The sequence below is a fragment of the Rhopalosiphum maidis genome, chromosome 1, assembly GCF_003676215.2.
Source record: "Rhopalosiphum maidis isolate BTI-1 chromosome 1, ASM367621v3, whole genome shotgun sequence".
Lineage (NCBI taxonomy): Eukaryota > Metazoa > Arthropoda > Insecta > Hemiptera > Aphididae > Rhopalosiphum > Rhopalosiphum maidis.
In genome coordinates this window covers 71596870-71741048 of record NC_040877.1, presented here as the reverse complement: position 1 = coordinate 71741048, position 144179 = coordinate 71596870, and the positions used below count along the sequence as shown (strand labels likewise).

General features: G+C 29.6%; 1 protein-coding gene across 4 annotated transcripts; it reads left to right on the top strand.

Annotated features, from left to right (window-relative positions):
- The first annotated feature begins 41486 nt into the window (after positions 1-41486).
- Positions 41487-119418, top strand: LOC113549705 (solute carrier family 26 member 10-like). Of its 4 annotated transcripts, XM_026951136.1 has the most exons (6): positions 41487-41594; positions 50467-50568; positions 51472-51522; positions 91066-91181; positions 116464-117374; positions 118028-119418. In XM_026951136.1, exons 4-6 carry the CDS (start codon positions 91169-91171, stop codon positions 119111-119113), a joined length of 2010 nt encoding a protein of 669 aa, XP_026806937.1. In that variant the 5' UTR covers positions 41487-41594; positions 50467-50568; positions 51472-51522; positions 91066-91168; the 3' UTR covers positions 119114-119418. The 4 variants fall into 4 exon arrangements, with proteins under 4 accessions (XP_026806937.1, XP_026806938.1, XP_026806939.1 ...); XM_026951137.1 differs by lacking the exons at positions 41487-41594; positions 50467-50568; positions 51472-51522 and adding an exon at positions 53186-53405; XM_026951138.1 differs by lacking the exons at positions 41487-41594; positions 50467-50568; positions 51472-51522 and adding an exon at positions 114980-115165 and having other exon boundaries at positions 118028-119416.
- The last annotated feature ends 24761 nt before the right edge of the window (positions 119419-144179 follow it).

The window sequence follows — 144179 nt, the reverse complement described above, 5'->3', positions numbered from 1 at the left end:
ACTATACGGACGTCTTTGAAAAACTCAAAAACAAAAATGGTCGTTTGTATAATGTATATAATGTATACAACCAAAATATTTTACCGATCATAATTTCATTGAATCTCTCTAGCAAAAACGTAAATAATAATTATGTTTCAAATTTACATTTTTATATTATTATTTAATATTTCACGTAAGCATTATAATATTTTTATACTAATTATTGTGATGTCATTGCAATTATGTCGAAAGCAGTAATTCAAGATTTAAATATTGTTCTTATTTTATGTCGTATAGTATGAATGTAAATCTTCAATCAAATGACAAATCAAAATCGAATATACTACAACGAGTATAACGTCTATAACACATAGGTACTATATATATTATTTATCGACGTAAAGCCAAATAAAATGATGTATTTCTATTAATACTGTGTGTACAACAACAACAACAACAACAACAACAACAACAATAATAATAATAAATAATCGTTTGAAGACCCGCCGCGAGGTATAAAATAACGTGTGCTCTGCAAAGTTTCGGAAAACAATTTCACAAGAGTACTGAAGACGCTGCGTTAGCTGAGATTTCTACGACGAAGTTTGTTAACATGTAATATTTTCCAAAGTACCTGCGATAAGTATGTATTATATATATGTATACAATATACATCTTCCTCGTACTCTCGTTGAAGGTTATAATTGATTTAACAATTCAACACACACGCGTGCTAAACCCTTTATATTTCTCATTAAAATTTTAAACACCAACAGATACGATGGTTTATTGTATATTATCATATTAGACGTTTATTATAAAATCTATATTATGTACAGACTATAAGATTCTTTTTCATCGATAAATACATGTTCACTAATAGGTAAACCAACTGATTATTATGATCTGTAACTTTTATAATGTGTCGAATATTATCTTCGTCGTTGTCAATGGTTTCGTTACAAAAAACGCCGTCGTATCGTATATGCGCGTCGCGTGTGGCAAGACATGATTTCGTGCTGCTGCGAAAAGCGTCGCAGACTTGTGAAAATAATCACTTATATGTATAAATAATAATAAACTGTAGTGCAGATAACGCACACGACTGCCGTGAATCATTTGCGTAAATCAACGAAAACAGAGCAACACCACCGCTAAAAAGTGTAGAACGAATCGCACGATTCCTATTAAAAAATCGGCCGAACGGTATTCTAGTAATATTATCAGAGTGCTGTCGCAAACAATAGCTGACAGCGAGACAGTCTTGACCGCGCTCGGAATAAATTAAGAGGAAAAAATCTTACCGTTTTGTGCGACATGCGCTCGGCTTACAAAATTTTTTTTTTTTTTTTTAATTTCCGATCAAAAATTACCATAATCAATAACCGTTTAATGTTTCAGTGGGTTTTCAACCAGTTCGAGATCGTTATCTGCGGTCATAATTTCTCGGTCGCGCGCTTCACCGTTTGATACAACGTGATCGTGTGTGTGTACACTGCGTGCGTACCGTGATGATGTACTAGTTCTCGATGTATAAAACTGTGAAATATTATTAATAAAGTGAAATAAAAAATATATATAAAACAAAAAACAAAACAGGTTCCTCGTACTCACCCATAAACACTGTAGTAGTAGAGTATGTGTGTGTGTGTGTGTGTGTGTGTGCGCGCGCGCGCGCACTAGTGTGATCGATGATTTACGGTTGGTAAAAATTTACGACACGACGAGAGTCATCGTGTGTACAAGAGGCGCTACGACGACGGCGAAGACTGTCCGAGTGATGTACCTTTATATATTTATGTATATAATATATGTAGAGGATTAATTTTCAGAGGGTTTGTAATGATTCGGACACAAGCGCTCGCGGGAAATGCGTGATGTTTGATTTATGACTCGGTTATTGTATAGTCTTACGACCTTTTATATAATATCCTACATTATTATACATAAATATATTATTTTTTTTTTACGAGAATTATTAATTTCTCAACAGTCGCAAGCGACCAACTGCACGCGGAGTAATATTTACCTTTATTTATCGTAACCCAATGTCAGCAGTATATTAGATTGCTCGAAATATACAATAAATGAACACACGAAATATTTAATAATACTTTATTTAACACGCGGTGTTCAGTGGTGACCGAGTTACACGATCACCGCCACTGACCCCTGTCTTGGAGTTTCCATCCTCCTTATACATTAATTACATTATTTTTTTACATGTCTTAACCTAGTTATCTTATTGACCAAGCATAGTTTATATTATTGTCTTCTTGCCATAGCTACAGTATGTTTTATTAAATTGTTATAATTGCTATTTTAACCTACTTGTATGTTTTGTTTAACTTATTTGAAATAATTGCGCGATTTTATTTATTACATATGGTCGTGTACTAATAGGCCAATAACCTGTGATTGTTTACTTAACTTAATTTTTAAATACTAACATTTCTTATCTGAATATAAATTTCATTTAAAGCTTAATACGAAAATATGTAATATCGAGATGGCAAGTCCGGACAATCACCAACCAAAACAAGATTTTTCGCGTTTACAAGACGCTAATAATAAACAACGCAAACTCGGGTTTTCATAAGTATATGGTCTTCCGCGAGTACCGTTTTTATACGTGTATATATTTATTAAACTTCCAAACGAATAAATAAAACATTGGTTGTATATATATGCACGTACAATAGTTGAACTGCAATTTCGCGAATTGTATACAAGTTGGCTCGTAACATTCAAAAAACCACAGTTGAATTGTACTCGGAGAATAATGTTTACTCTGATGATTTATACATGATGTGTTTTATTATGCACCCTGGTTCGAGATGGGGAAAATTTAAATTAAGTTTATTTAAGAAAAAAAATCATTTGTATCATTAAGTTTTCAAATATAATAACAAAGGATGTAAGTTTTAAATTTTGGTTGCAGGCGAGTAGGGAATATTTAATATTTATAAACAGTGGCGGGTGATGATTAACCGAACCTAGCGGATATAATTATATTATTATATACTCGTGTAAAAAGTAACCGTTTTCGCTATACGTAAAAGACACAACAGCAGTCAATTTAAAAATTACCATAAACGCCGATACCAAGATGTATGACGAACTTGAACACGTCATAAACGTTATAATAATCAGTCAATTGTACCTACTCCGGTTGCTGTAGTTTTTAGCTCTTCGTCTACAAAACACAAAATCGTTTGGTGCAGACATCTAATACCTTTATATATGTGTTGTTCAAATATCGTTAATCAAAATGCATGTCGACTACGCGTTGCCCTTAAATATTTAATATTTTTATCTAAAATAGTAAATACTGATATATAGGAATGACAACGCTTCCACTGAACAGCTGCTGTTACTATATTGTTTGTGTCGAGTTATGAGATATTTACGTCATATCACTTAGTAAATTACAGGACATATTATAAATCATCTGTGCAGGTGTATAGTGTTATATGATCGTATAATATACAAACGTGATTAATATTAATACACTATGCGTGTGTACCGTTTGGGTAAGCAAGAAGATTAATATTATAAAATGATTTATGTTACGTATAATAGTGGTATGGTACATTTTGGTAAAACGCTTATTTACAAAAATATTTGAATGTAGATCGTGTATTTTAAAAATGGTAAAAAATAAAATTATATCATAGACATCTCGACAGTGTACCCCTTCCCTTTTTGCAGCTATTATAGACGTTTGTTATCTCAATTATATAATTCATAATAATTGTAAGTGTATGTTGCTGTTGCTATCAGTGTGAATTGTACGTTAAAAATCACTGAGTTTGGGACATTTTTTTTTTCATTTAATTAGATTTACATGTTTTCAGTAATTACAGATATAAAAAATTTCAAATATGTCGATGCGTACGCTGTACTGATTATACATACGGCCAAGAACTTTGCAACATTTCTGTAAAAATGCAAAAATCAATGAAATGTGATGACGAATCGATATTATATTTGGTTTACAAGAGTATCTTAACGACTAAGTGTGTTATAAAATTATAGATGGCCTAGTACATTTTTCCAAAAGAATTATAATTCACCCCATATATACAAACAAGCTTATCACGACCTATGTATAAGATATTCCTATAATTTCCTACAAAATCATTATATGATCATAATATTTTATCATACACTACATATACCCCTTAACGTATCATATTTTATTGAAATACATGATTCAGTGGGACGTCTTAAAATTTTCAAACTGACTAACTTAGTTTATTTGAATTAAAAACGTTGACGTTGAAACGATGGCTGAAAATGATCTACTGAAAACCAACGCCGCTATATTGGCTTACATAAATTATTAACGAAAATATGAAAATATAATATTGCTGCTTGAAAGATCAAAGTGAATCGGAACAATCTATTATAAGGTCATTTATGTATGGATTATATATACGCATAATACTTTATGAAATAATGTGTGCGGATAAGAATCGAAACATAAATTATGCACGTGCGTACGCGGGCTACTTTAAGTATACGGACCTCCCCGAGCCCATCGAGAGTTATCGATAACGTCGAAAGGGGTGCGTGACGTCGAAACTATATTCTATTATATTATTATTTATTATCTATATCTATGTACACGCGGCCGTTACATGACGGCCGCCAGTCTATAAACGTTTAGAAAATGTTAATGTCCCATCACAAGCCGGTGCACGCGGTGCAACTATACCGCCGTACTACCTAATAATAACACGATAAAAACGATCTGCCATCTACACCTGCGCGCGTAATATGTATAATAATTTATAATAGTATTATATAAACGGCAAAATAATGCTGTACTATATCGCAGTGACTTTGGCTTTTCACATACATATGTATAGAGGTAGGTACAGTATAGAACCAAAAATGACTTCGGAAAAATATCTAATCTAAACAATTGTGATGGACCATGGTTTTTGTATCTTATACACATTTCAATGATGGGCCGATAAAAATATCTGCCACTTTAAGATGAGCCCATCATACTGTCTACAGCGATATCGTTGTTCGTTTAATAATGACAATTACACAAATCAATAAAATTCGAATTTACAAAAAACAAAACAAATACATTTTTACCAGTGTCGAGATATTATTTGTATTCGTTTAAAGAATATAATAATAATTTAATATAAAAACCAAACACAAAACATCTTTAACTTAACTGTAATAATTATGCTGCAAACAGTTAAAACGAACAGTATTCAAGTTAAATAATCGTGTGTCCTATAATTATTATTAGTATAGGTGCGATTAGAAATACACTTTTTGGGGAGTGGAGCGTGAACCTTACATTTTTTCCTTATTAATCTGTGTGAAAATTTCTCTTGCGTTCTTGTAATAAGTCGGTATATTTGCAAATGATCTGTAATAAATACGGTTGTACATTAATATCTATATGCATAATATTTATCGTTATTCGCTAACATGCGAAATACGCTTTTTCCCTTTAATAAAATATTCATTCAAATTTTGATTACTTATTTGAATTTTTAAATTTGTTAAACTAGCTTGCGTTCATGTCCCGAGCAAAGGTTACCGGATTTTGTAAAACGAATACTACGAACGATAACAAATGGTATGTATGGTATAGCGTTCGCGGTCTACAGTTTACACTTTTGTGATTACGCCGTGCCGTATGGTATATTTAGATGTACCAACCAAATATTCGTTCGTTAGAGTATGATAACTTATTATGCGAATCATATTTTATGGCTTTTAAAAAAATACCTATATAATACAATATCAAATACGCCAAATATCGACTTCGATGGTCCTAAAATGTGATAAAAACCACATTAATAAATATTTCGTCTAAAATGTAATTTTTAAATTCAACCACTTGTTTATTGCATGTTGTACCCGGCATCATACCAAAAATATACAGTTAAATCCATCAATCGTATCAAGCTAGTTTCTAAATTCGGCCGAACAAAATCATTCAAGGATCAACGAATAAACACCGATCTGATGTGTAAAATATGTTACTATCTGTAAGTCGACTCGTCTCAATTTCGGAATGTTTGTCTATATAGTCTAATGCGACTGCTATCGGTCAAGCTTCGCTTTAAATTTAAACCGTAAACCTAAAAATATTAGATACTATAAAGATAAGACACAGTTCAGTATATTGGACGGAAATTAAATTCATATATTAATTATGTCATATTTCCGAACGGTAAGTATAATCTCTTATAAGTTAAAAGTTTTATTCCTACTTGAACTACTTATTGTGTTTTGGTATGAAATTTCGGGCAACGTTTCTCTTGTTTATGAACTTGTGAACGGTTTAATTTCAGTAGTTGATCGCTCCTCGAGTCTTAATATATGGTACATATGTATATATTTCAAGCATAAATGTTATATCTATGTATTTCTCAACTTTTCCCGCATTTATCAATGCACCATAGCAATGCATCATGATCAACTCTGATATTGTGATAGGTATGTAAAACAATTTCAATAAAATATTATTAAATATTACATGTCGATATTATGTTTTTGATATTGTAATGATTTGAACTTCGTAGTTTCTCTAAAGTGTCATTATTTGCACGTTTTGTGTATAATATATATTACTTTACACTCAATAACTCACTTACTTTTTTATTGATAAAATGTGAATATACCGACTTCATAACAAGTGATAATATTGTATTATAATTGTCAACTGAGGTTTTAATCATTAATTTTAAGTTTGTCAACATTTGAAAATTACCTTTTAAAATGTAATGAAATATTATGTAGGCAATATATTAAAAAAATAAAAATAAACCTTAATTTAGACAGAAAATGTTTTAACATCTAGTTTTCTAGGTTTTTATTGTATGAAACAAAAATAAACATAAAATGTAAGATATTTCTTTTTATATCACTTATTTAATAATATAAAAATTTAATCAGCATACGTATAAAAAAAAATATTTTTTTTTTTCATAAATCCATTGAAATATTCCAAGAAGAGTGAAATTTAAAAATTCAAAACCCTAATCGTAATTATTAGGTGTAAATAGTCACGAATATATTACATCGTGTGTATATTAAGATATAAGATCATAATGGTAAAGCAAATATAATACATGTATACTTACTATGTGTATAGCATTAGAACTGGCTTTCAGACTTTGGCTATGCATCTAAAATTGTTATTGGTATTATTATTATTATGCGTCCCGCCAATGGTAGCTTCAAATTTTAATCAAATACCTGTCTGGCGCGTGTGAAATATCACCGTATCGCGACGTTTGCAGACGTCTCTCTTGTACATAGTTCATCCAGCATGACGATTGTAAGCTATGGGATGGATGGTAATGAATTTTTTATTACGAAAAAAAATACAAATAAAAAGTAAAACTAAAAAAAGGCAAGCGAAATTTTGTTTAGGTTCCAATAAACTTCAAACAAATCACTTTTTTTTAGCAGCAGTCATGCCAGTGAAACGTACGTATATCAAATGTAGACTATTCAATATATTTACAGTACATCCGATGAGTTAAAAATAAAAAGGTTGCAATCTATACCCAGAATCTTGTATACAAATGCAACATCGCGTGCATTGTGTAAAGATGAAACCGCGATATATCGAATAAGAGTATTATATTATTGTTCGTTATTTAAATTTTAGTTAAAAACAATTATGTTTAATAATCGTATACCTATTATTATTATTATCATTAATATTGTTTCAATACGCCTGCAGTTAATTTATATGCACAACTATTTTTGTGCGTAAGTAGGCTAATTTAAAATAATAATATGATTGATTGTTATTATGCAGCAGGGTTGTAATATTTATTATATTTTGCCTAAAGAGCGTCCAATTGAACAAGAGATTAATGCATACTGTATTTATTACGACGTGAAATCATAATAATTGTCATTTATCATCCAACAATCATGACTAATTGTATCTTGCCAATGTCTGTAGGTACGTTTTATTCAACGTGGCGTATGTTTGCAAACTGAAGTCGAGAATGACTATATTACAGAATTGCAGTCGGTGTCTTTTATTTTTCAATTAAAATTGTAGTCATATTAACTGTACACGACTATTATTCACATTGAGTAGGCAAGTTGTATAATTATAAAATTGTACATTATAAATATAAATGACGACGCGTGATGCGACAAGTTAGTAGTTACGCTTATCGTGACGCTGAATTGCAGCACTCGAGTATAGAGAAGTTTTTTTTTTTTAGTCATAATTTATAAAATATTCTCTTTTAGTCTACTTTTATACAATTAACAACCCCTTTGTGTTTTTTTAATTGCTATTAAAAATTAGTAGACGCTTTGTTTATATATTTTAAAACAATCGCTCCTCGGAAAAAATAACTGTATAGTCTGCTTATGGTTAATACGATTTGCTTAAAAAACTGATAAATTTATTGATTCATGAAAATTTAATGAACCAAAGATGAGCTCAATAACTCATATTTAAGAAACCATTAATTCATTATTGATCAATTAAATGTTTAGTGATTGTTTTTGCGGTTCGCTATTAAAATCTAAATTTTATATTATTAAGCGTGCACGTTTTTACGTGACATATATTATTGCGACAATTGTAATTTCAGTAAAACCGTTAAGGCATACTTTTCTAGATTATAATTGAATTTCAAAACCTCCTGGAATTGTCTGCGTTAATTAAACGCCCTACGTAAAACGATTAGCTATTTTGTTTTTATGTAATTATATACAAATGTAAAATATATTGTATTCGCGTAAATATTCCGCGATGATATAATGGTCAACGACGTAAAACAAAACTATATTACCAACAAAAAAGAGGATTATTACGTGAGAATTCAAAACCAGACTATTTTTTTTTCAACGCGTAGGAAGGATTATCATAATACGTTGTCTAGATTTTTTTTTTAAGAGAATGTTTTCGTAGAATTTATAACATAAAAACATTGCGTTCAGCACCTAACCGACCATGTGTTGTTAGCTTTAATATAATTAAAATGAATTGAGCTATTATCAAACCATTAAAGTTAAAACATTATTTATATTTTTACGTTGAATTTTTTAGGATATTTCAATTTCAATCCTATATAGTGAATAGTGATGGGTATTTTTAAATTTAACATTTTATACACTCTTAACAATTAGAAATTCGATATCGTAAAAAGTCAATGCAAGGACATAACTAAGATTCTTAGATTTATAGAGCTATACATTATAATAGGTCAATTAACTCTAATACTCAAGCTAAAAACACAAAGTTTGTTCTGTTGAACGCAAATTTACAGATTTGGGCGTAAATCAGAGAGAGAGAGAGAGATAAAAAACATATTGCGCTGTATCCTATCAATATCCTGACACATACCTATACACTTATTAAATATTTATTACAGACAGTATATATTATTCTATTATATTTTATAATGTATTTTGAATGTAGAACTTAAATATAGTTTATAATTCCATTTTTACAAACTATTATAATTTAATTATTAATCTATTCTAGCGCTTGAACACAGGTGTCTTGAGATATTTATTAATTCGTTTAAAATGTAAACACATTATAAATTATTTATACATTATTCGTTTATAATTAAATGTATCAGTATAATTGTATTAATGTTTTTTAAGTAACACAAGCCGAGGATAAGTCATGATGCGTAGAAGTATATTTTTGCATTGCGTTTTTATCACCGTGGAAACCTTCAAATAATATTTTAAGTCAACAATAGAAGCGAATATCATATGCGATTTCAAAATTAAAGTAATTGGATTATTCGGTACACATCTGATATTCTAATAAAAGGTCAATCGTAACATTAAACTAACATATAGATTCGGTTTCGGTTTCGGTTTTTTTTTTCTAATTCTATAAAGTCGTGGTCGAATTGCATTAACGAAACTCGTTGCATTATACAATTATTACGCCACACTGTCGAGTAACAATAACGTTATTACCATTCGTTCCGTACAAACAATATTTAAGACCACTACAACTGCAGCGAAAGCACGTGCGTCCGTCTCCCCCGTTGTTGCCCGACATTTTCTCGCCCTTTTTCGTGTCGGCGATGACGTTTTTCTACATCGCAAACTCCGTCGTCAAACATACGATAATCGTATTTCACTTTGGTGTGTGTACTGCGTATATGCCACGCCGTTGGCGTCCGGGCGGTGAAGTTTGGCGAAGAATATGAAATATAAACGACGCGAGATATAGGTACCTACGTAATATAATATAATATTATTTGCATAACTTGACGTCGACGGTGCCTCCGCAGTGATGAGTGTACGTGACAGACGACCAGATTAATGTTGATTTTATTCGTTTTATTATTATTATTTTCGTTAGTTTTGTGCGGTTGTATTATTATATCGTGTAGCGCGAATAGGACGACGAGTCTTTATTCGGAAATACTTTTTTGACAATCGAAATATTATTGTGTTTATTTACACAAAATATCACCTACAGGGTGGGCTACCGCGATTCATGCGTTCGCGTCCTTCTGTATTCGCCTCGCTGAAAAACTTCAACAAACCGTGTGTCATCCACTCTATATGCGACAATGTGCATAATAACGTTATACGCTCTTTCGTACGATAATAATAATAATAATAATAATACGTTTGACGGCAGCACATTAGAGACGCGTGTACATCAACACGCTATTCCGTTCCGACGCATACAGCTACAGACGGGCGGGCGGATGACACACAAACGCGGCGGTCCTCGTATACAACGCACGTCACGCGCACATACGGATACCGGAAACGCGACAAGACGCGTCGGCAAATGGATTTGTCGAAATTTAATTTAAAAGTTTATTGTTTTTATTTTTTTTCGTCGTTTTTTTCATTTTTATTCTCCCACACCGGCGGAATGCGTCTTTTATTTTACCCGCGAAAGTTTTATAATATTACGTCGACAAATATTAGCGTTGGATTAATTAACGTTTTTTTTTAGCTGTTCTACTTTACCGTGAATTGACGTTTTGAATATATATTTTTCATTAAAACACGTTTATTGAGAACTTTTAACGTGTTTTAATGAAAACAAAAAAATGAAAAAAATAAAAGACCTTTCATCAAAAAACACTTATAAATGTTTTAACAGATTAAATTCGTTATTTCGAGGGCTATTCGACCGATTAAACTCTGCCCCGGTACAATGAGTATTATGTGTTAGTGATATGTATATCATATACATATAAAGGGAGTCATTGCAATTATGTACAAGGTGATCCATTTAAGTGTTAACGCTCATTATTTCAAAAAGTTTAAACATTTTTGTGATTATTTTTATTACATAATATGTTATAATATATTATATTATATAATTTGTAATTGAAAAAGTTGTTACTTTTCAAAATGTGAACACTCAAATGATTCACCGTACTTTGAAATGATTTGTTTAAATTTATATTCTATATTAATAGGTATTAGATATGCGTGCATCATAATAAAATCACGCGTTTGAAACCGAACTGTAAAGAACCGGTGTTGGAACCGGAAAACTTTTTGATATTTTAATCGATATTTTTAGAGGTTTTTCAACTCTTAACAGGTTCTTTTATAGGTTTCAATAAATCCTATAATAAAAATTAATTATTATTTGTTTTGCATCGGTTACTTCTCATTCCGAAATTATTATATGTTAAACGACAATGTACACGATTTCAATCTAAACATCCCGCAATCAAATACAAGCATATCGTATTATATTTTACTCAAATTATAAACATATGCATTTATAAATTAAGTTTTTATTTTATTAAAGCGCAAAGTACACACCTATTTAAATTTTAAATTGCAGTTGTTTAAATTTACAATTGGTAAGTATTGGAAAAACTTTTATTTTATATTTTTTCCAACAAAATAAACGATGTCTCAGTTTTTTTTTGCGGTTTCACTTTGCCATGTCGATTTTTGTCGTTGGAATTTCGTTTCCGTTTCTCGTCTATCGACTGAAGTATACCTTGAATCATTAGTGCTGCAGTCTCCTTATGGTACCTACCTCTTTCATGTACTCATGTAAACATAATGTGAAATCTTAACGCCTGCATTTCATTATACAAGGAATAAAATACGATATTTGAATAAACGTTTTAACGTAGACTTTCAATAGAGATGAATGTATTATACACAGTAAACGCGCGATATACAATACAATAACCAATGAAAATACTGTAAAACAGAAAAATCGCACAATGTCCGGATGAAGATTTACTGGCGATAACGTATATACTTGATGTCAACGTAAGATCAGATATACCTAAATGACTTAGAACAATGATGTGAATGCTGTGAATACAATTTGCGTGTTCTTCTGTCACTGCAGGTCGATGCATAAAAATAATAACGTCTTAGAACTGTAAAGGTACACACAGAATTTCTAACGAACTCGAGCCAAATGTTATATTTACTGCAGTATTACCTATTATACACACACGCGTAAACGCACCAAGCAATCTCCTAAAAATATAATCTTTTCATAATTCAAATTCATCATCAAAAAAAAAAAAGCAAACACTCAATGCATAAAGTGCGAATCTGTAATAGGTAAGTGCAGTAGTTATTCGCGCATACCTATAATTTTAAAGTTTAGTGTTTACATATTAATAAACAATTAGGTGCGTATATAATAATATTACAACATTAACTGTTAAACACATTTTAATACACATAACATCGATTGAAAATTATTATTATATTAATATGATAATATATAGATATTGTTGTTAAGCATTATTATAGGAGACAAAATATCGTCATTATCTTACGGGTTAGATTTATTTTACGATAAACGTATAATATAGGTATGGTATGGGCATGGAACGCACATCGTATCTATATGACGTGTTAGAGGAAAATTCGTAACTGAATAAAATTAATATGTAGCGAAATATAACATAAACCAGGTCCATTTCATGTGTCCAATTTGTTAGTAATAGTTATTATCCGTGTACTTAATGAACATGAAATTCAATTAAATTAAAACCTCGGTACACACGCATACACACTGTCGTAGTTAAATATTTCGTGCCAGGAAATTACCTGCCTATATGGAAACGCGTTGGTGTACAATGGCCCAACAGTATTCATAAATCCTCATTATGTGCATAATACGCCTATATTATATGAGACATTTGTGTTTAACTAAATGTTGTCCTAATAATATCATTACCGCGTGTACTATGTCCTAAAATAAAACAATAATTACAATACTTACAAAAATAATAATATATATTAATAGTGTATTATTGTGTCTTGCGTGGCGTGTATCATGTTCCACGTAGGCGCACGTGTCAGTTACGAGTGTGAACTTTTCTCTCAACAAATTTGAGAATTTTCATATTTTCATCATATTAATTATAATGTGAAATTCGTCTTTGGTTTGATGTTTCAAACGCAAAACCTTGCAGTCCTGAGTATAAAAAAATAATGATAAAAAATTACAAGATAAATAAAATATAGGTGAACTAAAAAAAGTAAACCCTATATTACCCCATTTTACACTGAACAAAATCATATTTTACGCGTAAAATAATTTGTATTAACTAAGCGATTTCGTGTTTACCTTATGGTTGCCATAATATTTTTAAAAGATCTATTTTTCTCTGTGAACATGAAATTATTTTTTTTTTTATAAGGATTCCCGGATGTCCATTAGACGTATTGCAAACTATAGTACTAAATTTAAATCGTTTGTATAAAATTATCACAAAAGTCCAGTAAAACAATTGCGTATAACTTCCAGATAAGCTGACTAGTTTAAGTATAATTATATATCTATGAAAATCATTTTAATAGTTATTCGTTTAATTTTGTTTGAAAAATAGTAGATGAATTTTAAAAACATATATTTAATAATATGTGAATTTGTAAAATTAAAATTTGCAAATTTTGACATTAGGTAGGTTTATATAATAATATAAATTGTATATTATATTATATTTTACGAATTACCCAAGACTAGTGATTGTGCCAGCATATCGTAGGCACAATTCACAATTTACAATAACTTTATATTGTGTTATTGTTATTGTAGAAAAATCAGTGCTCGATTTGTGTTATTTTTTATTATTATTTGTATTTGTATTGGTCCGTCACGCCACGCGCCGTCGTGTCACTATTGAGCAGAAAATGGGCCATCGGCATATTATATTTGTCGCCGATCGGTATACACAAACACATCACACTCTCCATGGTAATCGATTTTAATATTTCGTAAATTATCAAAATGTATCACGTCGATATTCATTATTCCTACCGATCATGAATCCAAGTCAAACAGTCGCCTTATAATATTAATGTGATAAATTAATACTTATGCACGGCACGGTGACTCTAGTTTATTAATCAACATTATTAACCTTTTTTTCCATTTGTGTTTATATTCTTAATGGTAACTCCAATGGTTAATTTACTTACACAGTCCTATGGCTTTAATCAGTAAAAATGTATTGTCATTTATTGTACCATCTGCAGTTCGACTTGAATATTCGAACAATTCATTATTATATTTATATAATATATACATATATTCATAAGCGTGTTAATTTTTTATTATGTTAATCTATTTACATGTGCCAATAATTGTTGTATGTTATTTGTTGTGTCTTCAGTGTTTTGTAAGGAACGTACTTAGATTGTAGGCAACACCTCTTTTTGATTAGATGAATCTGTCGTCTGAGCGCCGGACTTTTATTGTTATTATTTTTGTTGAGCAATAACCAATGACGACTGTAGCGCTCTCGCGGCTTAATTATTTTAATACATATTAATAAATTATGTTAAATTATTGTAACTCAACAAAAAAACATCATTGGTTTGGTTTAAAAAACAAACATTGAATAAGCATAGATTAACACGCCAAACATACGCAATTCACAAGCGGTTAATAACAAAACAAAAATACTTTCGCTATATTATGTTAATGATTATCAATTATAATTTTTTAGAAAATAAGTATAAGTATACTCAATTTTATCAATTAATAACAATTTGTAATGACAAATTCGAAATTTGCGACTAAAGTCTTACACCCGTGATTAAAGATTCTATTTTCTGAGTTACAGGTCCCATTCAAAGATAAAATCAATAATTTCAGCGATGGACTCGCGTTACCAATCCCGAATGACCCGTTGCAAATGGTTACTATAATTGAACACTAATTTTATAAAAAAAAAAATTGAGTTTAAAATTTTCAATTCAGAGTACCTGTCAGGCTGACAAGTTTATAACTCCCCGTCGAGTTCGCAATGCACTTGTACCTGCATATTTTTAACGCAGTGCCTACATGGAATAGGTTTTCAACACGCACGTGAGTTCCGATATTATTGTTTTGTCAACGAACGTCGCACGTATGCATTTTTTTAATACTTTAACGTTAAATATTTATAGTAAAGTATAATATTATAATATTTTTTCTACATGTGACGTGCCTATATTACTCTACTCAATCTGTCACTCGTGGACCGCGGCCTTCGTGCTACCGACATACCGTCATAGTTGTCGTCGTCGTCGTCGTCTCAATTGCGCGTCTCTCGTCGTCTTCTTTATTATTTATATAATACCATCGTGTGTCGTTGTCGCCGACCTCAATGTGTACCTTTACTGTGATGAGTAATGTGAGCATTTAGTGTCATCCGGTATCGTTTCGTCGCGGTTATATATTAATATGTGTGCGGTATAATATTATGGGTAATGCAATAATATAGACAAACTTTTTAAAATATAGGTAATGTGTATTTAATCGATCATCAAATTAATTGAAAATAAAGATGTAATCTATCTATACATTTTATAATTATAGTTACATAGATCAAGAATTATAATATTAACTACTTATTGAAGAATTAAATGTATATATGTATATATTTTTTTAAACTTCAATAATACGTATATAATATTATATAGAACTTTAAGAAGACCGATTTTATGAGCACACTGTGACAAATAACAATACAAATTACCAAATTGATAATAATCAGGTTATTAAAACATTTAATAACTGTATTTCTCACTAACGTGACTCCCACTAAACTAAAGTAGACAATAATAATATATTACTATTTAATACTGTATTGAAACAGTTCAATAATTAACAGCAAACTAATCACTTTAAATATGTATTGAAATTAAATTATTATAAATATTGCTAGGTACTAAATAGAAAATTTAACAATTTGGGATGAATTATGGAGAAATTTACCTAAGGAAATGATTTTATCTGCGTCCCAAATTGCAACCCTAGCATTTCTATTATTTTTTTTCAACATGTGATTCACATAATATTTACATCAACACCCACCAATCAGAGTATTCTACGTACCAGTTTACAGTTTATCTAGAACTCAGAAGTATAACAGTGAAATACCTAAATTATAAATAAGTAAGCATAATATAAATACAAATTAATTTTTCTCTTAGAACATTAATAAATTATGAAGTAAACATTATATAGGTTCCAATATTACATTAGTAATATTTTACATTAATGAAAATGTTATGTTCAAGTGTTTGTACAATACTAGTAAGTAAAATATTTAAGAACAACACCATAATAATATGTACATTTTTTATTTACTCTTGTCCATATTTGAATCTTTCATTAACACAGCTGACAGTCATATCCTTTACTTTTTTCAGTATTTTCTGCTCAGGCAGTTGGTCACCCAGTGCATATACTAATGTTAGATTGTTACACACTCCTAGCCCAAGCCTTATGTTGACCTTAACATGATTGCGTGACATATTATATTATATTATATTTACGTCATATTTTCATGTATTTTGTTAATCGGGAATATAATCAGTTTTTGTTATTTCTAATAAATTTTAATTTTATTAATTGTATTACTTAATTTTTGTATCAATTTAACAAAATATTTTATTAATAACCGTAAATTCATGAATTTCTCTGAGTGAAATTTTGTTCCTAAAGAATTTCTATGCAAATATTCATTGATTATTATGACTCATTTTGAATTGTATAAACATATAAATATATGTAAAAATAAAACCTTAGGTTAGTTTAGGTTAGCAATATTAATGTATGTGGCCAACTACGTGACTGTACACGTAAGTAATGCAAGAACTGAACTAAAAACATTATTTATACTAATATTACAATGCATTTTGTTAAATGGACGTGAGCAGCTTTATCAGTAGTAGTGTTTGAGATTACCGGGCCCACTCCGATAAGTAAGAACTTGGATATGGACATTCAAAAGGCAATATAAATAAACTAATTTACATATTTTTTAGTGATCCATATATCTCATACTTACGCCGTACAGTCAATTAATGAAGTATTGATTTACAATTATTTTATAAACTTATTTTACATTATAATTTTCATTTTATTTTATGCATAAAATGATGTTTCGATACATGATAAACAAATAAGTATTATAACATAGCGATAAGAACCTTAGCTATTGTAGACTGAGACTTAGCAATAATAATAATAATAATAATAATATTAATATGAATAATGCACTTTTACTAATTAGAACCGTAGGAGTAGCTATTCGAGTTACTTCCATTAAAAATATAAAAACAAATGGAGAACAGATATTATTGGTTAATTACTAGATTCACTGCGCAATGTTCAAGTATTTATATATTGCATAAATTATAAAGCGACTGTTTGATTTGAATTCGAGACCAAACTATGAGAATAATTAATATCAGCGCGATACATATGAACAATTTACAAATATTAAAATGAATTACCATAGAGAGTGTGTGTGCATACCGATGGGTGACAAATAAAATATGCCGATATTTTGCTCAACCGAGTGACATGACTACGCGTCGCTTGACGGGTAGAATATTAATATTATAAAATTATTATTATTATACAAACTTCGCACTAATTATAACATTAAAAAAAATGAATTACTATTAAAATGTTATTTATTGGTATATTTAAAATAATTGACTTACTTATGAGTTACTCATGTAGTCGTTTTACTAGAGTTTTGTGGTAATCTGATATAATAATATATATGAACGGTTTAAATTTAGTATAAGTTTGAAAAAACATCTGATGGATATCTAAAAATAATACTAAAAAGTATCATGTTCACAGAAAATACGTATAGGTACATCTTTTAAAGTTCTTCTGGCAAACCAAAAGGTGAACCCAAGTTACTTAGTTTTGTACAAATTATTTACGCGTAACGTATAATTCGCGTCTACGTAAAAAAAAAAAAAGGATAAAGTATAAATAATACATAACGTTCGACTTTTTTTGAGCTTATGTTTTATTTATATTATATGGTTTTTATTATTATTTATTTCCTCTAGTTACTACGAATTACAAGATAATAATATAGCATATGATCTATAATATACTGTCATAATCACTCTAGTTTATTGGAGTCCACTACCTAGAAGTTACTATGAATTACCTAACATAAAATTCTAAATTAAAATTTTTTTCAAAAGCTATTTCATTTAAATTTCCTTTGTCAACCCAATTAAAACAAAATCAGAACCGTATGTGTAGCATCATATTAAAGACCTTTGGTCAAATAAAGGGTAAATCCTTAGTATTTTTAAATGATTGCTTTTATTTTTTTATTTTTAACATAGCCGATAACCAGTATAAATAACTATTTTCTTTGATTTTTTTATATCTATTTTTAAGGGATAAGAGGTTACGATACAAATGAACTGTAGTGTGCCAAAGAATTTTTAATGGGAAAGGATAGGTATTAGTATCTTAGAACGTAAAAGTAATTATTTATTTCAGTAAATTTCAGGAACAAAACCAAAGATGAAAATTGCGGGTCTTTAGAAGTTAAATTTATTATATATTATTTTTTATTGATTGAAAAGCAATGAATATATATAAATTTATACGAAGATAACATTTTCGATTATCTATCTCCTTTAAGAAAAGCTTGTGTTGGAGATAGAGAGTTATTCAATTAAATTATATAATATAATTATTGAGAAACAAAAAACAAAAACTTAATTAAATTAAATTTTTAAAGATTTAAAGTAAGTTCTAAATACACATAAAACTAAATAAATAAATATTAATGTAATATATTTTTTTTAATTGTACATGATAAAAAGATAACCATAAGAATAACATTATATTCAAACATACACGAATAATGCAAACACAGATTAAAATTATTTACATAACTTAAAATATAAAAATAAATTGATTTAAGGTTAATTGCACAATAACCGTTCATTCACTATTTTTTTTTTTTTTTGATTTTTGATTTTATAGTATAGTAATTTCTGTTTTATATCATAATAAAAATAATTGAAAGTATAGTAGGCTCAAGGTAATCTATGAATTTTTGACTACACGTTGTTTTTACATACTTTACTAATGCATCTAATGCCCTGTGTTGTCTTTTGTTTTTATACAACTCTGTATTGAACCATGTATTCCTGTTTGAATCTAACCAATGTGTCATAATTTTTTTGTAAACCAACCTAAAAGGCAGAACCATAAACTCTTTATCATTTTGATTCGTTGGGCCCGCCATAGTTTTTGAATCCAAAAACAGATTGTTAGTATTTAATTTTGTTGAAGTTGTAATTATATAGTAAGCATATAGTTTACAAAAATGGACTGAAATTTAAGTCATACCTAAGTATATCATATTACATGATGCTTATAACTGTAGATTGGGCATATGGATGCATTTTATATCTTAGTTTGTGAACTTTTTATATTATATGAGTTAAAGTACGTTTTCTCAGCAGTGCCAAACAGTCACAGTCTAGACAGTTAACATGTCCGACATTTCGGACTAATGTTAACACTATATTTGTCGCTTCTTGACACTTCGGAGAAAACGAATTAATACGGTTTATAGTAGCATGCTGATAAGTGATTAGGCAAAAGTTTACTAATAAAGTACTATACATCTAATGTATATAAATTTTATAAAGTTTTTTGTGCGTGATCTGTATAATAAATACTAAACGTGAATAAAAGCATAGAACATAATATTTTATAATAGAATGTGGTGATAATTATTTTAATGAAAATTGTTTTCGAGAATATCAATTATTTCTAGGGTATACCTATAGTGTTAAAAATATGTATTGCTGGACACTCTTCGAGAGGGCAGGAAAATTGCACAAATTTCAAAATTAAAGTTGTATATTTACGCGAATCGCATCATGCAACTTTGCATGGTGTATATACTATATACGTAACAAAAATATTTTTGATGACCTCAATTCTTACTAGAGAAGTACTTTCCTAGCCCAGAAATACGCATTTCTTGCTGCTACATAGGTAAAACATAATTTTTTTATTATTCTGGTGAAAGATATATTAACTATGGAATGCATAATAACAACTTTAATAAAGTCAAAAAAATAACATAGGTTAATTTTAAATAAAATATAATAATTTCAATGTAGAGAGATTTAACCCATATTAGTCCCCTAATCATTAAAATATAAGTTGACCATAACACTGGTTATGATATCGACACTTGTTAAATTGACAATTAAAATAATAAAAATAAAAAATCTAAATTTTCTATAAATACAGCTCAAAACTATTCTGAGAACTGTATTATGTATAGAAAACGATAAACACTTGGTGAAAATTTCAAGGTTCTATCGTTTTTAAATTAAAACTAAATAAAAAAATCAATTTTGTCAACAATTGACTTAGCGTAAAAGTTCCCATTCTTCCTTATTATTCATTTCATATTATTATCGAAATTGAAAAATTTTTACTACCTCAAAAAGCGATGACAAATACACAAATTATTTAAAATACTATAGATATGAGCTATTAAATACATTTGATTATATTAATAATTAATTGTACGCTTACGTCTCAAATATTCATGATTAATTTAAAATGTATGAGTTAAGGAAGATTTATACATACTATATAAAATATAATACAGTATAGTATAATACATAATTTAATATATATTTCCATTCCAAGTTAATTTCATTTTTTAAATCAAGAAAATGGGTATTTTTGTCAAAAAAATATCGTCTGCTAACTGTCATTACGATGCCGCGCGTCACGACTCCGGATACCCTACTTCCCTCTGGCAATGAGCGTATTTAATATTATATACAAGTGAGCGAAAGAAATATGAAATCATGACGTTTTGTATACATTTATAGAGAATATTCGAAAATAACTCCATATTATGCTACAGTATAATATAATATAATATAATATTATTTACGTTTATACTCGTAGTATATTGAACAACAGCTTTTTAAACGGAACCGACATTTTATATCCGTAGGACCAATTGTGGCAAGAAACATGTAATAGGTATTAAGACGTCCACGTTTCTTAATAGACCTAGCTTATTGTGCGCATATTTTATAATTAACACAACAACGAGCTCACTGCGCAGAAAACATTTTTAATGGAATTTTAACGAACTTCATTTCCGATCATATCAAATATAAAATAAATTGGAAACGCTAAAAACTTGTCAGCTATACTTTATGCGTGGAGCTTATTTGCGTTTCGATATGACTCATAAATACTACATTTGCAAATAGCTTTTTTGCCGTTTCAGAGAATATAAATTCGCGTTTCTTTGAGTTTTCATTGAGAATCTACTTCTTTTGACTTTATTCAAATCGATAACTAATTTCCGTACACGAGGAAATTTATTAAACGCAATCGATAACAAAAAAAAAAAAACCCATCTTAATGACGAGTGAGAAATTGGAACAACTCGAGCTAAACTGAATTTTCGTCAAGACTTTCGAACTCAAAGAAAATGCATACCGCCGCCAACTCGTAAGCTTATGACGGCGATGTAATGTCGTTAACGAATAGCAACAATATCAATACTGATGCGTTCTCAAATACTGTTACCACCAAATGACGGGGAAGAGAGAGAGAGAGAGAGAGAGAAGAGAAAAACGCGAGAAATGTCATTATAGACTATAACTTAATTATTATGTACAATGATTAATGAATGTCACGCGCGACAAAGACAAAAATTGTTTCCTAGAAAAACCGTTAGATGTCGTCAATTTTAACGCAATAACACTCGGCAGCGAGTGCCTTTTACGACGTCTCTTCCGTTATTAAACGCGATACGAAATAAATTATTATAACGCGTATACCTATATATATATTTATATATACTAATAAATTACTAAACGTATTTTTGACTCGCTCTGCAGTCGTTCGACAAAAAATAAAAAAAAAAAGCAGCGGTAAATCGGTAAAAATGTCATCGTGAAAGCTGTTACGACGACGGCGTTCCCCCGGTCTCGGGATCGCAAAAAGCCATCTCTACAGCCGCGCGGGGGCGTCACGCGCACGTGAACCTTATAAATAGCTCGACGGTAGTTCACGGCGTGTATACGCCGCACACCCACTATCATACTCGTAAATATATATATGTGTACACTCATCATTTATAATACGCGTTAATAATATAATACATTGACGGACCGCAGCGGCAAAACACTGCGCACACACGCACGTCTCGTCCGGAATTAGACGCGCGGGGAGGACGTGCGTGCGTGCGTGTACGCGTGTGACAGTCTACTGCTGCAGCAGCCGCGGTCGGTCGCGGCGCGTAATTTGTCTACCCCCGGAGGTCCAGGCGCAGCATCGGTACGCGGATACGCCGCCGCCTGTTCACCGCTTTCAGTGTCTGCAGTCTGCTCTCGTCGTCTCTCCCGCTGCACGCACGCACGCACGCACACGTACACACATATATACATATATAATATGTATATTATTATCGTATACGCGCGCGCCGCCGAGACGTTATTCTTCTGCAGTCGTCGCGGCGCATCGACAGCTGCTTGCTGCTGCTCTATGCTCTGTAGTTGTACTGTACACCACTACAATATTATTGTAGTGCGCGTAAACGCGGCGCAGTGATCACTGTAGTCGTTCGTTTCTATAAACGTCGCGAGTCGCTGGCTGTCGTCGTCGCCGTCGTACGACGCCACACGAGCCCACACACGAACAAATAATAATACACAACGTTCAGTTCTTCTGACCCGTCAATAAACCGTCCGGGCGGCACGACGTTGGCCGTTTATTAGCTTATTACCGACGGACCGGGAGGGGAGGGTGACAAAAAAACGATAAGCGAAACGGCGGTGAAAAACGCGCACGCCATAACGACGACGACGGCGCGTGCACTCCGCATACCATAATATCATTAGTGTTTTAGAAACAAACCAAACATCAATTACGAGCAACGATTATTTCTTTTTCGTGTCGGTCTTAAAAGTTTTAATATTAAAAATGTGGGCGGATGGATACCGTTCTGCTGCGCATTACCACTATATTAAATTATAATCTGCAGTAACCGTCACAGACTTCCGTACTATACACTTCTATAGAGATCTGTGGTAGTAATCCAATGGCACGTCCGCGTGTCGCGAAAAAAGATATAGCCGAGATAGGTACCTACCAATTCCGCCTGTACATTTTAATAGTATATTGTAATGTCGTGCCGAGGGGATGAAACGAAATTGATATTATGTGATGCTAAGAACGGTGGACGTATACGCGGACGCCAGACGAGTGAATACTATAATGACGTACAGTGCATTATGTTATTATAATGATAATATAATATTAATAATCACTCGCGCAATTTTGCGTTTTGCAGATGCTTTCCGTAGAAACTACCCGTCGCTATTTGTAATAATTATTTTCACAAAAATCATATTTCGTTTTAGTGTTTTACCTACTTCATCGGTATTATTACCTACCATTTACCACGCGTTTCGTCTAAGCTACTCATCACTCGGATTCTACTTGGCCAAATTTATTTCTGAAATAATTTTATGAATATCTTACCGTGTAATAAGCAGGTATGCAGTAGATACTTGATAGTATAGCAAACGAAGTGGTTCGAACAGCATATACTTATATGATTTCATGCGTATGCATATATGTAAATATGTATGTTGTATATAATATGTATGCATGTAAGTACGTATGTATGTACAATATGAATTATCCAAGTTTGGAGTTTCCGATGATATAATTGACCTGTGAAACAAATATGACGGGTATACCTACAAAACACTCATTATCTTCTGGAAGTCGCCTCTACCCTCTCACATTTACTGATATTTTACATACTCTTACAAATTGTTTTCAATTATTTTGGAATTAAAACTGATTACTTCATAATTAAATTAATTTGCTCCATGTCTGGACATATATAATATCATACTCGTAACATCCAATTATGTATTTATTTTTGGTTCTTTTTTCAGTAACCCGAATAGCACTTAGTTTGAATTCATCTGGACTATCGACAACCGACGTTAGGATTATCATTGTGATTTGGTATCGATAATTAATATTATAGTTGTATAAAGAGAGACATTTGAGAGTAAGCAACACGCTTTGCAAACGATTCGTCGTTATGTACGTCGCGTACTGCGTACACACAGTATTAACATAATATATTATTTCTTTTTTAAGTACACACTCGCGCTTTGTTGCAGTGTAATGTTTTTCTTAACAACTCGGTTCACTCGGCTGTTGAATTAAACAGATTTCAAGTCATCGCGGGGGCGTTCGACAAAGGAGTGGTATATGGTCGTATGGGTACACAACATCGCTATAAGTAGTATAATATAAATGCATAATGATCGTGTGCATACTCTATATTATAATGTTGCATATAAATATATAATATGCATTATGATATTATATACGGGTGATTTCAATAGTTTGTTTTCGTATGCGCGTGGGGCATATTATTATTATTATTATAACACGCGCACACAGAGGAATACAACAATAGTAATAATAATACAACATAAGTTATATAAATAATATCACACTGCCATCGGTGCTTTTCCAATCTCTATATACGAACTGCGCGCCTGTGTACATTATACGATAGTATTATATCGTGTGTGTATAATATAATATAATATAATACAATACGTGTGTCGCGTGTATGTATTGTATAGTTTTGACAGGTAAATTTAGCAAACGGAGTAAACATGAAAAATGTGCTACGATATAATATATATATATATATATATACAATACATACTTTGGCGGTGTCCACGGGTATATTATATACTAGTGAGTGCGTCAACTCTACGTCCGATATTTCGGTAAATAAAAGGTTTATGTGTCTGATAATAGTATGCACATAGGTTTAATGATATTGTATAGTATGTGCACAATAATAAACCGGACACGTTTGTCGTTATAATACGAGGCAGCGTGTACTTTTGGGGTGAAACTCCCCCAAAAACAGAGATAAGAGACCGAAATGTACACACTCACATGTACGTACGACAGTTCCATATGACGTTCCCCTCTATCTAAAAAGAGAGTCCGAGCTTAACATCTGCATACGCACACACACACACACGCGCGCGCGCACATACACGTGGTACGTATTATATACGTCTTCGTGTTTATTTTAATATCGTATATACACGCGGTTCGCTGCTGAGCGACATTTCACGTTTATATAATTTAATATTATTATTATATTATTATTATTACTACTACGACACACGCCCGTGATGATAAATAATCCCTTAGCGCGCGTCCGCTCGTTTATCTAATCGAACAAATCATTTACCGTACATCACAATATTATAGTACGTACGTCGACGGCCGTGACGTGTCGTCGATAACCTTTTAAACCGTATAAATGCATATTGTCGTGTACGTCTAACGTACGGTATAACAAGAGCACCACACGCACGACTTCGCGGGACCGATTCGAGTCTCGCCGTTGTCTCGTGTTCGCATTATATAGGCACACGCAAACGGCGTATTATGCATGCGTGTGGGCAATAAATTTTATCAAACATTACAATAAAATATTATGGAATTATATCATTATATTAAAGTGCCGACGAGACGACGTCGTCGGAGATTTAAAAGTCTCTGCAGTAAAACGTCAAACGCGTAATCCCGGGAGTCTTAGCGCACACGGCCGTTTCGTGTCATAACATTCATGCACCGTGTCTTATTCGTGTGTATATAATAATATAATGTATTTATGTTGTTATCCGTTTGTTTTAAATGAGCACGTGTGCGTTTCGCACACACATTTTAATCGTTAGCAACGGTTGAACGGTCGACCGTGTTATAATAATGTCAATGTGTACAAACAGTGCATTCGGTCAAAAATAGTTTATAATGCGATTCAATCATAAGTTTTGATCGCGACGGCGATTTTTGTAGCTAACACGCGTCGCGTGGCATACATGAAAACATAATATATAAATACGTTTCCGTGATAACAACAGTCATTTGAGTTGAAAGTTTGCGCAGAATAGTTATCAATTTGCCATCACGAATCATGATGGCGATGTCATGCAAATTATTATCGACATGATATAAACGAACAGTGTAATGATTTTATGATCTGTTAAAGCCGCGCGGCATGGGCATGCATCATAAACACAATTTTACTAATATATAATAATCTTATAATTAATTATTATTTTTCAACCAATAACTATACAATCTAATATTAGTTACATTTATTTCTAAAGAAAATATATTTTATTAGAAAGAAAATTAATTATTTTATAGATAAAAAGTGTTAATAGTAAAAATGAGTATGAAATATTCGTTTATGCGTAAAATAAATAGTGAAATTATATGGAAAATTAAATTAAAAATACCACTCTTTTTGCGGTGAAAAATATTTGTATATTACTTAGCTATGTTTTAAATTATTATAATTTATAAAGTAAAAATATCTTATTTCTTAACGCTATAATTATTAATTCTTAGAATTTTGACTTTTCGTAGAAAATCGTACACTCCAAACTTAGTATTTAGCTATTTAGCGTACGATTCGTAAGAACTTAAAAGTTATAATAATATATATATATATTTGAGGGAACATAAATTTTGGTGGTGTAACGTGCTCGATGACGGTTGACGATTATTCGGGGTAACGATATTCTAAATAGAGCAGATTTTGCGAGGAATACAAAGCAGCAGCAAATTCGTAACGTATATATTATATTAGATTATGTGATACGCAATAAAATTATCTGCACTTGCATTCCTGCAATATAATATTCGCTGACCCATTTAAATACTGTAAAAATGTCAACTTTCTATATCTCTTATTCTTTAATAGGGGTATAATATGTTATGTTATGTATAATAATATGTTCCAGGGACTAGAACTCAATAGGTTCCCGGTTCGCAAAAGAAATTAAATACGCGTGCCTATATTTTATTACGTAAACATTAGATTGATATCACGTGGATTGTCGTTTAATCTTAACAAAACGCAATAAAATTAAAAAAAAAAAAGCTTTTAGAATATATTAATGTATTTAAATTAAATGTCAAAACCAAAAAAAAATTATTTCAAGGAACCAAAAAACATTCATCTCAAAGCATGTAAAAGAACTATGTACAAGAGATGGCATCATACCATAATAGGGCTGACACAAAAAAAAAAAACGGGAATACATGACCTGATCAATAATAATAATAATATATTTATTACTTATACAATACACTATAATATTATACGTATGACATTATGTGTAACACAATAATACTTCCATAATATATTATTGTATCATAATGTATTTTTCTTACACAGGTTAACAGATTGCAAAGTCCAATTTAAAGTCCGTATTATCTAAACGATTGTGGTATTGTATTATATATTATAGAAGTATAATATTATTAAACTTTTTTAAAAATATTTTCTAAAGTATTGTTTATAGTTGTTCGCGATAAGAGAAAACAATGTTTTTTTTTTTTTTTTTAAGTTTTGACAGTTTATAGTTTTCACTGTAGTTTGCGCGTTTGTAAAATATATACGGCCGAGAAAAACTTTCCATGCGACGCGCGTTCACCGAAAAAATAGGAAAAAATATTGTTTTTCAGTTTGCACGTGTTTGATACAGAATCGCACAGTGAAGGAAAACGATTTTCACCGTGCGCTGAAAAAATTGAATTCAAAGAAGTATAATAACATATTTACATTTTTATAAAGTATATGTGAACACACGACAGGCCATATAATATCACATTATCTGGCTATATTCGCACACTTATACGCATTTCACGTATACATACATCACGGTGTAGTGAAAAGGGGGACGTATGATGATACACGCATATATTATAACTATTATTGCACATAAACGCGCGAGATATGTCACAAATTTTATCGTGCAAAATGTACACGGCGAAGTTAATCGACGACGGTAATAACGTCAAACGGAACTACATTTATACATTATTATATTGTGTGATATATCGTGTTATATTAACGCACAACATACTTATTTACAGTGTATCGGATATAATATTTAGTATGGTAATAGTATGATCTGCTACAAAAGGCGAGCCAGCTGATTTTTTTCAAAATTATACCATAACGTTACTCGATAAATGTGATAATAACGAATACATTCAATAAAATGTTACGTACAATGTTTGATTACAATGTATTATTTACTATTTATCTCAATAGATACATACGCACACACGCATCAGTTTGCTAAAGGTTTAGGCACATTTCCTAATATACCTATGTCCTCGTCAACGTTGAAAGTCGATAGTGCGGTGATTACAACGGCAAGGGCGGAAAACAAATTACATTCATGTACACAGTGTAATAGTGCTATTAATGTATCTTAAGTTGTCTAAAAAAAAGTCAATTACTCATCGAAATCACGAATATACATAACATACACATATAGCGGTACGCGTCTGTTGGTCGACGAGCTAAAAGAGACGCGGACGCTGCTGTAACTCCACCCGTGTAAAGTGTGTCGGACCATATTATATCTCCTTAATGATATAGCGCGGCTGAGACGTTACAAATTTAAACAAAATCCTACATGTATAACGTGTATATATGCCCAACGACGGTAAAACACGACGGTATAATATGTATTGGTCATATTCAAAAAACGTGCAAACTGCAAACCCGACAAGACGACGGTGCAGCAGACATTCCCGAGGTGAATTCTTTGGTGTTCGTTTTTTTTCTACAAGGACAACGGAAATCGTAAAATCCATATAGACTCCTCGCGCTAACGAATTAACACGTCCTCCCAGACGTTCGTCTCCCAAGACACGCATAAACAACATTTGAATATATAGTTTCGTTATTTATGTGTATGCGTCGTCTCGTACATAATATATATATATATATTGTTATAGCGCTATTATTTTATCTTATTTTTTTTTTTTATTAATCTTCCCTTTTTGTTTTTAAAATCAAATGTTTTCGTGTGACCGGAATCGTACGGGACGTGTTAATAGCTACAAAACCCGTCAAAAATGAAATAAAAGCATGTTACAACACGTAACAACGTTCGCGGCGTACATGTAAGTACGGTACATTTTATTATACACGCAATATTTAACATTGTTTTATTATTATTTATAGAAACTACGACTGTCAGATGAGAATAATTCCGGTTGAACTAAACTTTTGTGGTTTATTTTTTTTATAAGTTCCATAAAATATGTTACCAAATTTTCAAATTGTTATTATTACACAGATTTTTCAATTTTAAACTTTCTATCTATCTATTGTTTATTATTTTTTAATTTTTTATAGCATCAACTTCAATGGTTATTAGCTTAACATAAATATACATATATTTTGTTTACATTATATTTGAATTCCATTTTTTTGGGATAAGAAATTATGTTTTTGGTGTCTGACAATGAAACAATCGCAGCTTCGTATGGATATCGTCCGGGGCATTGTATAATTTTTTGCTTTGGTGTAATTTGGACCGTAGACGATGATGTGCTTAGCTGAGTTATTTGTATTGCATATTAGACAAGATGGTTCCGTCTTATCCATAAATTTACCATGTGTAGATATTTAGTGTGACCAAATGTTATTCAATTGGGAAGTACTTCTTATTTTTAATACAAATTTGGGGCCAGGGTTCAACGGAGCGTTTTAATTATCTTAATCTTCCATTCTGCGTCCCATAGTAGTATATATTTATATATCTCTGCATATCAATGGTTTGAATATATTTTACTTATTAGTATTATATGCATGAACTTAGTAAGATATAAAGCATAATATGGTAGTTTTAGATAACGAATATGGCTATCGGTCTTAGTAATCATGGTATAACTTTTGTCATGATTCGTAATCTAATAAGGTTTTCTAATGGCGATTATTAAATAATTACGTTTTTCACAGAAATCGCAATGATTTTTGTAGAAACGTTTGGATTTTAATTGAAATAAATCACTTTGGTAAAAACGCCACAATTTTAACTGGAGACCAAACAATGTAGATATTTTTCAATTGTTTGAGTTACAAAATTGTCAAAATTATAAGACTATTGTGACTTGTGAGATGTTAAAAAAGATGTTTTGATCTTTATAGTCAACTTTTGTTGTTAGAAACGTCTTTTGTAGTTTACAATGTCGAGTGTTGTTTTCAAAAGTATATATATATATATTAATATCAGTTACAAGCGAGTGTGGTTATGTGGAAGAGGAAAATGTCACAACTTTTTCAATAAAAACGTATCTGTATATAGTTTACAATTTAACCAATAAAAAGTCTTCTTGGTGAATAAAAACTAACGAAAAATGAAATTATATTTTCAAAAAAAAAAACAGCCACTATTACTATAATTTCTAAATATTTATAAAATGTGTAAGTTATACATTGTGTAACTAGTGTATACACCGGAAAGAATAATATTAAACATTATGCGCATAAGTAAAACTACGATCGTTATTATTGATATGATAACGTAAACTCTTTTGATTTGTGTTTAATTATTACATAAATATCAAAGGAAAATTGTTCAAGAATATAAAGTAGGTTATACAGCAGTGTAAAGAATAATATTCCGTTGCTGTTTTTTTTATAATAAAAATATATTTACAAAGTACAAAGCAATATAATAAGTAATATATCTATATATTATATTATATACATATACAAAGCCACAAAGAGATACATGACTTAACAACTTGAATGAAGGGATGTCCAGTGATGCTACTTCAATAGTATTGATTAGGTAAAATAAAAATACATAAATATATTTCGACCATAAGAAATAAATACTTAAGTACTATAAATAGTATAGTATGTTTGGCGCAGTATTAATAATATAATACATTTATAAAGCATTAAGCGTTTCGTATATCTTTCTTAAATCGTATTATGTATTGCTATAATGATTGTTCGACGTCAAATCCTATTTTAAGCAATTACTTTGTATTGTATACTATTCATAAATACAGAAGTTCACCACTCTGAACAGTCCGAACGCGTTAAACTTTTGCAGATAGTCTCCATAACGCTCGGAAACTGTATCTATCGCAAAATAATATAGTACCTAATATACATTATATTGCTACATGAATAAATTTTTTGTTAAGTTTGTTAGATTACATAACCTACTCGTATATAGTCACCAAGCCTAAAAAATTGTATATCTTTCATATCTTTGTATCCCATATTCTTATCAAATTTACTGACAAAATTTCAAGTAAAGCATTATAAAATAAAGAATTTCTTATTGATCAGTCGACACCTATAGATGATCGGGTAGATCATGGTATTTTATATACCACGATTTTGGACGAATCCCAAATGTGAATGTCATATGAAAGAACATGCAAGTCTTATTATACGACGAACCGTTGTAAAATAAGACAATAAGACCGTAAGTATAATTTTTATTTGACAAGTGGAAAAGAATAATCTTTTAGTACAAATATATAAGTTTATTATACTGTTATTTGTGGTGGCCGGGTGTTTAAAAAATGTTATTTAAATCGTGGCCTATCTGAATTTTATTTAAAAAAATTGTGTTATTTTAATCGCGATAAAATGTTTACAGTATATTTCCAGAGGTAAGTCTAAAGTGAATTATTTAAATTAATTATTCTATACAAATTGTCTTTTGAATTTCTAACGAATATTTACAAATAAATAGATATTCGTATTTATTTTAAATTTATTAATATTCTTAGACTTTAAATATTTTACATACTATTTAATATTGATAAAGATAATGAAATGCGCACTGTTAAGATTAACTATGCGTACTGCAGAGTTACAAATAAAAACAAAGAGGGTTGTAATATATCCATGAATCCCAGTTCATATAGGTACATTAAATATTTATACACTGAAGAAGTAAATGTTACAAGTAATGACAATACCTACTAATTGTTTATTATTATAAACCAAAACTAAAATCCATTTAAAAAAAATATTAAATAAGCTTATTAATTTCGGTATATTGACGTAAAAATTAATAACTGTTGAGAATAAAGAAAAAATGTTCAAACGAAACATTTTTATTGTGTTACAATATTGAAAATTATTAAATTATAAAATATACGCAATATATTTAAATGGGTAATAATAATAATATTTTAAGGGCAGCAGAATTATTGTAGTACTTACTTACTATCGTGTAAGAAATTAAGAAATACGAAATAAGTGTGTATAGATTATTATAAAAATTATTAACTACCAATTCTACAACAAATTCTTCTTCTTCTGTAAGAATTTTGGCATCCACCATCACTGCTTTCTGATCTTCTTGGTTCTAGTTTTTATCTATTTAATTCGTCACTTCCAGCGTTTTTAAGATCTTTTCTCACCTCATCAATGCACCGCTTTTTCTTAGTCTTCCTCTAAGACTTTTTTCCATCGTTTGTTATCGATTTCTGATTATACAGTTATAGTTTATATTTTATGCATCATGTAACCAAACCATACTAAAGTCTTTAGCTTTCATGTAATTTGTTAGCAATGGTACATTAGTAATTTTTCTTAATTCTAAATTTTCTTTTGTACCATTTATTTAGTTTGCTGTCAAATACGAGGTCACTTATCTATCTTTGTATTTTTAAAAGTTAATAATTTATTTTCTATTTGTACAGTTATGGACAATTGTTCGTACCCATAATTTAAGGAAGTTCTCATTAAAATCAAATGTATCGTAACCTTAGTCCTTTAGAAAACAACTTGGATTTAAAGTATTTATGTAGTACGATATGAGCTCTCTCTGCATTGTACACGACTCAAAGACTCTAGTTATTGTTGTTCGTGATAATCACTCCTAGATGTTTAAACTGTTTGACCTTTTCGAAGATATACCCTCAAACTTCGTATTTTTCTACTCGTTTGGTAAGAGATCCCTAACTTTTATTTTTCTTAGTTTATTTTTAAACCAACCGATTCAGTTTTTTTCTATTAGTGTTCTTGTATTTCTACAACAAGTCAACAACTAAGTAAACCAATGTCTGCAGAGATTCATTCCGATCAACGTATAGTTTTTAACTTTAATGTATTTGTGTACCGAAACTCGCTTCAAAACAATTTCCTAGAAAACGATAATTATATAATTATCATTATATCGTTTATATAAACTTATAGCACGCAAACTTAACGTTGGATAGAATACGGTGTGGTGGCGTTCGATCGTAAACCAAAATATACATCCGAATATAAAACCGTAAAAGCGCCCTTCAACGTCGTTATAATATCGTAAAGTTGTATACATAAATGTATAATACATCATATATATATACATCGCGATTCATGTACACATATAATTCCATATAGGTATAGGGCTTAATATTATTTTTATCGAGCAAATAAATTATAACACACCGTAATATATGTTGTACATTATTATAATATATACGACGCGGAGTAGCGGGTCACAGTTTTCAAACTAATGATGACGACGTATATGCCACGACGTCTGACAATAAAAACAAAACTAAAATAAACATAGCCCCGTTTTCTTCAACGTAAACGAACTCGCGTGTGCACGTAAAGACGGATGTATCGATGTGCGGCGGGTCGTTAGCGTGGCAATTGCGCGAGACGCTGGCGTCGTCGTGTTATATAGACCGAAGGATATTATGGCAAACGACGAATGATTATGCACGTCGAACGTAGATCTAAAATGAAAAGTCGGATATTATAAAACGTATCGCCTTTTATTATTTCAAAAAATGATTTTTCTCACTATTTTGGTGGACCGGGATCAGCCGACCCGATTGGACGGGGAAAGTGAATATTTGCACTCAACGATCGTCGTACCAGCAGCTGTTAAGTGTTGATGTTTTTGCAAAAATATTTCGTTCTGTTTTACGGTACTATACGTATGTAGATATACACGATGTACTTAGGATAATAATATATCGGGGGGGGGGGACTCCGGAGGCGGTCTATTTTAAAATATATTATACAAAGTGTATAAAATGGATTTGTTTCCCAGCTCCCAGAGGGACGGTTACCGATGACAACGCAAATGACACACGTGTGGAACATAAAACGTCGTTTTAACGAGTGTTCCAAATGGACCGTGTTAAAATAGTAACCGCGTGGCAAATACGCGTTTATACAATATAAAAACGACGATTGTTGAATTGGATTTGTAGGTATTTGAGATTATGTTTGCCCCCGTGATTTTTAAAAAATTGTATTTATTAATTTATACACCATGATAATTATATTTATGAAAAGTACCTACATTGTATAACACAAAGTACCTAAAATAATTCGATAGTTTATAAATTCGATCCCAGAATTGCACGTCATATTATATATAATAATATAATATGATAAGTACATACAAATATTTTAATAATATTTTATAAGTTACGGCCATTAATCTAATCAACCTAACCTTTTCTATTATAACTATACCTTAATCGAAGTATAAAGAACTTAAGAATTAACTGTCGCAAAGATTTTGGTTATCGAATTTGGTTACGACTATGCGAAGTAATTGTATTTCAGTTTATTATGATGGCAACAGCAACTTACACGTCGGACGATTTTTGAATTTCACTGTGAGATATGATCAAAAATAATGGATGACTGATCTATATTATGGATAGGTATCATATTTTTATTATTTTATTCGCCATATAGACTTCACACATCTATTGGTTATCTCCGTTTTACAATTATGTGACATCACTTAGCAAATTATTGTGTTCAGTAGTTCCAAACTTGGACAACAAGTGATTTTTAAATTATAAAAATTATTGACCTACTATACAATTAAACGTATAACTACTAATTATCTGAGATTTTGCATAATGCATAAATAATGTTTTTACTTTCAATTTTGATAATAAGTTTTGATAGTTCACTCTATTATTAAGCTTATTACACAGATTTATTATTTGATATTGCGTAGAGACTGTACACTGGTGGGAGTTACGGCCTGTTTAATAATATTCAAAACAGGTTAATTCCAAATAAAGACTAAAAAAATAATCTAAATATAAGCAAAAAGTAATTTATTTTTTAATTAACTAGTAATGTACATAAATATTATGAAATATCATGTATCCGTCCAATTAATTAGGGGATTCGTTTAACGCGTTTTTATTAATTACGCGGTCCCAGCAGAAATTAGTACTCTTCACAATCACGCCAATTTCATAGATATTATAAAAGTTTTAATTTCAAACAATTTTCAGATAACTTGTAAATATATTTTATAAATGCTATACAGGCTATAGAACTATAGTTAAAATATATTCCTGGCATTGAATAATGAGTAGTAATGTATCACTATTTTCTGTCATCTGTGAATATTACGCTCATTTGCATTTTACGTATAATCCATGAAAATTACAAAAAATGCAACTTGTTAGTATTCTTGTCGATCACCAAAAACCAATCATGATTTAAGCTGGCCGTACATGGGTCAATAAAGATTAAATAAATAATCAAATTCGGGCTATTTGCATTCTGGCCGTTGTGATAAATTTAATATTTGTATAGTCAAATTTAAAACACCGAATGCAGTCTGAATATATAAAAATATATTAGGTTAATCTATATGTGGTTAATATGGTTTATAAGTCATCTATAGCCGGTAGGTAAGTGACGGTAACTTTCTGAAAAAATATAATTATTATCACTTAATTATTATATATTGTTTACAATTATTAAAATAATTAATTTAAGTTAAGTGAACACAAGATCGTTAAGTTAGAAGTTAGTTGTTAACAAATAATACTGTATATTTAACTTTCAAAGTTTGAAGTTTATATGGAAAAAATATTAACCAAGTTAGGTTTAAAACAAAATTATTTACTTTTTTATTTATTATGTGGATTAAATAAAGATTATTCTGTACCTATCTGTACTTATGTAATATTATTTATTAAAAAATATAACGAAAATTCTGTAGGTAGTACTTATATTATTATACAGTTATTACTACTATTAGTATAGTATAATAAATTATATTTATTTTAAAACCATGTGTACATACTACATAGTAAATAATACGTAAAAAAACATTAAAATCAAAAATCTTCTTGACATTTTTGATTTCAACATTTTAAACTAATTTTAAACCAAAAAAGAAAATAAAGTTATTCAACTTGGTTGTAAAGTTTCGAAGTTAATAAGAACAATAATTTTTAAATAGTTAATGCAATAATTCCCATCTTTGATATTATAACAGATTGTAGCATTCAAACATTTAGTGTTGCCCGAAACTAGGAAAAAGAAAACGACAAATGATTTTTCAATATATTAAAATATGTATCTAAATTATTTTTGAAACAGTAGCGCGTGTAAGTAGTTAAACGATTAAATGCACACGGTGTAAATACGATTTATAATTTGAGGCGATAAGTTCGCGTCTTGCTATTCTAGTATACATATATAAATCGTTTCGATTCCGAATAACATGTAACTTCATCGGTCCGTGGAGGGAAATAATACATTTTACCGGACGGTGTACCAGCCCGGTGTGTGTATAATTACAAGTAATAATAATACGTACAACATTATCCCGAGTGGAACGCGTATATAACATATATTTTGTGTGTAAACTCGATATTGTTAAAAAGAAAAATGCATTAAAAACATGTCGAGAAGGAATTTAATATCGCGAATTAATCGTAATTAATTTTTAGTACTTCTACTATTATAATAATATTCCTCGCACCGGCGTAATTCTAGTTTATAACAGAATTTTAATAGCCGCATTATGTATTATATTATTATTACTCTAAGTAGCGACGTTCGACGTTTCTATATAATTGACGTTAATTAGATTAAATTAAATCCGGAGGGAATTCATGAAAAACCCGAATTTTAGCGCGTTCTCATCGATCCACAGTGCACTAAAGTCCTGTCGCATTTTTATACACCGGAATTAGGAAAACAATTAGGTATAAACAATTTAAACGGTAAAAATACTATGATTTATTACTACCATATAACATGATTGTTATATTATTATGAAATACTAATAACGGAGTACAAGTACGTGAAGGAAGTCTTTGGTGTAGGTCTATAAGATACATCGAAAGTACTTAGATGATCAAGAGTTAGATATTATTATAACGTTATACATTCAAATTAACTAATCTTTTTGTCAACATAAAATCAAATAATTATAAAAATAAATAAATATATTAGATAATATCATATAGGCGAAAATACGTTGATAACTTTTTGAATAATTATAAGATTATGTTGATAAAAAAAATACAAATTAGTGTCATTAACATTTTTACATATTTTTTTTTTTATTTTACAGTAATCTCAAACTTCTGTTTCTATTATTATGGACAATTTCATAAATAAAGTTATAAAATGCCAATCTTGAATATAATTTTTTTAAATGTATTGTTCATACGGATAATGAAACTGCAGAAAAAAAAATACACTTCGAAAAATGTTTACCAATTTTTCGATTTCCGTATCACAATTATTGAGATAATAGTATCGGTTCAAATGAACCTGTTCTATTCTTCGATTTCAGTACGATTATAGTATTTTCAATATTGCAACTTGCAAGACGTATACTCATGGACCATCCAAAACAATAAAAAAATCTTACGAGACCACATATTATAGTGTTTGATTACAATTTAAATTATATATAATATATTACATAATAAAATTTTATACGCATTATATATTTATTGGTAAATTTCTTTATATACTCCAATATATTATGTATAGTCCAAAATGCCTCAAATGATTAAAATGCATCACGTATAATGTTATTAAAATATTCTACGTACGCGATATTATTATGTACATGACAGTGCTAAATTGTATGAAATGTTACCGATAACCCAACAATTATTTAGACAAGATAATAGATGACACTTAAAATATTTATCTGTGTAACAGATAAAATATAACTAAGTTAAGTTAGGTAAAAAATATTTAAAAAAAAAAATTTAATTTATTGCAACTTGCAATTGTTATTTTAATTTTTTATGCTATATAACAAAAGGAACATATTATGCATTTACTATAACATAATTCTTTGTCATTTTAAGCTTTTAATAACATCTAATAGTTTCTATATTAATTAAGTTGGGTGACATCAAAACCTCCAAATTAATCCAAAATAGGTTCAACTCAATAATAAATTCAAATATTGAGGCATATTGTTTTCAATAAGTTTGTAAGCTTTACTATTAAATATTTATACACTATAAATACGTATAAAATAACTTTTCAAATTAAACTAATATTATATTTATTTTATTTTACATAGTGGGTATTATAAGTATCTGGTTTGTGTATATAATATTTAGATAAATATTTACTGAAACAACATTATATATTATGAATTCAACTGTATTTCACAATTAGTTTCTTTGAATTAATTTTACGATTATTTGTTTGAATAAATATAAAAGGGTAAATTACCAAAAAAGGTTTTAGTCATTTAGATATTTTTGAATTTCAAGCATAATAAATTTGAGCGATATAAATATGGGTTCAATTTCACCAGACATAAAAGATACAAAATTTTATTCACATTTCGTATACTTACAAATATATTTTTTACATATTTATATTATATACATAATGAAATTCATACTTAATATAAATTAAATATTGCTAAACCTCTTGAAATTGAACGAGGTTTTAGAAAATCAAAACTTGTAACAAACGATTCTTTTTTATTTATAAGAATTTTCAAATCATCCTTGATCAAACTTTTAAAGTTCCAAAGTTCATTAACCAGTTAAACAAGAATCAATGGGTTGACTAGTAATCTGAAAAACAACTTTTTTGAGTTTCTGACTTATGTTCAATATAGATGGACAGGAAAGGATTTGGAATAACATTAGAAGCACAAATTACCATTATATTGAGTTATTTAGAATACATTATATTTTTTTTTATCACTACGCTACTATTACACACAACTTACTGCTGTATTGTACAAACTGAGAACAATTGAGAATGAACAATAAAACACATAAAAGAACTCAAATAACATACAAATAAATCCAAATAAATATGTTACAAGTAATAAATTAGAAAAATACTCCCCCCTTAACAAAATAAAATAAATAATATTGAAGATCTTGTCACAAATAGATTATCTAAATAATTTATCCATGATATAAATTTTGTTTAAATATACACATAAATAGACGCTTAGGATTATTTTTATCTAGATAAGATAAGAATATAAATATTATTATTTAAATAAATTATGTTTAGATACAATTATCTAGATAATGCGCACAGCACTGCAGATTGCAGTACGCGTGATACGCCACACGTCCTCCGCACTCGGTGGGTTCTAGTGTTGAGCCATGCGAATAATATGTATGGATGGTGTGTAAGCATTATTCCAGCGTTAATCCGAGCGCGTGTGAAATTAGCGAATACTGAAATCTAAACATTTGAACGATCGTCGATTTATATATATTTATTATAATGCCATTTTAATCTGCGGCGGGAAACAGAGTATCGTGACTAAGGTTTGGAGACTGGGACATGGACCTGCGCACGAGCAAACATTAGTGAGGCTTAATGAGTTTATTTTTAAAAGGGGTGAAGTTATTTTTTTACGAGCTTTATCATTTACACAGATAAAATAATAATTTCTGTGAAGCTGGCCACCTATAATCAATAATTTTAATTCGAGTTTTCATAACAAACATAACAATTATAGTGACCAGCATTCATAACATATATTATTTTTTTTTTTAATTAGAATTTGCTGGAAGTGGCTAATTTTATTTTTCAGGATATTTTGATACAAACTAGTCGATTATATTTACAACTGAATTATTTTAAAACTTAAGTCCTTTTTGATTTTGTTTTTAAAAAAATAGATGTTTAGATTTTTTCACATTTAGTAAATTTGATTTCCGATGTATATATTATTTGGAATTCCTATTGCAAGAATCTGAACTTCGGAATTCGTGAAAATAATATAAGAATTATCACGGTTTTTGGCATAAAATATAGACTGTGTAAAATCGGCACGTACATTTAGTGTGTACCTAAACTAGTTATATAGTTATAATATTTATTTTAAAATGTATGAGCCAATGTAATTCGATTTTGTGATACCAAAAATACGTTGTATAAATATGATAACAGATGCATTTATGTGGAAAATTAAGTATTAATATTTCACGACCGAATACACAAAGTTGTTTAATTAAATCCAACAACATGATAAGGCGGTTTTTCGTTTGGCAAGAACGTTATAACATTCCGGTTTACTGATATACCAAAGCTTACCATCTAAACAATCAAAGCAAAAGGCTTTTATACGTATATACGCAGACGTATGTATAATAGAAAGTGAAAACCATTGATATTAAGCTTATCATGGGTGTAACGCTGTATACAAATTAGTTAGCTTACACAATTCATATCATATTGTTAACCCTAATGTGATTTCGTCTTTTTCCACTTTTTTTTTTCTCACTGCTGTGTTTGTCAAAGGTTGAAATGTGTTGAGCAGTGATAGGAATACGCATACTTTACGTTTCATATCAATGAGAGGAAACTTCAAACTAACATTCACGATACTTTCCGAAGATCTGCAGTCACAAATAAAAACGATGTCCGCCGTCCGTGTTTTCATTATCGTTCGCGCCATTCAATTCTTGAAGATTAGCTTCTTCGACTAACCAACCACACCGAGTACAACAGCCACAAATCCAGAGGAGACTAAAGCGGGGTTCGGGTGATTTAAAAAAAAATATTATATCTCCGGCAAACATATCAATCATACAATTGCAACCATACTTACTGACAAAAAATAACGTGAAAAACACGTCTCGGAGGACCTTAACGCCCTGAAATATTATTTAAGTCTATACTTATCAATATCGTTTCGTGTACCCATAATACGTGGCGACGAATTGAATTGCACCGTGATCATGTTTTTTAAAAAATAAACTAAAATCGTCTTTGTTCAATTTGTGCTTCCCGTTTAATTATATAACAACGTGTATCTGACATTATTGTAAGCAAATTGGCGTTTATATTTTATGACTGGGGGTGAGTGGTCGGGTGGTGGAAAACTAGCACCGAAGCACGAAAAACCTGACTACGTCTCTGCACATCATACATATATATATATATATATATAGTATATACGCACATGAATTTTGGTCGTAGTCTACCTACCATGGACCCTCCGTGGTAACAATAATACGCCCCGCATAAAACATTGATCCCTTTTCCGACTCCCCGCAACGAGCGGCAGTGTGATTACGACGACCGAACAGTCAACTGCACGTGGTCCACATTGCTGCGGGAGAGGAACATCAAACATTTCAGCACACGTAATATCATAGCGCGGTCGGCGGGTTCGGAGACGTTTCAGTTCTTTTTCTTATTTACCGGGTAATATATATATATATATACAAACTACACGCATACATGCCTAATATCATAATCAGTGCCGCAACTAGGTGTTTATGGGCGAGAGTGCGAGCGTATGTGCTTTAATGCGTCCCTGTCATAAAACATAATATTTTTAAGCAACCCGTTTGGTAGGCATATTATCAAAAAACACAGTTGGAAAGGCACAAATATATCGGCAGATTTAATCGTTTATTTAAAATCGAACCAATCGGCCCGGTACGGTTTAATGGCACCGCCGACGCCATCGGTAGTTGCGCCACTGATTATTATTATCATTGTACCTATATAGTAGCCCACAAGCAGAGAACACGAACGCAACGCGTTTTGTTTCGACAACTGCGGCTGCAACTGTTATTTTTTGTTACGTGTTTTTTTTTTGTTATTATTATTATTATTATTATAATTATACCTACTCACCATATTACACGTATCAGCGGATTCACTTTAGAAGAGTCTGTGCACACAGATCTGTATACGAAACCGTACAGCGTATAATATTATAACATTATGATGTACTCAACAATATATGAGCAATACCATAACGGAGCTCGCAATAATGATATACGTATACGGTGTATACCTGAGTACACGTTATAAATACACACGGTGACACTGTAATTTATTTTAGTATTTGTATAACATCGACACGAGACAATCGTTATCTCGCTGTCTGTATAGTGAGAAAAAAAACAGATTATTATTCTTTTACGGCGCATGAGATAGTAGGTATGTTATATTTTAAATTCTAACGATTCGGCATCGAATTATCACGGTGCTATATTATTATAATATGTGGTACGAAAACTATCACATCGTTAATATCTGTACTGCGGGTACAAAATGCGTTTATATATATCATTTTGTAAAAAACATTAGGTACTTTTAATATTACTTTCGCGTGAATAACATACATTTCTGTACGATATAAAATATGCAAGATTATATATTTTGTTTAAGCTATTATGACATTATAATGATTCAAACTCGAGAAAATAGTTTGGACTAAAATAAATAAAAAACTGTGTATTACAACACTACAACAGTTTTTGAATTATTTAATTTTGAAATTTTGGCAACTAAATACTATAAAAAACGATGTGGGATATCTAAAGAGATTTAATCATACTAACGTCCGAGTTTCATAGACATTTATTTATTTGATTCATAATAATTGATCAGTTTTTTATGTACTATTTTAATTTGTATTACTTCACTGTATTAAATGTAACAAACAATAATTAAATAAACAATAGAATATTGCAAAACACTATTGTGTTATATACTATGTATGATCCATCTATGTAATATGATTTTTTTTCATCCGTAATAACCATAATAATATAAAATCATGGCAAGATGAGATCTTTTGATTCCTAACGTGGTGAAATACGATTACAATAATACGACCTTTTTTATGTGTAAACAGCATCCAGGTAAAATGCGGGTCGAGTATTGTAAGTGAATACTAAGCCGTGGATGTGCCTATAAAATATGTATAGGACGTGGGTCAGGTGTTGTAAGTGCGAAACCGCCGTGCCGAGGATAAAACACAGGTAGATGGATTTTCGTCCAGTCAACGATACCGAATGTCGTTATAATGTAATAAATCTTAATATAACCATATGTAATATGTATTATTATATATACAGGGTTATTCAAAATTGATGTTACAACCATTATAATATTATGCCTGTTGAAAAATAATAGGTTTCCATTTAAAGTTAACCCCTCAAAACCCCTATAAAATATTAAAAAAAATTATAAAATGTACAAATCATTTTAGATTTTTCTAAATCCAAAAAACTTTCGTATCATAAAATTTTCTCTATTTTGAATATCGATGTGTTAAAATGACTGTAACATAAATTTTGAATCACCCTGTACACATGTACCTATATTAGGTGAATACAAAAAAAAAATATTTTATTTTTAGGACTTAATATAAATGTGAAAAGCACGTTTGGACAAATACATACAGATAAAACATATCAACAGATTAAAAAATTAATGATAGGATCATATTATTAGAACGCGTTTGGACCTTTTTGTGTTCTTTGTGTACAGTTTTCCATTTTTCACACATTTTCCATTCATGTAATGCGAGATCTATATTCGGTATGTATAGATTAGGCCCGACAACGCACTTATTAGTATTATGTATAGGTAATATTATTTTAACGTTACAATCACAATTATTGAATTACTTAACACTGCCAACATTATTTGAAAGTCCTAAGCTTGTGAAAAATGGTTATAAATTATGTTTATATTATTATTACATATAATATAAATTGGTTCTAACGGGTTCAAATGCTATTAAAAAAATGTAAAAATTTAATTCAAGCCATTCGTGTTTCGCAAAATCTTCTCATATAACGGCAACAGTGAAACTTGCTATTTTAAGCTTAATGTTGAAACGCTTGAAACCTTAATTTCTGTGTCAATTTCAAAACTTTTGCGATAGCTATATACACTATATAAATAAGCTGCTAAATAAATTGGTCAGTTGATATTGTCCAATGTCAAATTCTAGAACAAAAGTTCAAAAAAAAAAAACCAGTAAAACAGTCTAATGGAAAAAAGGAATCAAGTCCACAAATACCTGAATTTAATGTTTATATAGTTATATATAATTAAAATAATTATTAAATGATTGTTATGTGATTTTATTATATAGGTTTCTACTTATAATATATTATGTATAAGTTGTAATCGTTTGTGTGAAGATTACAAATATATTTTATTTTTAAACAACTTATATAATGTATCGGGTCTTGCATAAATACCATTAAAATCCTAGTTACATTTTGAACGTTCTTAAGCTGTTTAATTACTCCCCTCGCTTATTAAATCTGATTTATGTCCAATTTTTTTAATTATTATTATTACGAGTTAAATAAATTCGTGAAGACATTTTATTTAAATTTTTTTTTTTTATATCAACATGATTTCTGTATTGAATTTTGTTTACCCACTATTTTATACTCAACAAAATTCGTTTATTGTCGTGATGGTAATTAATCACTATATTTATGACGTTTTTGAATCGTGTATCGAGCGAACATGCCGAGTATAACGCAGCCGGTTTTCCTTGTGTTTCATGTGCGTTTCTAACGGCTATAATGTTTCCACAGCTGTCCCGCGTTTGGTTATTTATTTAAAAAACATGACGTCTTGCGTTTAAACCTACAGCAATAACTATTATCGCGCACCAGTGTATAGCGTAGTCTTTACGGTTTTTTAAATTCAATAATAGTATCGACGGTGATGCTGGATTGCGTAATGTTTAAAAACAAAACGACGTTCTCGAATTATCAATAATATCGGTCCGTCAATGTCAAAGTGTTTGTCTAACCATTAGCGTATACGTCGCAAACCTATAAAATCTAATATTTTGGCATAGGTATATCTGCACACTAGCTGTGTATTTGTCAACAAAAGTTCTTAATTTATATTTATTTATTTAAAAAAAAATCAAAGTTTAATTAGACGATATATTATATTGGGTATAATAATTTATATAGGTACGTCAAAATGATACGGACTCGAACTGAAATCATGCAATAAGTTAAATAATTTTGTGCTGAAACTCCAAGCTTCTACAGTATTCCGGTCTTCTTCGATAATTATAAAACTAAAGTAGAAAATAATCTATAATTATAGTGATTGAAGTCCATAAACGTGTTATTAATTCGCTGGTTTTACTAAAAAAACGCGTAACAAACTTATAAAACGCCAACTTTAAAATTGACATTGTTCAATTTTATTCATCTCTGTGTATTGTCCGATCTATGTTATATTCCCAAAATAAAATAAACAATCATTGTAATTAAAAAATATTACGATTAATAACGAAGTAATCATATACCCCGTAACCAGGAATTAGGATATTCAAAGTAGCTGCAACTAGGCGTGAGCTTGGTGAAATAGTGGGTAAAACCATCAAAATACTTCCATATCACGTCCTCGCAAATATACTTATACAGTTATACATTGAATATAATAAGTCATGAAAAATATAACAACTCACAAGTGTGTATAATTAACGAGTAATGACTGACTAATTTTTATTAATAGTATTCATTACCTTTTTCATGATATCGTCTGTTAATTTATTTTTATTTAACAGAGTATCAATTTTAAAATGTTTTACATATGTAAATATAATAATTATATATACTATAATTTATATAGAAGCTTAATATATATTTAGTTGTATTTTAAGCTATTATTTATACATTTTTTAGGCTTAGGACTGGCAGAGTATCACGTTTACTGTCGTGTTTTAACAAGTTTTCCCTTGTGAAGCAATCCGCCAACCTTTAATTAAACATTAACTTATAAAGCATAATATAATATATAATACTACTTTAATTTTCATCATCTAATGTAGTAATATGTCCCATTAATGTAAGATACAATATATTTTCTAGCGATGTTTGTCGCTTATGATTTAAAGTTGTTTTTACTGAAGAATAAATTGGAATTCCGGTCGTTAAACTTAAACAAACTATGATTTATTAATAGTGTAAACTCATCTCAAGAAAATGAGTTGGAGAATATGTCGAATTTGAATCGTTAATATTGTTTGTATAAAAATCAGGCATACAACTCGATTGCATCCAATAAAAATTCGTACGTAATTTTACCTAAATTTAAGTTTTGAGGGTCAGTTTGAATGCAGCCATCCAGTAATAATATTTAATAATAATAATAAACTTTTAAACATTAGAGTGGGTTTACCTGTGTAAAACCGGCAACATTTTTCTATAATATATACATATTATTGTTATTACATGATATATTATGTACAACGTTTAAATTTGATACTCGAGAAGATCGAAATAAATTGATCACAAATGGCACTCCAAAACAATGCAGTCGTCATAAAACCCATCATTTCGTTGACGACGCGACGTATATAAAAACCTACAGCGCAAAAACCCAGTAGGTATGTATATATATGGAGTAGTTTGAGACGATATTTCGCGTTTAAAATTTCATTTCGCGCTCACGGTAACGTTCTGAGAATTTATATCTGTCGTTGTACGAATGCGACGTCTGCGTGGTATAGCGCTGCAGGGAGGAACAAGGGAATAGTCATTTTACTCGCTGTGTGTGAGTGTGCCCTTCACGCGATTACCCGAAACAATGAAATAACTTCAGCAGTATACAGTGTACCTAGCAGGAAAATAATATAATATTATTATGTTCCACTCGGATAAATCATTTCGTTTTCCGCCTCGTATTCTCCGTTTTCCCGTCCGAACAAACGTCTATCTAGACGCGCCCGTATAGTTCTAACCGAAAGACCGCACACGGTTATTTTTTATGCGATATCATATTATGGTATACCTATATTCTTACTTCGATCTTCAACGAGATGGCCGCAGTTCCGGCGCGTAAATACGGATTTCGTCGGACGTCATCGAGCACTCGCTATATATCGTACGATTAATCGTTCTCCGAAAAATATTTATTTTACTATCGTTCCAATACTCCGTATCTGAATTGGGAGGGGAGGCGCATGTTCTATTATACTTACACTGCATATCGATCATCGTCGAATGCCGTCGATCACGTTTGTTTTCGTTTATTGTTTACCGACGACCGAGCGCCGTACCATAAATGATTCACGCCGTTTCCCGTGAACAGCGTAGTTATGTGTGTATATATAGGCACAATAATAGTGATCATTATATATTATAAATATCGTCGGGGCGTTCAACTGAAAGCAAAAGTAACAAAATTTTAAAATTTATTTTTCACCGTTAATCCGATATTGTGAAATAGCAAAATTTATCGCATTACATATTATAATACATTGACGCGCTGATCAAACACAATTTATACATAACACCGATTTATAAGACAGAATATGTGGTCCACCGGACTGGTTGCGTCCACTATATCAAACAAGTTTATTTTAATTTTAATAAAAAAGTGAATAAAAGTGTATACAATTATTATTCCATAAAAATGGAAATATTCGTAAGATATTAATAGTTACACACATATTATTATTATTATTATATGGTATGCAAATTTATAATGCACATTTACAACACTATAATATGAATTATATTATATAATTCGTATATCATGTTACGTAAAAATGTAGTATTTAAAGTAATGTAGTGTTTTTCGGTGGGTGGGGGAGTGTAACGGTGACTCCAGGGTGCGTGTTCGGTATATTTTTTTGGACCGGAAACGCAGTTATGTCCTTATATCCTTCGCTTGATCTTTCACAACTCGAGCACTGCCTGCTGTATACGCCTTTCGAGAAACTCCGTCCGACCCTCCTGCCCGGCAGTTGATATATCGCGGCCGTCACGAATTTGCTCTTAAACGGATTGTGCGCCGACTACGTTTCGGGAGCGCGTCCCGTAGTGCGAATATTTCGGTTGTACGCGCGCGACACGTTCGGCGCACACCACTCGACGAAATACATCAGCACCGGAGATATTTATACATATAATAATTATATACGGACAGTGGTCGTATAATTCATCACCTATTGTGCTAACGCACGCACACACACACACACATGCGCGCGCGCGCATATTATATATTATGTAGGTATATCGTATATATAATACAAAATATAAAACGGAGAACGCGCTGTGAAAATGTGCCGCCGGTCGGCGGGCATCACGCGACGAAATTCTTGGCGTATATACATATATATATATATAGGTAACCCGCCGTTATATGCACGTTATACGTTATAAAATAACGTGTGTACGGTTGGCAAAATTTTTCGATTCTCAGACTCAATTCGAAATTTATTTCGTTTTATTCTTTATTTTTATTTTTTTTTTTTTGCGAGCGCGACGACAGACGGTATTATATTTTTCCTTTACGCGTCGCCGACGTTCCGGTTGTACAGCGATAGTAATAATAATATTAAACTAACGCACCGCGACGGAATCCCACGAGCATATTATCATTATATTATTACGACCGTCATCGCTGCCGGTCGTCGTCGTCGTCGTCGTCAGTGGTCGCCGTTTCTGTTGGTCGGCGGTCGTACTACTACCTTCCTTCCCCGCCGCAGCCGATCTACCCGACGGTAGAAACGATTTCCCCCGGTCGTCACACAACGGTGTCGTCGTCATTATTATAATACTCCCGTGACAGGGGACGAGGGTTTTCACGGGAGGGCCGTCGTCACGGGCGGCGAGACCTCGGATGTCGCGCGGACGATATCAAAATCCGAACACGTACGCACACGCGCTCGCTTGTCACGACGCGAATGAGTTTATAATAATAACGTACGGGGAGATGGTAATCCGCCGCGGTAGATGTAAAGGAGAAGAGAAAAAAAAAACCGAAACGGTAAAAAAGGCGTCTTTAATTGAACGAGCCGCGGAGAACTGTCGTCGGTTTTCGGTCGTCTGAACGGAGTATTCAAATTTCTCCGTTGATCGCGCGGTCGGAATAACAAAAACCGCGAACAACAATGCGCACCGAACTCAACACCGTATTAATATAACTATGCCGTATGACGTTATTATATTTGCCTACTTATGTGCACCTATCTACAACTGTGCCTGCGTATAAGACTTCAAAGACTTATATCTAATAATATGACCTCTTTGTCTTCCGGGTTTACTGCGGGCCAACTCGGAAGATCGGCGTCTACGATAGACCAAGTTGGCACACCGCTAGCGTTATTAATATGATGATAATAACAATAATGCATATTGTGAATGTGATGTGAAAAGCGGCAGTTGTGTCTGAAAAATTATGATAAATGAACCGAAATCCCATCGCGCAGTCGACGTCAGCATAACATAATAATATTGTGATAATATCGTACAGCGCAATAATATTTGTGTATTTTTTTTTTTAAGTTGAGAACCACGCTACGCGGGGGTAAAATGTTTTCACCACACTTGCCCCTACGCAGCATCGTCTATTGAAATAATATAAAAAATACAGCAATCATAGCACACGCGTAGACGACTGGAGACTGCCCGCCCCAGTGTATAAGCATGTATACCAAGAGTTGACGTACTAAGCATTACATAATTTGCTAATTTTTTTATTAATATTTTCTTTATGGTATTTTCTCGGGGTGATCGCCGACCACTGTCCGTCAACCTGGACTTCACGTAATTCCTTTTTAGAAGCCGGCTTGAGCTACCACTCTAGGTTTCACGTTCCGGGGAGTCCCCTTCAAAAGCCGGACGAAGTCTGTCACACTAATACAAAGTCCCTTATCGATTTGCCATCTCCCTGATCCTCTCCGCTTCTTCTTTGATTGGAATTCGTTGTTATCTCCTTAACAGACTGTAAAAGATCCCGAACGAGTCGTCGGCGGAATCTTGCAAAAGTCATAACCCTGGTTTTTTTTCATGCGTGAATGTTGGTGTGCCTATTGACGTCAATATTAAACATTTTGGGTATTCGATTCAGGGAAAATATTTCTCGTAAGACATACACGGGAATTTAAAGGCGCTTACTATATAATAATATAAATAATTTTATACGCACTACCTACGATACCTATATCTACATAATTTATTATTTTGGGGCCACCCCACACGGGTATGTTCAGTGGAGCCCGCCATTATCTTCTCGAAGAATAAAGAATATAACCATAATATGCTATGTGCGTTTCAATATTCCCGTCAAGTTTTTCCAAACTAATCTAATTTTCAGATGTAATAATTACATTTTGGCATAAAATATACATGGAAAATCTACGAGAGTTTATTTGGGTAGAAACAAAAGCTCGTCTCAAACTCTGGCTGTTCTATTATGATGATATATTGTATGTTAAAACGATTTATGAAAATGTTCAACAAGAGGGATAATTTGTTCGTGTTTTATTGCGTTGTTTTAGTATTTCCACATCAATACGAACAACAATTGTGCCTTGTACCACACAATGGATATTCACGGAAACCAGTTAATATTCACGGATGGGGCAGATAAAAATAAATAGGTAAGCTTGATCTAAAATTAAAAGTCAAGAAAAGTCACATTTACGAAATAAACTCGAATCATTTTAGACGTCATAAATTAATGTTTAACTATATTTTGACATGATACTAAACAACATATATATTATTATTAATTTGCAGAAAAAAATCTTAATCGTTATATATATATATATTGGTGTACAATATATTTTTATTTATTCGTCGTAATTATAATTATAAATTATTTATGATAAATTATAATATAATAATTCTGCATGACGTATCAATATAATTTTATGAGAAATTTATTTACGAAATATAATCGTATTTCAAAGCAATAATTAATTAATCACAGCACCTACATTTATTTAACTTTCAGCGTATAGTCTTATAAGTTAGTATTGATATGATAAACAAACATAAATTTTCAATAATATAATTATATTATATTATTTTCATGTGAAGAATTTTCTAAAATAAAATATATTTTGATAATACGTATAACATATTGAAAAAATATTTATAATTTGCAAATTTTTCAAAATATGATAGGATTTGTTTTCTAGAATTAATATATTCGTGCCTACATTTTTGAACAATCGACCAGATCGATTTCAACAAGATATCTATAGAAATATTTTTATACGGCCATACTAAGATATTGTTCTTTAAATGCATTATTTGTGGCGATACCACTAGAAAAAAAAATATATTATTTACTTATACGCTCCCTACGTATAATAATAATCAGATTCGTGTCATAATATTATAATATAATGTGAACAAAAACAAACATATCAACCATATCGTATATAATCATAAGAGTTGTCGTCCGTAGTATACTGATACACGTAATGTTTTATATTCATTCATTCACTCTAACAAAGCGAATTTAAGGCCAATGAAATTGTTTTTATTTATTCCAGGCTCGCTCATTATTATCCGGTACCGAGTTGGTTTCTAAGGAAAAAAAAGTAGTAAGTAATGCGTAATATTTTCATGACTTCTTTTTTTTTTTCTTTATCTATTTTCAATAATATTATATAATAATTACAGTGTTGTGGTACGAACAAATGTCATATTACGCATTCATGTGCATTTTATACAATAATCCGACTAATAGGTATTAATTATTTTTTTTTTTTAATTTGAGATTTTTATGACGAAAATCTGATATATTAAAAATCTATCATAGTGATGTGCTTGGTTTTCTAATAGTTTTTAAATTGCCTCTTATAATTTCTATTTAAAATATACCTACCATATATCATTCCTATGTCTAAGAATAGCATTAAATATTTTAAAAAAGCATTGGTTAGTGGGTACCCCACGTTTGTGTTATAATAATTAAAGTTAAGCAAGAAAATTTAAATCATTATATTAATTTAAGTTAATTTAACACAATTTCGTTAAGTTAAAAGTGAATAGTAAAAAAACTAATAAATTTAACTCGTAAAGTTTAAAGTAATAAAGTTAATATGATAAAAAAAAAGTTAATTTAGCTACTTAATTAAACATTGAAAAATGAATCTATTTTTTAATTAATACGTAGATCACATAAAATGTATTGCTATCAATGCTATCTATGTACAGTATTATTATTTATCAAGAAACATAATATTTTAAGTTAAAATTATGATTATTTATACAATAACTACTATAATGTTTAAAACAATTTTAATCAATAATTAAAAAAAGAAATTTTCAATAACATTTCTATTTGACTTAATGGATTATTTTTAAATTAACTGGAAAAACTAAGTAACAGCTATTTTAACAGTTAATAAAATTAATTATAAGTCGTTGAGTTGATTGGAAAATTGACTAGGTAAATTCATTTTCTTTAACTTTTTAACTAGTCAATGCCAACTTTGAAAAAATAATGACTATAGATTACCGTAAAACGAGTGTAGCTGGTCGAATGTATTGGCCTGTATACATATACATATTATACTTAATGTATAGTCTTATCGGAGTTTTCTGTAATAATTCGTAACGTGTGTGCAGTGTGCCAGTGTGTGTCGTAGTAATATCAATTTAAAACCATCAGAAACATTGTCCGACCATATTTACACACATACAACCACACACGCACACACTTACACATAATATATTGTGTTCGGAAATGTGTATACGATTTTAACAAATCGATTATAACTGACGTATCGTACGCAGCAGCGGACATTGCAATTGAAAATTTACGACTGCGCACGTATATTATTATTATCTATATCAATAATAGTCGTACATAATTGTAGAACATCGTCGTCATAATTTATATGAAACGCTCACAATTCCTCTTCTAAAAACAATATTGCGCCATCATCATCGCTGTCGCGCGTCTCCGCCACACCGGCTGCGGACTTCCGCTCTGTTTTTCACGACGACCCACAGCCGACGACCATTCGCGCGGTCAGCGAGTCGTGGACGGCGCGGACCAACGGAACGCAACGCCCAACGCTATAACACATATTATACACACATTATAATATAATATTGTAAATAAAAAAAAAAAAATCACGTTATCTCGCCAGTGTTGTTTACAATATTTTTACATCGATAATACAGTGTTATTATAGGCCGGCGGAGCGTGTCGCCCGCGCGCATTGCAGTCCGTCACTCTCCGTCATCTCGCGATCTGTCGCGTTCGTTATCAGTCCGCGGACGGCTCGGCTTGCGTGGCGTGTACATGATCGGCACTCGGCGTAAAAACAAATAAACGATCTCGGTCCGCACTCGACTGCCGCTGTCGCGCGCGCTGTACCCGTACTCGACTCGGCCGACGGAGAGTGCGTGCACGCGCCAATCCAACCACCTGTGACGACGACTCACGAAATAATATTATGCGCACATCGCACAGGTAACGTAAAACATACGTAGATCAGTGTTGTATGCCGTCCCTTGTGCCCTGCGCCCATCGGTCTGAAGTGGGAGATTTTTAGAGGAGAACGCTCTCGCCGACGACGGAAAACGTCTCTCACACACCTAATATAGAGTAGAGATTAGCGCAGACCTAACATTACTATGTATTATTATTGAATCGTAACGGACACCTGTCTGAAATGTATTCGCCTTCGCTGACAACGATATCGCAACACCAAGTTCCGTACCTTTGTGGCCTCGTCCTATGACTCGTCCATCTCTGCACTTATAATATTTTTATAGTATTGCAGTACTGTACGTCGATAGTTTTTATTTTGCGTTTGTTTTTTCATTCTGATCGAATCGAAAACGCGTCCAAAGAGGACCGACGCGTGTACGACGGTTATGACGTACATGATTCGCCCATAACGTCTATTTTTATATGTACCTATATAATATTATGCGAAACGACCACTATTTATAATATCACAATAATATTTCATGCGGAATATTATTTCGTATTGGCGAATGCGCACAATATCCCTATCGTAATCGATTAACCGCGTTATACACTTAAAAATGGTTTAAATTTTAGTTTATCGTTTATTAACGTGCGTACGTAATACGTGCTTATTGATTAATAACAACACGAACGTAGGTGGGTCATAGGTTTGTACGGAAACTGAGCGTTTGGCTTAAAATATTTAGGTTTAATACGCGATTTGCAGGTCGCTTTTGAATGTACGCGCACTACAGTAACGAACTATATAACAAAATAAACACCAGCCGGTCTTAAATATACACAGTATACACACGCCGTTTTGAAAAGACAAGCACACACGGCGTGTAATATATTCTCGTGTAAAATGTCTTCTTTAATTACACAACAACATGTTTAACTGCGCGTGCGCAGTGGACGGGAAAAGATTACAAAAGGAATTATGTGGATCGTAAAAATTATTTCCATACTAAACTTACTTGGAATATTGTATTAAACAGCAACAATCGCTATAAAATATCAAAATCTCTCGCTCTTTCTGTCTGTTTCTCTCTCTCTCTCTCTCTCTCTCTCTACACATACAAAGACGTTTTATTGTGCTCTGAAATAATTATATAACAATATTATCATTTTATGGATAAAATTAACTAAGAGATTAATATTTTTATTTTTAAGTAGCTGCCTCATCGACTGTATTAGAAATTCCGATTATGCTATATAGTCATATAGGTATATTTTTATAAAAATATATTTATTTATTTTATGTTATAAAACGGCCGTTTTTTAACAGATTTAATAATATGTCGCTTTTGTATGTGAAGATTAAACGGCTTTTTTAAAATCAAAAAATACAAAACTAATCTAATTTTGTTTAGCATTTCGTCAACCCCATCGCGATTTTTGACGACATATTAACATAATATTATATAATAACGTTATGAATAAATAGCGTTAACGGATTTATGGACGAAGCGAGTAGGTAGCATATTTTAAAAATGATCCTGTTGTATAAGCTTGAGCGGTGTTCTTTTATTCTATTTTTTTTTCGGACGACTGAGTATTAAAAATGTCGGAAAGGTTTAGCGGCTACAACCGAATATTGCTGTTGCTGCTGCTGCTGCGTTCTCGACGAATTACGTTAATTAAATTTGACAGTCGCATAGTATTGTACGGAAACCTCATTAGGTCTCTACGGCTTTCCGAGCGTCTATGCACACACACACATATTATATTTACGTAGCCTAAATACGCCCAATCCGAAGCTTGAAAGCGTAGTCCTAATCCATACGTGATTATATATCTATATATTATTTAGGGCACACAGTATTATTATGTTATTTTAACCGGTACTTTGGCCTGGATTGGACGAAGCCAAATAATTCGCAAAGTTATGTTTTTGGTGGAGCGAAGAAACTTTTCTCCGGTGCCACGCGTCCACCAGATTAATGCTATTTATACTATGTAATATATATATATATATAAATACACACTGCTTTAATTGGATTTCGAGTTTTATGATATAATATAGGTATATATTGTATAATATTTTGTTCAACATAAGCCACCAATTTGGGCAAACGCAGTGAAATTTTCGTTGGGTGAAAAAAAAAACCATAACGAGGTTGATCCTGCGTTTATGTAATAACTTATGAGTAGTTATAACTTACATTTTATAAGAAATAACTATATAATGGGTATTATAATAATACACTCAATAACAAGTGAACATACTATGTTTTACATTTATCATTTTTTTGTCGTCATGAAAACGACGTCATTATTTTACAAATAACTCGTGTAGTCGTTTGCGAGTGTGTTATAAATAAATCCTACGTATTGTTGTTATTATATTATATTGTTCATATTCGTTGGACATATAATATAATTTAATTTTCTTTTGTTTAAAAAATATCGTAAAATCGTCCTAATCGTTTTACACGCCGTATAATGATTGTTTGAACGTTAAAATTATCAAATTAAAATTCGTTACAAACAGTCGTCGTTATAAAAACCGATAGTATACCTATTTATTGTTTTATTTTTTAATACAAATAAACCGTGTCAGAAGAACAATACTACTACTACTTATTATATAGGTTTAATTTTCACGCTTTATAAACAGTTTTATACATTTATTACCTAACCATTCCCGTCGAACTTATACCTTTATGATATTTAAATAATATGTTAAACGTGCATTATAAGATTTTTTTATTGTTTTAATTTAGTGATAATCTAATATTAGACACAGTTAAAAACTTATTGGTAAAATTTGATTACACAATTTCTAGATTTACAAAACAAAAAAAAACTCCAATCATCAATAAACTACAAAAAAACATGACATTTCTATGGAATAACCTATGTATAAAAAAACATTAACGTAACCCATACATTTTTTAAACTTGATCATAAATGTCAAACTGTCATAAAAACTCATTAAAACGTATGAACACAAAATCAATCATATCATACTGTAGTTACCCATGTACTATTATAGGTAAAGACTACAGTGTCCACAGTGTGACACGATATGCTGTTTTGCATTTGTAGTTTCGTTTTATTTATTTTTGGTCAGTGTTGAATGTTTGAGTTGCTCCAAAACTTTTGCTCATTTAAAACATTACTATGGAATTGTGCCACATTTTCGAATAGTTTTATCATTGATTAAATGCATATAAAAATATTTAATTAACTGTTTTATTATTATTTTTGTTATGTATAATGTATCATTATGTTTTATTCATATTATTCATATTATTATTGGCCGCAACCCGTGGTAAACGTTTTCGTGGACATTCGTTTATCATCACTACTATCAACCGTGCGCCTATATATTTATGTATAATGCAGTTGAAAAAACAACGGACGTTTCGGACCCTTATTATATATTACATTATAACACATAGATTTATCGTTCGGAAACGTCTCCGCATGCCGATACCGTCGGCCGGGGATCATGCCTTCAATGACGATAGTATATAGTAATAATATGACCCACGCACGTATACTTGAAGAAACCGTCTCGTCGCACGATGTATAGGTATACGTATATGGTATGTCGCGGGGCTTTTTGTGTCGTCTCAGGAAGTCGTTAAGCACCCAGAACGCCAGTGGGCTAAACGATAACGGGTCTTCGGCGAAAATTCGGACGAGTACGGAAATCGTTAGATAGGGGAAAAAATCACCGACCCTACACCACCCGCACCGCCGCCGCCGCCGCCGACGAAACAAAATAAAATAAGAAGTGTACTGTATATAATATGCGGGCACAACGAAGAAGCGGGAAAAGTTTTATAGTCGGTAATGGGAAAAAAAAATATATAGACGCGGAGGAAAATATATATTATATATTATATTATATAAACTGCGCGGATCCGTCGTCCGATTTCGAATATAATTGATAGCTTTTTCCGGACTTTATTTCTTGCTGTGTATTAAATGTGTACAATATTTGAGTCTGTGCTAGAGAGACTGAGAGAAAAGAACAAGTAAAATTTTTACCATCGAACAATGACGGTTTTCCGATTTGAAAAATAATAATAACAATAAGCGACACCCTCCACCACCGACGTTTAATAATGACCCGACAGTGCGCGACTCCGCTGCTGCAGTACCCTTATACATAATATTATATAGTTGATGGCGAACACGAGGGCGATAATATTTTTGTAATCGACTTACGCGCCCCCGCTACCACCGCCGCCGGCCAGTTTAGCATGACAATACCGACGTTAACGACGAATGACTGAATGAGACGCGATATTGAAAACTGACGTGACTCTATTGAAAAGTGAACTGAATTGAATGAACACTATATTATATATTATTATTATACGCGTGCAATTTATAATCGCATTATTCCAGTAGCCGTACAGTTACAATATATACTTATAAACATAATATATGTATATAGTGTTTGGGTAGATACCTAGATACACTCTATAATTATTACAAATAAAGCTCGCGGAGACGTTTTCAATATGACGTAGTTTCATTTTCCCTTCGAAGTAGAAATTTATTTCCAAGTTCACAAGTCTATACCTACAGCTGATTTTCCAAGAGTCATTTGGGTGATACAATATTTGCTTGTCATTTAATCTACACTGAAAAAAAATTGAAGAAAAAAAATTATTACATTTTCTACGAAACTCTCGATGTTTACGAATATAGCTTTTAACTCGTATTATATAATATATTATATAAGTACTTTTACAATAGTTTATATCGGCACGTGTTCAATGGATATACGTATTTAATTTGAGACTTGGATGGCCATTTGAGTGACGAATAAAACCATTAAAATCATGAAATTTGAATCAAAAATATTATAAAGTACATTGAAATCGTCATTTACGATAATTTGAGAGTTTTTCGTGAGGGGGTGTAGATAATTTGTTTAGCACAATTAGGTAGAAGTCGTTCACTCTGCACCTTTTCAAGAATTGTATTATTACGTACTAAAAATTAAAATTTAGGAAACAACAGTTTTTTACAGAAAATGTGGAATAAATTAATTAATTTAAACACAACACATTTCTGAGAAAACATAAAGTTTTAGGAAACTAAAAAAAAAATGCTTAAAATAATTTAAAAGTATATATCGATCCCAAAAAATTCAAAATACATATGAAGAAACAATACGTTTTCATAAATTAAAATTATTTTTAGCTATAAATTAAGTTATAATATGACCTATAATAAGGTACTAATTGACTTGAAATAGTTTTAGTGTCGAAAATAAAGACGAAAATTGAACTTTGATAATGCGCTATTATTTTTACTACAGTACAATACAATACAGTAGCTGGAATCATTTTTTTTTTTTTAACTATCAAACAAAGTAGAAAATTTAGTAAAATATTATACATATATGTACTGTTCTTCTCGTATAGTAAAATGCCAAGTTTAACGATATAATTAGTATAATATATTATATTATATTATAGTAAAAATATAATATTATATAATTGTTTTATTAGATACAATGTTATAGTTAATCAATATTTTGTTCTAAAACTATCGTTATTAAGCCGGTTATTTCACTGATAGGCCGTCCATCGGTCGATCGATAAACTATTTCCTTTCAAGTTTGCCGAATTTTTGTCAATTAGGATTGTTTTTTCGATCGATCAATGTCAAACTGCTGTATACTACCTTTATATATTTGTGTAATTATTTTTTTTTTATTTTGACTTGTTGATAATGTTAAAATAATAATATATTTTTCATTAAATTTCTTAATTTTTCTGAAAATACCAAATTTTCTTTTTTTTTGCCGGATATTTATAGATATGTACTTTTAATAATATTAACTGTGGCAATTATGGTAACCATGCTTAAAGCATACAATATTGTGATATAAAAATATGTATTTGTTGTTGTTGTTTTTTTTATCACGTAAATATATATATATATATTGGCATAATTGTATCCATCAAACCCAATTCGGTGATGAGAGGTGTTTGGGCGGGTTGGCCCATACCTCCTTTCTGTAAATACTTCATTCGGGATACGTCTTAGTGGCGGAGACATTTTAATTTCCCTGTGGTGTCCATCCTATAGAGGTTTAACTAATAACTGCATATTCACATAAAGCTGGGAAGTACTTACCAAAATATAATATTACGGTCGTTACTTTATCATACGATGCTATACAATTTTTGATTGTACGACTTATTGACTGTGATACAATAATACTTGACCTGTCGAGTGGCAACTGTATCCAGAATAAACATAATTGTGGGGGACAATATTATAATGGTCTCGGTGAACGGGTCTTTGAATAGAAATACTGTAGCGGACTACCATGACGAGTAGTTTCGAAAAACATAACAAATATATTGCTTTCAGCAGAGCGAAAGTAATAACGCAATTTCGAGGAGTATCAACAATTTTTTTTGATATTATTATCAGAAGATGAATATTATATAACATCTATGTGCATATTGCATTGGTATGTAGCATCAGCGGATGAACTAAAAAAAGTCATAACAAAGGTTTTCATTTGACATATCGTAGATATATTATATTAGTATATACTTGAAACTATAAAATTATTAGACCATTATTTTTCAATCTGAAAAACGATTTATTATAGTATATTTTTAAAATAGACGCGAACGATATTTCATCGAGTTTAAAGCAATTACTATTATTATTATATTATTGTAAAATTATCAAATACACTAATTCGTCGTGTGCACAATTCATCATTAGTATTAAATATAAGTATTATTTTATATAATATTAATAAATAAATATGTTGCTCAAAATTAAATTTGTGAAAAAAATAATTAATATTATATTTGAAACTGGCTTTGTTATTTAATATTGTTTTTGTGTTTTTGTTTTCTTTCTTTTTATACTGTCATAATTTAATATTACTAAAATAATTGTCACTAATTATTATAAAAGCTAATCGAATAAAAAAATAGATAATATGTTGTAACGTTTAGTCAGAGTTTTTCAATCTCAGTTTAAAATCTCCTGCAGCCTTGTATTATGAAATACAAAATAAGTACTTAATATCTATATTATTTTTCATATTTAATTATCTATATTGATGGTAGTGCAAGAAATTTAGTATTATAAAGTGGGCAAATATAATATTTTATTTTAAGATTAATTATAAAGTTTTCTTTTAAATAAATTATTATTACAATAATTGGCTATTTGTTAAAATAAATCTGTATATTGAGAACGCCATAATTATTTGTGATGTAAGAGACTCAATTTTAAGTGCTTATTTTTGCCTTTTTTTAAATAATAAATTACCATTATTCATTACTATATTAAATAGACGGTGTAATATTTTGGTAAACCGAACATCAATTATTTCAAATTATTATTGAAAACCATTTGAACTGACGACAATCGTTACATAAACGCATTTATTTAATTTATAAATAGTAGTTCTTATGAAATAAAAATAAATATTTTTTAACCTTTGACAGCCAATATGATACATTTGCAACCAATAAATTATACGCCTTTATGGGATGTGTTATAGGTACACAAATTTATTTACTCTATATGTTAATAGTGATAACATCTACACTTTTATAAATACAATTAATAATTCAAAACAAATACAAATATTTTCTATAACTTTTTTAAATTGCTTAAATCGTGGTTAATATTTAATTACTACTTATGAGTTACAAAGTTTTCGAATCTATATCAAGATGATGTAATTTTCTATTTTGTGCAATATTTGATTTGTACTAACACTAACTAACAAATTATTTTTACTAATGATGTTGACACATAATATATATATGTTTAGAGTTTATTAATTTATAGAACATAATTTTATTATCATAAGTAAAAGTTCTACAATACATTGGTTGATTAATCAATGTGTATTTTTTATTATTTGTTTAAGAAATGGACACACAAACTAAATACATGGAGGTTGACACTCAAAACAATATGAAGTAAATAATACATTGGTTTAGTACAATTTAAATGAATAACATGAGATTCGTATAACATTAATAATAAATATAAAGATTTGAAAAGGGCGAGTCTAAATCGGCTATCTCCGTACAACAACTATGGAGTTCATTATCTTCATTACAAGTAGCAGATCTAAAAATATTGAATAGAACCGATTGGAGTGTAGAATGATGAAAATGTGGAATATGAAAGAACTTTTAAAAGGACTTGAGATAAAAGAGACAGGGACTGAGGATCGGTTTTATTGTTCAGAAGGTTATCCAGAAAATGTATACTCGCTGCATATTAGTAATCTAGCATCCACTAAATAGTTTAGATCTAATAATATTTAGATAATTTTATCAATTTGGTGTAATAAGGTTGGGTCATCCTGGTCGTTGATTAGAAACTTAGGTCTCTCTATTGTACTCGATAGTTATTAATAAAATTTGATTTTTGTCTATGTGGATTTCAATAAGGATTTATAATTTTTTATGTTACATCGTAAGACTTTTGATCTCACATTTATTTCAACGTTTGTAAAGTGCCACGTGTTCTTGACTCCATTAGACTCCATTTATAAAATTTAAATATCCGCGCTTTTATTGTTTGGTCACCGTAAACTAAAGGATTGTTAAGACTAATCAATAGAGTACAGAATCATTTCTTCGGTTTTGCCGGGTACTTTTTTTAAAATATATTGCCCAACTTGGCTACAAATACAGGTTTATGAATGAGGTAGTTATTGGTTTCGGGACATTATAGCTGTCAGTTGCAAGGTATTCAGTCAGTCGTTTCATTTCGAGGTTGATAGGTCGCATTGATTCAATTCATTTTTTTTAACTACCTAGCATCCGGAACTTAAGGAATATTAAATTCGTTTCTTATATAACTGCAAATTATTGAAAATTTATTAGATCTAGTGTAAATATATTTAAAAATATACACCGTATCATCGCGCATTTGATTAATAACACACGATCGTAATTAGTTTTATATTTTGAAGGGCTCTTTTCGCTCCATCGCAATAACGGTCTTCATTTGATCTTAATTCTTTCGATTTAATTAGGTCACACAACGCACACGCGCACACGCTGACATAAATACACAGAGATCTGTAGCAATTAATATAGCAGATCCATAAACGACGTGATAATATTACTCGTGGAGCTCATATTATGGTTAGGTCGGGTTAGGCATAACCTCACAGATAAGGTTTAGGCGACTTGCCCCGCGATTCTCGAAAGTCGTATAAAATGACGGTGGTTACCTACAACACGGCGGCGGACGACCATAACGTTCACGAAAATTGTCAATTATCTTACCCGTGTATATTATTGTTATTGCGGACATGACTGCGCAGAGTCGACCTGGGTTAGTGCGGACGCGCGTGATGCCAAACCGTATTATAATCTGCATATAGGTCGAGGAGCACGCGTCGTCGCGGGGCCCGGGAAAACAATTTATTTCGAAAGACGTTTGAGAAAACATATTACACAACACGCCGCTTCCCCCGCAACCCCCCGACCGCCCAACGGCAGCCGACACTCCGCGGCAACCCACCCACTCCGGCAAACAGGCCCCAGGACCGTATATTTTACCGACAACCGATTGGATAGTGCGCCTTTTCCCGTGTATACCCGTACGCGCGTACACATACACACACACACACACACACGACGGGTTTTCTCTTTATTCACTTTTTTCTTTCTTCCTTTCTTTCTATTATTATTATTTTTTATATATATATATATATTATTATTTTCTCCTCTATCGCTTGCATATATATATATATCGGTTACTACTGCTGCATTTATGTATATATATATATATATGTGTGTGTGTATTCGTTCCGCCACTGCCACGCGGCGATATATTTACGGCAGCTTTTCACGACCACGCTTTTTTCTCTCCATAAATCTTTATTCTACATTTTCTGTGCCGAGTACACTCGTGTGTATGTGTGTGTGTGTGTGTGTGTGTGTGCTCCGTTTCTTTTTACCATGTTTATACCGACAACGACGACCGCCGCCAATGCCGATACTATAAAGAATCGCGGGACGTGGCGTAGAAGCATTTGGATTATTGAAATCCGACGACTGAGCACACGGCCGTTAAAATTACACAATTTCCATGCAACTATTATTCACCCCCGATCGAAAGCAGTTCGAATTTTTTTATAATTTTCCGAAATTCTTGTTCTGTAATCATATATATATATATATACATAAATACTTCAATATCTGTATTGTCGATTCACAATAATGGGAGTAATAATACATTGCAATGTAAATGAAACACGCTTTGATCTAAAAAAAATCTTTTTTTATTATTATTGTTATAATCAGTTCACGGTATATTTGGCCATTGAATGCAATATTATATTAAATTATCAATATTTTTATATAGAGTGAAATAACTATATAGTTATATTTAAGCATATAATATAGTCTTATAGATTACATATAGTTAATAATAGTAACATCGATTAAAAGTAATACACTTGAGAATATATAAAGCAAAATCAAATAATACCATATCATTTATAATGATATAGAGTTTTTGTATCGTGTTGATTCACGTGTTAAAATTACATTTGGCTGATTAGATGTGTTTCCAATAAGAACCATTTGTTTGGAACCGGGTTAATGGTTTTGCTAGATTTTCGAAGATTCAATGAAACTATTGGTACCAGAGTATATATTTAAAGTTATTTTTTTTTTGCCTTAACAGTATTGTGTGCAATATTGTACAAAAATGATACTTGTGATATTATGTTCGCTAAACATAAATTAACTTTATCACATTTCCATGATAACATTGTATTACCTATATAACATTACAGAAATTATTAAGTACGTATTATTAATGAGCAAAATTATGACTATATGCGCCAAAATAAATATATCGTTAATAATTATAATTAATAAATAAACATTAATAAATTACATCATTGAAATATTTTAAAACTGTGTGTAAAACGGTTATAAAAAAAGAATTACCACTTGGTTTGGAAAAATGTATGTAACACATTTCTGTTACTACCTATTATAGTATTATCATAAACATATTTTTCTATTTTCAAGTTTATTCAACCATACTTTTATATAACACTCTACGAAGTCTAAGCATAAAACCACAGGCCACGTAGATGATTATTCCAAAATAAAAAAAAACTTGTTCAATACCTATATCTTAATCGATAACTTTTGTCAGTTTCGGTTTTAGGTACACGTACACCGTCAGTCAAAAAAGTTGCACACTATCATGTTCATGGCGTATACTTCTTTGGGTAATAAACAAAAACTAGAAGTAAATATATTTGTTTTTTTTTTTAAATTGTGAGTCGATATTATTATAATAATAAAATGCCAGGTTAGGTTATCGTATAAATAAAATAAGACTGGATTAACATTTTAATATATTTTGAATAAATCATAAAATTTTAAGCTTTATTGATAGGAATAAATAAACATTTTTAAACAGACATTAGGTAAGCTTGAAAACTTTATATTCTTTGCTTGTACGTTCAACCCTGGATTTTAGGTCTATACGTAGGTCTTAAAATTTATCTATTTAATATTTAAAAGATTTGGAATTAATCCAATAATATACATTTTTGAAAAGAATAGCTTATGTCGCAAATTTACCTATATCTAGTAATCCCTTTATAAGCATTCGATTCTCAATAATTGGTTTAGATTTAATAAATCTAAGAAAAAGACATTCTAATATTTAATGTCTATAATATTTTAATAAGAATCAAAGAATCCTATAATTTTTCATGAATCAATGTTTTGTTTGTTATTCCGTAATAGTCTATAGATTTTGATCGTGATAAATTTAAGTTAAATGTTAGGTTAGGTTAGGTTAAAATATTGATGTCAAGAAGAATTATTAGTGTGTAAAATATTTATATGTATTTATTTTTTTTGTTATAATTCTTTTTATCTTTTAAATACCCTAAATCTGAGTTATTTGATTTACCTAATCATTTTTTAATAATTTTTTTTGTATTCATTGTCAATTGACCTTATTTCTTAATCATATTATATTTAAAGCGCTTCCGCCAGTTCAATTTTCTAAATAAATATAATATTATATAACGTCATAGTTCAGATTTTTAAATTACGAATTATTCACTGGTCCTTCATTTCAAGATAATATTATTTGTATTTTGTATGACCAAATACAATTTAGTAACACCTTGAAATGATTTAAACTGCAATTGTTTTCATCATTAATTCGTTCAAAAATAATCTCACAGTTTTATTAATTTTATGTTCATTTACACACCCGAATCAGTAGTCAAACAAAGACAATTGTATAGGTATTTGCTATATCAATAATCGTTTACAAGTTTATTATTATTGTGAACTGTAAGAAAAAATAAATTAAAATCGAATCCGTTTATTTAACGTAAAAAATATGTTCAATTGTTTAAGTTCAACTTTATACAATCAAAAAGAGAATTAGATGAGATTCGTTTATTATTTTGTTGTACTATAATTGCGTCATTTTATTTTACACGTCTAATGGCAATGCAATTTATGAATCGTCAAATTATACGTTACATCTCGATGAATATAAATGTATACTGAACATTGTACAGTTTTTATATACACAAAAATAACAGTCGGAAAAAATGTTATTATTTTTAAATAACGTAAACTGTAAGTAAAATTTAATGAACGCGTTCAGTTTCGAAGAAAAGTTGAAAACAAAAACTTTCGTTGTTCCAGCTGCACTCGACAAACGACATTTTGTTGTTAAATTTGTATTTCATAAGGAGTCAAATAACAAAATGACATGCTTTTGAATAATTTCATTAAAATGAAGAATTATTTCATATGTAGGTACCTATGTTATAAATATAAATAAAGAAATATCATTATTTATTTGATCAATTTACTTTACTGACTATGGCTTACTAACATATAATTAAATGAAATATTCCATATTTTCATTAATATTTTAACATTTAGACATAAATATTTTATAATAAATGATGACTTAGTTATTAATTAGTTTTTTGTCAGTAAAATATCATATCAAAAATACACAAGAATCTATTTAAATCATGTTCAATGTGTACCTATTCGTGGTTACCGTAATACCGTTACTGATGCTACTTAATATTCTAATATTAATATGTTGCAATATTCTAATTTTGTACTATATAATATAGTTATGTTTATTTCACAAAAATAAATTTTTCGCCATGAGATTGAACTCAATTATTTAAGGATAATTGTTTAAACTTATAGAGAAACTGTAATCCTTAAAGAAGTTAATCCAATTTAAGGTTGTTTTATGACCTGTTTCGTTTACTTAAATGAATTTTCATCAAGTCAGTTTCTTCAAATAAACGATCAAAGTTTCCGGTTTTTATGTAGATTAATAAAATCTAGTTATATAAATAACAAAGTTTCTAAAACAAATTATCTTAACTGGATTGAATTATTAATATAAGGGTGGCAACGAGTTTCGATATAATAATATATAATTTATACGAATAAACAAAAATACATGAAAACAAAAAAGCTATCGATAATTTTCGCAAAATCAAAATGATAAATTCAATGTTTTAATAATTAATAGTGTCCAGCTAGTATCATAATTATTATAATGCAACTAATTTAAAAGTGAATAATTAATAAAATAAAATTATATTAAATATTTAACTATTACTGTTTATATTAATTATAAATAATATAATTTATTTTTGCATACCTATGATATTTATTGGTATATATTTTATCCAAAACAACAAAAAAGGGGAAATAAGTAACTGGTCTTCTGTACAGTTGTAAGTGTCGAGCGTATCTAATCATTGAGTAAGTTACAGACTACAGCAATGTATTTTCATCTGAATATAATTCAATAGCTATCCATTGCATAGGTACGAAAAACTGTAATGAGAGAAGACGGTTCATCCGCATGTATTATAGTGATATAAGTATATTTTATAATATATCTATTTTGCTACTAAAGTAATTTAATTACTTTTTTGAAACAATTACTTCTGAAAATGACGTATTGTGTGTACGCAATATAATAATACATAAAAGTAAAAGTTTCAAGTCCTCACGAATAAGATATTTAAATGTCAACAAAATAACCAAAATCGATGTTCTTCGTTTAAACATAATATAATTTAATCTAATCTCGACCTTAATCTGTCTATAAAAAAAATTATCTTTATGTATTTTTAGATTTGTTGATCTCAGTATGAACTATTGATGAGGATATTTGTATTAAATATTTTAGTTTTACCTATACAAATTGAATATCTTACACGTTTTTAACTACAAAATAATTTTGCATATTTATTTAATTGTTATGGATTTGTCAAACTTTTTACTTAAAATTATTATAAAAAAAATATTGTAGTAGTTATGTATTTTCGATATTTTTAAAATGGTTTATGACAAATTTATGAAAAAACTTATATTAAATTATCAAGCATTTTGTCGGAGTGAAAAATGTATTGAAATCAGAATCTAAAATTATACTTAACTACATTTAACAATTATAACTGTATTATGTTTCAACACGGACCATTTTCAGAAGAATTTGTAAAATATGTGTGCAGCATAAAACATAATATCTAACTAATTATGTTCATACATTATTAGACATATATTATAAAAAATATTATTAAACGTGACTCCCGTGAATAAGTATTATGACGAACATAATATTGTAGAGTCATAATAAATAATATCTATTTAACTGAAAATGTTGGTTCAACAGAAATAAGTATAATATATCGTTAACTTGAAATATGATAACATATAATTTTCGTCACAGGTTATTAAATGTTTCATAATAATAATTTTATAATATTAAAACTATGTAAAGAAAAATAAAGTTAATTTGTTTTCTGATAAATAGCCGATGCACCATTGTTACAATATAAAATAAATCAAAGAAAGAATAATGATTGTTTTTATTTTCAGTCCAATCGATTTAAACAATTTAGATACTAATGGTGTTTGTTTGAAAAATATTGTAATTTCGTAGTTCTACCATATTTTGAAGGTTTAAGATGTTCTTTAAGTTAACTTAAAAATTCTAAAAATCAAGAATTCCAAAAAATCGGGGTAAAATGTTCTCGATGAATAACCCTGTATTTTACAATAGTGGTATGAAAAGGAAGTTATCCATTGATTATACTTAATTAAGTATAGTTAATTTAATTAAAAAACTAATGCGTACCTATCCATTATAATAATAATCCATATTTTTTTTCTGAAACTTAGTTTAGCTAATCTACATAATATTTTCATATTATTTATTAATATCTCACTAAGACGATACTCCAATAAATATAATTATAATGTAGTTATTTATTTAAATATTATTTTAAATTAACTTTAATAATCTAGGTTTCGTGTAATTCGTATCAAATATTTTGGCTCAATTTTTTTTTTTAAAAACTCGAAACGCTCTAAATTATTACCTACCTAATTAATTTTTGTATCTATTGACTTAATATAATTATTTGTGAAAATAATTTGAACTTTTTATGATATTTTAATATTAATTAAAAACTTTGAAAAGTAAAGTTAAATCAGATGTTATTTCATATTAGGTACAAACGCTTAAGCCTATAATTTTCGAGAAATATGAAATATTCATGATGCCTTTACTTTATATAGCTTCTTTAATAGTCTTCCCTTCTCTTTTTTTGTCTCTTTTTCGGTCTATTCTCTTTCCATTATTTTTTCCTATCCTAATTCTCTTCTGCACAAGTTGTTTCCGTCATCAACACAACAGTTTCCTCTATTACGATATCTTTATATATATATATATTTTTTTTTACTTTATATAATTAAAAATGCATTAAGTCATTGTTTATAAACATTTTAGTATAAATTTCACATTACAGAGGTACAAATGCACAATAGTAATAAAAATAGAAGTAAATTCTCTAAAGTAATAATTTTTAATTTTTTTTAATAAAATCCAAAGTATTGCATAATATATTTAATTACATATAACTTTTTATTTTCAATTTATTTTTTTAAAAAAATTCAATAAAAAGCGATTTAAGCAAGTGGTTACTCATAAATATAATATATGCGTATATATTTTTTTTAAATTCCTACAAACGCTATAGTAGATTAACTTAACCCAATTATTTTTTATCGCAAATTTTAATTTAATTTAATATAACTACCCAATTGTCCCAATTAATTCTTAATCCATTTTTTTTTTTTGCTATGCATAAAAAGCAATATAAAAAATATTTAAAATTCAAATATAAATCAGTTAAGTTATGATATTAAAAGCAATGTTTCAATTATAATATATACCTATAAAAAAAAAATGATTAGTAATATGCACAATATATTTTTTAACATTATAATCTGAATGCATATATTGTAAAATATTTTCAAAAATCTACTTATCTAGTATATTTGTGTTTGTATTAAGATGATAAAAAATCTAGAAATGTAAATTATAAAAAATAGTATAAGCCTTGAAATTACCAACAATTATTATCCTTACTTTAAATGTCAATTGGTAGAATAAAAACAATAATACAAAAATGTCAATGCTAAAAAAAAAAAAAAAACAATTGAAAAATGTGTTGTTGTTTTTTAAAGTATTGTTGTTCTTTTTCTTTTATTTAAATAACACATATTATTCTATTACTTTGGAATGACTAGTGGCTCGTATTTACGTGAATAAGATAAGGTATTAATTAAATAAGTATCTGTGTTAACCATAAGGCGAATAAAATATGGTGACTGGTGACTAACTGAAGTATTAAGTACCTTGATTTAATATACACGTATGATTTCTCCTTTATTAGTTTAATATTGTTCTCATTTAAAAAATCATTATAAATAAAATATGATAAAATTAATTGATAGTATTTTGTTTTATTTTGAGCAGAAAATCTTCAAACCAATCTTAATAGGTAATCTATGTATTGTTCTTTTCACTAATTATTTACCATACATTAAAGCTTCAGATATGCAGTCATTTTATATAGCGTCCTTACTCCTTATCGCATTGTCTAATTGTCTGTAAACATTATTTATTTTATTTTTAATGTTTTTGTTTTTAGTTTAAATTTGTTTCAAGAAATTAAAGATTTAGTTGACATTTGAGAATTGTTTAGTTTATTTTGTGATATTAAAATAGAAGTTGACTTATACATCCGGATCAAAAATTACTTGACGTTCTTGTCACTTATTATTAAACATTAGAAATATTATATTTGGATGATTTCCGTCCAAAAGGTAATACAATACATTATAATAATAAATGTTCCGGAAAAATTATTCTATGAAACATCAAATATTCGTACTAAAAAATACTCAATACCTTTTATTAATCCGACTGTAAATTATATTCATAGTACTACACGAGTACTTTTATATTTTTAGCAACTGCATAATTCCAAACACGAAACACCAATATCAAAAACTTGATTTTATATAAAATATGTATTATTGATTTAAAAAATGTAAACTGTTACTCAACCTTTACATGCTTTAACATGCATCTCTACTTGTTAATATTTACTTAGAAATCGTAAGCTCAATTTACTCTATATTTATATTACAATCACTAAAGTGATGGATGTAATTTACAAATCTTCTTCCCTTTCATTAGACATAATTTGAATCTGTTGTTTCAAACATAATAATATATTTAATACAAAAATACTAAGACATAATATATTAGAGCTTCGGAAAGATATAGAGATATTTCTATCATAGAGAAGTCCTGTATTATTTTAATTGTTATTCCTCTAATTATGTCCGTAATTAACCGAGTTTTAAATACTGTTAAATTGGTACAGCTATTTGTATATATTTTTATTATGTTCTACTATATTCTTGTCTATTATTTTTTTAAATAATAAATATATACCTACATATTCAGTCAGTTAGAAATTATCTCACTTAATTTGATAACCATAGAAAATATTTCTATCAATATAATGAAAGTTTAGTAAGTTATTGGACATTTAAATATGTAGCCATTTAGGTAATGAAAACACTTTAAATTATTAATCACGAAGTTTTTTTTTCATTTATTTTAAGAAACTTTTGGTGTCAATATAAAAAAATGTTATAATGTATATGGCGGTGTTAAAATAAATAGGTACTTTTACATTAATTAACATATCTAAAATAACATATGCTAGTTTTACTTATTGTATTTACTATTTATAATTATAATTAAACTTATTTAAATTATTTATTACTTCTAAACTAAATTGAAGTAATAAATGTTATACTGTTGATATCAATTAAGTAATAACATTTATTATGTACTTAGTGCGTCTCGATAGAATTTATTGTTTAGCAAGTATTAATTTAATCACATATTCACGTGGTTTTCACATGTAATATTGACCTTAAAAATATATAATTAGATTGGTCATTGAGTTGGTGACCACTTAAAAAATATTTTAGTAATTAATTGTCATTGTATCCTTTTCCTAGTATATTATGTAAAGTGCAATGGCAACAGGTAAAAAGAATAAATGAAGTACTTAGAAATTGAGAAGCGTATCTAAAAAAAAATGATTCATTATTAATACGAGTGTCTTCTAACTAGCCGAACATCTAGAAAATAATTATATACAAATATATTAAAATAAAGATTTATTTTTACTCAGAAAGTTATGTTTTATCACATAAATTACATAAATTACCATTTAATATACAAGAAAATATAATAAAAAAAGAAACAGTTTTTAGATAAATACCTATTTTAAAACTATCTTGACTTGATAGTTCAAATTTAACATCTAGCTTATAATTAATTAATAGCCGAGAAAATAATATATTTTTGTCATGAAAATATCATCGAGCTATTTAAAATTTAAATCACAAACAAAAGTTATGTTTAACGCCAGTAAACTAATTTTAAAAATTATTTCGACGTAAAATGGATTAATTACCGTAATTAAAACACCCATTATAATAATAATAAAAAATTAATACATTTGTATACAACATAATGTAATTATTTTATATTTAATAGATTCCGTGTTTCAGACGAATCGCGAATAGTTGACCTAATTTTAAAGTAATAACTGTGACGTAAATACAAACATTATTATTCTTAAGAAACGCTTGTAGGAAAATATAATGAGTTAACACTGAACAAGATTACAGTAAAACAAGTACACAAAATTAAATTTTGTATTGCATCACAATATTATTTTTTTAGAATTATTATAAAAAAAAACTATGACATAGATATGCATTTTTAATTACTTATTATTTACGCTTTTAGTATCACTCACCGTGTACGTTAAAAGTGTACTTAAATGGCTATCGTATATTATAGGTAGGCATTAAGCGTAAATAAATTATAATATCATGTGTGATATTTGATGCACATAACGCATATTATATAACTATAATTGGAAAAAGTTACCCAATATAAGTATCTAAATCAAAATATTTTGACAGACGCATAAACAAAGACGGTCGTCGTTACAATCGAAATGGTTTGCGCTCGTATGTCGCGTTAGGTTTTACAATTTGCAAAACGATATCTCTGCAGATGCGAAGGAGGCGGCTTCGAGGAGGAGTGACGAGTCGCCGAAAACAATAAACCACCAAACTCATTACACTGTTGATGGCGACATGTCAAAATATCCCGCCTAGAACTTTGACCGCTATTAAAAAAAAAAAAAAATTCTGATCATAAACATGTACAGTATTCGTACTTTATGTAAAATGATATATATCGATCGTTACATTGATAATGGTAACGTTTTATTGTATCGCGAACTGACTGATTTTACTTTATTCAGATAATTAACTACTATGAAATAGATTTTTTTTTTGAACATTTTAAAATAATTAGTAGTAAACACCTGTTATATAAATGGGAGTTTTTGGCCTAAAATAGTATTACTACTATTTAAATAATCAAAAATATTATTCAGTCTAAAATTTTACTAAATACTATTTTTCGCATTGTTATCGTGATTATCATTTTTCGTGAAATATTTTCCTAGGTAAATAATTTAGTCTTAGGATATTATCTTAACGCGGGTATTACGGCTGATATATTTTGATATCATCACTTCAGATACCAGATACATCATTATTATTATGATCGTGATTATGATATACATTATTGTACGATATTCACGATTTATATGCACACACGCGTGCGCGCGCGCCCGCGGTCGATTAGTCTGGAAATATTATTAATCGTCTCCGTCCGGTAAAAAATCTTTACTGCCCGTGAGAAACCGAACTGAGTTCGGCGGAGGCCGTGTGACGTTCGTTTAAATGATGAAAAAAAGCGCATGAAACAAAAAAAAAATAAAATAAAAAACGATTATTATCGGACGAAAGGATACGATAACCGTGTGGCGAGCGTATCTGTTGTGTGCGCGGTGTACACATTCATAATATGCCAACGTCCTCGTCGTGTGATTGTGTATGTGTGGTGTGTGTGTGTGTGTGTGTGTGTGTGTGTCTTGGACGGGAGCGATTTTCGAGCATTTTTTCTCTTACGGGCTGCCTTCAATTTATTTCACATTATCTTAATGATACTGCCGACTCGGGCCCGAGAAGGTTTTGTGAGTTTTTTCTTCTCGTATTTTTCGCCGCTATGTGATTATAACGCCGGTGTCTGCTGCCGCTGACACCTCCTCCCCCGTAGCCTACCCCGTAAACCGGTTCACTGGTAGTTCGTCTCCACCCCGACGACGAGTGTCGAAGACATCGCCGTCATTAGGCGCTACAAATGCGACGAGTGAAGGCGCGGACCCTTAAAATATTTCCTCGTCGGGCGGACGTACGAAAAAAGGCGGTCGACGAGAGCGTATATAATGACGCGAAATCCAAAGAATTTACATAGAAAAAATACATTACTCCACCGCGGCCAACTGGACCCCGTAAAGCGTATAATATTTATAAATCTCACATTATATTATAATAATTATTATAGTGTGACGGGACATGGAAATATATAATATATTTAACGATTAGGACTCCAAAGCGAGTCTAACAACAACACTATTACGATAGAGAAGCTGGTGCATCCGTGTCCGTTTTAATTTTTCAGAAAGAATCGAGTTGATTGATAAACCATAGCTATATTTTATAGCTATAGTATAATAAAATATCAATTAATTAAAATAGTTCGTACTTCGATAAAACTCAAAAAGAAACCAAGTATTTTCGTATAGGCAAATCATAGGAAGGTTTAATATAATATAATACACATGTGTTATTATTTGAACTTTTAAACGAGTTATCCCACAGCAATTATCAATCATCGACTATATTATTATATTATACATAATTTAATTATTTATTATGTTTATGAATGTTACACGATTGTACAAAATATTTTCAATAGTTTTTTTTGGTACAATTCTAATATTTTTTTACTACAAATATATAGGTACATACTATTTCTCTGTCATATAATGGCATAACAATAAAATAAATTATTCGCAAATGTTTATTTTATAGGTGTAGTTATACTCACGAGCACGACATAACTGTAACGGTAAACTCGGTTACGTCCTACGCAGTTTGGCGCAGGTGACAACACAACATGGTCGTTTCGTATACGGATCGTTTTCCTACATCCGAGTAAACGAATATTAAATTTATTCGATTTTAAAGTACACTTTTTTGCCCACGTCCCGTCACGTTTATTTCGACCCCGGGTGGTTTGTACAAACAAAAATAAGTCCTGTGTAGAATTTAAGGCGAAAAAGTGCTAAGTTCCTCTACGAACTTTGTTTGTGCATGGTAATTGTTCTTAAAAAAATAATGTTTATAGTTTATATATATATATACCTATGATATATATGTATCTACGGACGTAAAGATGAATGAACAATTAATTATCCTCATCGTACCTAAGGACTAAACATTTCGAATAACCGTACGTCTAGTTACGACCTTGCGAGATGTGTGGTTGGGTTAGGTTAAGTTAGGTGTGGATATTATAATATAATTGTTTGATTGTTTGTGTACTTACAAATACTATAAAAAACACTTAAAGAAACTTTGTCGGATGCCTGTGGTTATAAATTATAATGTGATAAATAAATTAGTCATCGTTACATTATACATAAACAATTTTTTTCGATATTTGCTATAAATCTACTTAGCTATATATATATAAAAAAAAAAAAAGACACGAAATTGTTTATGCGAATACTTGATGATATATTATCTAAGAATGTAAATACTGTAAATAAAAAGAACAATATTCGTTATATTATTATAAAATTATTATTAATAAAGATGTTGTTTTTTGTTATACTAAATATATTAAAATTACCCTAATATTTTAGATATTTTGTATGTATAAATAATCGAACATAGTTTATAAAACATAAAGTCTAGATTTGGGAAGCCGGAAATTGAACACCATTACACTATAATTTTTTTTATAATCTTATGATATAAATATAATAACTTTTAAGACAAATTGCCCATCTTCATACTATATCTACTGGCCCGGCTGGGTCATAAATGTCATTAGGTCTAAAATTAAATAACATCATATGTTTGAATGTTTGTGATTAATTGTCATTTTTACAACATACCATTTAATAATTCCATAAACCACGTTCGCCATAATTTACGTCGTATAGGCGTATAGCTTAAGTATCAATGCCTGCTTAGGCAGTCGGTATATTATTATTTATTTATTTATTTATTAATAAATATATTTATAATTAATAAACCTATTTCATTATAAATAAAACAAAATTTGTCAATATATGTTTTACAAATTGAGGTATTGCATTATTATAGCATTTACACAAAGCAACATTTGGAAATCTCTATATTCCATAGACTTTGTTTTAAAATTAATTATTCTTAAAGTGGAAATGACGAACGTAAAAAGTCCTAAGTAAAAATTTTAGGAGGGTTTTTCATTATTATGATCCGTCTAATTAGAATTATCATTCAAATACCACGTCCATTATAAAAAAAAAACCCCAACTCACTCACTTACTTAAACAATTTAGACTCTTTTGATTTCATAACAATTTCATTTTGTTCATTTGTTGATGTCATTATTATGAAGAAAGTTTTTCGCTCTCTCGATTCTTAACCGTAAATTAGAAAAAAAAAATGTTTAAAATTAATAAGACGAAAAATACCACATTTTTATAAAAACTTTGTGACTTTTGGTGTACTATTACTTTAAAAAAAAAAATACAAGAGTAAAGAAACTGGCGATATTTAATATTATTTATGTTAACATACTGCCTATATATTATAAATTATAATAATATAAAAAAAGAAAATGTTTCTTATGTTCAATGTTCATATTATAAAACAATGACCTTAAGAGCTGGGAAAAATACTGATGTGTAATGGTCGGCATAGCAGCGCTAAAGTGTGTAAGGCACTATAACCCAACTTTATTGGTTTCTACAAAGTAGACTTTAGAAGACCACTTAAATGTCAGGGACGAAATTCGTAGTTTACTCTAAAATGCTAAATCACGAATAACGACTAGTTTATTTTTAACTCGAGTAAGTGAAAACACATTTAGACTGCTGTTTTTTAATGTTTTATGTCTGTAGCCAACAAATTACCAGTTTTCATACTTTAATTTATTTTAGAATTTATTTCATTCTTATGAATATTATTACTTCATAAATTATGCGTGATTTATATTATTTATATGATATTGTAACAATAATACGTCTTTAGAACATTATAATATTAGATATACATTCATACATTATAGTTATATTATTATAAAGGTAAACTCTTAACGTTTCTATAAATGTATTTTTTGGATAATTTTATTAAGCTTCTCATTATTGAACAACACAATATTTATGCAAAAAGTGGTTTTTTTTTTTTATATATATTTATGTTGTTTTAATATTTGAAGATTTTTACTTTTCGAAAACATGCAACATATGTTTTTAAATTAATATTCAAAACAGAACATTTAAAAAAATGTAAATATACATAAATCAAATTCTTTATTAATATTACACTTAACTGGTTATATATATTTAAACTTTAAATTAGTGGAACTAAGTGCATCAGGAATACCCCACAAAACATTTGTCTTATATTTTATTCTCAAAAAAAAAATGTTGCTTTAATATATGAAATTAAAAAAATAAATCGTAGCATGCTACTTGATATTTTTACTGTTGCACAGAAAAACATTGAATCATATTGAATATTTTTAAAATAATCATAATTAAAGAAAATATATAAATATTATCTATCTATTACTATGGTAACGCAATTATCGGTTGCTAAGGAAAAGCTATTTAGGAAGTATTATGCTAAATTACAACGTTACAACTACTTTAACATTAATTTTATATTTATTATCGTTTGGTTGTCGTGGCAACTGTAACAGTCATAAATAAAAATAATGTTTGTATTTTTAGCCAAAAAACATATAATATGTTAAAACTCTGTCTTCCAATAACATAAACTTACAAATTAAAACAATAAAAAATAGTAAAATAAAATATTTTATCAAAAATGTTGTTTTGTAATGACTTTAGAGAACAAATTATGAAAAAATATAATTTCGACAACGTTAAGACTTCGAGAAAATGAATATTTACTTTTGAACAATAATCCTCCATAACAATACCATTAGTATTCTGAGTTTATTTATTTTTTCTATAAACAGTTAACTTTAAATCCAACGAATTAAAAAGCATCTTACAGATATAGTAGATACGGAGTCATTTCAAAAACTTTTTGAAGATAAAAAACGTTTTTTTGTTTCGTAAGTCGGTACACGTCTTGTATTCTATAGGAGGTAGGTATAATCATTTATATAAAATATAGTTTATAATGATATATTGTCGTAGGTTTATGTAGCATGGACATCTATATAGGAATATTCGGAATTATAAGACAATATGAATGAACGTTCATTATTGTGGATAAGGCTACTTTACAATGGGTTCATTAAAACATATATATTGACCCGCAGTAACAGTATTATATAGTTTACGAACAGTGGGTATGTATATTGTATAATATATAATATTGACTCAGAACAAATAGCGACGGATATTATGCATATACATATTGGAACAACGCGGGGGTGATCCGTCGCTAAAGGAATATTTACAATCAATCGATAATATCGAGCGATTCGTTTGTTTGCATTATATATAGCACATATATTATACCTAATTAATGATTATATTATAAGTTATAACTGCAATAATTATGTTATGTATCATGTATGCGGACGACATAACGTTTAAAGAAGTATTGTTCTAGACCGTTTACGGATTACCGTGGATGTATATAATTATATAAATAATGTATTATACGTACTTCGACAGGGTTTCTTTTATTCACCGATGAATACAAAATGGCTTAATTGAGGAAAACTTCTTAGGGAGACAACAACAACAAATGTATACAGTATACACCTCTTGTTTATTAATATAAGTAATCCTTATTTCCATCCAACTCAATTTTCGTTTTTACTACAGAAAAGCGCTTAAATTTATTTTTAATTTACTTTAATAATTCTTTCCACTTAATAATAACACACACGCAAAGGTTGTTAATCTTAATCCTATTATAGTCATCCATACTTTATACTCTATACAAATCATTATATAAAATCAATACATATTGAAAACAACTTTTTTTGAATAATTATTTTACATTTAAAAAAAATATATATTTTTTTCAAATTTAATTAAATAACATATAAGAGAATAAAATTCGAATGTTCATTGTTTGGTAATACATTGACGAAATAATAATAAAAAGTATAATATTCTAATTTATAATATTTAGGCCTCGTAGACTAATGTAGATACGCAAAACTGTTTCATGTCATATTATTTTTAACTGTTCAAAAATATCTGGAATTTTCATTCCAGACGACAACGTGACTATACACTCTAGTAAAATATATGGGGAAATGTATGTTAAGTTTACCTCCCCCTCCAATTTGGGGAAGAGATTCAAAATCTTCGCCGATATTTTATAATAGTTAATAATTGGGAGATTTCGCGTACGCGGGGGAATTACCTTTTTTACCACAATTACGCGGCACTGAGATATAACATTTTATATGATAATACTGAAAAAAACATTAAGTTTAATATCGCCCGTTGTCCGTTACTCTGCATGCAGGTATAATACCGCGGTCGTGGTCACCACCGAAAATAACATACATGACATCCGACATTATTCTGCGCTCTTCGGGACGACCACCGAATGCATAATTTAACGAAGGATCATCGTGTATATAATATACGACGAAATATAATATAGGTGCATTATTATGTAGACCAGGGGCATACTTATACCGTCTGACCACGTAATCGCTTGACAAAGTTAAACAAACAACATCCATGATATACTGACTATATTCACATAATGTATACCGACCGAATTTTTCGTTTTACATGCGTAAAACGATAACACGAAAACAAAAAGAATAACACCGTAAAACATTGCCGAGATCTGTACGATTAACTATATTATGACAGTCGTTCGATTTTCTACTGCTATTATAAAATATACGTGGTACATATATAATAAATATATTGTTTCATATGTATATATTATCGTAAAAATAAAAAAAACCTTGAAACTTTTATTCATACAGAACCTTATCAGTATAGTTAAAAGCTATTTGAGTTATTGAGAAGATCCATTGGACTTATATACTTATCAAGTCACGAATTTCGAAAAACAATATGAATATGTAATAACAATATATTAATGTATAAAATAACGTACTATACCTACAACTTTCAATACAGGGGAAATGCATTGTTTTTTCTGTCTATACGATAGTCGTAGAAATGTTATGGCTATTTTTTTTATGAACGTATTACAAACTTAAATATACAGATGCAATGCATTTCCTTCAAGTTTTATTCCATCATAAGCCCGAAAACTGTATCGGTTTTCAATTATATTTTTTTTCTAATACATAATTTTATCAGTCATCAATATTATCAAGTAATATACAAAAGTTAGAAGAGAGGTGTAATTATCGAATACAGTTTATATACCACATATTAAACAATATAATAATTAACAATAAATAGTAAACGTGTAGTGGATAGAACGGTTGTGCACAGAACGATAAAATATGGTTCTATTATTTTGATAATAAATGAAAGTTATTTTAGAAACCATGTTTCAAACTTTAAGTTTCATACTCGACGGTCGATCCTCGTATTATAGTTTTGACGGAATAAATAGAAGGTGAAATCGAGCGAATACCCTCTGTGCAGGTAGTGAAATCAATACATATTTTTGTCAATGCAAAGACCCGTAAAACCAATGAAAACCTAAAAATTTCAGGACCGTTTTGTTTCAGTTGAATAAGAACCGAAACATTTAATTAATAATTGATTTGCGAGGTATAAAAAATTAATGTACGTTCTAATGGATTATTACGAATAAAGAATAATATTATAGATCCAGCTGGTGAAAATGAAAAATTTTAATTTAAAATGGTCGTTAAATATTTGTTTGATAAAAATGATTTTCATTGTTGGTTATATAAATACCTATACATATGTACTTTTCTTACTAACAGAATATTACCATATTTTTATCGTTTTAAAAATGTTTCAAAACTGCGTTAATAGCAAAATTTGATTAAAAACGTTTTTTGAATAACATTATATAATGGGATCGTATTAAAATTGGTTTATCAGTCGTTCGCAGCGCGAGTGCTTAGGTAGACAAGGGGGAGAGGGAATAAGGAGCCTTGGGATATCGTAGCGGTGAATCAAAATTACTAGTGTCTACAATGGTTTAATAAAAGGAAATTGGGACCACAAAATAACCACGAACTATAAAATCTGATGACTAATCAATAAGAGAATTTTTATGTGACCTACCGGACTGCATACAAAATAATGAACGGATAGGATAAGAATAATACTATACGAAACAAGATGATGAGGTCAATGCGTCTACTGTACATACATAATGTATACGAACAAAAGATACACCAATAATATAATAAATTTTCAACAATAACGTCGTTCTATCGTATCTAAAGTACAAAATAGTCGCAGAATAAAATATCGAAATCCAATAGAATATTCTTTAGTGGAGTTTGGATTTAGAGTTGCTTTGTGCGCTGTGCATCACTTTCTGTTCCTGTGCAATGCACTTACTTTACATTATTATACTCAAATTAAATATTTGTTAGGTTATTTTCGTCATTGCCTGAGATTAGTATAAAAACTTTAAAAAAGGCAGATGTTAATGAAAATTAATTTAGCGTTTTATAGGAATTATTATACTCGAGTAAATTAATTTTATTTTGATAAGATAATTAATTTTAATTATTGAATAAATATGTAAAAATAAAATCGTGTTTATTAAATGTATGAATGGTCTGAAATGGATGTGTATACGAACTGGTTAAAATTAAATATACCACCCCCTTTAAATAAAAAATAAAATACAATGATCAAACAATAATATTATTTTAAATTAGTTATTACTGTTTAACTAAGCACATAACTATATATTTTTTTTTTTTTAATTGCTTCAGGAACTTGATTTTACGACCGGTTATACTAACATGTTGACGTCGTTTTGTCAATGCTTAACCGCATTTAATTAAAATAATTATTTTACTAACGGCGTTTTAGTGAAAATAAATTGAAGAGTCACCGAAAGCCATTCATATTTATTCTAAAGTGTTTTCGTGATTAATGTCAGAAACTGGTTGCTGAGAATGTTTTGTTAACAAAATGTGGTGAAATATAGTTCCGACTTGGCCGTTTTTCATTATCGTTTCGTTAATGGTATTTTTGTGTGCCTATTTTGTACGTTTAATGCGATATAATCTAGTGCCTACCTATTATTTGTGGACGTCGCGTTTACTCCTACATTTAAACCGCTGCCAACCAGCAAATTATTACATTTACAACAATATTGTATAGGTATACAATCCAATATGTCGCGTACACCCAGTCCGCCAAAGATTCTAAGAGTTTTCCTCGGCGTCGCATTGCCAAGTGATAATAAATCCAATCGTAACGAAACCCATAATATTGACAATATAATAAAACACACCCGGTTGACCGGTATAATTCAACTCGTCCGATAAAAAAAATAAAACCGAATAAAACGGCGTTCGGTATGGCTATTGAAAAACGGCGATTTAGTTTTGCTATTGCGTCGTCGCACTTGACCGGATGCGAAAAATTAATTATTGTGTTATTCTATTTTCACTGAAAAAAAAAAAAAAAACAATGCAAATCAAAATGCATTACAAACAATACAGAAAGATATCCTCGTCACACACACACGCACGTGTGTAGGTGTACCCGCACTATATGCACTATATATGCAAATAACTGGAATGGTGTTGCGAGACTATTCTGGATTCAGTAATTTCCATTATGTATTATTTAAATGGACGTCGAAGTTTTGTGGATACGTTGAACCCATCGCCGCGGCGGCGACTCTCGCGAGAAACAAACATTCGATAAACTCTTTGCAGTTACACATTACTATTACGCTAACGACGTGATACGAGTGCGTATACACCACATAATATACATACGGCTGATGTGTTGCGGAGACTGTACAGGTTCGGCCGTGCGTTGCCGTATATTTCGGTATACATTATATTATTATTATTATTATTATTATGTGTGCGCAGCCTCTAACCTTGGCATGCGAGTAACTCGGCGTGAGGCCACACAGCCACGAAATCCGTCTAACCGACACAATGCCATTCAATTTAAAACACATAACATTATTTATCGTAAACTATACGGTTTTAAATTAATTGATTAGCTCCAACGGACCGGTGCAATTAATATAAAATAACGACGGCGGCGCGGCGTAGCAGTTACACGCACGTGAAACGGCCAATCGAAAATACCTACCTATGTTATTGCGGGTACCCATATAGTATATATGTATATACGTTATAAAATTATAATAATATAGTGATCGAATATTTTCGATGTACGTCCTATTCGTTTTTACGTTTTTTAATGCGTATTATTATTGTCGACAACTAGCAACAGACGATTATAGAGAGGTAATAAAATACCTACTAATAAATATTAGTAATTACATTGTAACGGCTTGTACCTATTCATAGAGTTTACTAACTATGTTTATGTATATATATATACAGAGGAAACCGAATCTATTATAAATAAATTATAGTACGCATTGTATAGTTAGCCTTCATACACATAACTTTATATAGGGGTTTTTAATTGAAAGCGCTATATGGATTTTAAGGTATGGATTTCACCGAATAGTATTACACTTATACATACCAGTTTTCAACACGAATATTAATGTTAGTTAGGTTATAATATCTGTTTTCTAGTTGGACAAAAATAGTTGTTGTTGCTGGTTGTTTTAAATAATATTTAAATAAATACTAAAAAGAATGGTAGGTACTGAAGTGAAGTAATAACTTAACTCTAAATTAAAAAAAAGAAAAAAAAAAGAAAGAAAAGGTATATGCAATAACAATAAATATTATGATGTTTATGGTATTGGTATATCTCAATTATCATTACACGTGTGTTTACAAGTAACAGTATAATATTTAAATGTTGTATAACTATAATTTAAGGATTTAAATAAAAATATTATTGAAAAAAAATATATGGTGTGAAAAATATCGATTTTGCTTCTTGTTGATGAGGATGGGTGTTACGTCTTACGCGTATATAATAATATTAATAAAAGGAATATTATACAAATATAGGTCCTAACAACAATATTTTTCGTCGTCAATTATTATTTCAAATTTAATTCGTGATGATTAGTTTCTATTACAATAAATTGCCTTACGATAAGTCTTAATCTATCTATATATTAATGATATATATATATTCTTTTACACGACGGTCAGCCGTGTAATGTAACTAATTATTGTAAATGAAAAACATCTTATAGATATTTGTCATATAATTTTTAAAAAAATTTTCACTTCAACGGTAAAGATAACTTGAAAAAAGAAGAAAAAAACTATTGACTTTGGAACATAGCCTACAACTGTGTATACGTTTTATACATAATTTTCTCTGTATTAGTTAATTTTCTGTTTAAACACTATACACTAGAAAATATATTGGTAGATCTCGACACGTGACTATAATAACAGTTAACATAATAATATTACTAATGAACGAAGGATAAAAGAAAACGCGATCACATTTAATTTTTTTTCTCGTCTCTCTATTCTTCTTTTTTTTTTTTTTTAATCAAAGTTTAATATATATAATAATTATTTTTTTAATTTTTCGAACGCGCGGACGTGATAAATTACCCAGCAAGTTTCAATTCCCTCTCCGCGCGCAGTTCTCACTCAATCTCCGAATGTGCCAACGGCGTAAATCAACAGTTAATTACCCGCGTTGTTGTTTTTCCACGACTAACGGCAGCCACCCCGTTTTATGACGCCGTCTAATCCATCATGTCACGGGATATCCGTCTGCACCACTCGTCGCCACTGTCGACACCGTCCTTTCCCCACCCCCTCCCCTCACACACACAAACACATCCGAATTATTACAAATGAAATTGTCCATTCGAGTTAAGGGAGACGTACAAGAGTGACGCACGAGACGGTGTCTGCACGCCGATGCCCTTATTATACGGCCATTATTGTTATCGTAGTAATATTTTTTTTTTAACGCTTGTCTATATCATGTTTTACGATAAATCAATGGAATTTGTCCGTCAGGGTGATCGTGTTCGAGAGTTTTTCGTAAAAAGCTCGTGCGATAAAAATCAGATCCCCGCAGGAAATGTCGCGAGTCTTTGAAACGGACGAAAGAATAAAAAAAAGATCAAGTGAACATATATATATATAAGAAATATATATGCTCTCTCGTTTTGAACTAAACGGCTTAATATAGATATTGTGTTTATGACTACGCGGGTTATAGATTTGTGCGCGTGCATACTGTGTAGGTACTTTACATACTGCAGAGGAATTTTATCATGCTCATTCAATTTTTCGTATATAGTGAATGTATCCAAAATCTGATAAATTATTTTCAGCAAAAAATGGGGGGGAGGGCTCTCATTTGGCAAAAAAAATTTCGTATCTCCATCAGACACTTTGTAATAAATAGTACACGAAAATTCTCTGCAATAATTTAATCTCTAATGTCTATAAGTATATTTAAGTATTACGAAAATAAGATGATTAGGAAAACTGCACGATTAAAAAAGGGGGTGGCGGGCATGCTCGGTGAATCGTCCCTTATATTGTATACTGTGAGGAATTATGTTTTTTTCGATATATTATATTATTATGTACGTATGTCGTATAGTACTCGTATACGCACAAGACATACCTAACCGTTTGTTCAAAATGGATCGCGATGCATTCATTATATACTGTACAATGCATCTGTGAAATATATGACTCAAATGGGAGAACGTGAATATTATAATATATACGTTTATTGATACAGTAATCGGCTTTTGTAAACAACGTAATTTATCGTGTATAATATTATGTATATGTGCACATATTTTGTTCGGTTATAAGTCGTAACGTACAGTGGAATTGCGGACAGACGTAGATTAATAATAAGACGGTGACGTTTAAATGCACGCCAATTCATAAATTGCGTGTGTTTCATAAAAATAATAAAAATAATATAAATAAAACTGAGCGGGAAAAAAACAATCCAAATAGATTAGTGTGGCGCCGGTTGTTCGCGTCTCGCGATCGATAGCGGAGACCACGGTCAGTCAATTATTGCTTTCGAATGGTAAACGCGCGAAATTTACACGATGTCAATAAATTTTAGAGCATTCTACGCAATTCGATCAATCGATCAATTTACGGCAAATTGCTGATAGCGTTCAACAGTATGACGTGAATTCATTGATAATTGTGTCGAAATCGGCTACCGTCGGACTTAGGGAGAAATAATGACGTCGGATAAGAATAAAAACAAACATTAAATATTAATAATAATAATAAAATAACGGTTACACATATGGTTATAGCAAACACGTTTAGATATTTTTTAAACATTTATTTCGATTTAAAATCTAAGCAATTTATTGAATTAAAAAGTCGTTGTCATGGAAATAATATGTTTCCTCCGATACAAAGATAACGCTAGACATTGTTTAAATTTTTGATCGCATCAACCACGAGGAATGTATGTGATGATTAAAATACAACATTGGATTACAAAACCAGAATTCTAAAACTAATAATCGCAAAATTAATTCCTCGGTAAAAAAATAATAATAATAATAATAATAAATATACCTATTCAGTTAACCAGTGTCGCTATTATATACACGGGTAACCCCGGCGGCATTGGATTAACCTTTTAATATAAACACAGGTTGATTTATCAAATATAGGAACCTAACTATTACACATATTATTAGTTATTAGTTATTACAATAAACATTATTACATACTGTTGAATAGATCTACGTATCATGTTAAAACTCTTATTAGGTAGATATTAACTATTTACTTTGTATTTTTTAAACAGAATAGATCTGAGAACATACTAATACGTTATAAGATTTCTAGTCTTCTGGCCCCTATGAATTCGTCACTGCATCTGTCAACAATTTATAAAATACTGTATACCAACTCAATATGCGTTTTGAATAAAATAATAATATTATTATATATAATATATTATAATATAATACGATTTGAAGTATCTTTGACAATATTTCCACTTTAAATTGCATATTACATTTTAAAACGAAAACCTGAGCAATTGAGTACACTCGGATTTACGTATACAGATCATTATGTGGGAATCGACCTAACAGTCTTGTGATAAATTACAAAATCCCCTTAATAAATTATTTAAACAAACGGAATAAATAAAAAGAAACTGAACTAAATTTCAACGGAGGAGGAATGAGACAAACGCATAAAATAGAAATGTGTGACCATTTGCATTCATTTACATACACTCGGAGAGACGAATTGTTGTGGAAATGGTAAATTGTACAGCGCAAAATCGTGTGCATGTTTGTGGTCAATTGTACGTTTGTGCTAACCTGCTGAACGAGTGCCAAATTAATTAAACTGACAGAAAATTAGAATAAATCCATATTAAACGCGAGGTAACGACAAAAGAGAGTCTGGTGAGCGAATTCGAAACTTTTGACGATCTCAAAAGTTGTCATTATAAATTTACAACGCGTACAATATAATATTATAAGGCCGTTTTATGTTTTGTTTTAAATTCACAATAAGTCCATCGACTTTGCACGGTTTGTTAATTACTTTATGTCGTTTCTTTCGTACAATATAATAATTAATGTGATGCGAAGAGAAGAAAAACGTTCAATCGACCATTAATATAAATTTCCTTATCGCAGTTTATTCGGTAGCGTGTTATTTAGATTGGTTTGTCGACTCCCCTATTATCTCGGTGTAGGATTATCTAATTGGCTTTTAATATGTCTCCCAGACCGAGCTGTGACTATTAAAGTCTCCGATTTTAATGTATACGGTACGGCGCGTCGGTATGACGATTGTCGTTACCACGGAGTAGGTAACAAACCTGTACTTCTTCGGGGACGAAAAAAAACATAATACTTCCAAACCGTAAATTATAACGTCGTATACTATGACAACAATCACGCACCGAAAAACTGAGGACAACAAAACGTCTCCGGGACACAATGAGACTCTGTGCACACAAGTTACGCGCGTTCGCTTATTAAATATATAATATTTAAATATGGTCCGAGAAGTAAAAGTCATGATGTATGCTGCATGCGAACATGACTAAACGTGGGAGCGGATCCGTGTTTCCTTAATGGACATTATAAGCGTATATATACAGTACCTGTGTGTATATGTATATCGGCTAGTTAAATGAAAACAAAATAATATGTAATGCGTATAAAGATGGTATATATGTCTAAACGACTATAGAGTTACAGATAAGTGTGTATGCGACGTTATGATATTAGGTATATTGGTATATTGGCGTGCGCACGTGCATTGTTCAGTGAAATGCAAACATTTTTTTTTTCTGCGAGATTATTTTATTTATCGATATCTACGTACAAATTACAACGATAAAGTGAAATATCAAAGTGTATTCAGTCGAATGTTCTATTCTATTTGTACGATATGGAAAATAAACTAATTTTAATATTATGCTCGTTTAACGAGGCAGCCATTGCATTGTCAACAGTACTGTTATGACCTGTCATGTCGAATAACAGTTTAAGCGCCTACCTAATCGATCTGCCATAAATCCGGTCGATGAAAAAAATAATAACAATAATTGTAATAGTAAATACACGCAGTATGTGCCTATAATATATGTAATACTTCGGTACTTATGCTGATATGATGATAATAATACAATGTTAGTTTAATAACGCCGGGAACTTCTCTTTAGAAATGTACGCAAAATCCACTCGCGGGTTTCTGGCTCGACGTTTACGACTGTATGTAGTTTTATTGTTACGAGAGGCCCGAGAACCGTATAATTACAATTAATTGTTTTATTAAAACAACAGTCGTAATTCGTAACATCGAAAAGGCGGACGGCCTAGGTACATTTATGATAAAGGTGCGTATTTGCTACCACACTTGACGTTATTGTTCGTGCCGTGTGCGTGTTTTTTTTTTTACGGTCGATTCGAATGCGAATAGTATCGTGATTAAAACAATCGCCGAACGGTGAGTAAAATGATTCGTATTATGCAGACAAAACGCAAACGCGTAACCTTAAAAGCAATTGTAAATGTTTCGAATGCAGACGTCATCCCCACTCGCGTAATAACATAATATTAATAAATTGTACAATATTATATTACAGTATTATGACATAGATTATGTGAAACGCGAGGTTAGATTAGAAAAGCGCAGTTTTTCTGTTTTAACTCGAGTAACAAGCTTAAACGGGGAGAGCAATGCATATTATCGAATGAACTATATTTTATTTGTTCAAAGGCACATCGGTACCTGCTTTAAATAGCATATACAATTATTATACAAGTCGAACAATGGGTATTCGGTATTCACATCTGCAGACGATAAAATATTATAACATATTTCAATATTTGATTGGAAAGAATGCCAACGGGTTCGTTAATATTCATATAATTTCGTGCAACGAACATAAATGAGTAATTTCGATTCAACCAGACGCCTTGAAATACATTGCGAATTCGACACTATACATATATAGATTATAGGCTTAAAGGTATAGACATAAAGCTTAATAGGGTAGGTCTGAACCGCATTTCGTTATATTCTACCCACTCGATCGACTGACGTTCGGTGTACGTACAAAAGCGAATTATAATCAAAGACGAAAACATGAAAACAAAACTTCCACCGTGTAGGACGCATATCTCTCGACCGCAAGATGAAAAGAAAACGCTACCCCTCGACGTTGTTTGAACGCGCGATACCGCGCTGTTGATAAAAAAAAAAAAAAAAAAAATAAAGAAAAAAAAACATCAAACGCCGCATACCTCTCTACCCATTGTACCGGCCGAAAAACCGTTCTATAAGCATAAGCGCATATATATTTATATAATAATAATATGTGTACGCTCTGCATATCATTATTGTTCGACGGCTTTGTTTAATTACCCGGTGGCCGGCAACGCGTTGTTTTAAAGGGACGACCCTGAATACGATTTATTGTTATAATAATTATTATTATTGACGGTTTGAATTAAAACAAAAAAAAAAAAAAAAACGGAAAATATACGATTATATAACAGTTGGGAAAAATTTCGCCAGTAGCATTTTGTCGGGCGCAGTATGTAATTTTTATTTTTTGTGTCTACGATGACGCGTGCACGAGAGAGAAAGACAGTTATGCATTATTATTATTATTATTATTATTATACACGAACATATGATAATCAAGAATTCCATTGTTCCGCCGGTCGTTAATTTTATACTGCATCAATTATACTTGAATCGGATGGGACAGACGAAAAGGAAAGAAAAAAAACCACCAAAGTTTTAAGTATGCGTTTATAGTTTCAACGAGTTTTGCGTGGATCAAAAAACGCCGAGCCAGACCGTGAAAAAACAATACGACGTACACACGCACACGAGCACGTATATTATATAAATGATTTTAGTACGGCAATATTAATTAATGTTTTCTTTTTGTTCCATTTCAATTAATGCTTATCGTTTGTTTTTTTTTTTTTTTTTTTGGTCCAAAAAATAGAAATATACCTATTAAAATCGTGATCATACATAATATATGATACATATTGACCATAAAAAAATCGTTTTATTGTTCCAGAAACATTCTATCACAAATACATTCGATACGTAAAAAAAAAAAAAAAATTCATTTGGCGTTAGAAAACAATAACAGCGCTTTTTAACATCAAAGGTTCACTACCGTTTTTTATAGATATTATTACGCAATGCAGATTTTAGAAAACAGAAATGTTTGTTGAAACTTATATTCACTTTAATGGTCGTTTTATGTTTAAACTAATGTATTGCAGTAATTATTTAATCATTTTACATTAACCTATAACGGATTTTCGGACTAATTAAAACTGAAAGTATGCATCAATTGTTACAAGTATATACGTATAATGTTCTAATTAATAACTATAGTATTTGTTATTATTATTATTATTATTATTATTTTTTTAGTAATTATACAATTTTAATGACAGTTTATTTGTAATAATGACTGGTAGTTGTTTTAAAGTGATAATTAGTCGACATTGTACTTACTCTTTCATTACTTTTGATTTAGGCTATCGGCGTCAGTCTTATTTTCAAACCAAACCTATACATTAGTCAAAACGTTACACAAATTTATGCAGCTACGAAAACCTCAGATATAAAGGACGCACACCATGCATTTTACCCGTGAGTATTAAAAATTAATCATTTATTTATTTAAGTAATGAAACGAATATTTAAACCTAATTTTCATCTTTAAAATAATAGAAATATGTATTTTTCAAATCTTATTTAAAAAACAATAATTCGTATTTTTTAAATACCAAGTCAGATCACATGATTTACAGTTATTATTAAACAAATAAATAATAACTTATATTTATCATTGTCTATCTGTGTATGGTACTTTATATTTAAAAAAATGTTGTTGTTTTTATTTATAGACTATACTGTTTAGTAATAGAATTTATATTATTTTACTAGACATTTCGATTAGATTTAATATACAATTTTATATTTGTATTTCATTATTAATTACTTATTTTTATAAATTTGATCCGTTTGTACTTTGTTGTACTCCCCAGAGTATATGAAAATTATAACACTACATAATATTAGAGATGTCTGTTAGCGTAAAACTGATAATACATGATAATACTGTACACCCTTCTTTCTACTACCTTTTTCTATACACCGATAAATAATCATACTATTATAAGCTTAAGTCATCACTATAAATAGATTATTAATTTTTTATAATTATGTTAAATATTTTGATCTCCGTCAAACCAAGTGCAGATCGAAAATGTTTAGTTGATACTTTATTTTGTAATTGTTGTATTAGTCCGTTTATCATTATTAATTGTTGTCATTGTAATATATTGCTTATCTGAATGATGATCGTTTCTTCTTATAAACTAAATGTTCGCCTTTTTTGTGTTATACTTGAAATAAATAGAAAAAGTAAAACATCAAAAAAATACACAACATATACCATTTTACATTGAATTACTTACGTGTACGATTTTATATAAAAAATTCAACCTCGATTAGTTACTAAAGAATCTAATAAATAGATAGTATAGTTACCTATGTATAATCAAAAATAAAACATAGTCTTTAGTATTTGAAAGCTGAGAGAATATTGCCAATGATTATTTTTTGGTGTTTGGAATAGTAGGCCAAATTAGCAAGGCATCACTCATTATTTCAAAATCTATTTAAGTTTTTTAAAAACGTTATTATTTTTTATTATAATAAACTTTGTTTTACTTTTTTGAATGAAAAAATAAATGTTTAATTTCATATTCCTCAGCAGATTACTTTTGGGAGTATTTTGGACTATTTGGTACATACAAATTGAAATTTGGACGAGTAGTTTATACATTATAAGTATTTCAAATGTTGGTCTGAGGAATAGTAGAACAAAATATTTCGTGGTATCCCCGAATCATTCCGTTTCGCACACTAAAACTTATAATTCTTATAACTTATAACTCTTAAACTACTAGTTCGAATTTTGATTCTTATGTAAAAACACAACGATAAAAAAATATTAAAAACTATATAGTTTTTATAAATTTGTTTTTCCAACTTGAAATTATGTAAAATCAATATTTTCAAAAACATTAATAGATCTTAAAATAATGAGTGTTGTTTGATAAGAATCACGTCGTATTGTTATACGGTAGTTAAATAATACATTTTAGAAAAGATTATTTGTTTCAATATTCCACACTATAATAATCCTGGGTTTCTCATAAAAGTTCTTACAGTAGTTTAAAATTTTTGAAAATACATCATATTACGCTCATTATCTTTTGTATAACTCAGCAGTAAGTACATGAAGTTCAAACTTTAACGACAGATATCAAAGTCAGGAAATTTTCAAATTGTTTTAATCTAATCTTTTTTTTTTTTTTGGTATGGATTTTGATTAAACTTTTGATAATGTTAACAGTAAATTCATTACAATTGATTTTAAAATGATTTTTTAAAGTTTATACACATAAATTATATTGTATACTCAGCGCTACTTCTTTAAGATGTTTTAAATTTCCATGAAAATGTTTCATGTAAAAAACAATTTAGTTTTAATAATGCAATTATTTATTTTCTTGATCCATAATCCGTAATCGTTTAAAAATCACGCTTACAATGATATATGATACATCTTTCACGTATTTATAATATACACATATATATATTATATAATATATTGTGTTACAATATTTTTATTGTAACATTATCTCCGATATTTCTTTGTTTTCAGATTATACTTTTAATTATTATCATTCAGTAGTCATATTTTATAGTGACTCTGAGAAAATAATAAAGTATATAATACAAAGCTATTTGAATAGATGAAATGCAATATGATATATATTTGTATTGTTATTTGTTGTATGTATACTATTTTTCTCACATAAATTTAAAACGTAAAAGTCATTAAGTAATTTCACTGTTCAATGTATATTTTTCACGTGGCTAGTCTAAACTACTCATACAAATTTGACGATCATGTATTGTAACATATGATATATTTTTTCTCTGGATTCAAAATATTATAACATTTTCCGTATAATTCACGTAATACGATTTTAATTTGACAATCACAATAGTAATTTGTTTTCTCACCGTAAACATTTTTTTTTTAAAGCACTATATATGATATTATGGTTGGATTGACTTTAGGGTTGCTGTATACGCACATTCAATTACATAATCGATTTAACATATAAATATATTTTTGTGATAGTCTGGTATACTTACCTATAGTTTCGTGAGATAATTTCGATGGCACTCATCAACGAGTCTTTTTAATCAATTTATATTATACAGGAAATAACGTCGACTTTGGTGGCGGCACGGTAGTACCTTTAACACACCAGTTTGAGGGTGTGAGCGGTCAAAAACTCGAAACGTTACGACCCGTGAGTTCGGAGATCTAATGGGAAATACTAACGACCGTGAACTCTAATGATAATGACATTTTCGGTCCCATCATAGGCCCTTGATCCACGCTAATGGTGCTACAGAAGAGCCACATGTTATGAAATGTCCAAAACCCTTAGAAACGCCGCGCACTCGTAAAGTCATTATTATGATTATTATTATTGTTATTACGGTTGTGTTTATAGTAAATTATTGTTGGTAGCGTTTATGGAGAAAAAAAGACAGATGTATACACACACACACACACATGTATAATATATTATATTGTATGTATAAACGCACATACAAGCACGATAGAGTGTGTATATATGTAATGCGGACGCGCAATTACAATGTCATTAGCATTTGGCCACTGTTCATCATGATTTATACAACGAATTGTACAGTAGAACTGACGTAACCCTAAAAACATCGGGTTTAACGCGCGCCCGGAGGTCTTTAAATACGACAAAACGAGTTTCCGGGATGAGCTCTAAAGACCTTTTTAATTCACAAATTGTTTAAGCCGTTGTTCTAAAATTAAATTATGTAACGTATCAATGTTTCTAACCACACGAGGATTCTTATGATTTTTATACTAATAAATTATGTATTTATGTATTCTTAAGACATACAATCGTTTACCGAAATTCTTGATTAAAAATACCATGTATGATGTATTGTATACTATTTTACAATTTATCTCATTATTTTCGCGTCATTCCGATAGGTTGTACCGGTTAACAGTCTCGACATATTTAAATATATTTTATTTTAACAATTCAATTTCCGTTAGGATTTTAGGAAATCATTTTTCTTACTTTTCACGTAAATAAGTTTTTAATTTTGAAATAAATTTATGATAAAACGTACTAATATATTTGAAGATTTTCAATCATTCGTCATACGGTTATTAAATGGGACTTAGCACTGAGCACAGAAGAGAAACTCCTGCTAAGCAACTGATCCGTCTTTAATAGAACGACTGGAATTCTGAACTTGTACAGTGCACGTGGTTGATTGCTATTAGTGTAGTGAACGGGTGAAGTGGGAAGGATCGGTTTCGGATGAATCAGCATGCACATACACAGAGCGACCGGCGACCGTACGAATTTACCGCGCCGGCGACATCCGTTGCTGCGGCGGCGGAAGTTGCAAAAGTCACGAGCCAGTGTAAACGCAATATAATAACTCCATTAAAACCTAATCATCACGACGACGTGGCGAGTAAGCCACGCACAAAACCTTTATATATCGATGGCCGGGACCAAGGCGAAATTATGCAAATCGAGTTTGTTATGCGAGTTTTGTGACACGAGACGAGGGGTAAAGGCCGAGAGAATAAACACAGACCACTGACGGGGTTTAATAGAAATATGTCGGGCGAAAAGTTTACCCAAACGGGACTGTATATGCGTGTACTAGAATAATTCCTATTGCCGCAAAGTCACCGCGCCCGTCAAAAGATATTTCAAAAGGTGTGGTGCGCGGGTGGGCAATTGACGAGTGCGGTCGTTTCTCGTGTTCGACAAGGCACGCACGACGATTGCACTGTGTCATAATTTGGTATTATGCGTTTTCGTCGTTTTTTACAAGCTCCTCCGACGCATGTGCTCAATATGCAAATCTCGTCGATAGCACAATGTAACAGCACACGGTCGCGTATTACATATAGATACAATGCAAAACAGTACAATATAATATATTATATACAGGATGATTCACCAACAGTGTTCTCACTTACCTTTTTATCCTTTGATAATACACCTATTCGAAATAATTTTTTATTAGAAATGTTTTATTTATCGTCTGCTATTATGATACAAACTTCTTTTTTTTTTTTTGATAAATTATATCACGCTTTTTCGTTTTTTGATAATTTTGATATATTTAAATCGAAATATTTTAACGAGTAGTTTTCAAGTATTAAATGGGTAGGTATTTTGTATGCAGGAGTAAGAATAATAACTCATAAGATCATTAATCATGATATTTTATCGAATAAAAAAGTAGTATGTAATATTTAATTTTTATAAATTATTATAAAATGCTAATATTAATTACCATTATCATAAAACCAACATAAGTAGTTCCCATAATATCTTAAACCCTATTACCTTTAGTACATGAAAATTAATCATTTACTACTGGTTTGAATTTTGTTATGTATATATATATATATATATATAGATAAATATATGTTACGGTAAAAGTACGAATACCGGTTAAACCTAAAATTTACCGGTAAATCCTAGGTTTCGCCAACTACTGTTGATAAATGTCCGAAATTCGAACATTTGATTTCGATAAAACCTAGGATACACAACATCGTTTGGTCAAATCCCGAATGATTTTTGTAGTTCGGACTTTTACAAACGAGATTTGGTAAATCTTAGGATAAACAATCAGTGTTAGTAAAAATCCAAACATTTTTACTAAAGTTATTAATTATTATTATTATTTAAGTATATAAGGTAGGTACTACATTAATGTCTAATATATTAGTAAGTATATTATTTTATTATTATTAAGTACTAATGCAAAAATTGACATATTAAATGTAATAGTTATATTTATTACTAGTATATTATTTAATTATTATTATTTTTAATATATTAGATCATTTATATTATTGTTATATATTATGACAACTAAACTGCGATCGGCTTTTATTTTGATAATCATAATTATTATTATTTAAATATTGACTTTGGGAACAGTATGCCCAAAAAAGGTCTAACTGTTAAAACTATTATACATACCAAATGAGATTTTTATCGCCTGGGTACAAAAGCGGGAACACTCACAACTGTTCACTCGCAATCAGTTCACCTTATGTGAAGAAACATTTTGAAAATCGGTAATTACACCAGATAATGAAATTGGTATTCGACAAGCAGTATCGCAACTGTCTTTGACTGGTGGACAAGGACTAATAAGGTGTGATTGTTTAAAAAAATGTGTAATAAACAGATGTAAATGCCGATCCAAAAATGTATTGTGTAACTCGATATGTCACAGTAGCCAAGCCTGTACAAATAAATAATTTAATAATACAATTAATTTAATTATAATAAAAATAATATACTAGTAATAAATGTACCCAGTACATTTAATATGTCAATTTTTGCATTAGTACTTAATAATAATAATAATAATAATAATATAATATACTAACTAATATTGTATTAGTCATTGATGTAATACCTACCTAATATACTTAAATAATAATAATAATTAATAAATTTGGTAAAAATGTTTGGACTTTTACTAACACTGATTGTTTATCCTAAGATTTACCAAATCCCCTTTGTAAAAGTCCGAACTACAAAGATCATTCAAATGTTCGAAATTCGGACATTTATCAACAGTAGTCGGCGAAACCTTGGATTTACCGGTAAATTCTAGGTTTAACCGGTATTCGAATTTTTACCGTAACATATATATTTACGGGAAAAAAAATGGTTATCATTTGAAATATATATATATTTGTATCGTTACAGGACATTCCTTAACGGCATACAAAATGTAAGTATTTAAAAACACGTTCTTTAATATAAACTAAAAAAATTGAAAATTAGAATATGGATTAGTTTAAAATTAAAGAAAAGTAGATTAAAATAGGACAAGGGAAGTGAATCGCCATATTATATTATATAAGCACACGTTCGATAACGTATTCAATCTATTATTTTAATATGCGTAAGGAAAATGAATTTAATTACATCTTCTGACAGGATTAAATTGATACTTTTGGGACCGATTCGCGGTACCTACAGTTTTTTTTTCATTTTTATAACAATTTATACTCGCCGTGTCCAATGGAATTTAATAATTCGTGTTCCTAAATGCAATTCATATCAATACTAAGTATCTACCTAACTAGTTCTCATTACAACAACTATTCAGTTTTAGACTGACATAATACAAGTTTTTAAAATGTATAGATTTTCAATATTTTATTTTATTGTTGTAAAATAAAAATGTTTTTCTCCAATCGCCATGGCCTATAGTCTGTGTACACAACAGCGCGAACTTTGTGAATTAAACATTTTACATACTTTGCTCAATTGCCAAAAATATACCAAATGGAGAGTAATTCGTTCGTATGTCCAATACTTTGACTAATTACTAATTAACATCAAAATACCCGTATTGTGGGTAATATGATTGTGTCACAGCAGTGAGTTATGCTCATAATTATAGTACTTGTATCGACTGCTAATTAAACACACATACGCCGTGCCAAATGAATATCGCTGAGTTTTAAAAGCGACACTAAATCACACATTAATAATCTCGCTTTGGATGCATGATGTGTATACGAGTTTGATAATCGGATTATGTCAAGTAGGTAAATTCTTGCTGAATAATTATTAATATTTTTATCTATTATGCGTGTTCATTTGAATCAAAAACGCAATACAATTATTGTTATAAATTATTATTGCCTTCTTTTTATGAATTGTGAAAGTATAAATACATTTTTTATTTTTGTAATAATCTTGATGGCCAGTGAACGAATGATTAAATTATATATTATAGATATTAAAAAATATTTAAAAAAAAACGCAAATATCAACGTATTGAAAAAATAACGTTATTCGATATGTATATATCTACATGATTAATTTTTTTCTCAAATCTATCTCCACATTCGATAATGTTGGAAAAATAGTTTGGAAATTTAATTCGTATTACTTAGCTGTAAAATATATTACCAACGTTTTGAAAATCATTTGAAAGTTTATGGTATAGTTAAAAAAAAATGTTATGCTAGAGAAGTAAATGGTTCCAGAACGTTATCACTTATCAGTTATCACTTATCATTCACGAGCATGGCGACGAGTATAAACACTACAACACTGTACAAAAATAATTATTAAATAAGTATTTAATATTCATTATTATCTAATCCATTGCTTCTAAATTTAAAATAAGTTGTTGTCATGTGCTTTGGTGATGGATTTGTGCAAAACGCGTGTCCAACTAAGCTTTTGAATCATATCCGCACTTTTATTAATTGTCACCGTTTTAATGTTATTTTAATCTAGTAAATTGTAGATATAAATTAATATCGAATATATTTAACTTAAATATTATACTTGTCTTATATCTTAGAATACTTTAGTCGTATATACAAATTGTACTATGTATTTATTCAATCCAGACACTTAGATGGAATAATCACGGTTTCATTTAAAATATGATGAAATACCTTAACATTAAATTTACATTATGATAGGTATCACGTATTACTACTTAAAAGTGAAGTATACTCGAGATACGAAATTAAGTAATTATTAAGTAATTGTACTATACATTTTGTGACACATAAATTATTAATATTAAGATCCGTTTTCTTTCTTTAAGTTGCATAAACATCTGTTTAAAATTTAATTGATTCACAAAATGTAACAAAACATAATAAATATATAAATAATAACTAAATGTAAAATCGTCTATCTGTTAGACTCTATCGTAACATTTAGCTTTCATAGTTACGATGATACTATGGATCGGACGATTCATTTAACATAAAAAAACTCAATATTTCAGAAAACACTAAGTTTTTGGAAATACCTATTTCTTCTACATTATGTTCAAAAAACAATATAGTTTTTGCTATTTATTATCGTTATCATTTTTATTTTAAAAGAATATTAATTTATCATTTTAAGTTTCTATTACTCTTTTGAATAACAAAACACATTTTTAATTTAATTATTTCAAAGCAAAATATTACTTGGAGTATTTCGATCTATAAAAGATTTTAAACCACTCTCTGATTTAAACTTTAAACTATACTTGTCTAAATCCGATTTTTATATATCAAGTATTCTAAAACTTTGCTTCGACATAAAAAATTAAAAATACATGATATAATTAAAAAAGGGAAAATAAAAATATTTGTTTAGAAAAGTGTTGTTTTTTAACGATTTAAAATTATGTAAAAATAATATTTATTAAACGTACAAAAATATAAAATAAAAATGTACAATAATAAAAATGTATTAAAAAATATAATAAAAGTAAATGAATATTGTACACATAGAAATAATATATAATAGTGTCTTCATAATGATTATCCGATATTATAATCAATAACTTGTACAGTGACAATATGTGACATAAGTAGTTAGAGATACCTACACGATTAATAACTAAACTCAATATAATATGTTTTCGATTTTTCGAATGTATATATTTTATTATGCCTAATAAATTATAAATCAATTTTGATGAAAATTATTTATGCCTAAAGGTAATCTAACCGTTAAACATAAAAAGTGAGTACACTGATCCTAAAATACAAATTTTGTTTTAAGCACAACTATTCCACGTCCCTAAAAATTTAGTGGGTAAGTTTTTTTTTTATAACCTTTGCAAGATGCCTTAGAATATGTGTGCTGTACGAAATAATTTATCGATGCACAATAAATTTTAAACATAGATATAGACATCACTGCAGTGACACAATTTGCAATGATATTATGAGTAATGTGACAGTAATGTTTGTATTATGTATGAATCAGTTCAAAAACAATACAATGAACAATATGTTAAATACTAATCCATTCGTTTTGGTTTGACCTGAATGGATTGTTATTGAATAGGAGCCTAAGTGTCGATTAATACTCTGCGCCGAAATGGAGTGCTCGTATGAAGAGCGCAATCTGCTGATTACGAATGTGTTAATACAGTAAGCTTTAAGTCGAAGGGGGTACACAATTAGATTGTATTTCCATAGCCGTTTAATGCTTTGATTGATGATTTGGTACTTATACACTACAGTATACACATAATGTGACTTCCTAGTTTCGAAAATATAGGATACAGGCACATATAGTTGTTTCCGCTGAGTTTTAGTAGCGGAAAATTTACAAGTTGCGAGGTTTGAGGCGAGAATAATTAACTCCCGACATTACTATACCTACTACTGATAATATAGTTTTACAATTGAAAGTTCAATTATCTTGGAAGTTAACTTCTGATAGATGATCCATAAATGCGCTATTGAACGTTATTGTAAAAACTAACAAATATATACTTAAATGGTGTCAATAACTAAAATTAGAATGTTTAATTCTGTATTAAAGTGTGTACTTATTTTCCGTTTAAATGACATAAATACTATTATACGACACTACACTTGAATTTTAATTGCTTTTCGGTTACCGATATTAAAAAATAAAAATAATAAAAATAAACCTTTAAATGTGGGTATTTTTTTGACCAACAAACGGTTTTACGGATATCTGTAGTTAAGACTTAAGATGATGGTGGTTGGGCGTACAATAATCCCAGTTATTCCATGGGTACTCTGAACTTCGATAAAGTTACAAGGCACACCATTGTACGACAAAAACGATTACAATTTGCTTTTTGTTCAAGGGTCATGAGTTCATTGCGTGTAGTAACACTAGTAATACTACTCGAAATACTGTTTAATGTTATTTATATACAGGATGATTCACCAAGCATGCTTACCCCTATTTTCTGCAACAATGTAGTTATTTGAAAATTGATGTAAAAAATTTTTAAATATACCTAATTACCATATTTTCAAATTTCTTTTTATACTACTTAAGGTGATGATACACATTTTTTTTCAAATCTTTTTTAATGTTAATTTTATTTAGTAAATAATTTTTTTTTTAATTTTTATACTTTGTCTAAATCGAAATTTAAACGAGTAGTTTTTTAGTTATTAAAATGTTTGTATTAAGGATAGTTTTTAAGTTAGTCAAGAAATAGTTGTATGATACAACATAGATTTCATATTAAATCTAATATTTTTTATTCTTTGACCATTTTTCAAATTATATATTTTGATAAATTGATCACTAACATTTTCATATTACCGTTGCTCACATGTATTACAAATCCTTTAACATCATATGGATCAACTATCTTTCTTACAACACAATTGAATAACTCAGGAACTTCTCGTTTGAATTTTGATTAATATACGTTTATATTATCTGAAAAATTATCTGTTAAATAATTTACAGTAGACAATTGGGGTTCATATTTGAAAAACAGAAGAGTTTGATAAACAGACTTTGTACCACTACAGGACACTCGTTAAGTAATAGAAAAAATATGTCAAACATTTTAAAATGATAAATTCTTTATGTATATTAAAAAAAAAAAAAATCCAAAACAAATTTTAAAATAACTACTCGTACATTATTGAAAGAAAAAAACAGAGGTGAGAACGCTTGGTGAACCGCCCTATACAGACGCACAGACAGTAACTGTGCGGTGGTGGTGGTGGTGGTGGATTACCGCGGCAAAAACACAGTCGTAAAGACAGTGGTAACTATACACTAAAACCGGAAAACGAAGCAAAACTACTACCGTATACATAGATCTTTTGAAACGCTGTCGTTTGTACGCAACCGACCAACGCTAAGTTTGCGCGTGACGACGCCTGCCGCCGCGGTATCATCGCCTCCCGTCCGCGGTTGTCACACGAATAACAGATATTTTGCACGGTCGCGCGTGTCAACGAGAGGAAAACAATTGGCGCGACGACACACAGCAATAAATTCTTCTTGCCTAGCTGTTATTGGCACGTGTTTTAATAACACGCACGACGACGGTAAAGTCGATGGCTTATCGACGAAAATTATTATTCCCATGCAATTTGTTCCGGAACAATCGACCCCGAAGGCCCGAACAATATTACGGTGCGTGTACGTATCAAAACGCAAACAGGTAATACGATAAATAGTGGTAGAGGTATAGACCGCGCGTGTGCTCATAGTCGGCGAATCGGTGTGATCAGACGTGAACTGTTTAGTGCTATTCAACATCAATCGTCGTCATTAACTGTATATACGATTCGAAATGGGATAAGACCGCCGTCGACCGTTGAGTATTATAAACATAATATACTAAACGAGAAACGATCGAAACTCTAAACGTATTAGACACACGCCGCGACGGCTATTGTTTTCGACGATTTCGTAGATAAAACGGATTCTGTAAGAGAGCGCGAGAACTTCGCATGTCACAGCCTATTACAACACGACACGTATAATTATATATATATATATGTATGTACGCACGTATGATATAAAAAGCCAATATCTCAAGACTATATAGTTTGGTATTTATTTGACGAAATAAAGTATAAGTTTTCAAACTATTTTAATGATACAATCTGCTTGCGTATAGAGTTAATTAACATTTATATTTCATGTGCCTTGAATTTCGTTCGACAGTTAATATTCTTTTGATACCTCCACGCGGTGTGTTTTCGTTTCGTATTATAACCACCGGGGAATGGATATACGATGATGATGAGACGTGGTGATGCTAAATAATATTATGCGCGTACACGGCGCTGCGGTGTGTGTACGGAAAACGGATAAAATTCATTACGGTCAACGGACTTGACGGTCGATTTTTAGTGTCTTTGGCCGACAAAACGACATTTCTGGCTAACTATACACGCACTACAATGCGGAGTACAGGCAAAACACACGTCAACGACACACGCTTTGAAGATTTATGCTAATACAATAAACTAGTTTTAATTACATAGTTATCTGGCCGCGGTTCAAGTAGAATTCGCTGCATCTAGACACGCGGCGGCGTGTTATGTTGGGCCGTTTGAATGGGCGCCAAGAACAGGGGTAAATCATCGTTCTTCCTTTCGTTTGATAGACAACGATAACACCGTAATAAATATCGATCGTTGTCGTACGAGATATTATTACTATTATTATTATTATTATTATAATACCCACGCGCAAAACGAGTGGCGTCTCCCCCCCACCGACATAACCTTGTTTTTCGTCTTAAACCATCCCGAATTGTCGTTTTTCGTCACGAAGATTGTAAAGTTTTACTGATAACAGACGTCTATATACACGGTAAACGGTATAATTTAATGTGAAAACTACACGATTACTAGCGATCGGCTACAATCATTATATTATAATACGCCGTCACCACTGACAGGTTTAATAATATTATACGCAATTTACTACGGTTTTAGTGAATACAGAATATTTTCATCTGGTACTGAGGTACATTATAAGTATAAATATAATGTATATAACTGCCAAGTTATAGGTAAATGTGTGTAGAGCAACTGCTTAAGCATATAAATAGGTATTTTATGTATAATTGTTAATTTAGATATCTTTAACTGAAAGTTCCATCCGTCTTTTCAATAAATTATTTATTTTTTGATATTTTTGCTATGAACAATGTAATGTAGTTACTTATACTAATACCAACAGTATTCGATGTCTTAATATTGACCATATCGTCCATTAGAAACTAAAAATAAATAGTATTATACTACAATAAGCAATTACAGTGACACGATGGGTACTCAACAAGAACTTTCTGGTCTCAAAGTAAAATTTAATTTGATTTGGTAATTCGTAGTATTTTGAAAGCGTATATTATTATTATTAAATTGCGTATGTATAATATATTATATCCCAAAAGTAAAATTAAATAAAATTAATTAACCCCAATCGTACTATCAGGTTGATTTTTATAACATAGTCAATAGTAAGTCGTCATATGTCCGCATTTATACATTAACACTATATAAAATGGTGTAAAAATGGGTAAAACAATGACTCGTACCAGTGAAGGAATGTCTTTTATGAGTAAAAATGATCGGAGTGAAAATGTATACCGATTTGAGTGTCTATAGATTATTTTAAAGATTATACAAACGCGGAGATAATATAAAATCGAATATCTCAGAAAATACTATTATCAATTATTACGAACACAGTATTCGAGGAGAAGCTTGCGGCAATATATTATTATAATATGAAACGTTTATTATTTAACAAACATTTCTTTATTTAGCTTAATCCCACATAAATCACGAGATGGATTTAAGGGTAACTGGACGTTTACATTAAACCCGACTAATAAATTATCATGGCTCACGATCGAAACAACTCTGTCAAACGGTTAATAAATTAATACAAAATAAATAATAATTTATCAGTTATGAGTTTATACATTTATGAACTTTTTGACTGATATATTATATATGTATGTGTATCACTTCCGGCAATGGTTTAGTTGAATAAGTTTAACCGAATATAATATAGCTTAAAAGTAGGTATACAATATTATAATTTAGATTTAATTGTACTTTAAATTTTATAAAATTATAAAATATAATACATTTGGAAAGTACTGTATGACATTAATATGTCATACAGTATTTTCTATTACAGTATTGTATTAAAAATAATGTAATTATACAATTAAATTACAAAAATCTAAATTGTATCTCAAATTGAACGTGCTCGTCGAATACGGGGCGTATACATTAAATCTTTACGGTAGTGATTCGTTTGAAGGGATTTTAATGATTTTATCGTCCACTTACTAAAATTGTAACTGACAACTATACTCTATAAATATATCTATTCAATTAAGGTAATGCATCTGAACTGTTAGAAGGTCGATCCTAACTCTTACCACTACAAGTCTTTACATAATATTTGTCAATCTTAATTTTCATTATCAAACCGTTGAAAAAAAAAATAATAAAATAGGTAACTAATAATGAACTTACGTTTGTATTTCCCTCTTTTACAATGCGCTATCGCGGTTTCGTGACAGTATACATTTCCAATTAATACAATTTGGAAATTTATAAACCATAATATAATTATCAAAATAAGTTAAAATACTTAAAACTAATAACTATAAGTTAACAAGCATAAATATTATACACAATGACAAACCAGTAACCGCGATACTAATAAAATATACATAATACAATATAATGTAGCTGCGGAGCGTTCCTAGTTATCGTTTCTATTGTCGTGCATGGCCACTTTAGATAACCCGAAAATTTCTTTGTATGATTTTAAATAATTCCAGATAATAACTGCAGCTGGCATATATTTATGTTTTTTTGTGCAGTATAATGTCGATAAATCGATATAAATATAAAATCAGTAAAAGTTTTGATAAACACCATCGACCATCACCTTGCTAGTCGCATTTCATTATATTATTGTATCGCCGCAACAACGAGTTGAGTCATAGTTAATCATAGCGATTGACACAACATTGTTCTACGGCAAGTTCGAGCTAATCGTTCTATTATATTTAACTGGTTCGTTAAAGTCGAGTTGATGATAATAATTTTAATAATCGCGTTATAAACGCAGTTGAAAAATGCTGTACATCTAAAATATTCGTAGACGATTTCCTCACATAAACGTTGTGCGTGACCGAAAACAGAATGGTTTCTCAACGCGCACGGAAATAAAAACGGACGATTTTAATGTAAAAAAACGGCTGTGAATGTTTTTGAGACGAATAATAAAAAAATAACTAAACTAAAATAACAACGTCTGTGCGCGGTGAAAACCCCATAGTCGTTAGAAAATCCACAGGACGTTCGACAAGATTTCTTTAGTTATATTATCATCGGGTTCCTCGCAGTCCGCACATACGGTTCGTACATAAATCAACCCCTCGACCCCATTGCGTTTCCCACACCCCATCGAGACGCTTTCTTATTCGGCGGCGGCGGTGTGATTACTTTCTTTCCGCGAGACTGCGGCAAATATTCGTTATTTTCCTCAGAGAGGTCTGATGTTGTTGCCCTATATATATATATGTGTGTGTGTGTGTGTGTGTGTGTGTGTGTGTGTGTCTGTATGTATATACATACAATATACATATATCAGTGTGTCCTTTCGTTGATGGTTTCATTTCGTTGAAAGCTTCCCCGCCACCAATCCTACCCGCCACCGGTCTTTCTCTGACACTCTCAAACACACACACACACACACAACTGATCATGCTATGTGTTTGTATGTGTCACACGAGAACACGACGTGCAGACGTCGTTATTGGAAGGGGTAGTTTTATTGCTCGCGTAGTTTTGATGCGTGCCACGAGGACTCGTCATCGGTTCGTTTCACCCCATTTTACGAAATTTGCTCGTCATCCTTATCAAATCAAAACGTACACGCCACTCTCGTCATATACACTATACGCACGTATACGGCGTACTATTGTATTGGCCGAAATTCAACAACAACTATTTATCTTATTATCTAATTTATATCATGTCATTATTTTCTATAACCATCTGGTTTTCTCATTATTCCATCGGAAACCGTTGAAATTCCAAGTTCGCCCTAGTCCGCCTAGTCTAAATCGTCGTGTCACCTGCGAGACGCTGCTTTTGTTCTAACGTTATAATTTGTATAAGTATAATACCGATACATCTAAATTTCAAGACCGTCGTTAGCCTTTTCTGAATTCAGGCTTTAATCGTCATTAGGGTGATTAGCGAGTCTGATTCGAAATATTTGTATGATTGTAATAACGCAAATTTTGCATTAATGACCTTTTTTCTAAATTTATAACACTCTGACGTTCACGCATACGCGCAGTCATCAACTTCCCGAAACGAACACATGTTAGTCTAGAGAGCGGAGATGATGAATAGGTCACTGGAAATGTATGCATTGTATTATTATATTTGTACTGAATGCTGTCGTGAAACATTGTGTGATAATATCAATTAATTATTTCTCATATCTGTTGCACATGTCTCTCAAAATCTTAAAGTCACTTATTATTGTCTTACTGAAATAATAATTACAAAAATAACATCGAAGCTTGAAATTTCGGTCACCAGATGTAACGTATGATAAGCGATGAGAAATTAGAACACAGCTATATTAATGCTATCATAATTTTATGAGCGTTTTTATTATTTAACACCGGGTAGATATAAGGTGACAAGATTATCCATGATTTGTAATAATCAGCTGTTTTCTTAGTATAATAGTGTCTTAAACTAATCTAACATAGGTACCTATTACAAAAAATGTTGTAAATATTATTACATCTGACTATTATTTAATTATTATCTAATCGAATAATACCTACCACGTAAAAAACAAATTAATGATAACGTATGCACATGTTGACAAGCTATTATTATGTATCAAAAATATTTATGATTTTAAATTAAAAAAAAAAAAAAACTGTTTTCTTGATTGGTGGCATTTTCAGATAGAGATAAATGAGATTGCAGTATATTTTACAATATCATTCAAGTGTTTTGCTAAACTATTTTTAAGTGTACTATAAAAAAAAATATCAGCATCGTATTTTTATCACTATGAGTTTGGAATAATCAATATTTAAATATAAAACTAATTAGCAATTATTTATATAAATATATTGGAATCTGTATAATATGTAATAATCTCAACATTTGTTTCTAAGTCAACATAACTTATTTGTACCTAACTTCTTTTATGAAATTAAAAATCAATGACATATCATATTATTATTAATTAACTCTTATCAATATATGACGTAGATACATTATGCGTAATGCAATTGTAATGTATAAATGTAGAATAGGCAATAAAAAACGATTATTTTTTAAATAAAATATTTAAAGTGTACCTACTTAATTCGTAAAATAACTACTATAATGCAGTGAAGTTTAGAATGGTTTAACGTTTAACATTATATTTTTTATTATAATATATTATAAAATTTGATATACTTGTGATTTTAAAAATTTCAAAAAAACATGTTATGCGTGTCACATAAATTATTTTTTGTTTTTCAACTCATTGATAGTAGCAGGCAACAATTCTTCACCAATCACCACGAAACATTGATTTCACACAAAATTATTAAAAAATGAATAATCATAGTTAACACACGTGAATCACGTGACGGTATAATAATTAAATTATTATATTTGTATTATAACTTATAATCTTAAAAATAAATTTATTTGAGTATTTAAAGTTGCATTATGAACAACATTTAATAGGTAATTGACAAAACAAACTACTATATTAAAACTTGCAATAATTATTTGTTCGGCATACAAAAATATAAAAAGTATTTTTATGTATTACAATATTTCATGTTATTTATATAGATATAGAAAAAAAATATATAATAATTTCCATGTGTAGAAATTGAATTGAATTATCAATTCTAATAAGTAATAAATTTACCAAAGAACGTAAAAAATAATTACAAATAATAAAATGAAACTGCTGATCATAACTAACGCAGCACGCAATAATATGTATTTTGTATTTTTTATTAAGACTATATAAATTAAGCATATTATAAATATTTATAAATATTATCAAGTAATAATTCAACGAGTTACGATATAGTTTATTAAAACCACGAAAAATGATGTTATCTGAAACCCATGAAATACTAGTTTTGACTGTTATGATGAATAAAGTAATTTCATTTATACAGTTAAAATAATAATAATAATAATAAGATTGATCACCGTTAACATAAACAATAATAAAATAATTTAAATAAAGTGGTATACAGTGCTCTTCTATATTAAACCTAGTTTTCAGATATTCATATAGTTACATATCATATTTCAGAGGTTAGGTTTTAGGTTTTTTTCTCACAATGAGTAATCCGTATGGATTAAAAATAACAGAGTTATACGTCCTGTTGAAAAATTAAAGTTTCAACATTCGTGTTACGTGATAAGATCATTAATACTAACTGTGTATTATTACAACGAAGCGCTGATAAACTTAACACCGGTTCGGTGTAATATCTAAGTATATGTAAGATGACGGAAAATGTGTAACCAAATCATTCTTTGGATTGTATTCTATTACTAGACAGTACTTTTAAATGAAAAAAAACTCGTTCGCAGTGGCAGTCGTACTCCGAAAAATGAAACATTCCTATTATTTTCCCATGTACTACGAGTATTATTAATATTAGGTGTATGACGCTCGTCCGTGGCACTTGATATTTTGTACGCGCCGCGTAATATTTTCTGTGATTTTTGTGTTTTACTCGCGAGGTTAGGTTGGGTGCATGATACAGAATGTTGAACGACTTTGGCACGATCCGCTTGAACAGGAGTCTACCACTGTTATACAGTATTGTATTACGGCGATCGTATAACACCGCCGTACAGTCGGATCGTTGGTCGGAAAAAAGGTCCGTTTTCGAGTGTCGCGTCTGTTTTTCCTCCGATCGCGCACCAATCAAGTGTATAGGTATTACAATATAATATTCAGTTCAGTCGTGACTCCGTCCGTACGCCTACTTCGCGCGATCCGGCGGTTTGTCCGCCCGCAAACGCCTCTCCGCACACAACAATAAATAATAACATTATATACCTACACGTTTGTCGGCGCTGACCGCGCACATACCTACCCGTAACATATTATTGTATACGCGACACGCCGACCGCTTCGACATACTATTATTATTATTATTATTATTATATTGGTTTCAAACTGTTTACACGAGGGACCGGCTCGACGTGTGTGGGCGACGACGAAAGTCTCCTAGCGCGTTAACGGCGACGGCCGCGTCCGTGTAAATATTTATAATACGAGTCTCGTAAAGCCTCGTACGAGCACTACACCCTCGAGTAGGACACCGTTCGCGGTGTGGTCCCTCTCCGGCCCGAGTTTGTGTATATCAATATATTAATGTGTATTTGGTTAAACGCGACGGCGATGGGCCGACGGATCCCGTGCGGGACAACCGGGCGAACGATGGCGTGCGCATTGTGTATATTATTATTATTATTATTATTATTATTATCATTATGTGTATGTCTGCGCGGAACACGGCGGACGACGACGACGTGACGGCCTAGTCATAACACCACCGGGTGAGAATGAATTATGAGCTGACAAAAGACGTATGATAATATTATATATTATTATTGTTGTATGTACGAGTGGTATATAGTGCTGCTGTAATATACGTTTATATAGTGCACGTCCGCGCATCAAAACCCGAATAGATCATTCAACAAGTCCGGGCGACACTGACTGCGTAAACATCGCATTAATTAAATCACATTATTTTTAGAGTTCTCGCGGGGCTTGACGAACGGGCGGCCGGCGGCAGCAGCGCGGGTGAGGGGGCACCGGATCTTCTCATCTCGGGCGGCCAGACGTGTCGAGTCACGTGTAGCGCGCGGCGTGGACGGGCTGCTTTGGACGTCGGAAAACGGATCTTTTCGATTCGTCTTGCCGCACACGAGCGCGTGCGTCCGAAGCAATGGCCGCGGACGACTGCGCCGAGTGCACTATATGCCCGTTGTAGTGCGTGCGGTGCGTGCGCACGGCATGATATCATTGTATATTATATTATATGATAAAGAAATATACACGATATTATGATAATAATATACGTATTATGTATTGTCGACCGAAGTGAAAGAAAAACGTCCGTCGTCGGCCGGCCGAGAATTCGAAATATATCACTGTGAATAATATTATAATAATAATGTATAGTGCGACACGACGCAATACAAAGATTCTGATACGAAGCTGTTGTAATTTATACGCATACACAATGCACACGTCGGTGTAACAACGGATTAACACGGACGACAAAATGTTCCGGTGACAAAACGACCGCATATAGCGACGACGACGACGACGACGACAACTTTTAATGTTCCGTTTTTCTTTTCCCTTTTTTTTTCCTCCGTCACGTTAAAACTTATCGTCGACCCACGTAACACCCGTGTTAAGTTCATAGAAATATTGTCAACGAAATGTTGAATTGTGTCAAACGCATTAGTCACCTACAACCATCGCACACACTTCCTAGAGGATTTTGTAATTGTTTTTTTCTCGTGTGTTTTTAAAACGTTCAAGTCGTACTTTATATAAATGGATAATTATAAGACCACAAAGCCAAACAATAAACATAACACTATGCATATACGGTTAGAAATAATCATTATTATATTATATAATATATTTATTACTTAGGGTATGTTTTTTCGTTTCGACAAACAATCAATTATAAAATTAATGATTCAGGAAGTACCACGTGCAAATATTTAATTGTTACGAGATTTCGGTTGGATAATCCGAATACTTATATTATAAAGGTTAATAAATTGTAAGATATTCGTCGATTAGATCGAACAACAAGGGTTGTTTATCAATTAAATTGTTTAAATGCTAATATATTAGTGTGTTGAACTGGTAAACATGCAAAATATATTGTCAGTATATTATAATGTATATGCATATCATTTTTTTTTTTTTTTAAATACAATCGTATTGTCTAATATAACCTGATTGGTTCTCAATAATCTTAAATATTAAATTAGTTATTGATTGTTCCTTAACCATAGATAATAGGTAACGTGAGATTTACAGCCAGCCATATCGTTGTATTTTATTATTTGTAAAAACATGTTCCATTTACTAATTTCTTTGGTATAGAATTGTAAACAAAAGTCATTTTGTAACATGTCAAAGTTATTGTTCATGTAGTACGTTCAAACACAGCTAGTAAACATTTCTATTTATGTAGACTCGTCTTGACGGATGGTTAATTAATAATAAGTATTATAATTATTACTAGAAACATTAATTAAATTGAGGATATTACAATTAATAATTTATACAAATATTTAATTATTAAGTATGGTTTGATTTGAATACGGTAAATACACTCAAGTTAAACACATAGAAATTATACTTTTCTTCGTTATTGATAAAATTCTTTATTAACGTACTTGGTCCTTATTTCATTGTGTTATTTTAATCAAAATCTAAATAATAATAAAATACATACTTAATAATATATATCTATGTTAAGTATATAAGACATATTATGTAACTTGATTTACTCAAAAATAGTTGAGGTATGTATATTGTATAACGTGATCATAATTTGTTTTACTCGAAACGGAACACTTGTACATTTTAATAGGAAAACCATAATAATATGTTTTGCGTACAATTATAACACTAGAAATATACTAAAACACAGTGCGTTTTAATTAGAAAAAAACATTAATTTTTTATTTAAAATGAAAAAACAAAAATACCGACAAATGTTATAAATTAAATTATTCTGCTGATTTTTTATATATTTTGAATCCTAAATAACGACTTCAATTAGGTACTTATTTTTTTATCATTCGTATCTATGGACTATAGACTATAAGGGCTTACAGTATAAAATACATAAGTATATAAATATACTAATATTCATAATAATAAAGAGAAAAACTTAATTAAAGTAGGTACTCAATATTCAAATTAATATGTACCTATATAGTAAATTAATAAATATATAATACTAGAAAATGTATAACTAGTAATTTTCACAGACAACAGAAGCTTATAAATGTTAGGTTATTGAAATATACAAATGAATATTATGCAGGTAGACGTTAAGAAATCCGTAATGGATTTTTTTTTTTTTGTAAGGTTTTTCAAATTTGTATGTAGTATGTAGGTTCAACACTAATGTCGAACCTACATATTCTAACCGTTCAATACAGCACAGTGTGATATTCCTTTAGATACCACTTCATTTATAATAACAAAATAGTCCCTATAAACAAAAAGTGGATTACTAATTTACTGCTATCTTATTAAAATTAATATATCATATTTAATCAATGTGCACATTTATTATTATATTACCTATACTTAATTTAATAATATAGTGTTTTTCTAGGAAGATTATAATACTAGTATAATTATATTTTATTATTTATACATGCTATAAATCTAGAATAATATTATATTACTGTAATATTACTAATTACCGATTTTTATTATGTCTTTACGTAAGGTCTGTACGACTGTATATAGATTATGCTAAATAGGATAATATTATGATATAAACGTCTTTAAATCATGTTATGTAAGATGCATTCTTTGCAATCTTACATTAGAGATAAATTTATGAATCTAAAAGCACAGAAAAATCTATGAATTATTTATTAAACACCAAATAGTTTTTCGATGAATAAAAATAGTTATTATTGAATTAAACCAAAATATTGTGGCAGTTGTAATAATATTATTGTAGTTTCATATAATCCAATAACACAACCTAAATAATATTGATATCACGTATTAGTAATCAATAAGTTTTTCACACGATTTAAACAGAATATAGGTACTCATAACTCATTTAATATGATATTCATGATACGATAATCATACTAATTCGTCAATTTATTAATATTTATATAAAATGTTTAATAATTAATAATATCGCATAATACAATTAGCTGTACCAATTAAATGTATATTATGTGAATGTTACAATAGTTTTCGCTTGTAGATAGCGATATTGAATCGTTAACTTGATCACTGTTTACAGTATTCCAAGAGAACACATCATTACAATAGTCTGCTAAAATTTTTATGGCATAATATTATTTTTTTTTTAATATTATAATTTATAATTTATATGATTTATAAAAACTATACAATTTTTTTTTTGTGTCCATCTTGGATTTTTTTAATCATAATAATATTTAAAAACATTACATATTTTTTAGATTTTTGTTAATGATTGTAAAAACATTTACCGTTTGACTATTGTTTATTACCATTTAAATATTTAATAGGTAGTGCCTATTAGTTAATTTAAATTTTTTCTTAAAAATATTAGAATATATATATTTTTATTGTTTTTATTTTTTTTCATATTAGTTATAGGTACTTTACCTATTAAAGTTCGTTAATATCATAATATATTTATTTTATTTTATTTTATTATTTATAATTATTGTAACTCTCAAAATATTATATTAACATATTTTACTATAATAGTTGATGACATTTATCACGGTTGATATGATAATCAATTAGCAGTGCATATAATGATATCTGATAAACCGTCGAATATGATATATTAATGAAAAAAATATTTATATGATTTTAATCAATATCACTGACAACTTGACTAATACGAACTGAATAGGTTTTGATCAGGTTATGTATAATTATTTTGATTAATAATATTTAACAGATCATTATCATCAAAAACAAGATGTATAGGAATGTAGATACTTATTTTAAGATTATCTAAAATTAATTCAAACCACTCGAAAAAATAAAATTAAAATAATGTTTATTTTTACGTCAAAGTATTATTATTTTATTACAGCTGAAGTACACAATTAATGATATATATATATATATATATATATAACTATAATAATACAATTCATAGGTATACATTTAATTTAATCTATTTGACAATTTTAGATAAAATATTTCACTTCTACATATAATATAAAATGGTGAGGCATCGTGTTCTCATTTAATAGTACCTATTCATCAAAAGTTACTCTTTGGATATTTTCAATAAACCGTTGGTGACCAAGTACCTACGTTTGTTGTACGTTATTAAACACGCAAAATTTATAATTTTCCGTCGCAGTTCAATAATGAGTAAGTTTTATAATTCATTAATTTAAATATAATGTAATTTATTATAATTGTTCATTATTCTAGATTTTTATTTATACGCGGTTAATTAGTAAATTACCTAATAATTTTCATATTGTACATACCGTACTAGTTAAATATTATTTATCAAACGTCGCGCGTCGTACTCATAAAAGTTTTACTTGTCATCATTATCATAGTTTAACATAATAAAAGTGGTTCAGGGGAAAATATCTTGTGGTTGCAGATTCATTAGATGCATTTTTTCATTCATAATATTGTTTTAATTTAATTTTCTCGAGAGTATATTTTGAGACGGCAATTCAGCAAGTACAGATAATTTTTTTTTAAGCTAAATTTTAAATTAACACACTTAAGCTATTTCAAAAACATTCTATTACCTGATATTTTGTATTTAAAATAAATAAATAGTTATTTATAGAACAATGAACAGTTCAGATAAAACAGATATAAATATACGTGGCAAATTTTTGTTTCAACCATCAGTTATTCTTATAGTCTTTTGAACAATCAGTTAATTCAAGACAATTTCGAATTCAACTACCTTACACAAATGTGTGATAATGATAAATCATTTAAAATGTATCAATAGGCCAAAAGACTTTAAAGTTAAGATTCGTCGAGAGCAATTTTTTATCTAAAACACCGAAAGCATGAATCTTTAAGAAATAACGATGGAGTTCAAGTTATTAATTATTTATAATTTAATAACTGCGAATTTCAATTAAGTTGAATTAAAATTCGGTTTACTTTTTGAATGTATTAAATACAACATAACAGTATTAAATTTTAATACCTTGATAAGAAATATATGAACAAAGTAAAGTGTGACACGTGATTAATATTATTTTATCAACACTTCACATGCCATTTGGATAGATTTAAACTTGAAAGCGACCACACTGTCATACAGTATATAACGTACACATTTTCAGAAACGTGTTATAGTTCAGACAACGTATTAATAACAAACGCGTGTCACGTTAGCGCGTTTGTTTAATAATATTCTTTTTTGAAGAAAATAATATTCTGATTTTAAAGTATAATTTTGATTTATTAAAAATAAAAAAATGATTGTCAACGGAGTCACAGGTAAAAACCCGTCAACGGAATGATATCGCTGTCCCGTGTAGTCAGAATTAAATCGTTTTACGAACGCGGAAAAAATGCTTTTAAACATAATATTCATAACGATTTCATAACATAACGAATCGGAATTACGCGACCTATCGGTACTAATCGTTTGTCTGTTTTTTTTTTTTTTTTGTTTTACTCTACAGACGCCAAGACCGAGATGATGGACCGTCAACCGGAAATCAACACGCAGCGGCACGTGTACCAAGTGGACGCGATGTCGGCCAACAACAACGTTCCGGCCGAGGCGGCCCGGCGGCCGGCCGCTAAGAAACCGCACAAGAAAAAACGCACCTGCGCCGACTACGTGAAGAAGACCATACCGTCCATCGACTGGCTGTTCCTCAACTACCACTGGTCGAAGGACTTCGCGGAGGACACGATGGCCGGTATCGCGGTGGCCGTGCTGAACATCCCGCAGGGCATGGCCTACTCCATCCTGGGCAACGTCGAGCCGACCGTCGGCCTGTACATGGCCGTGTTTCCCGTGCTGGTGTACAGCCTGTTGGGCACGTCCCGTCACATATCGCTGGGCGTGCTGTCCGTGCTGTGCCTGATGACCGGCAAGGTGGTGACGACGTACGCGACCGACGGCGCCGAGGACGACCCCACGCTCGGCTACTCGGCCATCCAAGTGGCCACCGCGGTCACCATGGTGGCCGGGCTCGTGCAGCTGGTCATGTACGTGTTCCGGCTCGGGTTGCTGTGCACCGTGCTGTCCGAGACGCTGGTCAGCGGCTTCACCGCGTCCGTGGCCTTCATCGTGCTCACGTCGCAGCTGAAGGAGCTGCTCGGCGTGGACGTGGCCCGGCGGCACGGCATGATGCAGGTGCCGAACACGTTCTACGATTTCGTCGACCGTTTCCACACCATCAACTGGGCGACCACCGCGGTGTCCGTCACCACCGTCGCCGTTCTTTTGGTGTACAACAAGTACCTGAAGGAGAGGATCAACAGCAGGCTGTGCATGCCACTGCCGATCGAACTGATCGTCACGGTCTTCGCCACCGTCCTGTTCCAAGTTACCACTATCGCCCAGGACTATGACATGGTCCAGGTAAGCGTCGCTTGACTGCTCCTTTATTCACGTGCGTGGCCGTGTAGAAATCGCGGCCAACGTTTTTGGTTCGTTTTTCTATCCGTTCCCAAACCGGTCAATGACGACCAGCACTTTATACGTTTGTCGACGAGTACGCTTTTTTTTCGCATGTTTTTAGAATTCGAGTATCACTCGGTCAGATATAATTATATAATTAAACAGGCTTTTTTTTTTTAACATTAATAAAAAAATATACACACAAAGAATTCGGAACTGTATGATATAAACTATCGTTAATATTTGAATTAGACAAAATCTCAATCATATGATATTGATTTTTTTACAAATACATCATTTTTATGATTTTTCAACACCTGAACTATATAGGTATACACCCCGTGAGTTGACCTTGGTTAAATCTGATTATATTATCAATTATCGCGATAATATAATAAATAATAATATTATTATCCAACAATACCGGTGTAAATTCATTAGAGAAAAATAGGTATACATCTCTGTTTCGACGTTGCGACCGATAACCATAACATTCAAAACAGTACTCGTGTCGTCCGAAACGTAACGCGGCCGACTCACTTGTATGAAACGTTACACGTGACGTTCAAAGTTTAAACACGTGATAAATTATTTGTCGTTCGATTGCATTGCAGATGGGTGAAATCAAATCGGGCCTGCCGGCATTCGAAGTGCCGCCCGTCAAACTGTTCTCGGCCGTGTTCGTGGACGCCTGCGTCATCGCACTGGTCGCGTACTCCATCACCATGTCGCTGGCGCTGCTCGTGTCCGAGAAACTCAAATACCCGTTGGACACCAACCAAGAGCTGCTGGCCCAGGGCCTGGGCAACGTGGTCGGTTCGTTCTTCTCGTGCCTGCCCAGCGGCGCGTCGCCGTCGCGCAGCGCCTCCCAGCAGACGGTCGGCGGCAAGACCCAGATGGCCAGCATCGTGTCCGCGGCCATCATAGTGGTCGTGCTGCTCTGGATCGGCGTCGTCTTCGAGCCGCTGCCCAGGTGCGTGCTGTCCAGCATCATCGTGGTGGCGCTCAAGGGGCTCCTCATGCAGGTGCTCAACTTCCCGGAAATATGGCGCAAGTCCAAGACCGACGGCACCGTGTGGATAGTTACGTACCTGACCGTCATAATGCTGGACATCGACTCCGGACTGCTGATCGGCGTGGTCGTGTCGCTGCTGTTCGTGTTCGTCAAGGGCGTGCTGAACGAAGTGCACGTGCTCGGCCGGTTGCCGGACACCGATCTGTACGTCCGGCTGGACCTGTACGGCGACGCAGTCGAAATACCCGACGTCAAGATCGTCCGGTACGCGGGTAGTCTGAACGTGATCAACAGGTACATGTTCAAGAGAAAGCTGATCGAGGTGACGAGGGACGACGACGCCGCGACCGTGACCGTGACCGTGGTCGACGGCAAGAATCCAACCGGTGGCCGGCGTCCCGCTCAGTGCGTGGTCATCGACATGGCCGCCCTCCAGTACGCGGACGCGGCCGGCGCGAAAATGCTGTCCGAATCGATCGAATCGCTCGTGTCCGACGGGTTCGACGTGTATCTGGCCGCCGTACCGGACAGCTCGTTGGAGTTTATCCGCGGCAATAGCGGCGTGAAAGCGGTGCGATTCTTCCCGACCGTGCACGATGCGGTCGTCTACCACCAGTGCAATAGCAAAAAAATCCAAGACTCGACGTATGACACACAACCGTCCAAGACTCCGATTGGATTGTAAGCGCACTTGCCGAGTGCACATATTTTTTTCCATTGAAAAATCATAAATAAATGTTTATTTTTTTAAACTGTAACATTTAAATATTCAACGTATAGGTATAAAGTAAAAAATATTTTTTTGTAATTTTATACTGAAATCAACGATGCAAGTTTTTAAACTTTTTTTTTTTTTGGTGCCATGTATTCGTAACTACCTACCTATTATTTTTTTATATAAATATCTGTTAGTTAGGATAAATACATACGTATTATTGTTATAGTGATATTAATAATTTTAGTATACAATTTTTTTTTTACTTAATTATAATATTAGAAAATTGTTTTGTAATTAATATAAAGAGTTAATGTTAATTATTGCTACATAGTTTAAGTTGTAATATATATTATCTTTTTTAAATAAACTGTTTTGTAACTTGTATGTTATAAGTAACGTGTAAAGTTATTATTACCGAACATCTCTATAAATTACAAATAGTCCCATACACGAAGAAGTACCTACAAAAATTAAGTACGGTGTTTATATTATTATAATGCAATTAATGAATTGTATTAAGTTGTAAACATATAGTTTCTATAATATAACTGTACATTAATTATTTTAAATATTATGAGGACCGATTTGCTATAATTACTATTATAGTTTATGAAAATTATATATACATTTATTCTATGTACAAAAACTATGCGTTTTAAGGTATTTATAATGCAACAAAAATAAAAAGAACTTTGTAATAATTATTCAAAAAATTAATAATTTTTAGTAAAACTCGAGTCTCCAAAACTACATCATCCATAGACCATTATGATGACCGTTTCTTAGTGCTTAGGGCAATAGCTCTGTATCAGCGATCGTCGTCTGGTCGATCTATCTAGGAATACAGGTCGATCGTTAAAAAATTAATTTTACCATTATCGGTCGATCGCGTAATAAATAATCGGATAATGTGATTTGCTATTCATATCGGTCAAAAATTACAAACAATATTGTTTGGATTCAAGTATACAAGCAACTATTTATAACTATATACCAGAATTTTCAAAACTTGCAGAAGAAAACCAATGCCAGTTATCACATTAATAAATTAAATTTTTTTTTACTTTTTCTCGTGTATTATTATTATTTTAAGAAACAACATTTTTTTTTTTGTTCATCAAATAAATCTCTTTCTAGGTCGATCACCAGGGTCTTAAAATTTCAAAAGTAACTCACTTGTTTGAAAAGGTTGGCGACTCCTGCTCTATATGATACAATTGTGACAACATATTCATATTATTATCATTTATCCTCATGGTCACAATGTAATTTAATAAATTAATAACTGTTGGTGTTTTACTAAATTTTTATATTAGCATTTTATAAGCAATATATAATTTTTTAAATATATTGGCTTTGTTTGTGCTACTTAAAGTTTTATTTTTGACTTTATTTTTTTTTTCCATTTATGTTAATACAATATTTGTTTGTGAGTAAAAGTCTTAGAAATTTAATAGAAGGTTATTCATAAATTATTTTTAAAGCAGAAATTTAAAAGTATACGCATTACTTACGGAATTTGTAATGGTTTTTTATGAACATTTTAAGTTTTAATGTTGACAACATTATAAATTTAAACGAAAAATAACGATTCTATAATTTTTTTATTGTGATGTGATTTAATTCATATATACCCTTGAAATGGTTCACCATTGTCAATTAAGTATGTTTATTATTATTTAAATATTGTATAAAATTATATAATAACAATCATTATATAATATTTAAGATTTATTTGGGCAAAAATTAATTGATTCAACCCGCCTTGATTTGACTAATAAAAATAAATTTCTAATCGTAATGTGAATAATATGTAATAAAAATCTTTAGAAATATAGGATGACGGGCCGTTTTCACTTGAAATGATTTTTCATGTGTAATAATCGTTGAATTAAAATTTAACACATCTATTACAGTGACCTATTTAATAACAGGATTCAATGAAGACCTACAACTGTACACAGAGAAGCGATTTTTCTTGGTGTTATTATTCAGATATATACATTCAACTATTATTATTATTGTTATCATCATCATATATTATTTACAATACCGAATATTCAAAATACGTATCACCGGTATCGCAATATAAATAACGGTTCAAAAATAATATTATTATTTCTAATTTTTATTTTAATAAAATATGCTGCAGACATACTACACGAAAACACAAAAAGATTGCACAATAATTGTTGTGACTATTAATTCCACGGTCGATTGAATGTTGTGGTAGAGTCAACAACGCTATTTTGCTTATGCAAAATTTAAATGTGCAAAAGAGGTGCTAAATCCAATGACCAAAGCGGACACGATAGTACGCCCAGTACGGGACGCGGGTTCAGGCTGGGGCAGAAGGGCCGTTTGTGAAATTAGAAAACAGTAATTTGTTTTGTTGTGCGCAGTAATAACTGTCGACGAAACAGCGTTATAGGAATGCGGTGGCCTGCGTATATAGCACGACCCCATGTGTATGTGTGTTATGCAGGCGTATATATGCAGAAACCTCCCCATAAATAAACAACCAGCTCCTATACCTATTAAACTTACTCCTGCAAAATGTTAGTTACAAAAAAAAAATATGCATATATGTGTATGCGTGTGTATCTATATAAACTTTGGCACCCATACATACGTATTATAGCTACCCAGAGTATTTTTTTTACATACAATATTTTTACAGAAACAGAGCAATATTTCTAGCAACGTATTCTGTTTCGCTAAACATTATTGCAATACTTGTACATAAATAATAAACCTATTATCTTATTAAAAGAAAAAAAGAATTACATATAAAATCTATTTATTTTTTTTTTTATAAAATTATTAATGTCAATCGTGTAGAATTCATTCAAGATTTATTTTATCTATAATAAAATGTTTTGAAGAAAGTACATATTGTGAAAATCATTATACTCTTCAATAATTAAATGTATATTTTATATTGAAGAAGAAAAGTGTTTACTTATTATATGCAAAATAATTTATCCTTTTTTTTTAATATATTATTTTTAGCTACGTATATAAATTACTAGTTGGTGATAAAAACTGGTGTAACAGATAATTTTTATGAATACAAATAGTTAATAATATTTAACTACTTTAATAACTGTAACTCTTTAACTGATTTGATTAATTATTGAAACTTTCAAGCATGCGAGTGGAAACTTTTCCATATTATAAAAAATGTATTAAGAAATTTATTGAAAGTTTTTAAAATACGATGAAAATACGACAATTTTATACGGCTATGCAGAATTTTTATAACTAATTTATAGTTGTTTCAAATTATATTTTTTTGTTTATGTAAACAATAGTTTAAAAATATATTTCATATAAATAAAAAAAAAATAGTTTATTTTTCTTATTTAAAAGTTTAATTTTTACATCATAATTAACACAGAATAATATTTTTTTTTTTAACTGTTTGAAATGTTTATTGAATGTATTATTTAAAACTGGCAGTATTCCAATTTCATTAAAACCAAGAACTTACATTTTATAAATTAAAGTTTTTTCTAAATTTAGATAATGATAAAACGGACTTTTTATTTAAATTTGTCTACAAAAATCAAAATTGTTGTTTTTGCCACAACAGAAATTTAAAAAAATATAATTATATCACTTACGTATAAAAATGATGTTTAGTATAGAGTAGTATAAAGTATAAAGTTAGTTTAGTATAGATACACTAAAGCCACCAAAAGCTAAAAGTCAGTATAAAATAAGTAAAAACAATTATGATTTAATAAATAAACACAATACAGCATGGATAGGTACTAAACTAGGTATACTATACTGAAAACAATATGAATAACCTATATGAATTGGCTTGCAACTTGTCCTTTACAAATATTAAAACAAACGGAAACGTAAAAGTTGTTAAATGTTTTACTGATTTCATAAAGTAGCGTTATTATAATTCTGTTTTTGTTTATTATACGTTTCTAAATAAACATTTATTATGTTTTAATAAGTTTGGTACTTGAAAGTTTAAATAGTTTAACAATAAATTTATTAATAATTACAAACGGAGAAAACATTTATATTAAATATTGGTTAATTCAAATAAATCATGTAGACCAATACATTTTAATTAAGTGAGTTCAACAACTTTTTTTTTAGTTTTTGTTTATATTACCTTGTAGGGCCACACCCAGGAAAAATTTCGGGGACCGGGAGAGTATACAAATCTTTGTAAGTGATGTATTAAATAATAATGAAATAAAGTTTACGTAATTCGAGAAAATTTCGGGTGAGAGGATTTAAACAACTCAAAATCCCCCCTAGGTTCGGCCTTGTTTCCTTATTTTACTATAATACGTTTATTAAATTAGTTTTAAAACTACTGATTTCATTTCATAGATACTGCAGTTTTTATATGAGTTTAATGTGTTAAAATATACCCGAAACGGCTAAAATAACATAATATAAAAAATAATTATAACCAGTTTAACTTAAGTTAAAAAATAAAAATAAAAAAACTGTAATGTACATTTTTAATAATAATTTGATTAATAATATGAATCCAGATTAGGGAAACTAATTATTCATTTTGCTATTTTATAATTCCTCTAAATTCGTAGTTTCGGTTAAACCACTCAAACCAAAGTTCAAACAGTCAGAACTGACTTAATTTATAGAGCAAACAACAATGGATTTCGTACTGATCGTCATTATTCTACATACATTTCAAATAAATCGGTTTCAATATAGTGTTAACCAATACAGAATTTTATTTATTAGGTACTGCAAATATGTAATACAAATTATAATTTATAAATTTCAATGCATATTCTAATACAATATTATACAATCCATAATACCGGGTTTATTTTTCAAAGCCAATATACTCGTATATTTTTTGATAATAAATTGAGTCCCGTGTCATTAGAATATCTTTAAGAAAGGTATTAAATTTGTTTTGAAAATGTTTTGTGATAAATAAAATATTGAATGAGTAGTGGATGGAAACATATTATCATTAAATGCATTAAGTAATTGCTCTTACTTCACAGTGTGACGATTTTATTATAGATTTTCATATATTTCTATATAATTTTTACCAGAAAATTTCATTAAAACTTTAATCATTTTTACATTAACATTTTCGGTATTGAAGAAGTCAATACAAGTAAATTAAAACAAATACAAGTGAAACATAATTTGTAGCGCTCCCCATTTAATAAAATGTGTATAACATATATTTTATTAAATATATATTTGGATATAGATACTTAAAAGCTCCAGTTGCTATTCAACTGTAAATTTAGGTTCTTGTAACAGTATATAATTTTCTTTAGTCGTAAACATTACAATTTTGTTTGGCTTATAAATCAATTGTATTAATTGTTTATAATTGTTTAAATATACTTTAAAATTGCATATTTACATAGTACTATACTATTATCATTATTGTTATAAATAGATATAATATATTTGTGTTTTTATTTTATTTTCTGCCAACACTTTCATCGTTCAGGTCTATCAACGTGCAATAACTTTTGGTAGTATATGTGTAGTAATTACAACATAGTTATCATAGTATAGGTATAATAATAAATACTTTATTAACTAAAAAAAAAAAACATATTCAAAGTTATTTTATACTAACTATAATTTATTTACAAATAAATTGTTCATAATTGGCAAGATAAAAGCTGTACAATATGGTTTATAATATACCACGAGATAATCGACATTTTAAGTTTTCAAACATACAAACTTTTGTGTTTCTCTGGCATTCTCTTCAAAAGTGAGATACCTATTTAATGTTTATTTTTCGAGACAAGTGACGTTTAATTACAGAAATACTAAAAAGTGGATATTATAAGTGCCTTTTTTGGGGGTACAAGTAATTGTTGTAAAAGTTGTGTGCTTAGACCCCTAACTATTGTTGCTTATCACATATTTTAATTTTGACACATATGACAGATTAAAAAAAAGTTATTTCCCTTTCTACCAGTTTTTGTAGATATTTTTTCTTTTTTATACAGAATAAAGAGGTAGATTTAAAAACCTTTATAACCATTTCTAATTTTAAATATTGCTCTCGATAAAGTTTTCTATTTGATTTTTTGAAAACTAATATAAAAATATTATTATTATCAAAAGCTGTTTCTTGAATCAAAAGAATTCAGTTTCTCAGGGTATTTAGAATTTAAATAACATAATATAAAATAGAAATATGAAATTACTTTATTTCTAAATTGTTTATAAATAGCTTTAATACAAAATTTAAGAACAATTTCATTACAACTTTGATTTCCCGAAAACTAACAAAACTATCACTTATCACCTTTTTCCATTTGATAATCGTAATATGTAGGAATCTAATTAATAAAGTACAGACAAATAAAATTGAATTAATTATAGTTACTAAATGAATTGTTCACTTGGCGAAGAGAGGTTATTATTATTCTAAATTTAAAAGCAAAAAAAAAAAAAAAAATTTATGTACAAGCATAGTATTTAATTTGATTATTTTGCATGAAATATTTTCAAAATTGAAAACGTTTGTGTAATAAGAATTAAAATGATTTTATAAAAGAAGTTTAAAGTTTATAAAATTAAATCTAAAATGTTTAATAATTAAAATATACACTGTATCTTAATATCAATATAAAAGAATATTTGTTTAAGTAATTCTATAGTAAAAAATAATACGTTACATAATTTTATTCTAAGGATGTTTTAAAAATCGTTCTTTACCGCCAACTATTTGTTTATTTATTTTATAATATTTATTAAGTGTTATTAGTTAAACTATAAATCAATGAATTGTCAATTTTATATACTCATACAAGAATACCAGATGTCTTAGTTATTTGATATAGCCTTAGAGGTATAATATTATACATTTATCATTATCCTCTAATAAGGATATTATAATAAATAAAAATAATTTTAAACGTATCTATAGTTAATTTATTAATCAAATGCACACAGTTAATTATTTTTTATAGATGTAAGAAAATTGAACTTGTTCGGTCAACCAATATTATTCAAATATATAATTTATAATCTATGCATTTTTTAATCTATAAGACTTTTTGTTTAATTCAAGCTTATTTATTTCTAACAACTAAATCGTATTCAAACATTATATAGGTACAAATTGTAAGCAATACATTTTTCTAATATATATATAATTCAAATTATTTACCTATGTCATAATGATATAAATTACGTTTGGAATTATGATAAATGGTGTATTTTAAAATTTATCTTTTTAATATCCATAGTTCAATTAAGAAAAAGTAGCATTATTATACAAATAATTTTAATTTAAATAACAATTATATCTAAATTAAAAAATTTTTGATTAATACTAAATTATATTTAACAGTTATCTACAATTTTAAATCATATATTAAAATCAATAATATGAACCAAGTATAATATCCAAGATTATAAATACATTGTATTTATGACTTAATGCGAAGCTTTATATGATTATTAAAACTAATATATATATTAGAACCCAAATGTCTTCACCAACTAACTGTACTTACTCGACTGATTTAAAAACTAAAATAATAGTTTCTTTATCAATATTTATATTTAACTGTTATTAAATAGAATGATTATTTATACATTTTCAAATATTATTTGGAAATTTTAAATATTAGTTAGGTAAGTAGGTTATAATGGAATTGGATTTTAGATTTTCGGGTCATTGATTTGTTGAGTAATGTAACCTTATTAACAATTATACTCAATATAATTCAATAGTTAAAAATATATATTATATATACCCAATTACCTCTTTTATAATTAAATATCAAATTTTATTCGTCACACAAGACTAAATGTCAATAAATCATATAATTATGTTATATGAAATTGTTTGCATTGATTTCTATAATTCTATTTATAGAAAAGAAACAACGGCGTTATGTATGTTATTAATTATTATTTAAAACACACACTTATCAAATATAATATTAAAACCGTTACATAAGTTTTCACTTGATTATATTGGTAGATTTTTTTTTTTTACGTATAAACACCCCTTTTTTAGTAACATAAACAACTAATCGGTGCTGTTTCCTTTGCGGTAGCTTTGTATTGAGACTTGCGTTTAAGAAAATAGTATTACAATAATAATGAAAAATATAGGGTGAAAACCCTTTTCGTAAACAGGCAATTATTAGCAAACAATTTCGGAGGGGGGCAAACAAACATGGATTATATCCATGTCCTTTTCATTCGTGCCGAAATCGGCTCTTGTGATCCTATTACCTATTATGCCTGGACGGTTGACGTTCCTATTATGGTGCAATGTTACCAAAAGAATATGGGGGGTCGTCGCCGCCTAGTTTCGTATTACTCCACAAAAAAACCCGTAACCGGTTCAGTACTTTTTTTTTTTTACTCATTCCCCATACGTGTATGTGTATATAACTATAATATTATGCACATAATATACGCATATCAAGGTAATACTCATTGTCCGTTAAATTGTTTTTGACAAACTACATAATAGAGCGCTCGTTTGATAACTTCGTTGTCGAGACCGCAAAAATCAACATTGATCCCGTGTGGTTTTTTTACTGCGAAACTGTATAATATGAGCATCACAGTTCTATCGTTGCTATTAAGATTTTCTATTTTCAGGACAAATAAAATGTGATAAAATTCTGGTCCACGTGTTATAGGTATATGATTACACGGTTCACACGTCAATGGATTACGTTATAAGACCATTTTATGGTAACTAGTAAATATTTAATATATTATATCAATGATGATATCGTGAAAGCGTGTATCTACCTTTATTAAATAATAGATTTTTAATTGCACTCCATCAGCAATCACTATAACCCACAATATTCCATATACGATACGTATGTGCACGCACGCACGTGTTCGTATAAGTCTTGGTCTTTGGCGCTACCATTACTTTCAATCAGCAAAACACAATATATACGATCTACGTTGATGTTTTTATGGCTTAGTGTTCTCGTTTTGTATTTCAATTAGAATAATAAGCCAACCATTGTTGGTTGGTGGTAATTTTAAAACAATAATATCCTATATATATATATATATATATATATATATATAGGTTTTAAACATTTACTAAAAGTGATTAAATTAGTATGTTTAATTTATTTCTCAAGAAGGAGCAGGAAAAATGGGGAGGAATTAATGGTATATAATATTTGTCTCAAATATATTTGATGTTTTTACCTCTTTTTCTACAATAATACAATATAGTATCTATATATTATACTTTATTGAAACTTTTATAGTTAATTTTAAATTTAACTTACTTAAACTTTCTGTACGTTTCAAAATATATTTTATTGTTATAATTTTAATAATATAATAATTATTATAAACAAATAAATATTTTATTCACATAATTTCATAAGCAAATTTTTAATTAAATCATTAAGCAGTAAGTTTTCCATACCTTTTCTAGAGAAAATATTCATACAATACAACTATTTATTAGTTTTATGAACATACAAAACTTACTATAAACTACTATAGGTTTTCTACTAATTCTGTCATAATACACTTTTTTTTTTATTATCTATTAACTAGACTTATGTCAACAGTTGGACGATGAAACTGTTGGATCTACTCTTTGAAGTTTGAATAGTTAATTGAACTATTATAGATATAGTTAACAGAGATATTGAACTATATCGGATTATTTACTTATAAGTTATGTAATATAATACAAGATAATATGTTTGGTTAGTAATCGAAATTTACTAATTACATAATATACATTATGACTTACGCGAATCTTATTTCTGATGTAAATTTATCGAACTATTCTGAACTAACTTATATGGTTATCATATTTTAATGGTTATTTTTTATCTTGAGTCAGGACAGACATATACTATTATTTACACAATTAAATAAGAAAAAGGGAGAAAATAGTATATTTTATAAAGTACTGTATAGTAACATCACAAGTAGTGTACATTGATTATACATAAATGTTGTCGGAAAGTTATGAAAAGGAAATAATATTTGATTATGACGACATAATATTGTTAAAGAATATTTACATAATTACGTTTATAATGTATAGCTTGAGGCCCGGAAATACGGCCAATAAATACTCATGAGATATGAGTTTTTAAATAATTTATTCTACGTTTAAAATAAATGTATATTTATTATATAAAAAGTACCCGCCATGAGTAGTTTTTGATTAATTAAAAATATTTGTAGTGATTAAACGTTTTCAATAATTGTTTTCTTATAAACTCCACACATACAATTAATCATTTGGAACCGTAAAACTTAGTTAGATATTATTTATCTATTTGAATAATAAAGATGATTTTCTAATAGTAACGTTTTTCTATAAATACGTTATTAAAATCTACTATTAACCCTCGAAATATTTAAAAATCTTTGAATATACACCATTACACCATACAAAATAAAGGTGAGCAATTAGATACCACTCTGGTATAGAGTAGGCATATCGTTGGGTCACTTTAATTGATGTGTTGAATTTAAATTCAACGATATATCATTATTCATTATAACCGAAAAACGATTCTGAACGGAGACGGTTAGCTAGCCTATATCACTAAGTATGTTATTTCATGATATTATGTTTTTTTATATTACTATTAAGGGAAATTGATATAATTTTTTGCAAGAAAAATTGCATTATTATATTATTAATATTTGATTATCATAACATTATTTATAACATATAAAATTATTGTTACAAACTTTTTAGTCAATACCATTTTATTGTAAAACAGTTTTAATAAGTTCATGCTATAAATAAGTAATATCTTAAAATGAGTCTATATATTTAAATACACATTATTGTAAAATGGCAATATATTATCGTTTCATTCAAAATATTTTTCTCATTATTTCAAAAAAATTAATTTTATCCAATCCTTGAAATGATTTATATTTTATAGTTTAAATTATACAGTAATTATTTAATATAATATACTTAATATTTAAGTTACAAAGCTTAATATTTTAAATTTTAATAATTAATTTAAATCATATTTAAATATATATATATATATATATATATACAATATAATGCTCACTAAACGATTTCTAAGATACTGCATGAATTACACCAACCCGTTTAACAACTATATTATCACTTATTTAGATAATTGTTATGTCTCTTATTCAAATGTTGTTTAAATTGAATTTTCGTCAGACAGGTAGCATATTTTTACTCGACTGTTAATGATCAAGGATTATTATTGACGACACAGTACACGTGGTTAATTCAAGTGGAAAATTTCTTAAATAAAATGTCTTCTTTCTTCACGTAAAAATATTTAATTATAATTTAATCTATATTCAGCAGGCTACACCGTTGTTTTATTGGGAAACCAAATATTTTATCCAAACTAATAAAATGCAGTATGATTAATATATATTTATCTTTTCTTCGCAACATCATTGGCAATCAGCAGTAATGAAGAATCGTCTATTTTTCTATTGCGGTATAATAATATATTGGATAAATGAATATACACTATCAAGATATTCATCTGACAAGTTATTAAATAACTGGTATCGCCCGAGGGAAACTGATATGGTATAAAAAGAATAATAAAAACATGAAGTGGCAATTATATAAACTAATAATATTCACTGTTATTTATTAGTATTATTTACACTACAATTAACGAAAATGTAGAATATTTTATTTATTTAAAATTATTGGTATAATGTAATAAATAAAAACAGAACGTGCCACGATGGTGGTCTTTTCTCATAGCTTACATTACGAAGAACTGGAAATCCCGGTAGCTCATGCATTTATATAAATTAAATTTGATTATAAACTTTGAAATAATTGAAATAGCTTGATTATCAAATCTGTGAAAGAAAATATATTATGTAAAGCTAGTTGTCCAATGAAATTATAAGTGTAAAAATGGTAAAATTCCTTGAAACGGTTTCGTTCTAAAAATATAAATAACGTAGGAATAACAATGATATACATATCATTAAAAAATAATAAAAATAAATAAATATTTAAATATCCTGGACATAAAAAAATCATCGATTCAAAATAAAAATTATTGATAAGATTTCTGATCTGTTAATGTGATTTATGAATCTTTTGTGACTTTTTAATATCTTAAAAAAGCCTCCACTGGGAAACCACTGACCACAGAAAATATTATCGCTTCTGACCAAAATTTAAGTGAAATGCATAGCATAATATTGGTGTAAGCGTCGTATTCATTAAAGCAGTAAAGCATACTAATAGGTTGATCGTCGTTCATCATCAACAATTATTATGTTATTTAAGATTTAAAGTATTATTTGTATCAAAGTATCTTACTTTGATAATAATTTGCATATAGAGTACAGAAATATGACAAAAAAGAGGAGAAAGTTTAACAGGCTGACGCTATTAGTAAATGTATGTATTCGGTATTCACCGTAGGTGCCTACATCGCAGACAACTGTTGTACATGTTGTGTTATTTAACTGTCGTTATATCTACCGGCGTCCGACGGTTGCACCCGGGTGGTAGGGGTATACAATAATGACATGGTTAACTGAGTTATAAATCATTGTTTTTATTGTCTCTATCTAAAACATGACGAGTTTATACTCGTGTATTGGAATAATAAAAATAAATTTCATCCAAACCTATAAACTATTTGAACTGAACGTGTTTGTACTTATATTTTTTTCTTAATTTTTACTATCACTTAAAAATAAATTATCCCTATTTTTTTTTTTTATTTTTTGCTTTATAATTAAAAATCATCGAGTTCGAATAGCAACCACTTGGGTTGTTCTAAAACATTTCATTTTTTTTTTCATATTTGTTTTTTTCCTGTCTCTATCCCTCTCTTGTATTTTATACATTCTATCCCATGGCTTTCGGGTATTTGAATTTCAATAAGTCTTGAACATAAATTATCATCAATACAAAACATAAAATATCATATATATACGCGTGTCGGGTGTGCGCGTGATCTGAACGTACAAGACTCCAGGTTATTTGTTTATCATAAAGATGTAAAATATACCTAATGTTATTGTTCACCAAAGCAATTTATAGTACAATTGATTTACTTCTACGCTCATAATGAAATATTGTGGACCATGGACCATGGTAGTCCAACTACCTATTTATCATAATTATTTGTTGTTATATTACTATTATATCGTAATATGAAATAAATATATATATTATTAAACTGTATAAATGACACAATTAGACACCTAATTATTTATTAATAAAATGTATTGAGTCATTGATACTATGTAAAGTTATATGATTACTTCGACAAATTATATGGGTACTTATAGATTATTTTAAATATGTTTTGTTAGATATATTTTTTTATTATTAAACTGAACCTTTTTATAGTGCCTACTTTTTCAACCTCATTAACAGATAGTCCAATTGCTTATTACAGATTAATAATTTATTCTAATGAAATTTTTTAATTAATTAAAGTGGTAAATTTTGATGTTGTTAATAATTATTTTTTTTTTTTATAAATATGATACATATAAGTATATAGCATATAATAATGTACGTTATTTATTTTGAATAGCCAATCTATTATTTTTAATCATTTTCAGTGAAGTATATTATAATATTCTAAAAATGTATACAACACATTGTTTTTATGAATATTATTTTATAATGTATTTGTTTAATTTGATATCTTTATCATTTAATTATGCAACAGCTTATAACATTACGAATGTTTCCTGAAATACAGTTTTGTGTGGCAAATTTGATATAATTTGTACAGTGGTATAATGTTTTAACTAAAAAAATCTAAAATGTACCTAACTAAAATATTTAAAAATTATATAATATTCATCTTAACATTAAAATTCGATTACACTAACGATGGAATTTATTCAATATAGTATTTTATTTCATATGGTTTTTCTGGGAAATTGGTATAGTATTAATATGATGAGCTGAATCTATTTATTCTATTATTCTATATACAATTTAACTACCTAATAAATAACTGGTTGGTTTAAATAAATTGTTATTACAAGAACCAGTTTTGTTCCAAATACGATAAAAACGTTTAAATAAATATTTACACGGGCAAATTAATTAACTGATTGTGAATAATTATTCTGTAGAGAATCTGAAACACAATATTCCACTCTAGACATTATTAAATTACAAAAATTCTTAAAAAATAAAATAAAATAAATGTATTTTCAAAATAATATAAATTTTCTTAACCAGTCTTTAATTTAATTAAACAAAACAATTATGGTTGTAATGGTTGGTTAATCATTATTGTTTTATGGCTATATATAATAAAGACAAAATAATAAAATATATTATAACTTTCGGAAATAAATAATTTATTTTATGTGTGTCATGTTATGTATGCCTCTCAATATGTTGATAATTTAATTATGAAATATTTAATATTTTTATATTATGGTTATAAATTACTATTTCTTAGTTATTGATTGCAATTGTTTATATATTAAGATATAAACGCCTTCATGAAAAATCATAATTTAAAATTGAAAATAATTATGATTTCATATTAAAACATAATGCAATTCACTTATTCTACCTCACATAGTAAATTGAAAATACTTATCCCGACTAATTTAATGCTAATATTTATTTAAGTTATTGCTACTTGTAATTTTATTAGGTTATTAGGTAACACTTTTTTCTATTTTATCTATATTATTATGTATTTACAACTTAAAATTGTATTACTGAGATTTATAGGTTAATATTACTAAATTTAATTCACTTGGTATTATATAATATTATATAAACATAATAAAGCTTGAAAACTATAAAAATGAATTCGACTTTATTCAAAGTTACTAAATCAATAAGCATTTTACTATGTCAATACGATGTGGCTACATTAGAGCTATAGATTAGCTCTGTGTACTAGTCTACAGCTGCAGAGGATTTGTGGAGAGTCTGAGATACAACCATTTGAGTATCAACAATCTAACTTAAATAAATGAAAGTAGATACATCCAAATTTATTAGTAGGGTGCGGATTTATATGTATTATAAATTCAAAAATATGTACATATATATGTATAAAAAAAAATGTTTTTGTTCTAGAAAAAAAATTATAAAATAAGTGTAGGTACGTAATTATAAATTATACAACACTGCATTAGATTATTATTTTATTAACATTAATTATGAATATATTCAAATTTATTCATTGGAGTTATGACATTCTTTATCGTCAACAAAACAATTGACAATCATATAATTTTTTAGATGGTCAAAAGTAAATCGACATCAATTAGGATACAATATATTTTTTACGTCATCAGAAGTTATAGGAGCAAATTTAAAAGACCCTAAATCAGTAAAACTAAATTCAAAAGAAGCTTGCGTATTGCCAGGTTAGTTTAGTTTTATTATCGCATGGTGTGGACTATGGAGAGTTGAAACTCATGATTATTATTAGCACACATATACGGACTGGAGAAGATAAAAACACATAATATAAATTGGTGATACAGTTCTAATTTTGTAAATAGCTGAATATTTAATAAAAATATGTAATATAAGTAAATTATGTAAAAATATGTAATATCAACCATAGCTTAAAATAATCAGATAGTCCTATAACATATTTCTATAAAGGAATCACTCGAATATTATAATTCGCGACAAATATGTAAATACATACAAATCCGCACCCTATTTATTAGTAATATCATATAATTTCAAGTAAAATTCGATGTCTGAAGAAGATTTTGTTAACTAAAACAAATTGACAACTGTAAAGTGTTACTTCTATACATGAAATATTGGAACGGATTGGTCATACAAAAAATTAGCCGTCTTGAAAAATATCAGTTTTTAAATTAAAAATTCTATAGATTGCGTTAAAAAAGAAGAAACATAAATGATAATAAATCTTAGAATGATAAATTATGTTATAAATTTATATACTCACAAAGCTAGTCTTTCAACTTGTATTTTGGTTTTTTATCGACTGCATGAATGTGTAAGATGTAATTTTTATTACCTACAAATTAAATCCAAAGCGATTAAAATAAGAATTGTACATTAGATAGTAAAACCAGCTGAATTTTACTATCCAATATCTTAAATGTATACCTACATTCAAATCCAAATTCAATTTAATAATTAATGTCTCTTTAAAATACATTTTGTAATTGTTATATATTATGTAAAATGTAAATGTATATTATATAAATCCGTGGTTACATATATTTCAAATGATTTGTAGTATCATTAATATTTGACATTGACCTAACATCTAACATTATTACAAATAATAAAAATATTCATACATTTATAACTAAGTATATAAAAGTGTTGATAGGAGTTTTATTTTCTTTGGGTTTAAATACGAATATTAAATTTGAGCCGAGAATTTTTAAGAGATGTTAGAATATTTAAATGTTAATGTTCAATAAATTAATGCATATCTTGCATGAAATATACTATTTTAACACTTTATTCATTGTTGTACATGATTAATGAATATTTATTCATATTTAAAGCTCAAAGTTTCATAATTATATATACTATATTAAAATTAAAAAAATATTCTTATTAAATATGCAATTATAAGCTTATGAATATATTATAATAATATAATATTTAAGTTTAAAATATACCTACCTTAATATTCCGAATTAAATTTATTATACAATATTTCATTGAAATAAATAACATGGTATGCTTTGAAATTTCATACATATATATCTATACTAAAAGTTTTTATTTTGACTATAACTATATTATTGGTTTTACTTATTCTAGTAAATATATGTAAGGATAATATTTATAATTCATATTGTTTGACTAGCAGTATTATACACTCAAAGTTGTATACCTACTATAAATAATAAAAATATATAGCTGGAAAGTGAGTCTCGTGAGATACTCGTGGACAGTAGAAAACCACGCTCATTAATCAAGACACGTTTTTCGATCGTGATCTCAAATTAATATTACATTTTACAACGTAAGCTATGTGTGAATAAAAACAATAAAAAAAATTATCCTTTAAGAAATAATAATTCCGTAAGAAATAATAAATAGGATGCTTTGGTTTTTTTTATTATAATATCATAACACAAATTTTATTAAAATCGTTAAATTTTCCATGTATACATTAACATAAAAATACATAAAAATCTCATTAACACACCAAATATACTGATTAACTTCGTGCACACTGATATCTTATAGATATTATTTTGAGAATAGAAAAAAATATTTTAGAAATATTTTATAATATACAGTATTCGAATTTCACAGTTTGTGGTATAAAATTCGTCGTTTAATGAATAATGATAATTAATTATCATCATTAATGTGATGAATGCAGCAAAATATAGCAGAACTTAATATAATTTACCTATGTCAAGGCGCTACCAACAAGGTAACACGGGGTATATAGGTTTTATCATCATCACAGGACTTTTTAAATTTTTTTATAAACTAAAATACAAGCATCTATCATGTTTATAAATTATTAATTGTAATAACTATACATAAACTATAATTTTATAAAAATTATATTAATTCTTAAAATTAAATTAACAAAAACGTATTAATATTTAATATTGTTTTATTTTATATAAACTGAAGAGGGTCCAGAACCCATGAATCCCCTGCCCCATAAATAAGTTATTACTCCAAGAATAATATTTGGATTTTTGGAAAATATTACTGACACGATCATAATATTTTAAATGCAACAAACGTTTATTAAAATAATTTTATAATTAAAAAATAGTGATTTGGCGAAAAAAGACTTAAATCCCAGTTTATGCTTAAAAAGTACATTTAATATTTATTTTATTTTTCGTGATTCTCTTTAAGTCTGAAACGTTTTTGAACAACCAAACACGAATATACAAAATTTGAATTGTAAATGCATGACCACTAGGAACACATATTTAACCCATCCGTTACCCAATCTAATAAAGTATTTTTACATTTTTCTACATCCCTGACTATATTTGCACCCAAATAATGCACTATACAATAGGCAAAAATAGTGAACGGAAATTAACATTAACTGTATTATTATTTTTAATTTTTTAAGTATCATTTCTATAATATTATGTTTATGACGGAGCGATAAAAGTTTCGTGAATAAGTGTTAGCGTATGTACGTTTTAGTGTTTACAAGTATTTACTATTTAGCGATTGTTTAAATGTGTAAAGCACAAAACTGTTAATTTTGTTAACACATGACCAATTCGTTATTATATTTACTATACAGTTTCTAACAACACAATAATACATGCACCAAATGCTTTTCTCTTTTATAATTCTGTTTCAGCACGAAAGCGTGTTAAAAACACCACAGAAATGTCATTACTATATTATTTTCTTCTCAACATAACACCTCGTCGGTTCACGTTTATCGTCGTGATGTTTTCTCAACATCCATCAATAAGCTACAACTCTTGAAAGATATTTAAACGAATACGCAATAAAAATGCATAGGTATTTATTTCTGGCCTACGCGACAGTAATAAAGTACTACTGCAAAATCATCATGAACTTCAAATGTAATCTATTTTAATCCGTAATATATATATATATATATATATACAATAAAACCATAATATTACTTATACATCACGCGATACTATATTATTATATACTTGTCGTTTAACTGTTCAAATAAAAATCTTAAAATTTATATAGCTACAGTGACACTCATAGAATTTATCTTTATACAAACAAATTACGTAAAGCGTCACATTTTTGTTTAACATGAACAAAGATCACCTCTGTTTGTAGCCCGTGTGTGGGTTGTTAAAGTCAGATCGTGTAAATGAGTCGACTTAAATGATGGCATACAACTGCTTTTCGTCACCGTTACATTACGAGAGAGCGCGTATAAATTTATGAGCACTTTGGGAAATGAAGAAAAAAACGCTTAAAACCGAAAGATATATCACTGAGGTCTGAGAACTTGGACTGCGTGAAATAATGGGTATGAAAAATATTAGGCACTGTCAAAAAGTATATATACACAACTCCAGAACTTACATTACCATTGAATTAATGTTATGTCTTAACATATTGTATGTGGCTAATATTCAATAGTTATTGTTAGAGCTGTTAAAAACGTTGTATTTTATTTTACGTGTATTATAAATATATTGAACTTGTACATTATTATACGGTATAAAACCATGTAGTATCTTGCAATATAAAGAGTTTAGTATAGATAATACAACAAATGAAAAATTTTAAAATGGTTTAATAATTTTGGAAAAAAATTTAAAATTACAAGAATTCAATAATTATTTTAGAATCGATATTTATATTTTAAGTTAGAGTTTTCAAATCTTAATATACCTAGAAGGATTGAAATAATTTCAATTTAAAAGAATGTAATTATAATTAACAGTAAATTATATTCTTGAATATCAAATTAATTTTCTTAGGTTTTTTTTTATACCGATGATACAAAATAGTTAATCATACCGTGTTAAATACCTTCTTTATGCACCTCTATTACAATATTTTATACTACTGTATAAAATAAACTCACATCTCTGATTATTGTAGATACATAAAATTATGTATTATTTTATAAAATATATCTTCTGATTTATAACCTATTTTATTGTTTTTGTTTTATAAATTATTCTGCGGTTTATGTTTATTTTAGATTCAGAGCAAGACGAATAGTGTCTAAACATTGAATCGAACAATAATTAATGGTGTGTATGATCTTAGATACTATCTTATTAAAAAATGCATAAAATAAAAAATTATAATTTGATTAGCTTGTTTGATTTGTATATCTATAATGATATTTCAGTGGTTTTACCCACTATTATACGCTAATATGTTAAATCGACTATTCTTTCTAAAATTTTTAATTTTATACTTTTAAGTAAGAAATTAAAATGAGATAAACATTTTTAACTTATAACTATATATTATTCTATACATAATTAAAAATTCTCAAACGATTTATAGTTTATAGTTTAAACTAAGGTGACATTATGTGTTTTCACAGATTTTGAGTGTTATTATGTTTCTTTTAATATGATTTATCACATAAAATTACTCATGCTATATTAATATAACTATATTCAATAAATGTTGATAATCGTAACTCATAAATTTTGTTTACGAGCACTTAAAACTTTAGAAACGTCCAATAAACAATATACCCTTTATATTCAACTGAACTCTGTTTAGAATCGTTTTTAAAATATACGATGATGTATCATTACATTAAAATAAATTATAAGAATTAATAACATACTCCTAGTCTGTACCAAGCAGAGCGTAAAGAAAGAAGTGTCCACCACGATTTCTTTGTCCTGTCTATCTTTTCAATGTAATATAATATTGGGAAATTATCAAAATAGATTTCCAAAAATAACGAAATAAAACTACAGTATGAATTAAAAAACATTTTTTTTTTTTTTTAATTCAGATGATATTTCTATATATTGAATAACAGATACTACTCTTTACTAATGAAAAAATATTAATCTAAAAAAATAAATAAGAATAAACATTAAACAAAGAATCATGTAACATTTAAAAATTAAAAAAAAAAGTATCACGGGATTTTGATTTTTAAAAAGAACCAATAAATTGTAGAATATTTTAATTACTTGAATAAATTTACTAGAGCCAATACATTTTTTTGTTGGTAAAATTAATTTGTATCCAACCAACTATAAGATTTATTATTATTTTTCATTATCAAAGAACAATAAGAGTACTTTTGAGTTTCGAGTTTTCAAACAATGTTTATGATGATTAATAAACAATTCAAAATATTTTTTAAAATAGTAAGAATACGAATGTAGGATAGTATTGTGGAACACATGACATATTAATTCAATAATGTCAGACAATTAATCGGGTATAGAAATAATGATATTTTACATTTCACTATTTTATTTTTATTTTTTTTTATACCTATTTTGGATTCGATTTCAAATTACTAGAATGGCAAATTTATACTTCTTAAAAGTACGTTCTGTGCTTGATTGCTAATCTATGTTGATATTTTGGACTATTCGATAGTATTTTATACTCTAAAAATGTAGTTTTCAAAGAAAATGTTTAAAAACAATTAATTACATTATAAAACTATAAGTTTAATTTTTGATTCGTTATCCTAAAATAAATAAACTAAATAAAAACTTTAAAGCAAGTCAGCACTTGTAGCTATTTTAATTATTTGTTCTTAGAATGAATTTATAGAGAAATGTCTAAATCAATAAAAATCAATAACGAGATTGTAAACCGTTCAACAAGATGTTATTAAAAGACCAAAAATGAATCAACGAAATCCATTGTTCTTAAATTGAAGGCCAAATAGAGGAGTCTGCAGGAAAAATAATTTATAATGCAGTGTATACGAGTATAAAAGTTCTTTTAAGTACAAGTGTATAATACTTAATATACTGCTGCATCGAGCATAATAACCATAAAATATATACGAGAACACAATGTGTTTGTCTTACTCGACGGCCATCGGCCAGAAAACTATTGTTGTTTATTGTCCTGTTCTAACTGATAAGTTTTGCTACGGCTGAGGAGATCTCCTAAAAAGACTTTTTATTGGTCGTTTTGCGTTGCGGAGGTTATACTCAGTGATGGGTGTTTTAACAATAGACGCGTAAATAAAAAAAAAAAAAAAACGTAAAACCCGAAAAACTTTTTGCGACGTTGCCAAATCGTTACGAGATATATACCGGCTTGTGTGTGAGCTGTACAGTCGAACACTTAGGCCGATACGTGTATACTATCGTCGTTTTTGGGACGGTTTCGGATGACTTTCGGAGCGTCGTCGGAAAGTGTTTTTCTGTCGAATCACACCGACGGCACGCGGCTGCTCCGCTCGGGGAAATAGCTATACTGCGTAGAAAAAAATAAAACAACAACAACAACAAGCGCGCACGTCAAGTACGGGCCTGCAACTCGCCGTCGAACGCCTACGCACGACGTATCCAGCTGGTTCCTAGTCATAACAACACGTATACGCTCGTTATTATAATATATCATATCGTTCGCCGATGACGACTACTGCAGCAGTTGGGCCCCGTCCAACGCGCGCAATTTTAATCGCGGTGGCTGACGGGGTCGGCGCGGCGTCAATTGCACGAGACCGCCGACTACCAACACACATAATATGTACGACCGGCGCGTACAATGATATCACATAATACAATACGATATGACATGATACACAGCGCAATACGTATATAGTAATAGTAATGCGACGAGATCGAGAGAGATGCTGTTCGAGTCTTTTTTTTTTTTTTTTGGTTTTTTTTTCACCGTACGAATGTCTCCAATAATATTATTATCCTCCGCCGACGTTTCGCTCTCGTTCGCCGCGCACCGGGGTGGCGCACGCATACGGCGAATATTATATAATAATAATAATAACGCAATGCCAACGTCCTCGTAGTGCGCCAATAATTTACACGACGATACGCTCGTAGGTCCGCCCGTCTCAAAGTCCGCCGCCGCCGCCGCCGTCTTCACGGGGTTTTTTCCCCGTGCCGTTCGTTTTCTCTTTCCCGGTCGTCCGGCTTCTTCGCATAATATCCGTCGCTGCCGCCGCCGTGTAAACCGTTGCCGTTTCTTCTAAATGCGATCCCAAACGGCTATCATAATAATATGTACCTACGTACAGCACACACCCGTCGCTTTTGGCGTCCGACGACGGCTGCCTCGTGTATTCCGCACGCACGCCGCCGCCGCCGCCCGTAAGCTCCCATATTTATTACAACGGTAATGCGCATTATAATATTATATGCACACGACACGACGACGCAACGGAAGCGCTGTCGCCCGTCATACGTAAACGGCGAAACTATTATGAAAATATTGCTCCCCGTGCCAGCCGTGACGCAGAAAACATTCCCGTAAGAGTAGTAGTAGGCAATACAAATTCGATTCGACTCTAAAATATTATATATTTTAACCAGAGCTCTCGGATCCCATCATTGTCGACCTTAATAATTCGTTATACGTTTTTTCGATAAATAATAATAACATGTTTTTTTTTTGTAAAATAATCTAAAAAACAACGTTTTAGTAATAATGTATATACCATTCGCCTATATAGTATAGTTTAAACGAAAATTACGCAAATTATTGCATTAAAAAATACTGAAATAAAAAAATTTGCATTTGGATCCTATAACAGACATTCTATTATAATTTCCAAACCTACGATAAATTATGAATGCAGCTCGATTTGCCTTAAAATAAAAATAGTAAAAATTTCTTTGATCTTTTTGCTTTTATATATGATCATTCAAGAACTTTAAACAATTTAATGTAACCGATTTGATTGTTGATCTGCAATCCATCCATTGAGATGATATTTTATAAATATAAATTACCTATATCGAATTTTTTTGGTAGGTTCTCTAAATAAAACAAAAAATATTCTATAACATGTACATGGAAAGTTATACATTCGTCTATTTTAAATACATTTACTATTATAATATATAATAAAAATATTATCCTTATTTAGACAGTATTGGATTTTATATTGATATAACTTCTACTATATTTATCATACATAATTGTAAACAGTTTAATGATTATTTTAATATTATGTACCTAATTATTATGAAAGATAAAAATGTAAGACCGTTATATCGTTAATCATAGTGTCTAAGTTTTTATAAAGTTTATATTAAAACAAACATAAATTATATAAATAATTATTAGCTAAAGTTTTAAACTGAATAAGAAAAGTTGGAATATACTACAGACACTATTTATACTGTTTATAATATACAGTATAAGAATTATTCTAAGAAACTTAAAATAGTTTAAAAATTATTCAACATATTATGAGCTATTACATTTAAAAAAGTCAAATATTTTCATACATAAGTATTATATTCATTAATTTGTTGTAAGTACCTACGTAATATTATTTAAAATTAGTGTTTTTACAATAATTTTGTACCAAATCCTATAAACAAAGGAAATTATATTATAATAGTTTATTATTTATATCAAATATATTAAATTAAATTCTATATTTTACATTTACTATAGGCTACAATTATAATTTGATAATAAACAACAAATAAATAAAAAAAAATTCTCATGACTTATCTGCTGTAACAATTTCTATTATAAATAATATACATGTTCATAAACATATATAAACATATTTCACTGCGATATATTATAATACTTATAAGTTATAACTTAATACAAAATGATTATTGAACCAAAATCCTATATTAACTGATAATATACCTAAGTTTTTTTACATCTTACGTTAGAAAATTGTATTATCACTGTTGATACGTTATTTATACAGATCGAATCTTCTGCCGGACGATAAATCTCCGGGACATGGGTAATTGAAGACATTTTATATTTTTTTATATCTGATAGCCGTGTAATATACGGCATTGTTGTTGATTTGATATCGCTAACTTTAAGTATTTTATTATCGTGCCATCATTCAATAATTTTTAAAATCGGTAATATTCGATGTCATAAGTGACCAAGTTTCTATAGTCATAGTACCATCTAACAACTACAAAAAATTAAAATGTGTTCGTTTATGTTTAGATCATATTTGATCTCTTAATACTAAATACATTATAATTTTTATTAAATAATGTTCTTTAGTAAAAAAATAATATTAATTCGGTCTGTTGTTTTATTTTAAAGCAAAGTGATGTAATCTAAAGATATTAAAATAATTTCTGTATAGATCTCATCAAAGCTTAACAATGTATTTATTAAGTAAGTTATGTTCAATTTAAAGATAATAAAGCTAAAAAAAAACAGAATTAATTATTTTTTTTTAAATATGTTCGTGACATTACAATAAAGTTTAAAAGTCATGTAATTAGTTTTATGAAAATATTAAAATTAAAATAGAATATTAGTAAAATGATAATGTTTATACTGTTATAAATATTTAACTTTTGATGCAAACCGTAATAATGTCACATGCGATGTCTCTTTCTTATTTTACAGTAACCAAGTATTCCAATCGCGTGCTGAGTTAATTTTACCAACTAATCTAATAAATGGTAC

What these genes read in the sequence shown, in the direction of transcription:
- LOC113549705 (XM_026951135.1), top strand. Translation starts at nt 116,254, where the DNA reads ATGATTGTCAACGGAGTCACAG. An exon ending in GATTGTCAACGGAGTCACAG is followed by an intron (nt 116,276 to 116,463) that starts GTAAAAACCCGT and finishes TTTACTCTACAG; the next exon opens with ACGCCAAGACCGAGATGATG. An exon ending in AGGACTATGACATGGTCCAG is followed by an intron (nt 117,375 to 118,027) that starts GTAAGCGTCGCT and finishes ATTGCATTGCAG; the next exon opens with ATGGGTGAAATCAAATCGGG.